General features: G+C 43.9%; 10 protein-coding genes across 15 annotated transcripts in view; all 10 read left to right on the top strand.

Annotated features, from left to right (window-relative positions):
* LOC139922308 (CUGBP Elav-like family member 3) overlaps nt 1–21652 on the top strand; it is a 27928-nt gene extending 6276 nt beyond the window's left edge. Inside the window, exons 3-13 of the mRNA XM_071912792.2 lie at nt 14103–14151; nt 14684–14812; nt 14969–15048; nt 15518–15661; nt 16086–16230; nt 16714–16863; nt 17020–17085; nt 17992–18096; nt 18240–18383; nt 18698–18860; nt 21574–21652. Of these exons, the coding sequence (XP_071768893.1) occupies nt 14103–14151; nt 14684–14812; nt 14969–15048; nt 15518–15661; nt 16086–16230; nt 16714–16863; nt 17020–17085; nt 17992–18096; nt 18240–18383; nt 18698–18825 (1140 nt within the window). The 3' untranslated portion in view covers nt 18826–18860; nt 21574–21652. The remainder of the gene's footprint in view (nt 1–14102; nt 14152–14683; nt 14813–14968; nt 15049–15517; nt 15662–16085; nt 16231–16713; nt 16864–17019; nt 17086–17991; nt 18097–18239; nt 18384–18697; nt 18861–21573) is intronic.
* A 9364-nt stretch (nt 21653–31016) lies between these two features.
* cers2b (ceramide synthase 2b) lies at nt 31017–37792 on the top strand. Its single transcript, XM_071912782.2, has 10 exons — nt 31017–31189; nt 32144–32261; nt 32372–32490; nt 34082–34139; nt 34423–34473; nt 34757–34849; nt 35546–35674; nt 36143–36249; nt 36384–36537; nt 36741–37792. Exons 1-10 carry the CDS (start codon nt 31017–31019, stop codon nt 36885–36887), a joined length of 1149 nt encoding a protein of 382 aa, XP_071768883.1. The 3' UTR covers nt 36888–37792.
* Nucleotides 37793–40148: 2356 nt separating this feature from the next.
* LOC139922304 (aryl hydrocarbon receptor nuclear translocator) lies at nt 40149–50583 on the top strand. 5 transcript variants are annotated; one of them, XM_078287102.1, is made up of 20 exons: nt 40149–40429; nt 41163–41256; nt 41423–41467; nt 41567–41617; nt 42508–42721; nt 42978–43191; nt 43508–43610; nt 43710–43775; nt 44013–44098; nt 44282–44358; nt 44845–44979; nt 45139–45213; nt 45351–45502; nt 45781–45903; nt 46718–46808; nt 47022–47209; nt 47575–47824; nt 48067–48244; nt 48327–48463; nt 48560–50583. In XM_078287102.1, the coding sequence occupies exons 1-20, from the start codon at nt 40393–40395 to the stop codon at nt 48641–48643; spliced, it is 2400 nt and encodes a 799-aa protein (XP_078143228.1). In that variant the 5' UTR covers nt 40149–40392; the 3' UTR covers nt 48644–50583. The 5 variants fall into 5 exon arrangements, with proteins under 5 accessions (XP_078143228.1, XP_078143229.1, XP_071768886.1 ...); XM_078287103.1 differs by having other exon boundaries at nt 45778–45903; nt 48070–48244; XM_071912785.2 differs by having other exon boundaries at nt 45778–45903.
* Nucleotides 50584–55143: 4560 nt separating this feature from the next.
* setdb1b (SET domain bifurcated histone lysine methyltransferase 1b) lies at nt 55144–83054 on the top strand. Of its 2 annotated transcripts, none has more exons than XM_071912789.2 (25): nt 55144–55186; nt 57483–57686; nt 58184–58350; nt 58451–58494; nt 59336–59468; nt 59621–59791; nt 59915–60119; nt 62722–62795; nt 62999–63189; nt 63438–63567; nt 70286–70430; nt 77122–77235; nt 77505–77808; nt 78042–78303; nt 78624–78714; nt 78806–78922; nt 79165–79334; nt 79491–79745; nt 79909–80079; nt 80620–80750; nt 80840–80859; nt 80984–81102; nt 81250–81506; nt 81635–81723; nt 82474–83054. In XM_071912789.2, exons 1-25 carry the CDS (start codon nt 55170–55172, stop codon nt 82589–82591), a joined length of 3699 nt encoding a protein of 1232 aa, XP_071768890.2. In that variant the 5' UTR covers nt 55144–55169; the 3' UTR covers nt 82592–83054. The 2 variants fall into 2 exon arrangements, with proteins under 2 accessions (XP_071768890.2, XP_078143383.1); XM_078287257.1 differs by having other exon boundaries at nt 58445–58494.
* A 733-nt stretch (nt 83055–83787) lies between these two features.
* On the top strand, nt 83788–91698 carry LOC139922316 (meiotic recombination protein REC8 homolog). The gene is made up of 16 exons (XM_078287086.1): nt 83788–83843; nt 86126–86194; nt 86282–86424; nt 86501–86576; nt 86670–86790; nt 86930–87005; nt 87460–87527; nt 87705–87783; nt 88165–88276; nt 88598–88770; nt 89297–89478; nt 89605–89653; nt 89809–89893; nt 90003–90125; nt 91089–91198; nt 91595–91698. The coding sequence occupies exons 1-16, from the start codon at nt 83788–83790 to the stop codon at nt 91696–91698; spliced, it is 1626 nt and encodes a 541-aa protein (XP_078143212.1).
* A 1388-nt stretch (nt 91699–93086) lies between these two features.
* clk2b (CDC-like kinase 2b) lies at nt 93087–96934 on the top strand. Its single transcript, XM_071912791.2, has 11 exons — nt 93087–93167; nt 94067–94157; nt 94252–94318; nt 94443–94559; nt 94736–94902; nt 95450–95544; nt 95914–96043; nt 96139–96221; nt 96344–96423; nt 96525–96615; nt 96733–96934. The coding sequence occupies exons 1-11, from the start codon at nt 93102–93104 to the stop codon at nt 96913–96915; spliced, it is 1170 nt and encodes a 389-aa protein (XP_071768892.2). The 5' UTR covers nt 93087–93101; the 3' UTR covers nt 96916–96934.
* Nucleotides 96935–103028: 6094 nt separating this feature from the next.
* On the top strand, nt 103029–104268 carry LOC139922269 (complexin-3-like). Its single transcript, XM_071912738.1, has 3 exons — nt 103029–103291; nt 103623–103706; nt 104044–104268. Exons 1-3 carry the CDS (start codon nt 103058–103060, stop codon nt 104266–104268), a joined length of 543 nt encoding a protein of 180 aa, XP_071768839.1. The 5' UTR covers nt 103029–103057.
* A 1288-nt stretch (nt 104269–105556) lies between these two features.
* Nucleotides 105557–111045, top strand: cyp11c1 (cytochrome P450, family 11, subfamily C, polypeptide 1). The gene is made up of 9 exons (XM_071912737.2): nt 105557–105894; nt 106131–106286; nt 106832–107046; nt 108768–108971; nt 109120–109301; nt 109414–109580; nt 110064–110142; nt 110348–110593; nt 110935–111045. Exons 1-9 carry the CDS (start codon nt 105557–105559, stop codon nt 111043–111045), a joined length of 1698 nt encoding a protein of 565 aa, XP_071768838.2.
* A 310-nt stretch (nt 111046–111355) lies between these two features.
* On the top strand, nt 111356–123914 carry pklr (pyruvate kinase L/R). The gene is made up of 12 exons (XM_071912736.2): nt 111356–111418; nt 115992–116156; nt 116634–116725; nt 116826–116957; nt 118164–118350; nt 118599–118872; nt 119800–119950; nt 120870–121022; nt 121128–121294; nt 122086–122152; nt 123125–123239; nt 123395–123914. The coding sequence occupies exons 1-12, from the start codon at nt 111400–111402 to the stop codon at nt 123523–123525; spliced, it is 1653 nt and encodes a 550-aa protein (XP_071768837.1). The 5' UTR covers nt 111356–111399; the 3' UTR covers nt 123526–123914.
* A 2183-nt stretch (nt 123915–126097) lies between these two features.
* Nucleotides 126098–138251, top strand: LOC139922306 (uncharacterized). Its single transcript, XM_071912790.2, has 10 exons — nt 126098–126783; nt 130712–130918; nt 131793–132015; nt 132542–132703; nt 133860–134078; nt 134301–134447; nt 134571–134811; nt 135077–135241; nt 135709–137966; nt 138075–138251. The coding sequence occupies exons 1-10, from the start codon at nt 126098–126100 to the stop codon at nt 138249–138251; spliced, it is 4485 nt and encodes a 1494-aa protein (XP_071768891.1).
* The last annotated feature ends 2940 nt before the right edge of the window (nt 138252–141191 follow it).

Raw genomic sequence — 141191 nt, 5'->3', positions numbered from 1 at the left:
GAGAGAGAGATGAACAGATGGCCTTATCTGAGTGTCGTGCGCCTTGTGTTTAATTTGGACACAGAGAGGGAAAGGAGGCACAGAGAGAGAGAGAGAGAGAGAGAGAATATGCATTCGTCACAGTGGGAGAAATTAAACAGTGGAACCACAAGCAAGTCCCACTGTAGCACACAGATTTTTTGGTGTATTAGATGTGGTACATAGATTCCCTTGGGGTAGGACTTCCAGATGAAAAAAGCTCATGTTTAGCTGTCACATATCAGTGCTTATTTGCACTTGAAAACTGATGGTACTTTGGTATTGCCATTTTTTGGTTTTCTGTGGTAAGGCTACTTTTTTCATTCACATTTGCATGCTGGGGTTGGATCAAAAGGGGATAATGAGGAAAATATGCGGTTAAGTGAAAATCTGCTCTATCAATTGTCTGTAATTGTTGGGCTTACCTTGATGATGCTTATAATTAACAGGACAGGACATTTCAGGATGTGTGTACATGCATTCATATTTTAAATAAGTCTGGCAATTTTTACTACTTTTCACATTTTTACTATTCTTCACATTTTAGAATAATAGTAAAGACATCAAAACTATGAAATGATACTTGAATGGAATTATGCAGTGACCAAAAAAGTGTTAAACAAAAACTATCTTATATTTTCGATTCTTTAAAATAGCCGCCCTTTGCCTTGATGGAAAGGCAAATTGTTTTGAAAAGAAATTCATACATAGGCATCAACTTAACTATTTATATTAGTCTAAAAAAACAATTTCAAGCATTCAAGCATAAGCCTTTAGATCAAAATGGCTCTAAGATAATGAAAAACATAGTTGTGTCCAAACTTTTGACTAGTAGTGTATCACTAGTCTAAACACCGTCTCTTCCTGAGGGGTCACTGGATAGCAAAGTTATATTTTATGATGCTCATTATCATATATACGAGACATGTAATATACTTCACCACAGTGGCACATTGATTTACAGTAGACGTGTCTGATTATAGCTTGTTCCAGAGGCTACAGGTACACTGCTGACTTATGAGTAGTGCGTCTTGTTAGTCAAGAGGGGAAGTGGCGGTGAGCCGACAGCGTGTGTCCGAGGTCAAAGGTCAGAGTTCAGCCTCTAGTCAAGAGAGTCAAGAAGGCTGGTCTCAGACAAAGGAGCTGTGACCCTTCCTCACCTCAGGGACAGGAAGACTTTGCATACGTGCTCACATACACCTGCCACAGACACACGCACGTGCGCGCGCGCACACACACACACAATTCACCTTAATCATCCATGCAAAACTCTTCTTGCTCCATCTTCATATCTCTTTATTCCTCCACACATGCATCTTTCCTTCTCCTCCCCCTTCACTTCACCCAATTCACTCTTCCTCCCTCTCTCTTTCTTTTCATCAGGCCTCGGCCCATCTCAAACCCACCATTTGCCACACTTGACTCACAGCCTGTTTAGATTTTAACCCCATATCTCCCTTCCCCCACACTCTATTTATCGCTCTATCTCTCCCCAGCCTACTGCTGCTGTATTTCCTCCCTTATCTTTTCCCCTTATCATTTTCTTTTGTTCTTTGCCGTCGATATCTCTCTCTCTCCATTTAATCTCCACTCTCTTCTCTCTCTGTTTATCACTCCCTTCATCTTCATTCTACTTCAAACACGTACGCACAAGTGTTCGTACACAAACGCACGCACACATGTACACACACACACACACGCACACACACACACACATACATCCGTTTGGTCGTGCTCGCATCCACAGATCCCAGTGTAGGTGAAATTAAAGTGTGATAAGCAGCTTACCAGGTGTGTGTTGTCACGCTTCACTGCTCTCCAGGCAGCACTCTGCTCCCTGCTCTTTGATTAGAGCCAAACCGAAGCCTACACACACACACACACACACACACATACACACACATATAAACACACACACACACACTTTACTTCCCATGAAATACTGGATGCCTACTGAATTATTAAACAAGGCATAAGTAGTTCTACAGGACAAGTAGTTAACAATAACTGGTACAGCAGAGGATCGATGCACCTATAAAAAGTATATTGAAAGTTTGTATAGTGATATTGATTAAATGCATTCGGTATGGACCTTGATTTCTTAAGCTAATAAAATAGTTGCAGGCCTAATGCTGGATCATACTAACATGACAAGAGCTGTAATATCTTTTAATGAGCCTGGGTCCAAGAGTGAGAGAAGTAATTTATCATTTTGGTCCTGGACTAGGCTATAGTTTATATTCATGTAGGCTACAGTATAGTAGTAGTAGTAGTAGTAGGATTCACATGGGCCAGCGGGGAACGTTGCAGGGTGCAGCTACAGCAGCTACAGCAAATCTCCAGTGATGCTGCCAGTTCCTTTTCATCCCTGTTAGCATTACAACATGACTAATTCTTAAAGGACAGCCAAATATGTAGAAGTCGACATGGCTAATAAATATAGAAATTGATGTTTAGATTTGATTCACTGACGATCGAAAAATATGTTGTTTTGCAAGCGTCTCTACGAACGTGGAGTGAGACTGTATCCCAGCAGTATGTTCGTTCCTGTTTTTTTCCACTTAGTCCCGTCTTTCCATGTGTACGTCCAGTACTTCTAGCTGATGGCTGATGTTTATCAGATCCACACGGGATGTGTAATGTGTGTATGTTCTGTGTGTGTTTCCATGTGGAATCTAAGATGCCTGGCAGGCAGCCTCCCTACGGGGCAAAGCTATGATGAGCAATTATCCACTAGGGCGACTTTGTAGGCTAATTTAGCATATTTATGTGGTCAGCAGCACTGTTTACTATTCCCCCTCACTGCTTACTGCTGCACTTTCAATTTAGAACAGACCCCAGCTCTCTCTCTCTCTCTCTCTCTATCTCTCTCCCTGTCTCTCTCTCTTTCATTTTCTCTCTGTCTCTTGCTCCTTTGCCATCCCTCTGCCTCTATCTCTCCCTGCCTGATGGGGTTTGTGATGTGTATCGCTCCCCCCTCCCTCATTCTAGTTCTCTATTTTTATCCTCACTGTGTGTGGGATGGGAGGGGATTGGAGGGACAGGTGTAGAATGAAGTGTTTTGTGTGTGTGTGTATGTGTGAGAGAGAAAGACAGAAGAAGAAAGAGCCAGAGAGAGTGATACAGAGGGGGTATGCAGAGTAGAGGGGTGTTTGTGTGGGGCTGTGTACAGCTAAGACCGAGGGGGATTTAGCCTGTTTGTTTTAAACAAAAGTGTTTGGTGTGTGTGTGTGTGTGTGTGTGTGTGCGCGCGCGCACGCACGCGCACGTGTGTGTGTGTGTGTGTGCGTGCGTGCCTGTGAGCGTGTTTGTGCACGCACGAGAGAGCGAAAGAGAGAGATAGTGCCTGCTTCATATTTCACCACAAAATTGAGGCAGAATCTAATCACGGCTCCATAAAAGCCTGACCCTGGAGAGGGCCTGTCTCTTTAAGGCCTGGCCCACACACACACGCACACACATTCACACACGGAAACATTTGTATTTTGGCCAGTTTGAAAATCATGTATTGTGTGGAGACACATGATTACCAGGGTATGTGTTTGTTCACCGCCAAATCTGTGTCTCTCAGATGCTGAGCTCTAAAGTAGCCCAAAGTTGAGTTGAGTCCATATCACACACCATCTGCTTTATAAATCCAGCCAGCTACAAAAATCTGCAGGGCTTAGACTCCAAATTCATAGAATGGGAAGGACTGTTTAGTTACAATTATCAGTTATCATTATTGCATCTGATTCTAGACTATATACGTGCTTTGTTCTAGTAACTTAGGGCTCGCTTCACACCTTGACTAAAGCACAGCGGAGTGGTGCTTGAGATGGAAATCAAGGCATCTCCACCTTCGTATTATGATACACGGATTCTGACTTTGACTTAATCCATTTGTAAGCTGCTTTATTTACGCACTCGAAACTCTGTGCTGTCTAGTGCTCCCATTGATTTTGTGATGTAAATAAAAGAAATCTGATTACTAATAAAAGCCAAAGACATCAAACGGAAACGTGAAGGAAATGAATTAGACTGCAATGCTGTTGATTTGTCTCTGAATATTTGAAATTTTATTTAAAGCAATTTGATATGGATACGAAATGTGTCCTGCCATTTCTGTGTTCGGGTTTTCAAGGAATCATCAGGAAAGAAAAGTAGTGCCAGGTCGCGAAGAGGGTGCCAAGAAATCACTTAAATGTGCTGAGTTTAACAGATGCCCAGTGCTCCTAGCGTTTTGCACATGGATAGGGCCTTGATCATTGAGCTGTGCTGCTGGTCTGCAGAGCCAGATCGCAGAGCCAACATCCCTCCCGTGTTACTTCAGGTAACATGTGCCATTTCCACCCTGGCAACAGGTCCTGCGTCAGCTGGACAGGGAGTCCAGGGATGTTGTCGAAGTATCTCAGGCCTCTGTCTCCCATTGCCAGTTCTTAACAGCAATGAGCAGCCGTACCCAATATTGGCCTGACTGATGCGCAAAGAAGCACAATCAAGTACAGATGTGATTGTGCTCCTTTCCAAACGTCTTTGGAACCATCAACTGTATGCATGTAACCATGAGAGTACAGAAGAACAAATTTATAGGAATAGGAAAAGATGATATTCCAGGAACATTCAATTAGTATGTGATGCAGATGTGGCAAAGTGTGTGCGCAAACTTTTAGTGCAATGAATAATGCATTTGGAGAGTGGCTTGTCTGTAAGAAAAATGTCTTTTTATGTAAAACCTATTTTTGATATTAAAAAAATTAAGTGATTTCTTCTAGGCAAAAATGTGGAATAGCCTAAATGATTTCAGATTTTGTAAAATATATTTTATATTTTTTAGCAAATTAATGTCCCTAGGGTATGTTGCCAGTTCAATCTTTTTGCGCCATGGTCCTAACCATAACTTATTTAAATTTAAAGGCAATGCCTTTTTGGAAAGACATGAAAAGTAGAAAAGTCCATGGTCCAATTTTCCATCATACCAATTGGAAGGACAAAGAAGCCTAAACCCTAAACCCAAAATCCTCAGTGCGCATACTGAATAGTCAAAATCTGAACAGGAACAGCTCAATCCTCACTACATATCTCAGTTTGCGTAAGAACCATCTACATTTTCAGTCTGTATTCAGCCTTTTCAGGAATTCTGAAAAACAGCCTTATTTTGAGATTAATGGCCACACAATTTTCTACATCACACTTTACATTTCACAAATTTAGCTGACACCGTTATCCAGAGTGACTTGCAATGAGTACAAGAAGCTTCAATTCCCAGATAACCAACATTACAAACAACCGATAGTAAGGAGTGCGTGGTGCCCTGACAATATTTCTGTGACTTCAAATAAAATATTAAATTTAAAAAAAATGACAGCTAAAGAGATATAGAGGGGATTCATTTTTTTTCTAAATTATCTAATATTTTAATTAAATGGGCTCTGTTGGCTCTGTTGGCACATAAAGGAAAACATAAACTTTTAAGTAAAACAAAAGAAAACCCTCTGCAATTGGAATGAAAAGGATTTAACAACATAGGATAGATGAGTTAAGGTGTTTCATTCAGTCCATATGATTGTATTTGACTAAAACCTACAACCTCCATTCCAGACACCATGTTTCAACATGTAATATTAATGTGTCTGAACTGAGATGGACAGATAGAGAAGGCCTATATGAGGGGGCTGAATGAGTGTGTGAACTCTGAATGAAAGGGGGGTTGAGAGCAGTGAAGGAGGGGTATGAAGAGGTTTGGCATGAATAGGGCTGTATAGACACGGAGGGGGGAGGGGGAGACAGGGGAGGAGCAGAGGAGGCAGGGGGGAGAGAGAAGGAGGAAGCAAGACAAAAGTTTGCCATAATGAGCGTGGAGGAAGGGGGAGGTGGGGCGGTGCGTGGAAGAAAGGGGGTTTGCTGGGTGGTGGAGGCGTGGGAGGCCGTCGGGGCGCACTTCTGTCAGTTTAAACAGAGACATCTGTCAGAGGGGGCCACTGGTGTGTGTGTGTGTGTGTGTGTGTGTGTTCGTGTGTGTGTGTGTGATTAGGCTGGTGAGGGGCTGACAGGACTTTAGTGGCACCTGGGGTGTGACCTCCGCTCTGAGGTCTCCTCTCTAACCACACTTCAACCTGCTGTCTGGATAATGGCCTTTTCACACCGCAGGGCCAATCTCTAGCCTTATACTACCATATTACGCTGGCTTACATCACTCCTCTTCACAATGCCCCGTCCAGCAGCAGAAGGAAGGAGAATGGGACAACTGGGCTTGTACATCTCCACAGACTTTCATTCAGTTAATGTGCAACAAGAGACAGTTGATAGTTGTCCTGATGATATAGTTTTGAGCAGTTTTAGTTCATATAGGTTTTAGGTTTAAAGAAAATTGATAAAGCCAGTAGACAGTGAATCTAAGCCAATGTACACTGCACTTTGTGAGTGATTTATGATTTAGTTTTTAAACAAAGTTTTATAGATTAGATGAGATAATTATTTTTTGTCTCTTGGTACAGAAATTAGTTTTGCGTCAGAACACACAATACTGATGATAAAGACAGACATTGTTACAAAATAGACAGACAGGCAAACAGAATATCAAATTGACACAGTGACTTCTCCACATAGTGCAATTCAAGCCCTCTCTACCCTCTGGGTGTTTCCTCCCTCATACCCAACCACAGAATACAGTACAAATCATTATTCATTTCAGATAATGCACAGTCCCGGAACTCCAATAGGTTAGGTTTATAATGTTTTAGGATTTAGTTTCTATTTGTATGGGCTTTACATTTGGATATAATTTCTAATTTAGAAGATATTAATATATTTTTGGGCTAATAAATATAGGCCTATGTACAATATAAAGTGAGTCTAAGTCTATCTTCACCATGTCCCTGAAAAAGTGTGAACACACCAATGTGTTGTAGGTAAAAATACAGAGTTCATTGTGTCTGGAAAAATTCAAAACTGCATGACTAGTTTAGACAATAACCTTACATATTATGAGCTGCACAATTATTTGTACTATGGCATGTTCTTGCTTTATTAACTATATATTAACTTCTGAGAATCATCCAGTGACCATAAGAATAGTTGAAAGTACAGACACTCTGGTTGAGTATTTATATCCAGAGATAACAATAGGTCACAATAGTAAAAAAAAAAAAAAAATCTACAAAAGCATCTCTACATGGCACGTGGTTTGACACTTTAGACACTTTGTAATAATTTATTCAAACATAAAATGTCTTATTGACAGTCTAAAAATTACTTTTTTTTAAATAATCTTTATTTGTCCAATTGCTTTTAATGCCTTGAAATGGGACATCGTGGCCCCATATTATAGCTATTTAACTGTTCTTCCAACATATATAAAAATTACCTAAAAGCTGACTCATGATGGTGACTGTATTGTTTGAATTCCAAAGAAAAAAAAGAGTAGAGAGCCAGCAAGTGCCAGAGCATCCAAAAATGTGTCACAGTCGAAATGCTTTTTCTCTACTGAATGTAATCTCAGTGAATATGAAATTTTTGCAATCATGAATTTGTATGCCTTTGAGCGGCCTTTTTAATTCACCAGCTCATTTCCCAAAGGACTTATATTCCCTAAAATAGAAAGAAGGTCCAAGTGCATAGGTCTAACAGTTATCCGCTATAGTGCTGTTGGATTATGTTGGACTAAATCCAAAGGATCAAATTTCAGTGAGTGCTCCTCTGCTGCATACAGAATGTTCTCATTGGGGTTTGACAAAAACAGCATAATATTATACGGATCAACAGGGTAGTTAGTTCTGCTTCATGCACGGTTTGATACCATTACTATGGAGAGAGATAAAGAGAGAGAGAGAGAGAGACAAGAGAATATGTCGGTAATCCATGCTCCAGTGGAGAGGCTGATGAAGGGTTAACTGCCAGATAAAGGATTGAGTGGAGGAGAAGGAGGGCAGACTTCTCAGGTGTGAAGAATGGAATGAGAGAGACAGAGGGAGGAGGGATGAGAGCAGGGGGATGGGGCGCGCAGGAGGTTGTATTATGGTTGCAGGCCCCCGTTGCCAGGCAACGGAGCCGAGCGAGATGCCAGGTTGCTAGGTAACCCGGGGGATGCAAAGACTAACGTGGTGCGATAGAGAGATGGGAGAGAGGAGGGGTGGAGCAGTGCTGTTGGGCTCCTCCACCTTCCCGCTCACTCACTTCTCTCTTTATTTCTCACATCTCAATCTCTTCATCCAGCTGCAGGGCTGAGGCGTGAACTGGAATGGTAGATGTACAGGGAGCTTCATCAGGGAGCTGGGGAGTTGCACGCTACCTTCTTGGTTTTATGGGATTGGTCACACACACAGGTGCACATGCACATACACACCCACCCACCAACCCACACACATGCCATATGCACTCCGAAAGCCAACAAAAATTTTTACACACACGATTAGGGATAGAACAATAACCAATAATACTTTATATCGTGGTAAAAAAAAACAACATTTATGACACCGGCCCTAATTTTTATTACCGTCACCACCGTGATAACCGGCAACTTGTTGGGAGGCTGAATAACAGACCCAAACATCACTATTTTACATATGTTTTACAGTCTTACATTAAAACATGTTTAAAAAAGAAAAATGTCTAGCGATTGATACATTTATTTTTAAGTAATTGAAGCATATAACAGTATTGTTTTTATGGTTTTGTCTTAATAATTATGGGGATAATATTGTATATCAAGATAATTTTGGCCAAGATAATCATACTATGAAATTTTCATATCGGCACAGGCCCACACACGATACATTAAAGTCTGTGTAAGAGAGCCCTTCTTTCCGCTCTACTAGAAATAATAGACTTCTTCTAATTCTACTAGAAACAATAGAGATTTAACGCTGCTCAGTGTGAAAATAATACATTAAGGAGCCCAAGGTAGCACTTGCTCTGCTTTTACATGAAGGTAGAAATTTATATTCATGAGTCATGTAGTTCTAGCTGAAACTGGTTTTTATAAGAGGCAAAAATACAGGGTCAACACAGCTGCTATTTAGCCGTATTTGTTTTTGGTTTTGTAAAAATTACATAAGGGCTTAGTACACTGATGATAATGAGTTGTGGGGCCTTCAAGGCATATTGTAGCTTAGACGGAGAACGAGAATGAGAGAGAGAGTAGGAGCAAAATTGAGAGGAGAAGGAGGAAGATGAGAGAGAGAAAGAGGAGAGAGACAGAGAGAGAGAGAGAGAGAAGGGAAAGGATGAAAAAGATGAAAAAGCAGAGATGACAGTGTCATCAGGCCTGGCATGGGAGGGATTATGGAGTTGAGAATGGAGAGAGGGAAATCGAGGAGAGGAGAGAGGAAGAAATAACGCTGGATAGTGGGGAAGGGATAAAAATAGTTTTCCTTTCTTGTGCACTCTGGAAAATGGACATCTGAAATTGTGTGGATGGAGCGTTCCAGAGGGAGATTGAGGGGGGAAGGGGTGTGTGTTTGTGTTTGTGTGTGTGTGAGCGAGAGCGAGAGCGAGTGAGAGAGTACGAGTGTGTGTGTCTGTGCACTCACGCACACACCACTGCCTGTTGTCATGCTGTACAATGTAATCAGTTTTATATTTCCGTTTGCGGGAACATTTCATTCTCTTTGTGGAATATTGCCCTCCAGTGTTTTGATGGCAAAAAAAATCAAAAGACCAAAATGATAACATCGATTCGACACTGTAGCCTAATCCTTGCTCCAAATAGTGCATGTACACACACATTTACATACACACACTTCCCCCTACCCTCATGATGTGGTGCAATGGTTTGGTCCAGTGATTGTGCGTAGGTGGGGGAGGGGGTAGAATACGATTTGATTGGATAATCCAAGGATTTAATATCCTCTAATCCTAGCACAATCCTCTCTGCATTACTGCAGGGAGTGAGATTAACTGTATGTGTGTAGTATGTGTTTGTGTCTGTGTGCGCAATAGGGCGGGCGTGGGGGGTGTGGGGAATAGTGTGTGTGCAGTGTCTGTGTGCATATGTGTGGCATGTACTGTCTGTGTACTTGTGTTGGCGCCTCAGCATGCAAATGGAGCCGTTTGCATGCAGGTTTTGGTCATGCATGTATGACTGGACATGCTTTCTCTCTAAGTGCGAGTGGCCATGCGAGCTCACACACGATCGTATATCGCACATTTCTCTCCCTCATGCATTTCCATGCTGGTGTGCACATACAAATTTACATTCCTCAGAGATGTAGAAACAGTCTTCCAGAGAGGAGTCTTGCCATGCTGCAGGATAGATTGTACCACACTATGCACATGTCTGTGCATGTTTGTGTGTGTGTGTTTGTGTGCATTTGCAGATGGTTAGTGTTAATTAAGTCTTAATTGGAACGTGAGTAATTAGAGGATAATTTGACTTGAAAGGAGTGTGCGGCTATTCATGTGTGTTGGATTAAAGAAGAGAGAGAGAGAGAGAGAGAGTAGCCTACAGTGTGACTGGCTAGCGAAGCAGGGACTGTATTTGCATTTTTCTCTCTTGCTCAAGGGAATTTCAATTACTCTACTACTAGTATAGATTCAGCTCCTTCACCTTCTCACTCTCCCTCCCTTGCTCTAAACTCACTCACCCTTACTTCATCCTCTCCATACTATCCTCATCTCTCCATTATGGTCACAAACTTATATTCCTTTTCACTTCCTTGCTCTCATCCTTTTCTACCAATCCTCTCAATACTCTTTCCTACACCTCTGTTGTATGTTTGACAATGCTAGAAATGAAGAGAAAGCGAGGTTGGGTTAGGCATTGGGGAGGGTAAACCAGCAAAGCATTCCCCAGCACAAATTCTTTGTTTACCCGAAGAGAACAGCAGTCGCCCTTGGCAACAGGCATCCTTGTTTACCTACCCAGTGTGCCGTCATATGATTGCCATGACAACGAGATGGTTGCCATGCCAATTTTCCGATGCCATTGTGTTGTCTTTGTAGCAGCAGCGTGCACCTCTCACCTGCTCTCTGTGTCCTGTTCCTCTGCTTTTCTCCATCTCCTCTCCTTCTTCCTCCCATCTTTCTTCAAGCGTCGTACAAAATACAAACTGTGTGACTATTTTAAAACATCAAAATGGGCACTACAATGCACGCAGATACACACACGCTTACATACACACACAGACACAGATTGATAAGCCGTTGTTTGGAATCATTAGGTTTTTCTGTTCAATCTGTTTTACTGTCAGAACGATGAGCTTGAATAGACCTAATGAAGGAAGAAATGGAAGAGGTGATGGATGGATAGAGGGATAGAGAAAGGGTTAGTGGACACAAATCCTGCTACAATCAGCCAGGTCTACAACACAGCCTGAAATCAATGAACAAGACGGGACTGATCAATGAATGGATAGCACAAGATGGATGGTGGCATGGATGGACAGCAATAACAGCAGGTCCAAGATATGATGGATGGATGGATGGACGGATGGATAGATAGATAGATGGATTGACTGATTTATGACAGTAACGTAGACCAAGATATGATGGACGGACGGATGGATGGATGGATGGATGATGGACCGTGTAAATCCAAGGTCATAGAAGATTGTTAGGGAGGACTGTGTGTATTTTCTATGTTTGTGTAGATACTGGCAGCTGCAGTCAATAACAGTATGGGGTTAAAAATGTACATCACTCATTCCTCTGCAGTCCCTGTGTGTGTGTGTGTGTGTGTGTGTGTGTGTGTGTGTGGGAGGGGGGTACATGTATGTGCATGCGTGCTTGTGTCTGTGTGTTTATGTGAATGTGCTTGTGTGTGTATGTTTGCGTCTATGCATGTATACGTGTGTGTATATGTGTGTGTGTGTGTGTGTGCGCATGTGATGGCCTTGCCTTAGATCAATAGCTTTGTGGTGACAGCTAAGAGCTGATTAATCAAATGTATGGATCAGTCTCTCTCTGCTCTGCCCTCTCCTCAATTACCAGCTTCATTACATTGCCTTAACACCCCACTGGGACCTCTCTCCATCCATCCCTCTCCCTCTCCTGCCCTCCCTCGCTCCTCCACCCTCCTCCTCTCTGTCACTGTCCCTCCCTCCCCTCCTGTCCTGCTCTTTCACCCTCCATTCCTTCCTCTCAGTTTGTCTCCTTCCTGTCTTCGTATCACTATAGATGTGGGGCACAGCTAACTTGCCACCATTGCTACCAATCACTGTATGACTGTCAGTCTTACAAAGGCATTAATTATTACCATTTTACAGTCTGTTGACAGCAGAGACAGCCGAAACTGTTACTGTCAGCATGACTGAGATCATGACAGGCTAGAAAAATAAACCAAAATTGTTGTTTAGATTTGGTTTACCGAGATTTGAATTTAAAACCACATAGCTTGGATGGGAATCTAGGAGTGTCTGCCCTGCTAGCATGTTAGTCCCCCCACCCCCACCCCCGCTTCCCTTTATGTATCGATATCCCCTCCCTTCACTTCTCTCCTTTACCTCCCTGTCCCTCTCTCTCTGGGACTCCCTCCATCCCTCCTCTGAATCCATCCATCTTTCTTCTCTCCATTCCTTGTACTCTTTCCCTCGTCTCATCGCCATCATTCTGCAGCCCTTCTCCTCCCCCACCCCATCCCTCTGGCATTAACACTGTCTCATTGCCTCATTGCTATGACTAAGCACTGTGTGTGTATATGTGTGTGTGCATGTGTCTGTGTGTTTGATATGCATATATGGTATGATTTTGAGGGTGTGTACGCCTCTGTGTGTGTGTGTGTGTGTGTGTGGGCATGCCTGTGCGTCTGTAGATAGTGTATGCATAGTGAGTGCCGTTCGTTCGCAGTAGGTGTGTGTGCATGCATGCATTAGCGCTCTGACTAAGCGTTGGATCTCAGTAGTCGTGCCATTTTTTGGACAGAGCAAGTCACGACTGAATCACGCCCCACTCCTCCCTCCCTCCCCCTCCCTCCTCCATCCTCTCCCTCTATTCTTCTTTTTGAGTCATCCTCTCAGGGGCAGCTTTGCTTTCATCCTCCCACTCTCTCTCTCTTTTTCTCTCTCTCTCTCTATCCTCCTCGCTCTTCTTGTAATGTTTTTCTTCCACATTTTCATTCATTCCCTGGATTCCTCTTGGCCTTCCACCTGCCCTTTCTGTCGGTCGAAGTCAGTCGGGGTCCCCCAGGCCTCTCTCTCTCCCTCTCTCTCTCTCTCTCCCTCTTTCTTTTTCCCTTTATTTTTAGCTGACTGTGGATGTTCCTTTCACACGCTCGTCTTCTCATCCCACTACAATCTCTTTCTCTTTCTCTCTCTCTCTTCCTCCTCCTTTCCCTCTCTCTCTGTTCTCTCTATCTCAGCCCTCTCTCGTCCCTCATCTAATCCCTAGTGCTTCTGTAATCCAGATCAGCTGGCCTGCATTCTTAATCTCGTCACTTCTCAATCCCCCTACTACTGCACTCTGTGTGTGTGTGTGTGTGTGTGTGTGTGTGTGTGTGTGATCAGAGAGAGTATGGTTGTGTGTGTTTTGACATCGAAAGAGAGCAGCCTGGGACAGAGCTCAGACCACATAAAGACACACCTGTCACCTGCTAACCTTGATTAGTCAGTGACTTATAAACACACACACAGACACACATACACATACACACACACACACACACACACACACACACACACACACAAATTCACAAATGCAGTAAAATAGATTTGTTCCAAAAGCCTTGATATCCAGTTTTGATTTAAAAAAAAAAAAATGTTAACTCATGTTCAATGTTTCAAAAAATGATACAGATGATTACATCCTCCTAAAATGTAAAGTTATTTAAGTGTTAAAGTGTCTTTAAATAGCCATTAGTGAGCTTTATTTTCATACCAGAAATCATTTGTTCAGAATAGATTTATATGTTTTTTCAAGTGAACTCTGTCTTTTCATTAGTTATATAATACTATTCTTTACTACATGCCTTGTGTATTTCCCATAGATTAATAATACACATCATCAGGCAATATAACGGAAATCAGTGCATGAGTACGGATAATAACTGTGTCAGGTGTCGAGTTAACTTCTGTGAAATAAAGATGTGAAATAAAGAGATGTACTTTAAGACAAAGAGAAGACTTGTTCATGTTGACCATCTGTGTTGATTTTCCTGCTTGTTTGTCCTTCAGATGAATCGGCCAATCCAGGTGAAACCAGCTGACAGCGAGGGGAGAGGAGGTGAGACACAAACATACACTCAGGCACACATGCGCATGCACACACACACACACACCACATAGGGTGTGAAAGAGGGAAGGGCAGGTGTCAAGTTGGATCAGACAGACAGGAAAAGTAGTCAACAGGGTGCTTGGTGTCACAGAGGGTTGTTTGGGCTTGTGCTTTCACACACACACACACACACACACACACACACACACACACACACACAGAGTCACGCCACACACTATTTCCATTCATTGTGCCCCTCCTCTGTTGCTTCTCTCTGAAGAGAATGCTGCTCCCTGGTGGAGAAAAGTGGTAACTCCCCCCAAAACACTGATGGATGGATGGATGGATGGATAGATGGATGGATGGATAGATAGATAGATAGATAGATAGATAGATAGGTAGATAGATAGATAGATAGATAGTGCTACATGCATATTTCTATAATCTTATCAACAGAGACAGATGTGACCATATAACATTTAGGGAAAGAAAGTTGATTTTGTATCCTCCTCCCTTCTTCTTTGCTCCCTTGGTGCCTCAGAGGACAGGAAGTTGTTTGTGGGCATGCTGGGAAAGCAACAGAGCGACGAGGACGTCAGAAGGCTGTTTGAGCCCTTCGGCAGCATAGATGAGTGTACTGTGTTGAGAGGACCTGACGGCACCAGTAAAGGTAACACGCGCATTCATACACACAGAAATTACGCTAGCATGTGCACAACCACACATGAAGGATTCTGATTTACACTCTCTTAATGGCAGGTGTTGATTCCATACTGTCTATTGTCACTGACTGTTGATTGACCGTTGACCGTTGATTGTGTTGCAGGATGCGCATTTGTAAAGTTCCAGGGACACGCCGAAGCCCAGGCTGCCATCAACAGCTTGCATGGGAGCCGCACACTGCCTGTAAGTTGAACGCATAGACACGGTCACAAACCCACACATACACACACAAACATACACACACACATATAAAACAAGGCAAGCACACATCAAAACACCAACTCTTTCTCTTAAACACTATAGGGAGGGAGAAGGAATTTTGTACATACCCTTACTCTCTCTTTACTACAGCAAGCATTTAACACTACATCTATAATAATACATAATACACAATAATACATAATAATACAACTCATGAACGTGGAGCTGGGCGGTTCATTTGTTAGCACTGTTGCCTCAGGTTCGATCTGTCTATCTGTAGTCTTTCAATAGACTGGCGATGTGTGCTGGGTGTTTCACTCTATGCTGGGATCCTTAAAAGGATTAAGTGGGTAGAGAAATTGAATGAATGAATAAACATAGTCCCATTAATATATAAAGAAGACAACACATCACATCACTTTCCTCCGTCTCCGTCTCTCTCTCTTCGCAGGGAGCGTCGTCCAGTCTGGTGGTGAAGTTTGCCGACACAGAGAAGGAGCGGGGGCTGAGGAGGATGCAGCAGGTGGCCTCCCAGCTCGGCATCTTCAGCCCCATGACCCTCAACTTCCCCGCCTACAACGCCTACACGCAGGCCGTCAACGCACAGGCGGTCAGTGCACACACACACACACATGCACAGACATTTACTGTATATACACACACATATACACACCGAGTTTGTAAGGGGAGTGCTGTGCTTATGAAAGGATGTAATAAGTTTGAAGAGGCTATCAGTGGTCTAATTGGGGCTAATGTTATTACCCAGACAACAGAACATACGTCATCTGGCATTAGCTTTCCCGCAACACACAACCATTAACCCACTGACTCAGGACATAATGGCCTTGTAATTAGATCTCTATTCATCTGTTCCTCCATCACTCCCTCTCCCTGTCCCTTCTCTTTCTCTCTCTCTCTTTCCTTTCTCTGTCCACTCTCTCTCGCTCTCTTTTTCTCCCTCTTTCTTTCTCTCCATCTCTTTCCTCTCTCTCTCTCTCTCTTTCCTTTCCCCTCTACAGCTGGTCCAACAGCAGGCCCTGGTTGCCCAGTCAGCGTACTTGTCTCCCGTGGCAACAGTTGCCGCGGTACAGATGCAGCAGATGGCGGCACTCAACGCCAACGGAATCATCGCCACACCCATTACACCCATCACACCGTCCTCGGGTAGGCACACACACACACACATACACATACACACAGATGCACACACACACACATGCATGGATGTGCACACACTCACACACATGCAGAAACACAGAAGCACATTGATTTCTTCTATACTTTTTTCCAGACTAGAAGTTCTGTCTAATCCTCCAATAGAAATGTATAGGTGTCTAGTTATCAGCTTTATATTGTAGCTCAAAACTTGAAAGTATTGCTATTTTCTTGCCTTCTTATTCTTCATTTCTCTGACCCTTGAGCCCAAAGTTCTCTATCAAGACAAATAAGGACAGATGTGATGTGTTGTTAAATTATTCTATTTATGTTCAGCAACACAGTCTTTTCCTGATCCTTGACATCAGTTATTGGTATCAGTTTTTTCCTGCCATTTGTGCTGTGTATTGTTTCCTTTTTCTCCAACATAATAGTTCAGTACCTGTCAGTCAAAGTATCTTCTCCACTCTAACTGGTCCTCCTGATTTGTAGGTACGAACACCCCACCCACTATCGCAGCAACACCTGTGACAGCACTCCCTCCGCCACTAGGAGTCAATGGTTACAGCAGTTTGCCCGCCCCCACCAATGGACAGCAAGCAACAGAAGCGCTATACACCAATGGCGTTCATCCATATCAAGGTATAAAATAAAAATAAATAAATAAATATACAGAAGTATTTCGAGTTGCAGTTTGGCTCAAGGGATATTGGGAGGGGGAAATCAAAGCTTTATCATCACAATGCCTTTACATTTCCTCTCTCTCTTTATCTCTCTGTCTTTCTCCACTCTCTCTAGCCCAGAGTCCAGCAGCAGCCCTCGACCCCCTACAGCAGGCCTATGCAGGCATGCAGCACTACACAGGTTGGTGTATGGGCAGATATCAGTGCCACTCAGCTGTCATTTTGGTCCACATTCTTTAAATATATTCCTCTCCTGATTAACATACATCCTGATTGTTCGGGTGGTATACATATAGATGTAAAATGCTTAAAAATCCAGGTGTAAATGAACCCAAGATGCTTTGAAAAACACCCAAACCACATCAGGAGGCAGTATAGATGCATACTACCACATTAATAGCAAAATGTCAATGCAATTACATCTGTAGTCCACATTATTAACTATGTTGGATGGCAGGCAGCTCAGACAGTAGCTTAAAACTATCTGGGAATGTCAACAATAGCAATTTATTAAAATGGATAGTCAGGATACTTGTGGATGGGAAACAAGGAAGGCCAGGTGTCTGCTGTCAGTTTGGTCTGTCGAAACTACTAACAGTAACAACAACAGCTGCATAAAACTGTCTTCTTCTCAGCTGTTGCCTATGGTTGCGTATGTAACAATGCAATTCCCCAAGCGATTGCCATCTTTCTAAAGGATGGAAATATTTCAAGCGAAAGTGACGGGCGTAGTGAATTTTGCAGTAAAGTGAGCTATCCGATTTCAATGTGGACACACGAGACACATTACTGCCAGATAAAAATGTAATCCAGCTAAATCATATCCAGACACAGTCTGGACACAAGATTCATGTTCATTCCAAAAGTAAAGAGGGCCTATGATGTGTGTGAGTCCAGTCTCAGTTCAACAATGTCACTGTTTGGTTTGCAAAGTAGCTTCCATTCAGCTGACTGGAAACACTTAATAGTTTTCACCTTCAGCAGGAGACAGCTCAGTTCGAACAAACTCACGCTATTGGACACTGGTATGTTGCCACCTGTTGTTTTCACCCAATCAGATTATGTCACTGTCTGTCTCTCCCAATAGCGGCGTACCCTGCTGCCTACGGATTGGTCGGGCAGCCGTTCCCACAGCAGCCAACCCTGGTTGCCCAGCAACACCAGCAGCCCCAGCAACAGCAGCAGAGAGAAGGTGATGTGACTTCCTGTCTGACTGGGGCCACACCCCGTCTCTCCCCATATTTTAAGTTGTTTGTCACTAGGCATTCACAGCCACAGATCCCTTATCTTTCTGCCTAATGTGTATGCGTGCGTGTGTGTGTGTGTGTGTCCCAGGTCCGGAGGGCTGTAACATCTTCATCTACCACCTGCCCCAGGAGTTCAGTGACTCTGAGATGCTGCAGATGTTCCTGCCCTTTGGCAACGTCATCTCAGCCAAGGTGTTTGTTGACCGCGCCACCAACCAGAGCAAATGCTTCGGTGAGATGCACAGAGAGGGAGAGGGAGGGGAGAGAGTGGAGGGATAACAGAGAGGGAAGGAACAGTAAAAAAAGGATTAAGCCTTTGTATCAATCGTCATTTTGAACCAGAGTAGCTGGTTCTTGCTGTTAATATCCAGAGGAGGTGAGATAAAGGGCAGGAGAGGTGTGGGAGAGAAGCTGTACAGAGAGAGAGACGATATTTTATGTGACCTGTGTCCCTGTACTAAAATAACATCTCTTTCTTTCTCTGTCTTTCTGTCTCTCTCTGACTGTCTTTCTCTCTCTGTTTCTTTCACTATCTCTCTGTCCCAGGCTTTGTGAGTTTTGACAACCCAGCCAGCGCTCAGACTGCCATCCAGGCAATGAATGGCTTCCAGATCGGCATGAAAAGACTGAAAGTGCAGCTCAAAAGGCCCAAAGATGCCAACCGCCCTTATTGAGAAGCCGTTGACAAGAGAAGAAGAGAGAAAGATAGGTGAGGTGGTGGTGAGGAGAAAGAGATGAGTGACAGGACATGAAGATGAAGAGAAGTGAGGTGTTGTATGTTGGGGGGGGGCAGGAATGAGGCAAGAAGAGGCAAGGAAAAATGGGGGAGCAGGAGAATGAAATTATGTTAGAGAAAAAAACAAGGACAAGATAGCAGTGGCTTTGATGCTAAAATGCTAATTGATGATACAGAGTTATGGAGAAAGACATTAACATGAAATATAAATGAATATGAAGTAGTGAGGGAGGATTAGTGATTACAGAATAAAAGAATAAAAAAGCTTAATCAACTCAGGAAAAATGAAAATACTAAAATATTGTTATCCTTTTTATTTTCTTTCACATTCTTATTTATTTTCTTTCCTGCTGTTTTGATCTTTTCCTGAAACGGCAACTTACCTCACCCAAGATCCTTCCGTCCAATCATAATTCGCGGGGACCCCATCGCTATGGCAATGGTTGCCTAGTGACCGATAAAGCCCTGACCCCCCCTACCTCTCGCATTGTTGTAAGTTGATTGGTTGGCCTGTGTTTGGGTTGCTGTGGCGATTGATTGCCTGTGTTGGTTGCCCTTGGCGATTTTTGTTCCGTCACCTCGAGCAACCGGCCATGCGTTGACCTGCATGTCCTGTTGCCGTAGTGACCACAGACTGTGTTTGGTGCATTGTGACTTTATTTTGTATTGACCTGTGCACATACTGATCAATAACTGTCAATAGCCAGGATTGTACTCAGCATCAATTGATTTGATTGGATATTCGATATAACTGATCATTGCATAGTAATTTGATAAATTCTGTAGCAACGCTCGTTGTTTTTTGCAGCTTTGTTTTTGATCAGTTTCTGTAGTGTTTTGTTTGGTGTCATTATCATTTGAACAAATTGTTTGGGTAAAGCAGTGAGCGTGGGTCTATGTGTATGTGACTGTGTTACACTATTAGTGTGTAATACGGCAGTGCATAATACCTGGTGTATGGGTGTTTGTATAGATCAGCTGTACAGAGAGGTTTCCATAGTGGACTGGTGGAGAAATGTAAAGAGCAGCCTTACAGTTTACTGTACAAGATAAAGAAACTATTTTGAAAGAAGAAACATCATGCTTCTGAATAAACTATTATGTTTTTTACGCAACATAGCCTACATGTTATTACATTGTGCTGTCTTGGAAGCAGCCCAGCAGGCCATGTTGGGCAATAGGCCATGGCATGATTATGCAATACAGTAGGCAACAGTCTAAATCTGAATGTGACTCAAAACTACGGCCTAAAACATGGGCCTCACAGGTTAGAAGAGAGGAGGATGACAGGGGAAGCTATTCAGGATTACTGACAAAAGCACACCATATTTTGGGGTGAGAATGCACTTTGTTGAGCTGTACTCTGATAGGCTGATTTTGTAACTCTGGATTCTGATTGGTTATACTCTTTGATGTGGCACTTTAGTTCTTTGCTCCTTCTTTTCTCTTAGGCCCTTCTCTTGGTCTCTTTTATTTCCTCTGTCACTGCTTTTGTGGTATTACTTCCCTTTCCCTCCTCCTCTCCCCAATCCACCTCTCTTCTCCTCTCTATTCCCTGTCTTCTCCTCTCTATCCCCCCTTACCTCCTCTCGCTCTATCCCTTCTCTCTTCTTCTCTCTTTCCCCCCCTCCAACCTCCTCTCTCTGTCCCCTTAGCTGGTGTTTTGAGGTAAACGGTATGTGGTTGTCATGGTGAAAAACAAGTGCCTCTTGCTTATTGGAGAACAGCCTTCAATTATAGGAATTCTGGGAGAAAAATACCACACAGAATAGACGATTCCTTTAGATGTCTTGATGATTTGAGGCAAGCTTATCCTGCACAAACGCTAACCTCAACCAAAGAGGAGAAAAGACAAAGCTGCTGTTACTGTAGGTCAGTGGAGGCACCTTCACATGGCAGCACACCTTATCAATAAAGGACTCTGAGTCCATGGCTAGACTTTTACATAATACATCCTTTTGGATAAGAAGCAGGTCCATACGTCTAATGGACCTATCTAATATCTAGCTCTACTTCGAAACCTGCTGCCTCTAGATTAGGGAGATTCAAACTGTCACCCAGAATTTCTATACTGCAAATGCCAGAGAGTGATGCATGTTGGTAGTAGTCTGTTTGCTTGCCATGATCCAAGGCACATGAGTGCAGCACATGCTCATAAGCTCACACGCATACACACACACACATGCCCAAATACTGTATCTCTTACACACATACACACAAACAAACGCATGCACACCTCCAGACACACACTGGCAAGCACACATACACACACACAAGCAAACACGCACACAAGGACACGACTAATGGATTTTCACTGTATTGAGTTGCATGACCCAGACACTGTGTGTGTATGTGTTAAAGCACCATGATTTTATTGCTGTTGAAAGACGGAGCTTTATACAACTGTGAATGATGCTTTCTTGTTTTAACCTACTCACCACCAAAATAAAAGTCAAAACAAAGACAAGTTAGGAGAATCCTGAGATGCAGTTTGATAAAAGAGCGGCGGTGGCTTCCAGTCGCGCCCACAGGAGAATTTTGTGCTTTTTGGGGGAGGGGGCATGTTTGACAAGATGGAGGTCTAACATACAACCATGCCCTAACATACTCTCCCCTCTTTTCTCTGTCCCTCTCTCCTTGTTTATGTATCGATCCCTCTTCCCCCCGACTCTCCCTCCCTTCACAGGTGAAGTTTCAGACTCCAGTCGAGGTGGAATCCCAGGGTTCATTGTGCTTTCAGACTGTCTCCTACCTTTGAGCGTCGGGGGAGTGCAGACACACACACACACACACACACACACATACACACATATACACACACATGCGCGCTCTCCAAACCGAACCTCAAACGGTATAAGGCTGATATACAAATGTACATAAAGTGCACAAACACACAAACTGACACACCCCCACCGACACTCACACACAAATACACACGTTGACACAAGTCAGTAATCTTACCCATACAGCTGACGGCTCCGTTTGACCGGTCTGTGTTGAGTTTGCCAACAGGGTGTTTAGTGCAGTTAAGATAACTCAGACCAAGTGTGTATGGAAAGTACTGATCAATAATGCTGATATATCACTTCAATAGACTATAACATGTCTATACCATGTCTATTACATGACAAATATAGAGGGACCGACGTTTCATAATAAAAAAAAAAAAGAAAATACAAAAAAAGAAGACTAAATGAGTAGGTTAGAGAGACTTTGGAAAAAATCCTAATGATCTGTAAATAATTTAGTTTACAAAGAGCAGCATTTAAAAAACAAGAAAAAATGCAAAAAGAATACTACTTTAGATAAACACTGAACAGGACACAGTAACATTATTATTATTATTATTATTATTATTATTATTATTACTAGTAACATCATCATCTTCGTAAAGGGATATTGCATTCCAAATTGTAAAAGGGGGAAATCACTAACCTATTTTAAATTTCTACTTAGATTTTAGGTGAAACATGGGGGGGGATTGCACCTTTGTTGGGAGGTTTTAATATTTGAGCTATTTTTTATTTATTTACTAATTTATCAATTATTTTGTTTATTGGGAGAAGGGTTTGAGTGGGTTGCAATATTTTGATTTTAGAATTTTCTAGAAAAAAGCATTTGAGGGCCTGTTTCTGTCAGACTCTTGCAATCCAGTAATTATAATTATGTATTGATTATGACAACAATTATATTTATTTCTAATTTATTGAATCCTGTTTTTGATCCACTCTCTTTTTAAGTTAAAATAAAAAGTATCATACTGAATCTGCTGATGAGATTTACTAAGTGTGTGTGTATGTGTGTGTGTGTGTGTGTGTGTGTGTGTGAGAGAGAGAGAGAGAGAGAGAGATAGAAGGGGGGTCTAGATACAGAATTTTGTTGTACAATAAAACAAGAAACTTTGTGATTTTTCTGGCGTCTCTGATACAAAAATCAAGATTTGAACGACTCACCAGAAAGACACCAGGAGAGAAGACAGCACAACCGTCTTCTGACCAGAAGGGGGTACAACTGGAGAACAAGTCACCACAGAGAAAAACAGAGAGAGAGAAAGAGTGTTTTCACCGGTTTTCACTCACAAGTGATGTAACAAGCGCGTTATCTCCTGTATGCGTTTATGGGAGTAGGCTGCATATTTATCAGTGGAATTAACTGTTTATAAGCGCTGCTGTATTTATCTTTGAGAACACTGTCGCAGTAAACCACCGTCCTCCCCGGTTCTGATATCGGGGCGATGTTTTTCAAAGGGTATAAGAGAAGAACATGATAATTTGATGCATGGAAAGGCATAATTTTGAATGAGATCATTCTTCATTAGCGTGCTTGATATAGGCTATCCTAATATTTGAATATACAAAGAGAATGCAAAGTGACTCACCCATCAGCCTAAAAACATTAGATGATTGAATTTTCCTCTTGGCTGTCGGGTCTAGCCTGATTGACCTCGTCCCTTTGAACCCGCCTCACGTGCACAAACCAGCCTAGAGCTCTCACTATCTGCAGGAGGCAAAGGGCTTTTACAGGCTGGAAGTTAGTCATCCCAAAAGTCATGTATCAGCTCTTCACCCTGCAGTCTTACAAGGCTCTTTTACAGCCAGTGGGTCACAACGGGTCCAGTAAAATAGCCTTGGTCTATTGAAGAGCTGTAGTTATACTGTAGGGTGTTAGAAGGGTAGCTACTCTACAAATATCACAGAGAAACTCTACTGCCCTGCAAAGGCAAACATCTGGAACTGCTTTTTGTGTTTTAAAGGTTAAAGGTTATGGCTTGGGTTTAGATTTAATAATAGCCTAACGAAAAAAATATAGGCTACCTATAAATTACATTAAATGATATAGGTTACTTATGCACTTATGTACCAACAAAGCTTTAAGTCGCAGGAGATATATTTTGCAGTCATTTTTCTCAGTTCCACAGCCCATGCAGTTGCTGGTGTTTGGCTTTGTAGAGCAGTTAAGTCCCTATATTATAACATATATAATAGTATAGTGATGCAACAGGAGATAAATAAAAATACAATAAAGTACACAATAAAGTATACAATACAGCCACTCATTATTAACTAACTCTAGTACCACAGACACCCTTTAAGTCCCTATAGATCCCTATTATAGACCTAGTGATTTTTCTTTAGGGATCAGCATTATGCTATGCTAGTTTATGCTTACCTAAAGGCTAACATTTAGATACAATTTATTCTGCGTCATTTAGCTGACACTCAAATTCACACAGTGCAACAACAGATTAAGCTTCAAGTCTTAGATCAACAACAGGACAAGCGACCAGAGTCAAGGGTCAGAGCCACAGCGCCCTGACAAAAGATGCAGTAGCCTACGTATTTCTGTGACCTTGTAGGTAAAGAAATAATAAAATAAGAGCTAAGGAGAGAGGAAGAGGGCATTGTTTTTTAAGCGTCATAAAAATGTAGGCTGCAGATACTGACGAGGCTGGGCTGTGCGGATGAAAAGGCGGCTCTGTTTTAACAGCCTGAACCCGCCGGCAGGACTGAGCCATCCAGCTCTCGTTTGGTGGTGAAGGGGGGGTAAAAGTTTTCTCGGAGCGGAAACAAAACGCGGATGTGTGTGTCAGCCAAATGCTCTCATGTGCCTGGACGTCATCATCTCTGTCCCTCCCTCTCCGTTATCCCCTCACTCCTCCCTCTCTCTGCGCCTCTCACTCCGCTCTTCAGCCGGCCTGACCTCCGCCTTTCCCCGGCCAAACACCCAGACAGACCCCGTCGACTCCCGGTACAGAAAGGGGGAAAGAATAGGTGGGACACGACGAGAAAGACACCAGCTGTTTGGTCTCAACGTTGTTGGGATAAAGACGGAAAATTGCCGGTCGTTGTAGCATCTCACAGATTCTCCCACCTACTCTTTCTTTTCTCCCCTCCCCAATCTTTTTTTTGTCGCAGGAAAAACAAACTTTTTACTGTATGGAAGGATGTAAAATTCAGGCCGGACCCTGAACTTGGACACAAACTGCACAACAAGCAGGCTGGGCATATTCAACAGGACCGTTAGGTTACTTTTAGGTGGGACCGGGAGGACGGATTTACTGGACAAATAAAAAGCACGTTTTCTATTTGTATTCAGAATTTACGCTGCGCCACAGGAGAGGACACCAAAGTAAGTAGCCTACTATCTCACATTTACGATGTTGGTGAACAGAACCTTTTCTCGTGTGTGTGTGTGTGTGTGTGTGTGTGCGTGCGTGCGTGCGTGTGTGTGTGCGGCGCACGCTCCGTCCCTCGCCCAGACGTCATTACGCAATAGTGTAGTAGGGACTGATTGATTTAAAATAAGTATATTAGGAAATTCTTACTCTCTGTTCACCTGTACACCAGACATGATAATAAGTGAGATGAGGGTGTACAGCTGTAGCTATATGTGAAAGTGAAAGTGTGTTGTCCAAGATGACAAAGCTCCACCATCATACTTTCAGCTACAGACATGAGGGCAGCCTGGCGCGTGGCTCAGGAGGCTCTTCATAAAGTTAGAGGACTGAGACTAGAGTCAGGATAACGGATTTTCACGATTAATAGACCACCATGCTTTACAAACAGGCACATCACAGAGGATACTATGTATAGCCCCAATTTTGTATTTGATTGAACTCTATTTTTTTAATGAAAATGATCTGTGTTTTACCTTCTGACCCCTCCCCCTGACACCACTGTAGTCTGCAGTTTGCTTTTCCGCTACTTCCCTTACCACAAACAACCATAGTAGATTGTAGGATGATACGAATATCACAGCAAAACAAATAGGAATATTATAGAGATTTTAGGAGATTAAAGGAAATACCATATAAAGTACGACAATGTCACTATAATCTCACTACTGAGCACCAGAGACATTATAAATCCTTATAGGAATAATAAGTGATTTTTCTGTTAGGGTTTAACCAGCTGAGATTAACTTATTATAGCGCCCCACAGACACCTCAGACCTGTGTAGAAGTTGTATGGCAACCCAAAGATTTCTGTAATAGGCTGTGTATGCAAATTTGATATGTGTACTTAAGGGGGGGAGGGGGATGTAGAGTGAGATACAGGCACTGGCTATCTGTGATTGTCAGTTTTTAGGCCTAAATCAGTGATGCATTAGGGAGACAAATCCCCTTACCGAGGAAAGCTCTTTATCCGGGCCAAACAAAACAGCGAGAGGATGTTAATCATTGCGTGGAGCTTTGCTAAAGCCTGACAGTCCAGAAAAAAAGTTTGTTTTTTTAATAGGCTTTGATTAGTTTTTGGCCTATTTCACCCTTAGCTAGAAAATACAGTCAACCATCATCGTATAACAGTCACACCTTCTGCTCGTTTGCCTGCTTCCCTTGCTTCAGCTCTATTAATCAGTGATTAGGCAATCAGGAATGTTGCCTTGACTATCTCAGTCTAGAGATATCCGGACCTCTGTGTTGCCAATGATCGCAGAGTTTGATGGTCATTATCCCAGAGCGCATGTCTCCCTCTCAGCAGAAAGAATAGCCCTACAACTACTCAGGGCCAAGTCCAAATACTCTAAGCAAGATAATAGTTGTTATTCAAAGGGAAGAATTGTCCTGCGTCCAGTCAGGAGGAGAGAATCAGCATGACAATATCATCCTCACACCTCCACCAGCGGGCCTGTTCAAGCCAGTCTGCCCGCTGATTGAATACCCCATCAATAATTCATCAGGGCCACAGTAGATCAATGCAAAAGGTATACTGAAGTTGCCTTTCCTCTGATCTCTATCTGAAAGACAGAAGATGGGATAGCAGTGATGAAACAGATCACCGAAGACTGTCTGTCTGCCCTTGCCTGGGATCATTTGAATGTATTCCCCCACCCACTCCTCTAGTTTTCTGTAATCTTTAAATTTGTTTGACTGTTTTGTTCTCCGATTAAATTAAACTGAAACCGTTCTCTTTTAAGAGCAAGATGCTGAGGAAGAAGGAAGGTGGGTGGGTTGTGTGAAGAAGGTGCATGACTCATCCTCAAAATGTCCAAGGCATGACCTGAATTACAGATAATAAACCATGGCAGCCTCCTGAACTGCCACTTCATCCCACAATATGTGTATTAAGCATTTAATGGTTCAATCGTCTCACTCTGATCTGTAAACTGTGGGTGCGTTGGGCCAGGAGGACTGAAGGGTGTCAGTACAGGAGGCTGCCATGTTTTATACGCACATGATCCACTCTGGGGTTCGACCGATACGGGTTGTTGAAGGCCGATACAGATATTTTTGTATTGAAGCTGCCGATATTTTGGGCCAAGATTCAATGTCATTATATGTTTCCATTTTCATGCCAAAAAAGCTGCAAGTACACAGTGCTTCCCCCCAGAATTTTACTCTGATCAGTGTCAGGGTCCTTTGAAACAGCATGTTTACCATAATGTGACACGAAAACTCTCCACTGAAAACCAGACTAATTAAATTCTTTTTGCAGCTCTTTAAGACAGGGTGACCCACTACACCTATTCAATGGCAGGGAAAGATTACTACCTTTACTACCTTTAAATGAAGAATTAATTTACCAAAAAATATAACTGAACAATTCAATGAATAAATAAGATGTGCAAATAAAATTGAATTGCTGATTTTATATATATTTTTTAGCTGTGGTCAGAGAGAAAGCTCCATCATGACATGACTGGCTGATAGCCGATATCTCATAAAAGGCCAATATCGGCCCGATACGTGAGCAAACCGATATATATCAGTCCAGCCCTAACCCATTCGTAGGCACATCTGTGTGCGTGTGTCTGCATATGAGCACATGCTTATGACTCTTAAGTGAAAACACACATACCATATAGTTCCTCCTGTATATGTAATCTGATATGAGTGAACGTTGAAGGCCATGATTTAATTTAGGGCTGCAGAATTACCTCACACACTCTGCTCCATCTTGACTGTAGTCTTGTGACCTCAGTGTGTGATATCAGTATTGCAGTTACTGTGTTGTTCTGTGTCTGGCTTATCAGTCCTGATGTACTGAGTAATCAGCTTTGACATCTTATGTCAAGTAGTACACAATATAAGATGACTGTATGTCTCTCTCTCTCTCTCTCTCTCTCTCTCTCTCTCTCTCTCTCTCTCTGTCCCAGTAAAGTTCGGGGGTTGTGGTTTGAATGATTCAGCTGTCAGTGAACAACATAAGTATGGATGGATATGAGTAATGGATAGCTGTAGACAAGGATAATATGTTTTTAGTGACTCACATTGCTACTGTCTCATGACTTATATTCCTCTAGTCAACGCAGTCTCCACTCTCCATGTCAGCCTGGAAAGTCACTCTGATTAAATAAAGCATTGGGTGACTCTAAAACTCCACTGCATGTTATTCATCTATGGAGAATGGATGGGGGGGTTGGAGCGCTCCCTCTGTGTGGTGGTAGTGTGTTTACATTCTCCAAATATTCTTGGATTCTGTACCAGGTTCCAACACGGTCTACTGAGGCAGAACCCAAGAGCCTCACTCCCCTTTTTTTCACCCTGATGTGTAAAAATCACGATCCAAGAATGGATTAAGGTGGTGTCACGGATCTACAGAGCTCATATGAAACACATGAACAACAGCTGGAGTGGGTAGATGTGCTCTTCCAGCCAGGGGTTGGATCTCTGTTTACAATCACCACATCCTTGTAATGTACACTCATTGAGAGAGAGAGAGACAGGGAGAGAGAGTGTGTGTGTGTGTGTGTGTGTGTGTGTGTGTGTGTGTGAGAGAGAGAAAGAGACGGAGAGAACTTCCTCTCTCCCTCCCCTGCCAGAGGCATCCTTCATTTTTATTGGATCAGTAAAATGGCCAGAGTCTGGTCACATGCTCCCGTGGGCCAATGGGATATGGAGTCAGGGCTGCTGTGGGGAAAAGTGCTTTAGCATGCTGGATTCACTGACTAGATGATCTGAACAAGTATCCCTAAAAATATCCTCTTGAATCCTAAATTGCCTCCACACACCCACACATGGACTCGCATATATTGTAGCAATGCAAAACACAAATGATTCATCCTTGTTTAGCTGTGTGTCTCTTCCTTGCTCTGTTTTTTGTTTGTGTGTGTGTGTGTGTGTCTGTGTGAGCGAACATGTGTATGAGTGTGTGTCAAGCCCACTTATAGCTGATACACCCATTTACAGTTTACAGCCAGTGGTTATTACAGCAAATCAGTGTTCCAGAGGAAAGTCAGAACCGTCTGACCCCTGCCAGCGCTCCCCGGCACTTCTGCCCTTTGAACCATCTCTATTTCTGTGTAATCTACTTTTGCTTAGGTTGCTCTGCATTCACACAGCCAGACACACACACACAAACACGAACGCACATACACGTGCTGTTCATTAGAGGTGCTGGCAGTAGGCAGGAGACTCGAGGTGGACAAGAAGTGAGATGTAGTGCTACTGAAGTGGAAGAGTTGGCAGAAGCACTGGGAAAAATATGTCACCCCTTCCCATCTACCACCTGCGCTGAGGGGGGAGAGGAGGGGAAGCCCGGTGCTCGGCCAGCCATGCTGCTGCAACAGGAAACACGGGCCATGACTAACCTGACATGATGTGGAAAATAACTGACAGACTCAACCGTGACACCATCTCCCAGACTGTGTCAGAGGCCTGCTGCAACTAGAAGCACCTACATCTGACAACTTTCAATGAGTCCCCCCGAACCCAGACAGCAGGGTGGCCTTCATGAAGGGAAGAAATGAATATTACCGATCAAGCATTAGTGCTGGACGGATTCAGCTGCATCTAAAGGGCTTGTATGGGAGTCCCATGAAGATAGACACAGTTGAGGATACAAACAGAAGTCCATCTGTTCCCACTGAGCACTAGACGTCATTTAAACATTGAGTCTATGCTTTAGCTCTCATATAGCCCAGCTTCTTTTTGGCAATGTATAGCTCAGTTTTAGACCAAGCAGTAAATACATTATTACATATTTAAACAATGCATAAACAGCTGTAAATATCAAAAATATACACCAGAGCAGTACAAGATAATTTACCCCAGAAAACATAGTCTAAGACAGACATTTAGTAAACTTTTACTTCTAAACCCTATGTAGCCTCATTTTAGCCTGGATGCCTATAACCATAAAGATGTCTTTTAAATGGCTAATCAACGTAAAATTGCTCAGTGGGTTATTTTTGCGAATCCAGCCGCTGGAAACAAACAAGTTGCTGTTCATAAAACACACAGTTGTTTTGTGTTCAAGATGACAAAGCCAAAGCCATCTTACCACTAACTCCTCCTCTACTTTGATAGTCCTGTATATCTAAGAGTACATCTCTCTGGTGTGTGTGTGTGTGTGTGTGTTGTAATGACAGCTGCATATTTGAGAGAGAGCAAGGCGTGGTCTAAGGCAGAACATTACGCATGGCCTCGGCTCTCTCGGCCAAAGAGGGAATCCTTCTTGATTTCTGAGAGGGAGCAGAAGGGTGGGGATGGGAGGGAGGGAGGGAGGGAGGGAGGGAGGGGGAGTGAAGTGGTTTACGGGGGAGGGAGGCTTTGGCATTTACAGTTGCAATGGGTGGAATGGGAGTTAGATTTGCAAAGGGACTCCAGAGACAGAGCGTGTGGGGGTGCGCCCTCTGCTCTGCACATATGGACGAATCATGACTCATGTCCTTCAGATGCTAGTTCTCTCTTACCACCACCCTTGCTCTTTTTCTTTGCCACTCCCTGAACAGAAATCTTCGTCTATTCCCCGAGTAAAAGTAAGTCTCATAGCAGCTGTCAGCTGTTTAAGCACAGCGCTCGCGTTGAAAGAATGAAGGAAAAGATTTGCTCAGTTCTTGGTCTGGTTTCTTGTCCCTCACGTGGGCCTCCTCGGTTCTCTGTACTCTGTTATATGCATTAGGAAAAACTTCCAGCCAGGCTTCCAATGAGAGGGAAACGGTAGCAAATAATTAAGAGCGCCATCATCTAATTCTCTTTAATTTCGTGGCACCAAACTTTCCCAATCGCAGATTTCTTGCCACACACATAGGCAGGCCTGTACAGCAGATGGCTTCAAAGCAAGCCCCAGCTAGCTTCAGATTTTAGGGGGAACCACCTCTATTTGCTGAAACTCTCTTTGTCTTCCACCCCAAGCCTAATAAACCCATAGAGGTGGTGCTAAAGCCCTTTCTGGTCTGTGTTGCAGGATGCTGTGGGGGCTGAGCGAGTGGTTCTGGCAGGAGCGGCTGTGGTTCCCAGAGGGCCTGGGCTGGGCCGACCTGGAGGACCGGGACGGCCGGGTCTACGCCAAGGCCGGCGACCTCTGGGCGGCGCTGCCCATCGCCATCGTATTCCTCATCGTCCGTCAGATCTTCGAAAGGTCAGCCCGTCTTTCATTCCGTCTTTCTCTGTACCTGTGCGTCCCTCATCGATGTCTTCGTTTACATGTCTACACATCTGCCTTTGCTTTCTCGTTTTCTCAATTTCTCTCTATCCCTCTGTCTGCTTTTCCTCTTTGTCTCTTTTCTCTGGCCTCTCCTCTTCCTCTCCTCCTCTCCCTCAGCCTCTCCATCGTTTGTCTCCTCCTCTGATCTGAAATTAGATTCTGTCACTTCAGCATGCAATTTTATCTCTTGCTGCTTTCTCTGAGTCATTCATCTGTTCTCCTTCCCCTGCACCCTGCTTTAAAATAAGTAAAGGTGCATTCTGTCAATTATTAAACATGGTTTATCACACAAACACAGTGCTTCAGTTTGCAGTAGCTAATCTTTTTTCAATCAGATGATCATTACAGAGTCCATCTGTGTTTTATTGTTAATGCCAAGAATCTCCCCTCCTCCTAACTTGATGTAATGGTAAATAAAGCAGGCAAGCTGAATTTCAGTCAGTGATCACCAGAGGGCAAACAAGCACCGATACAAACAAAAACAAAAATAGAACAATATTTTCAGAACAGTATTCATCTATTTATATATATAAATGTGAGTGCTTCTCAGTGTTCTTTGGGATAACAATGCACTTCCACTTGCAGAAAAAAAGTCAGTATTACTCTATTTAATTTTCAACTCACATCAGCCTGATACTACTTATTATAATGTATACAATGACTGCATATAACGATTTACATTAGCTTGATTCATATTAACTTTGGGTAAACCATTTTTCACTACTTTAAAGTGAATTCAAAAAATAAAAGTTTAGTTGGGTGTTCCCTCCACTGCATCCCTACTTCTTCCTTTTCTCACTGTTTCCTGTTTTTCTTCTTCTCTTCTCCTTCTCATCTCATCCCTCTCTCTGTCTCAACATCCTTTTTTTTTTTTTTTTTACATTTCAGGACGGTGGCTACGCCTCTGGCCTCTCTCCTAGGGGTGAAAGAGACGGTGCGGCTCAAAGCCCCTCACAACCCCACACTGGAGTCCCACTACTGTAACATTACCAAGAACCCCACCCAGGTAGACACACACACACACTCACACTCAAAAACACAGGGTACAATGCTATGTGTGTTGTTGAGGAAATGGAAAAGCTGATCCTAACACTCCCCTCTTTGTGCCGTTCTCAGAGTTCAGTAGCGAGTCTTTGTAAGCAGACCGGCTGTTCAGAAAGACAAGTGCAGCGATGGTTCAGGAGGCGGAGGAACCAAGACAGACCCAGCCTGCTCAAGAAGTTTCGAGAGGCCAGGTACACACACACACACACACAAACACACACTCAAATATTACAGTATATACTCACACAGCGAGCCATACAGCAGGTTGAAACAGCTGCCACCCATGCGTTCCTCTGGCTATATGAGCACATGTCTGAGGGCAAAAGCAGCCCTCTATTTATAACACACACTCATTATAATGCCACTCTGCTGCTATCATGCCTGTTCCCCCGACTCTTTGTGCACACACGCCCAAATCCAACTGCCCATGCATCATCCACACACACACACACACACACACACACACACTAACAGTGAGCCTTAGCAACAGGGGCTCAATCCCCACAATTGGTTATTTTTATGTCGGACCATTTATTATAGCAGAAGCAGGGTTAAACTAACACCATGATCACCTGGTAAGACAAGGCTACTGAAGTTAGCTAGTTGCAGCTAGAAGGATTTACAGCATGACACTAAATCATATGTACATTATGACAGACACACACACACACACACACACACAGACAGGCAGGCCGACACATATGCAAGCAGCAGCGGATGACATTGATGTACATAGATAGCATGACAGACACACAGGAAAATATATAAACATATGCATGCATGTACACACAAACAACCCATAGATGTTCCGTTAATGCATGATCCCATCCCATGTGTTGTGTTCTGTGTTTAACTCCTATGTGTAGTGACTCTCAGTACCATTAGCTTCACTGTCATGATCATTATCCATGTCAGAGAGATTCACAAAGGCTTTTTACACAAGTTACTCTGCAAGAACAAGAAGATGAATCAGAGTATGGTGTGTGTTTTGTGTGTCTTGTGTGTGTGTGTGTGTGTGTGTGTGTGAGAGAGAGAGAGAAAGCATCTTTGAAGAACTGAAATCAGTGCATATGATGCGCGTGTGTTTGTGTGCAGACGTGCATGTGATAGCATGTTTGTCACTCCCCGGTTATGGTGTGTCTTTCACAGCGTGTGTGTTTCGACATCTGGCTTGTGAATCAATCTATTGTGCCTCTGCATACAACAGGCTTTCTGTCTCTCTGTGTTATTTCCTCCACTGGTGTATCCCTCTCTCTCTCTCTCTCTCTCTCTCTGCCTCTTCTTTCTTTACTCTACACTTTTCTTTTCCTCTATCTGTCTGTCTGCCTGTCTGTCTCTGCTGCTGTGTGTGTTCTGTCTCAAGTCATCTCTCTCCACCTGTACACGAGGCTGCAGTGGAGGCGACCCCTCTCTGTCTCTGTTACAGGACATCCACAGAGAGGATACTGTCTGACTGCTCTCATTGTCAGTGTGAAGAAGTCAGCACGTGTTTGCCCTGGCCGTGTGTGTGTGTGTGTGTGTGTGTGTGTGTGTGTGTGTGTGTGTATGCGTGTCCTTATTTGACATTCTCAGCGTAGTTTACTAGATTTTTTCTAGGCTATTCGTTCAGCCTGGTATTTCTTTCCAACACGCACCCTCGAGTCTATGAGTGTTTGACTGTGAGTGAAAGTGTGTGTGTGTGATGTGTTTATGTGTGTATGTCTGCTTGTAGAAAATATGTCTATTGTCTTTTCCCCAATGACTGAGTAGAAAGTGTGTATGTGTGTGTGTGTTCTCTTGCAGTTGGAGATTTACCTTTTACCTTCTTGCTTTCATTGCTGGCCTGGCCGCCCTCATCGATGTGAGTACTGCCATTTTAACCTCGACCCCCCTACCCCCCCCCCCCCCCCCCCTCCTCCTCCCCCTGTCTCTATGTTCCCACCCCCGCATCCTCATTCGTCACCCGTCGTGTCATCATAACTGACAGTTGTCATGGTAGTCGTCTTTTTGCTGTGATAACCCCATCTTTCACACTGTCAGAAGGGCCGTACTGACTCATGGCCGTGCTGAGTCAGCTGATATAAATATTATTGTCTACCTCAACTGTCTCATTCACTCCTCTTCTCCCCCCCCCCCCCTCCCAGAAACCCTGGCTGTACGACCTGCAGGAGATGTGGCAAGGCTTTCCTGTGCTGGTACGTCTCTGAAATGGCTACACACACTGAGCGTACAAAACACATGGAACACCTTCCTAATATACAGTTTTTAACATTGACGTATAATGCACACATATATGGGAATTTGTCAGTTTTCTGTGGTTTAGTTGCGAGTTGTTGCGAGTTATAATAGCTTATATATATAGGGGGAATATACTGTATACATATGTGCATTATACATCATATGTATATAGTACATTATCCACCAGGCATTGTTTCATGTTGTGATTTTGAAACTAAAGCGCTGTTCCCTCTCCCTCAGACTCTCCTGCCCTCTCAGTATTGGTACTACATGATAGAGCTGGGTTTCTACGCCTCCCTGCTCTTCAGTGTGGCCTCTGATGTCAAACGCAAAGTAAGTCAACTCTTGTCTGATCTATTTTTGTAAATTTGCTCCTCCCTTCCTTAGTTCAAAACACTTGCAGGTGAATGGAAGGAAAAGATACATCAGAGAGCCTAAAAATCAATGGAGAGTAAATATTATTATCTGCTCCACTCAGCTGTAGCACGCTGACAGCATATCATGTATACACAACATATTAAGACGTACTGTATGTTGTATATGTATGTTCACCTCTCATTGTAAGACTCGTTACTGAACTTAATTAGGATATGATAGAGAGTTCTTCCTTCTACAGTCTCATTACATAATGATCAGCAGTGTAGCAAGGCAAACATGTTCTCACTGTTCTCACTATCTGATCAATTTGACATCTGGCATGGACTATGAGTGGACATTAGACTGTTGTTACACGTGTGTTTGAGTGTGTGTGTGTGTGTGTGAACTCTGCTCAACTTGGGTCGGCTTAGCATAGAGGGGGTAAACCGTGCCAGCGAGGCATTGAGGGTAGCGCTCTGTTTTGGAGGAACACGCTGTTCCTCCAAAACAATGTCCTAACCTAGATGCCTCTTAAGCAGGATTTGCCACCACACACACACACACACACACACACACCCATACAGAGACCCACTGGAGACAAGCAACACACAAATATATATTCTCAACATTTTGCTTTCCCAAGATAAGTAGCACGTGTCTCTGTGTCTTTAGGACTTCAAGGAGCAGATTGTCCACCATGTAGCTACCATCCTCCTCATCAGCTTCTCCTGGTGTGTCAACTACATCCGTGCTGGAACCCTCATCATGCTGGTGCACGACTCCTCCGATTATCTCCTTGAGGTAAATGTCTGCTCCCTCCTTGTAGTACAGTGTATTCGTAGTGTTCTGATTACCACACTGCCATTTTGGAAGGCAGACATGTGACTGGAACCAATCGACAGGTGACCGCACGCACTTTCACAACCAATCAGCTGTATTTATGGTAATGTGACATACCTGTAGGAATTGTATCCAGCATCATGTGAATACAGCGAATGAGAATAGGCCCATTATGAATATTACCACACACCCTATCTTACCCTACCAGCAAGAAAAAAAAAAGTCTAAATTCCAAATGTTTTCATGCTGGACACCTAATGAACTTTCTTCGCATGTAATTCAGTGAATGCTGTGAAACTGAAAAGTAGCACAAATTGACACCAATGCACTGATGATACACTGCCACCTTGTGGAGGATACTGCTTGCTTTAGTTATCTGCATCTTTCTCATCAATCTGTCTCTCTTTCCCTTCTCTCTCCCTCTGACAGTCTGCAAAGATGTTCAACTATGCTGGGTGGAGGAACGCCTGTAACTACATCTTCATTGTATTTGCTGCAATCTTCATCGTCACTCGCCTTGTTATCTTCCCCTTCAGGTACATGCAACATCAACGCAGACATAGAAAGACACGCACACATTCTTATGCTGTTGTTTTGGATGTTTTATTATTATAGCAAAGCCATGCTACTGAAGTTACTGAAGTCTTCATCCTCTCTGTCTCTGTTGCAGGATTATGTACTGTACATGGGTCTATCCAGTGACCATCTATAGTCCCTTCTTTGGCTACTACTTTTTCAACGGCCTTCTGTTGGTACTGCAGTGTCTACATATCTTCTGGGCTGTTCTCATCATACGCATAGCAATCCGCTTCCTCACCAACAACGTAAGTAGACACAAAGACTATCCACACACACACACACACACACACACACACACACACATACACACACTCACAATGTTCTGACACTGGCCAGAGCTCCAGTACAGTTTGGAGCGGAAGGCGTCCTTGATTAATGAAGCGTTTCTAAGCACCTTTCTCTCTCTCTCTCTCTCTCTCTCTACACGCTCTATTCCTCATTTTCTCAGGAAAAAGTGGATGATGAACGGAGCGACAAAGACGAGACGGACGAATCCGAAGAGGAGGAGGAGGTGGAGAGAAAGGAGACGAAGAAAAACGGACCAGTGCAGAACGGTCATGCGGTCCACAACAACAACCACCGCAAGACAGAGTGACAGCAAACGAGTGTCGGGACAAAAGAGTGCGAGAAGGACTCATATCCCTCACTGGGGGAGAAAGAGAGATGGATAAAGAGAGAGAGAGAGAATGAAGAAAGGTGGAGAAGGGATGTGGGTGAAGGGAGGGGGCAAGGCATTCCCTAAGTCCAAGAACAGCAGGTATCTGATTTATATTAGACACTGTTACTGTTGCGCAACACACAAACACACATTCGCTCACATAAGACGTACTTCCGTGGAGCACAGAGATCCAGCAGACGAGATACACACTACACAAAGTGGCGTGGCCTTTTGCTTTGTCGTCACACACACACATACATACACGCATCACATGAAAGACATGTCTCTTTGGAAATGTCTCAGCCCGATGTCAGTCCCTTGACTAGTTTGCCCTAAATCTAAAGAAGACAGGAGAGGAAGGTGAGAGGAGCGAGGCGTGGAGAGGACGCAGGAGGGGAGTGATGCTGCTTCTATTATAGCTTTCCTCGCCGTAGCTATGTGCCTTACAGCCAGCCAGTGGCTGTTTCGACATTTCTTTAAATGCCATTTTAAAGCTTTCTGCCTTTAGCATGTTTATTTTTTCCACTGTACCTTTTGTATTTACTACTAAAGGAACACAAGAAAGTGACAGAGTGAGAGTGAGTTTTTTGAAAGTGAGACCAGAGGGCATTTATTTCCCCAATTTTCTGTCTATGCAATTTTGTTTGCTCTTGCAATGTCTTTGCACAAACCTATAGTGTCTCTTAGATTATAAAATGTATGCAGTAGGACGATGTGCCTCTGCTCTCCATTACGGCCCATAAGGCCATTCATAATGTAGTCTGCCTTATCTCTCTGATGACAGAGGTAAGCAGTAAAGTTTGAGTAAATTTGGTTTCAATTCAGCAGCTGAATTAAAAAGCTAAATTTTGATTCGTTATTTTCATTTCTGTTGATTTCCTGAATCGTTAATTGTTTTAGATTTTCTCTCTGTCAGTATCCTAATGTGCCAGTGGTATCTTACTCATAACAGACAGGTCTGCACGATATTGGAGAGAAAAGGTTTTTTCTTTTTAACAGTTTTTTTTATTCTGATATCAAACATCATATTTTTATCTTCTTCACCACTATACAGAGTAGATCTGTTCTGTGTCTGTTATTTGATGCAGAACACTGAACAGTTCACACGGCAGATTTTATTTTTCCTAAGATATATGAATTATTTTAAGTCTTTGTCAATATATTCTTTCAATATTTTCTTTAATCTAATCTAAAGTAACCCGTCAGGGGTCCAGCCAATCAGGAACCCAAAAAAGATATGATCTGTTTTACAGTCTAGACCAATCTGACCCTGTTGTGGTCTCACTGCAGCGGGGCACATACAGCGTCTGCTCCAACCAGAGACGTTTGAGCTGTGCACAGGATGAGGTTCACGATTCTCGGCTTAGTTGAGTAAGTAGCTAAGTAGGCAGGAATATCCATAAATTAGAGCTGACAGCGTTTTACAAACACTGCAATAGAATCACAGTCTCCTGCTAGCTTTGACAGAGTTGAATGTCTTTCTCTCTGGTTTGGCCTGAACAGTTTGATCCAGTTGAATCCTGAACCATACTGATGATGCCATGATCCACCTACTGTAAAGAGATGACTCTCTATAGCCACTGATTAATCATTGTGGAGGCGGATTGGTCTGAGTTTTACTAAGGCGATTGGAATGGGACATTTTTTTTAATAAATGTGGGCCAGATTTCTTGAGGCCGTTGCCTAGTAGCCTGGGTTATGTTATCCTGGGTAAGAATTAAAATGTTGATTTGTTTTCTTCTTTATTGAAAGTGATTTTAGGTATGATTCCTATGTATGAAACGGGTTTACAGTTATGTTCTTGTTTGATGTTAGTACTAAGGAGATGAAACATCTTGAAATCAGGTTTTTAGCAACTCAATCATTCAGTTATGAGAGGTATGAAGAATTCATGAAATAATGAAAGCGTTGTAGTTTTGTTGTTATGCTTTAAAGTTGTTTTGTATGTCAAGTGCCTTATCTGTAATGTATGGGATGCTCTCTCTCTCTCCTGTCTTTATTTCCTCTCATCCTCTCCTCTTCTCATTCCTGTCTCCACTTCATGTCACAGAGCCAACTCTTAAGTCTCATTCACCTCTCACTCCTCTCTTCTTGCACCGATTCTTTATCCTCCCTTCAAACTCGCCCTCATTCCACCACCATGTTCCTTTTTTTTTTACTAACCCTGACCAACCAGCAACCTCTCTTGATACAGAAGAAACAACTGTGTCCTAATTACAGTGTTATTTTTTATTTTGTATGTTTGTGTTTAATGATGCCTAAGTATTGTTATTAATAATAAAAGCAAAGATCATGAATCACAACTACAACTCTTTGTCCAAAGTTGCTTTCGTTTGTTTCTGCATTACACACAATACAGCCCAGAAGTTCCTGAATGTTTTCACATCAAGGACCTCCAAATAGATCTGCAATTGACCACCAAGCCCCATTTGATAAGATTTTGTCCCAATGAGACCCATCTGAGATTATATTTGTTTTAAGACAGAATTATAATATTGTAATATTATAGGTGCGGAGAGGGAAACCGGTCCGTGCCTAAAGTGTAATTCATCTATAATTGTTGATGTTGTATATTGGATAAGGTGTTATGTGGCTCCTTTGAAACCTAATCATTTTACATTTTTATCAATTTACTAACATCAAGTAAATGAAATGATAGTGAAATCAAACTATTCCTCTGGGATCGCCTCAAGGACCCCTAGGAGTCTCCGGACCTCAGTTTTAGAACAATAGGCTACCATACACAATCCAGTTAGTTAATTTTAAATGCTTAATTTAGAGCATTTTGAGATGGGACACTAAACACTGAATGTTTCAGTCAAATGTAGAAGAATTGTAGGCCTATGTCAGATTTAGTGTGTCCTGACTGTAGGTACATGGGTATCAACCCAGCAGTTTGTATGGCCTTCTCCAAAAGCCAGAGCAGAATACCACTTATTAACACTTTCCAGACCCCCAGCTACAAATCCAACACCTCATATCTGCATCATCTCTGTCATCCCAAACTTGTATGTTGTCTGTCTGACTCTTGAGAATTTCCTTCACCACACTGATATCGGGGTGGAGCAAAACCTGGATTTCCCAACATAGTACGTCATTTGTATCTAGCTTGTGTGATATCCAATAGAATGTGGAGAAATGGAGATACTGTAGACAGCTTGTATCGACTTATGCACCCACTGCTAGCCTGAAACGCCATCTTGAATAGAAAGGGGGTTTAAACCGGGGGGAAACAGGAAAAGCGACACTGAAGGAGATATACCATCATTTCTCTTTATTTTAAATCCTCGGGGCGCTGTCAAATTATACGAGCCATGGCGGTGGACATTCACTGCACGAAATAAAGGCGCAGAAGTGAGGAACTCGGCAGGGAACTGGTTAGCAGCAAGCTAGCACGGGGGGTTGGAGGATTTTTCCGCAGCTGAAGTTGTTTTGTTTGTTTATGTTATTCCACACGGACATGTCCTCTTCAAACCCAGGTAAAGTACGGTTAAAGTAGAATAATAACTTAAGGACATGATAGCATGCAGCTGTCAAATGGCTATACGCATTTCTTGTGCTTGGCTAAATCTGACACTTTCCTAAAGATAGCGTGACAGCATCAGCTAAGTTAGCTTAGTAGCCAAGCTAATGCCACCAATGGCTCTGCAGCTAGCTGGATAACGTTAGCAGGCTAGATGGGTATTGCATAAGTGGTAGCTAACGCGCTATCCAGCTAACGGCGGCTAGATTAGCGACTAGCTAGCCTAACAGTTAAGACAACTCTCTTGCTGTGATTTTATCTTACACAGTCAAACGAGACAACGTGAGAAACCAAGCCTGTAGCCAGCTACGGTTGGCTAGCTCGGTTCAAACTGTGCTGGTTAGGGTACTTATAAGTTAAGTTAATTGTATGCCTGATGTAACGTTGGCTCAGTGTTGTGATTGACTTAGCTAGGCTCTCGACAGGCGACTGCTAGAATGAAAATTTGTTGATATGTAGTTATTGTATGTCACAAAGACTTTAGCATAAAACATACGGGCAGCTAACGTTAGTTTCATTTCATTTTCTGAGTGTATCCGTTTGGTTGGGATTCCAGCGGATGGTGAGGTTTCATTTTCAGTGCTTGAGGCATGAGAAGAAATCACCTGTCATCTTCTTCTTCTCTGAGTTTTATGGCGGACACCTGTCATCTATGCTACATTGCATCTCTTTATGTCTGTTATTAATAGAGTTACCAGATCCAAATCTGGGTATGGGGGCAAGTGGGACCCAAGCAAGTGGTGGGACTGTCGTACCAAAAGGGACCAACAAAAGAAGAGCTGCGTAAGTGTGTGTGTTTGTTAGTGGTGAATTTTGTAGTGACATATAAGTACTCTGTTATGAGTATTTGCTGATAGGAATACTCTTTGATATTGACCATTATGGCCAAAATCCTTTATACTTATACTTATATGAAGCTATTAAATAGTCTCTCTCCTCATTCTCACAGGCCAGACTTTGATGATGATGACGATGAAGGAAGCAAGTTGTTCAGGTACATATGTTACAGTTCTTTAATAAAGCTTGACTAGTTGGTATATTGGCTGCCTGTGCCGCTTAGACATCGAGCCATGTCTTTTCTGTGTTTCCTCAGGTGTGACGATGACACAGGAGGCTCCAATAATGACAAGGAGCGCTTTGCCAGGTAGGGGGGGTGAATTAGATGCTTGTGTGTGTGTAGGGGAGGGTTATTATATGGATATAACAGTTACCCCCTGTTGCTCTCCCTCTCTGTTTTCTCTTTTTTTTTTTCTCTTTCTGACACTCCTTTTCACTTTGTTAGTGATTTTTGAGTCTGTGTTTTAGTGGGTTGGTTTCATTTCCAGGTTTTTGGATGTAGATCAGAGTTTTGCAGATAAGGAAAAACTAGCCAGGTATGGCCTGTACCACTCTGGAAGGCTGCCTCTCCTGCTTGCATCCATATCAATATTGAATGCACTGATCAAATACTACCCTGTACTACCAGGCCCCCAGAGTATTGTCATTTTGATAGCACAAAAATATGGGTATATTTCACAGCTTTATAAGTCTGTTTTCGTTCCTGTCTGAATGGTACGCTTCTTTGCCCAAGCCAGCTGGTTATCTGTCTCAACCCACCACTGTTATGTGTCACTAACTGGAAGGCTGTATGTGAGTCAGGGAGTTCAGTTCACTTTTGGTAATCCCGTACTCTTGAGCAACACTCCTCTCTCTCCCTCTCTCTTTCTCTCTTTCTCTCTCCCCCTCTCAGGACATCTGAAGAGTCTTTTTCTTTCAGCACTTGCTCTCTTTTGTCACTCCGACTGGCTTTGAAAGACCAGGCTCTCTTGCTTTCTCACTATCATTTTGATAGATCATTGACTACACGTTATCGTTTTGTGCATCCATTATTTCTCTCACTCTCTCTCAATCCAACCTCTTCCCAATCTGCATACTTGCATTGCAACATTAACTCTAAACTCTACCCCATGTTGTCCACCTGCCCGTCTGTTTCCCCCATCTCTGTCCCTCCTGTCCCGTCCACCTCTGCCTCCCTCCCTCGTTCCCTCGATCCAGGGAGAACCACAGTGAGATTGAGAGGCGGAGGCGGAACAAGATGACCGCATACATCACAGAATTATCGGACATGGTGCCCACATGCAGTGCACTGGCACGGAAACCAGACAAACTAACCATCCTACGAATGGCTGTGTCCCATATGAAGTCTCTGAGAGGGAGTGGCAATACCAATGCAGACGGGACATACAAACCATCTTTTCTCACTGACCAGGTATGAAGAAGAGTGACAGAGTGGTGTGGATATGGAAGGTATATCAGTATATAGATGTTAAAATATTTCAGCTTTAACTAACTTCACACCACTTCTCATAACACAGTGGGAGAAGCGTAGATCATCACTTAGGCAGTATGAGAAAGAGGGTAAAGGCTGTGATGTAAACAATTAAGCAAAGACTTAACAGATTCACTTCCATTGTAGACTTCTCGTCCTCAATGCTTAGCCTCTCTTTGATGTCGTCTGTCTGTAGGAGCTGAAGCATCTCATCCTGGAGGCAGCCGATGGCTTCCTGTTTGTGGTGTCATGTGAGACTGGCCGCGTTGTTTACGTCTCTGACTCCCTGACACCGGTCCTCAACCAATCACAGTCTGAATGGCTTGGCTCTTCCCTTTACGACCAGCTCCACCCAGATGACACAGAAAAGCTCAGGGAGCAGCTCTCTACTGCAGAGAATAACAACACAGGTACGAAGCCCACACACACACACACACACACACACACACACTTTGTAGACTGTGTACTGTATAAGCTCAGACTTCTTTGAATGAATGAATGAATGTGTTTTACATTTGCATGTGTATGGACAGTTATAATCTGGACATTTCCATGAAAGACTTAGACAGAATGATATCATCCATTTAAAACAGAAAAAATCAGAATAACACAGTGAAGCCCCAAGGCTGATCTCCCTTGTGGGAGAGAAAATGAAAAATGTTGTCCCACATGCACCTCATTACACCCATGTTTGACTTAACTTTGTATCTCATCTGCCTTTATAAGGGAGGATGTTGGATTTAAAGACAGGAACAGTGAAGAAGGAAGGCCAACAGTCCTCAGTCAGAATGAGTATGGGAGCCCGTCGATCATTCATCTGCAGAATGAGGTGTGACTCACTATAGTTAACCCACCAGTTAATTACTTATAATGATATATGTGCATGGATACGTAGATTGTTCATGTACTGGGCTGTTTGTGTTTGCAGGTGTGGCACGTGTGCAGTGGAACCCATGTCTATGAACAGACTGAACTTCCTTAGGACTAGAAACAGGTGACCTAAACCAAGCTTTTGTTTTGGCATTTATTTAGCAAAGTTATGTTGTGCAGTTTGCAGGGAAGATAAGCATCCTACCTTGAATTGCCCAATAGGAATAAGATATATGTAAGATAAGATAAGATGCACTTTATTGATCCCCTAGGGGAAATTCAGGAGAACAAAGTGATTATTGGCATAATAATACCATTGATTGATTTGCGGGGTATTTTACAATTCCTTCCTCCTCCTCAGGAATGGTTTGGGTGCAGCCAAGGAAGGAGAGCCCCAGTATGTAGTTGTCCACTGCACCGGATACATCAAGTCCTGGCCTCCTGCAGGTAAAACTAGTAATTCTATGAATGTTGAAATACACAGTCATCTATTACATATGTTTGCTTTATAAGTTGGCTAGCAGTTGTGTAGGAAGCTAAAAATGGTTTTCTTCATTTGTATATGCCATTGTTAGAAGTTATACAATGTGGCAAATGTTGACACAGTTTGTGTTTGCACACGTGTGTTAGGAGTGTCGTTAACAGACGAAGAAACAGACAACACTCAGGGGAGTCGCTACTGTCTAGTTGCCATTGGGAGACTACAGGTACGCAACTCCCACAATCTTCCTCGTGTTCAGAAATAACTGCTCTGTCTTCTCTATGTTTGACCACTCATGTCAACATCTGAGAAAAAAAATCTTTTTCACCACCTTTTTTGGTGGTGGGGGGAGGGGGTGGGTTCTATTGAAAATGCATATCATCTACCAGTAGGAAGGATTTTTTTGGTCACTTTCACAATCCTATCTGATATGGATTAGGGCTGATATTTGTGCTGCTACAATGTGTTTTGAAATCATTTTAATATTTTTAGTGATGATTTTGCCATAGATATAACCAGAAGAAATCAAAATATTAACATAATAAAAATATACATCATTGTGATTAATGTGCTGTAAGACTTTAAACAATCTGTGCTTGTTTTCTTTAGCTCTTGCTTTATCCCATTTGACATAAAGGATGACAGAACGTGCCTGTTCATTCTGCAATGCATTGTGTTTATACCAAAAATGGGTTTTGTGTTTCTTCTTTAGGTGACTTGCTGCCCAGGTGACTCAGACATGAACAGCATCAGTGTTCCAGTGGAGTTCATCTCACGCCATAACTGCCAGGGCACCTTCATCTTTGTAGACCACCGCTGTATGGCCACCGTGGGCTACCAGCCCCAGGTAAGCCTCACAGCCGGTAGCTACATTAGGGCAGTCTGCCAGCTTCAGGACTCACTTGGCTACAGGCCAGACAGCGTCCCCCAACAGCCTTTGTGTTAAGAGTGTGGAGGTCTTAACGTCTTATGGGCTAATAGCTGTTGTTTTATCTGTGTGTTACAGGAATTACTGGGTAAGAACATTCTGGAACTGGCCCATCCTGAAGACCAGGGCTTACTGAGAGACAGCTTCCAACAGGTAAGGCTGTGTGCATGTGTGCAGCTTTTTGTGGACTCAGTTTCTCTATCGTTTATCTTTTGTGCTTGTACCACACTACATATTATCTATAAAAATTATATAATTGTTTGATGTGTTGGATGGTGTTCTGTCTGCAGGTGGTGAAGCTGAAGGGCCAGGTCCTGTCGGTGATGTTCCGGTTCCGCTCTAAATCCAGAGAATGGATCTGGATGAGAACCAGCTCCTTCACCTTCCAGAACCCATTTTCAGAGGAGATTGAGTATATCATCTGTACCAATGCCAATGTCAAGTGAGTCACACGCACATTTAGTCACTCAGCTGATTCCACCAGTACCAGTGGTTGCACAACAAGATTGCACAACCAAATGCAGCACATAATGATTTGACAGCATTCACGTCTTGAAATCTGATCTGTTGTGAAAGATCCCACTATGTCTGTATGTTTACCTCTCACCCTTATTCCCCAATTCCTCTCACACCCTTATCACATTCCTTTAATAAATCATACTCTGATCACTCTCTCCCTGCACCTCTCCTCTGCACCCGCCTGTATTTGCGGGGCAGTAGAACCTCGACTCAGGACCCCCTCACCCCCCTCTCCTCCCCAGGGGGTTCGCTGCCCCCCTCCCTGGGCCAGAGCAGCCCAAACTGCCCTCCTGTGGTGCTCAGCCCGGGGCAGGTGGCCACCAGGTGAGACCAGGCCTGACCTGACCGTCCTCCCTCCCTGCATGGGAGAGCAGGGGCTGCTTCTTCATGGGAGACAACTGCCACTTCCATCAAGCTATAGCCCTTTTCTTGTTTTTTTCCCTCTTTGGGTGATTCTGCCCATTCTCGTTTCTGTCTGTATTTTCCTGTAGTGTTGGAATGATAGGGCTGTTGCCCAATAAGAAGCATGTCTAGTTGTTCTTTTCTTATGGTCATAATAATAATAAATATAGTAGAAAAGGGCAACTGTTAACACACAGCCCAGGTGATGTAGCATGATAGTGGTGCGTATTTGTATAACAGAGCCTTCTGCTAGAGCGTGTTACTCCTTTCCCCTGTCCTCCTTTCTCTTCTGTGTTGCCATGGTGACCGGTGGCGGGTTGAGTGCTATTTTGTCAGCAGGTGTTTGGGATTTCTCACTCAATGGTGGAGGACATGGAAATGGCAATTAGACCATTTTGAACTAACTTTAGCCCTTCCTTCCTGTGTTTTCTCTCACTCTCTCTGTCTCTCACTGTATCTCTCTCTGTGTCTATCTGTCTCTCTGTCTCTCTCTCTCTGTCTATCTCTCTCTCTCTGTCTATCTCGCTCTCTGTCTCTGTGTCTATCTCTCTCTCTCTCTCTCTCTCTCTGTCTATCTCTCCCTCTGTCTCTGTCTCTCTGTGTCTATTTCTCTCTCTGTGTCTATCTCTCTCTCTCTGTCTCTGTGTCTCTCTCTGTCTATCTCTCTCTGTGTCTATCTCTCTCTCTCTGTCTATCTCTCGCGCTCTCTCTCGCTTTCTCTCTCTCTCTATCTCAGGCAGTTACAGCAGCAGCAGCAGGCAGAGCTGGAGGGAGGTGGAGGAGGAAGAGACGGTCTATATGAGGCAGGACCAATCACCCTCTCACAGGTTAGGCCATGCATCTGTGCGCATGAATGCATGTGTCCAATTTGATTAAACCTGTCCTTTTTCTATTGGGCATGTACAGTGCCCCTCGCTACTATAATAGTCTCTCTGTGACACATCTAAAGAGACTTGAAGGGATTTTTTGGATTATATGTTGATGAATGGTAACAAATGTTTGGAGTGTGATACCCCATTGATAAGTGTTGTTGTCCTCAGATGCCAGTGCAGGCGGTGACAGCGGCAGGGCCGGACCACAGTAAGAGCCTAGAGAAGCCAGATCTCTACCCCTCCCTTTACGCAGGCCCGGACCAGACCAAGGGCCTGCCCTCCACCTCCACTCCCAACACCCAGATCTACCCTCCAGCCAACAACTACACTGCTGCCCGGCCCAATGATGCGTACAGGTAGGCAGTCTGCTGTGTGTAATGGTATAGGGTCCAGAAAAAAGGGAAAAGGGTTCCCACATCTTTTGAGTGGATGTAGTTCCTGCCTGAAGAAGAGTGTATCCCCTGAAAATGCGTTGCCTAAAATGTGCATATATTATGTTGCCATATTTACCACGCCATGGCCTATGCATACATTTTCATCTTTGCTACTGTTAACTTGAATCAACTGTATTCTTTTTGCATAAGAAGTGGTTCCCAACTCCTTGTTTTCACCATAGTTCCTGACATGTCAGATCACGGGATCAGATTTGCTATTCTTTTCTCCATAGTACACAGATCGGTACGAAGGTAATAGAGCTCACTCCCCTTACTCTTGTCCCCAGGCCTGTTAGTATGACCCCTCAGATGGTGCAGACCCCTCAGATGGTGCAGACCCCTCAGATGGTGCAGACCCCTCAGATGGTGCAGCCGGCTCACTCGGCAGGGCAGATGCTGGCTCAGATGTCTCGTCAGAATGGAGCTCCCCCGTCGGTCACCCCCGCCAACACCGGCAGCCCCCTCCAGGGAGGGCCAGCAGGAGGTTGGCCTGGGGCAGGTGCTGGGGCCGGAGCTAGACCACCATTCAACAACCAGGTGAGCTAGAAGAACAGGAACCATGGACTGTTTTTGTTGATCTTTTCACTCATAAATGAAACAAACTTAGAATCTTCTGTGCTTTTAAGTAATGTTATTTTTATTTATATAGCGTAGTCATTGAAAGGTTTCCCATATCGAAATGATCACATATTCCCACAGTCAAGAAACGCATACATTTAGTACCATCCCCATCCAACCACCTTATCAGTAAACAGAGTTTCTTTTCCTATTCTGACCAGCAGGTGGCTCCCCAGGCAGCAAAGACCATGTCTCCACCATTTGCTGCCATGGGGGGATTCATAGGTGGCTCCTCCAACTCTTTTGGCCAGATGCCCACAGGTGCTGCTCCCACGCCTACCAATGGTGCAAACTACCCACCCATCAATGCACGTGCCAGCATGAACACCAACGGTTATGGTAGGTTGTGCGTGTATGTGTGTGTATCCGTGTCTTTGTGTTATCCTGGTACGTCCTCTCACCCCTCTGTCCTCTATCCCAGATGGCTCTCAGTCTGGGGCACAGTTCCCCTCCCGGGCGGCGGAGGCAGTGTGGCCCCAGTGGCAAGGCCAGCAGCACTCCCAGAGTAACGCAGAACAGCACCCTCATGCTCAGGGCAACCAGCAAGACATGTTCCCTGTGAGTGACTCGAGCTCGTTCTCTCTCATACACTCTCTTTTGTTCTCTCTCTCCTTTTCTCTGTTATAACTCTGTGTCTCCTCCCATCTGCTTCAGGATGTGCTGTCTATGCTGGACCAGCCTGCCAACTTCAACAACGATGACTTTGAGATTCCCATGTACCCTTCATTCAACGAGTGACCCGGTCAAGACTTTGCTGCCCATTTACCCCTTTGTCTTCCTTTCTCTTTCTCCCTCGCTCTTTCTTACATTTAGCTCTTTGGCTCCTCTTTTGATTTGCCCTTACTGCTCCTGAGAGTAGCACTCTTCCCCCTTTGCCTAGCATGGCTTAAATTGCACTGCCGCAAGCCAGTTAAAGATGGAGGGATAGACTTGACCACAGACCACAAATAGGGGATGAAAATCAAGGAATTGCTACTGATAGAAAGAGGATTATTGAAACAATATTCAGGCCATTGTAAGAGAATTCTCTAGCTAGCACTGCCCAAAGCTCAACAACTCATTACATTGTAGATATGTGATATATATATGTACACAAGCGCACAATCACACAACCAGAACAATATGGATAGACTGCACCGCAACACCCTCTTACACTTTGGCATCCAAGGAAATGCACACAAACACACAAAGGCCTTTCAGTAATGGAAATCTCATATACTCCTGTTTTTTCTCAGGCATCGATGAAGAGCTGTATTATACTATTGTACCCTATAGCATCTAGACTAATCTCTCCAATCATTGTTTTAAACTCTCAGGAAATCGCGGGGATATACAGCTTTGGTGATTTTACATTCTCAGCTATTGCACGCAAACCACCACTGTCTGTGCTCACCTCACTCACTGTTTCAGACCCACAGCATGTATATGCATGTCAGCACTCACACGGCTGCTTTCATGGAGCGCTTCTACATTGTGCAGATTTATACCGAGTAACACTTTTCTATGTACATTTATGACATCACCTATAAATTGATTTATTTTTTTCCCAGGGAACATGTAGAGTTTGTCTTCACTGAATGATCTAGTTTAACGACACAAAGTGTAATATTGGATACATATGTCTGGTGCCCTTTTGAAATGTGTGCATTCTGTTACCTTTGCCTACATGTACATAAATATATGTATGTGTGTGTGTATGTTTGTAAAATGGATGCATACAGTATCATTCTTAACTTGAACACAATCATGGGGTTTCTGACTTGCTTGATTTCCTCCTACTTCTGTTGCCCTGTATTACCTAGCACACTCTTCCTTTTTCTCTCTGTACCAAGTATGGGCTTTTTTTATACTCCTTTTGTAAAAGACATTTAAAAAAGAAATCACAGAGCAATAATTAACGAGCAGGAATTATGTACTTGTAAAGCCATTCTTTATTGTTGTCCTAAATGTTTTTCTTGATTGATGTTATTTTAAAGTGGAGAGACATGGTAGTAATGTTTGTTTTAATTGAAATGTTTCCCAAGTATTGTTTATTGTTATTTCAAGCTTTTGATCTCTTGACCTCTCCATTACCCTTTTTTGATTGGTATTTTAATAACGGTTTAATCAGGGTTGTATTCAGGATAAAAATGGAATAAACGGAGCTGAAACAATATGTTCTACAAGTGAGAGAATTTGCAAAAGTATTTTCTCAGCTTTTTGCCCTCTTGTTTGTGACAAACATTTGGACTCAGGCTGAATTTTTGCCAACAAGATCCCAACAACATTGTATCCTGTGTTTTACAATCAATTTTTGGTATGTTTGTTTGTGGTATGGAAGAATATTGAAGTCATGTGGGATGAAAGATTATACTTCTAAAAGGTAAATGTTTTAATTTTGAAAGTGTGGAATTTGTTTTAATTTGACCCATTTATTACAGTTTTTCATTGTCTGTGTGTAACACTTGCACACTCATGCTGACAAATGTAAATTGTATGTAAACCCATGTTGATAGTGTCCCATTTTCATTTTGAAAAGGGTGGTATTTTGGTGACTGTGTTATTGTTTAAAACCTCTTTGGTTGCTCTGTATCCAGGTTTTTACAATGATGTGAACTGCAGTTTATATCACACATAGAAACACAAATATATAAATATACTGTATATGTATATGAAATGTTAAATGAGAGAAAGAGAAATGTTTGGTTTTTGTATTAAATTGTTATATTGTCAAAAATCAATGAGTCGAAACACTTGTTTAAATTATTTACATTTCTTTTCAAGTACTACTGACAGTAGTAAGTAGCACTGGGGTTAGTGGACACTAGTCTCACAATATAATTAAATCCTTAATCTCAAAAATACTAAAAATGTTGTTTCATGATGGCTGTGTTAGAAGCCCTGTAAGGTAACGGTGCACTTTGCTGATGACACTCATGCAAGAGTCACAGCTGTTTTTAGTTACATCCGTCCATCAGTGTTCACTTCCTTGCTTTGCCACAGTTTTATGTTCTTAATTGGTAAAGAAACGGAAGACAACTTTGCTTTGATTGGCCTGTATCTGTTTTCTTTCCCCACTCTATCAGCTGGTGAAGACGCAGAGATCTGTGGTTATCTCCTAGGATCAGTTTCCTCCCTCTCCTCCTTCCCTCATCTCTTTCACAGCCTGGGGGTGAAAACGGATGGAATTAATGCTAGTAATGGGTCTAAGATAGGTTTACTGTTTCTCAGCTATGCTCTGTTTGGGTTGCGCTTGAGTGAGTCATGGTTTTACGTTGTAAATCGTGTGTGTTTTTCTGACGTCATTTCAAGACGATTCACTCGATACAGGTGGACATACATGTTGGTTTTCCCCTGCTCTGTATCTCTGCCTTGTATCCCAGCTTTTTCAGATCCACCCTTATTTGCATATAGGGTCACTTTACTCTTAACTTGTGTGTGTCTCTGTAGTGGCATCAGAATACAAGCAATCTGCATTTTTTTGGTCAGGATCAGTTTCCAACCCCTCTCAAGTGAATTGCCACCAAGGCGTCATATCCTCTTTCTCTCCCTTAACCATTCCTTTTTCTTTTCTGCATCTGTGTTCTCCACTCCATTGATTTGCTGATCTATGGTCTATTTTTCACGCGGACAACACAATCAAAACAAGGATTTGGCCAAATGGCACCCTGTGTCAGTGTATGTTTTAGTAAGCGGATTGGTACAGCATAGACAGGGCACCTTAATGTGCAGAGGTACACGGCACTTTTGATGGGTACTTTATAAAGTCCATCTTGTCTTAAAACAGTATCCAGTTATCTGTTGCCTCCGGTGTGTAGATGTCTTGGACCAGGAACCGGTGGCTCCTGTTCAGATGTCATCTCCTGTAAAGCTCTACTCTCCCCTAAGAGACCAGAGCCATGCCTGGGTGTTCTAATCTCAGGAACGACCTGATCGTTACCAAACTCCTTATTAACTATTCATGGAGGACACAGGTGCCAAGTGTGGCTCTGTGTGTCCACCAATCCATCCTATCTTGGGGGGTGGAGGGGGAACATGCTGGGGAGGAAGACAGAAGGTGTCAATGTTGAGAAAAAGAGGCCAAGGCACAGAGAGAAATGGGCTGTTGAATCAGAAGAAATAATAGAAACGACAGCAGCAACATGGATTCACTGTGAGCATCAACTGGGGGATTTGGAGAGTCCATCCAGATAAGGACGTACTGGATCAATACCTTTTGGAACAATTTACAAGCATTCATGGAACTAGTTTGGTAAACTATCAAATGAGAAGTTAACAAATGAGACAAGAAACAGAAGGAGTCCGGAGTGGGTAGACCGTTTTCCTTGGAGTCTGTGATACTGTCAACATGGATCCACCAACGCCCCCCATTTCCAGGCTGGATGTGGATGTGGACCTGGGATTTGCCCTCTTCTTCTTCTTCCTCCTTTGTTTCTTTTTGTTGGTGACCATGGTGCGCTGCGCACAGATGGTGCTGGACCCTTACAGCGCTATCTCTGTTTCGACATACCAGGAAGAAGACGAAATGGAGGAATGATGGAGGCCGGACCCGCTCACTGTCACAGACCTTATACAAATGATAAGGGAAAGGATCTTCATCATCATCAGATCTTCAAACGAGAGCCATGATATCTATTCATACTCCACAGATGGAACTGGAGAAATGAGTTGCCACAGGCCGCAGAGTATTTTAGGCTTTTGTTATGACTGAGTCAGTCTGGTGGGAAATATATTTCTAAAACTATTTTAACTTTTGTATAATCCCTGCCTAACTGAAATTTTGTGCAGAAAAATAAGATTATTGACAGTGCCCAATGACTTAAAATGATATAAGTATGCCACGAATATCATTATAGAGAATGAGATATACTTGAATGTTTAGTTTTGTTTATGCTTTACTCATGGATCACACAAGGCATGTAAATAGATAACATGTAGCCGGCTTTTAGTTCTTGTTGCTGAAAGATTTCATCCTTTGAAATGAAATGAAATGTATTAAAAATGACTAATGTGTTTGCTGTAGTGGTCTCTGTTACTAGACCAGGGGGGGATTTCACAAAGCAGGATTAGCAAACCAGATAACTTTGAAAAATGTTATGAGATATCTTCTGAAATTTTACTATTAGCAAGTATCAACATGCATGACTGAATCATAAACCTAATATTCATGTTTTCTTTACAGATTTACAGATTCAAATCAGTATCATTAGGATATAGCATACTGTTTTTCACAGTTATCTGGCTAACTTTCTAATCCTGCTTTGTGGAAAAAACCCAGATGCATAAAGATGTCAGCCTCCTGGGTTGATGACATCACTTTGTTCATACCCATCCCACAGTGCAAAGTGCTCAAACATCAACATCCACTTCTACCAGGACAGATATTTGAGAGCGGCATTGTTATGTTTTGTGCAGCGGTTTCATACTTATTTTTATCTAGAAACTAAGACAATTTTTATTGGCTTTTCACTGCCCAGTTCCGGCTTGCTGGTATGATAAACATAAAGACAAAAGTTGTGGGTCAATAAATCGAACTCATCCTCTGTTAGAGTGCAGAAAATCAGGATAAAGCATCAGTTAGGCATAACTGGGAAAAACTAGCATCTATCAACCAGTGCGCACATCCATGGTGAGCACTGACTCTGTTGTTTTTGGTCTGATCCTGTGTGTTTAGTCGGCCATTTACGATTCCAGGAAGTTCCAAAAAGTGGCACATCTCACTTTCAATTGATCTCTGATGGCAGTTTGACAGAGATGAAGTGGAAGCACAAACACTCAGATCCACCAGGGCCACCCAGGGGACCAAGACATCTATCCCAGGAGGCAACCATTTTAATTCATATGGTCCATTCAAGCTGAGATACAAAGCACAAACTACTGCCTTGAACCCAAGAGAACAGAAATGCTGGGGCGATCTCTATAGAGACTTAGTGTGATCTGTTCATCGGTGCAGAAAGTATAAGCAAAGCTGCTGACCAGCTTGATACAGACAGAGGCAAATGTTCTCCCTTTCACATGGGCAGTAATAGGGCACAGATGTTGTTTTTGTAAAGAGTTTTCAATGATGGAAATACAATTATAATGCACAACAGATGTTTTTTTTTTGTTTTGATTTGTTGTGTTTTGCCATTCTGTCACGCTATGTTTTGGAGCTTCTGGGAAAACATTCCATTCAAGTTGTTTGTTGTTCAGTAAAATAAAATAAAAAACCTTTAACCTGTGTGTTTTTAACATGCATGTCACAGTAATTCATCCAGTGCTTGTAGTGTTTCATCCAGCAGAATCATGAATGGGGCAGGAGAGATGATGACAGAAGTACAGATGGGATCACCTGGAGGCCGCCATCTTTATGCACCTCATTTAGGGCTTTCCGAATCCTCTTTTGGGACTAGGCAGCGGTTCTCAAAGCGGGGGTCCGGGGGATGTAACTACTTTTGGCTATAAAAGAAAAGAAGAGCAAGAAAAACAAGTTGTCAAATGTTACAAAGATCCTTTTATTTATTTTAAATGAACATGCAAAAAGAAATTTAACATTCCTTTCACTCCGTTTCTGAGAAGAACCTCAATTGTTTGGTTTGGTTTATGCCCAAAATGCAGTCTCTGGCAGAGAGATATGTGAGTGAAAATGTAGTGAGTGACTGACATATTACATACAAGATGAATCCAGATAGGGTGATTTAGTTTGTGTTTACATCCAGACTCTAGTTTCTGGCAGGCAGCTGTCGCCTTATTTCAAATAAAACAGAATTTTGTTAACATCCTATTCAGTGGTATTTTTGCAATCACGTGCATTTTGCATATGACACTGTAGATGTAGGCCAAGATATATTTTTTCTCGAGGATAGCTTTCAACACACACACACACACACACACACACATGAGAGAATGTATGAGGAGGAGTTATAGCTTCACTAGTGTCCCCACAGTGGTTACCTCTGACAGACCGTGATGAGATTCTATTCTTAACCATAAACAACAAAAATCTTCTCATATGATGTTCCTAGGGACAGAATCTTATCAAACAGGGGGCGGTGATCTGATGTGATGTTTTGGGGTTTTTGACATGAGAAAGTTTGCCCCTGTCCCAAGGTATATTATGTATACCAACGTGAGGCTCAGGTGCACGCATTTGAAAACCTGGATAACCCGGGTTGGCGGGGGTTTCTTCTGTCACATAATCTAGCTGTGCGAAAACACCGCTCACTTCGGCTACCCTGGGATGCAAAGCATGCACTCCCAATGTAGCTAGCCGAAAGCATTAGGTAACTACAGCTGCAAACACAGAATGGAAAGCAGCGATGGGTGAGTCTTGAGTATTGTCTCTGGATCAAATTTGAATTACATCGCCTCACACCTCTTTTACAGTAAGCGCACAGAACATAATACAACTTATCTTGAAGCCTGCTGCCCTCAGTCAATCATCAGAAAAACATCCCTCCAGCTAATGCTAGGCTAACAAGCTAGCCTGCTCTTATTCCCACCATGTCTTTCTCAGCTAACGTTAGCTTAGAAGCTAGGTAGCTCTCTTGCTTGTTGGGGATGCATCCCATAAAGTCACAATTAAGTTATAGTGGGTCAAATTTACAATAACAATCCCTGCATTAGCCGAAATTAAATGATCACATTAGCCAGCAAGGTAACGCGGCTACCAGCCAGCTTGTTTTGCTGGCTATTCTTATGCTAATCATTAGCAGTAGTGTTATGCTCTTCAGTTTAGCATCTGTATTTTGTCTGTGATATACGTTTAAGAAATTATCGTGCGCTTTCATTCAAGATAGTCTGTGCTGCATAAATAGCAAATCTACATATAATTGTTTGCCATTCTTTCCTTTACAAAGACTACAATTACCATGAAGCCGTTGTGTGATTGGTTTGTAAACAAAAGGAGGATCAACGTCCTCAAATTGAAATACGGGCAAGCAGCGGTTCCAAAACATGTGCCAGTATGCAGGTTTTCGGTACATCCAAACTGACACCTTCAACCAGAAGGGGGAACTAAACTGTGAAATCAGTAGTAATCTTTGATTGGACTGAAAACCTGCATCTCTTGGGTCACGGTGTCACATGGTGGAGAAGCAGGGGGACACCTATGGCAAGCCGTTTTAACATTTAATAGCTAGACTGGATATATATTGCAGATATCTGTAATTCAAGTCGTCCTAGTCAAAAAGAACATATCAGATATCCACAATGACATTCTTCCTATCCACAATTGTCATTTCAGATATCCACAACGTCATTCTTCCTAGGACAAATGACGTCACTTTTGCCATTCGTGTATTGGGCTTTCAATTTCAGATATCCACAATTGCATTTTTGATATCCAGAATGAACATTTTGGATATCTGCAATAGAATTCTTACTAGGAAAAACTCCCATTTCAGATATCTACAATCCAATTGTTACTAGTCATAATTTTAATTTCAGATATCCAAAATGAAAAACCATTCCAGATATCCATAATGTAATTTTGAATATCCAAAATACATTGTGACTAGTAAAAATGTCATTACGGATATCCACAATTGGCATTATGACTAGTAAAAATGCAATTTCAGATATCTACAATTAGAATTATGACTAGAAACAATGCAATTGCAGATATCCACAAATGAACATGAACCATTCCTATCTGCCCTCAACAGATATCCACAATTTGTGGATATCTGTCTCAGATCACATATCTTGAAATACAATTTCTTCTAGTAAGAATGTTATTGTGGATATCTTTAATTACCATTCTGACTAGTGAGAATACAATTTTGACTAGGAGAAATGCTATTATGGATATCTAAAATGTAATTACAGATAGGAGTGTGGTTCGATTAAATGTTAAAACGGCTTGCCATAGGACACCAGTGTTTACAAGAATGTAACAGCTGTCAAAGAAACAAACCACACCACTTCCCACATTATTCACATATGAATGGCTCATAAGGTGTCAGTCAGTGTGCAGTGAGAACCTACAAATTCACCATTTATCACCATTTATTTTAGGTTCTTTTCCACGCCACATCTGTCTGTGTTTAGTGGGAATCAGCTTGGATTTCTCAATTTGATTTTGATTCTTGGTGGCACAGTCAAGTGCTATTGCAGCTCTTGAAGTGGCACATTTTTATTTACTGAATTTGATAGACTGCTGCTTTTGTTAATTTTTCATCTAAAGACCCCCAGATAACAGCCCCTGAGATCCATATCTATTTGGACAGCAACACATGTCTTTGTTTTGGTTTCGTGGTCTTATTACTTTGAATGTGAAATGGCACGGACTGTGAGGTTAAAGTGGAAAATTTTGAGGGGACTATGTTGAATTAACAGTTAGAAAAGTACAGTCCGTTTTAGTAGTTGACAAATCTAAGATTATATTCGCTTAAGTGTTTGTTTTTACTACATAGTCAAAGCTACATAGTCAAATGACTTCTTGATGTGTGAAACCCAGAAACATCACCAGTCTGTTTATCTTATTTTAGGTTCTTTTTCATTGGGAAAAAAAAAAAAATTCAGTCAAGATTCATAATTATGATTTTTACAAAAGCTTCCCCTTCCACCCTGATCTTTGTCTACCACCCATCTTACAGTTTTCCCTTTCTCTCATCAGAATGGAGGTGGAGGGCTGGGACTCCGGTCTGGAGGAAGAGTTGGGCATTTCTCTGGATGAACTGAGGAAGTGGATTGAGGATGCGGTGGAGAAGAGCGAGGCGGTGCAGAGGAGAAAGGCTCAGCTGACTGAGCTCAAGGAATGGGTGGAGCAGAAAGAGGAGGAGGAAGCGAAGACCGAGACACTCCTCGTCGATGCCAACCAGTGAGTAGATGCAACATGTAGGGCCCAATGAAATCTGAATGGGCCTACAACACTTTTATCTGTCCATGTTTATGATTTTAATGTATTTTGAATTAATAGCATGGATATTACGTGGTTGATAGTGCTTACATTTTTTTGGGGTGAATCTAAACCTAGGTTCAGATAATTTCATCTATTAGAGTAGAGTAGACAGTGGGCTTTATCTAAAAGGAGACTGTTAGATGAAGACACACACAGTTTGAAAGTGACGGCACTTTCAGAGTACTCTAGAAAATAAAGGGGAAAATAATAACAGAAACACCATTTTCACAACAGTCTAGCCAAAATCGTATGATTACATGATATTTTCCTTTCATGTTTAAATTCAGTTTTTAAACACCTATTCTGTTTTTCCATTCACAATTTCTGCGAAACGGATAACAGAAGGCATGTGTGGCAGTTGGGCGTGTTTGTGCATGTAGTATAGGCTAACGTGTTTCCTCCCCACTGTTCCTCAGATCCGTGATGGAGTGCGAGAAGTTGGTGAAGGCGACGTACCGTAAGAACGGCCTGGTGTACCGGGAGAGCAGCTCGGAGGACGAGGGGGGCGCAGGAGGGGCCTTGTCCTCTGAGGTCATCGAGATAGACGATGACGATGATGATGACGTCATTGCTGTTGGCTGCTGTAAGTTGTGCTCCTTTGTTATGAGAATAGTTGCCATTCACTGCCATTAAAACGATTAGGTAATTATCTGTCCTTTTTCTGTTTTTTCACAAAGTTTCAGTGGTTCCTCCCAAGAAGCCGGTCACTCCTGTCAAGGATACAATGGTGAGAAGAATTATGAGTTCTGTTACATTGCTTTATCAATATTCTACCACATTCCCATTGTATCATGTCATTGCTGTACTCGCTTTTCAGCATTCGTACTTTATATTCAGCAGTGTTTCCCAGAGGTTCTTAGGTTATTTCTGTCAATGGTAAACAGGGGGATGTGCATGTATAATGCAGAGTGTAGCAGTGGAAAAGAAGTGTGTGCATGCAAGACAAAAAACATTGCAATGTGTTGATTTATATATCTGGAGAATCTATTTGTGGTAGGCTGGTCTGATATCAGTTTCCCACAGGTTGTCAGTTTACTTCAGCAGCGTCAGGAAAGGGGGTTAATGACGACTTGTTATTGACGTTACATTTAACAAGCCCAATAACTCTTTTTAACTATAATTTTGTCAGGCACTAAACTCTCTCAATCTAGTATAAACTAATGGCATTGCAACATTAGCTGACTATTATACTTCCATCTGGTCATTAAGGCTGTGTTTCAAACTGTCTCTCCATCCAGTTTGTGTTGGCACAGACATAGCGCGACTCGAAGGAGCACAGATGCGCTGCGCCATAGCTGCAATGAATTATAGTCGTAGTTCGCTTACACATTTGGCAGCATTAAATCTTGATTTTCTGAAAACAACATCAATGAGAACCACCAGTTTCATGCCTCACAGCACCCAAAATTAATCCAAAACAAAAATGTACTTGGCAGGCCTATTTACCTGGGCAGGCCCTCCCAAATATGGGAAATACTGGATATTGTGGGTTTGCCAGCACAAATCTATGAATGGGAAACACTGCACAGTATGAAAGGATGTTGATGTAGGTCCTGTCTGTTGGCCAGTTTAAGGAGGCGTCCACAGCTCTACAGAAGTCCACCCAGCAGGTGCAGAAGTTAGTCCAAATCAGCAAGTCAAGCAAGACCCCACCTGTTGCTCCAATACTCAGACCTCCAACACAGCCTCCAGCCCCGTCAGGTGAGTACACACACACTCACATACACACCTGAAATCTCAAGCATAATTTTCTGCTCAGACAAGACCTATTGGCCTAGTGGCTGTTACACGCACCATACCTGTGTGAACATGTGTTTGATAGTAAAACTGTGTGTGGTATTTCCTCCTCCTAGCTGTTCAGCCTTCGATGCCAGCAGTGTTTGTGTCCCAGGCTCCAGCCCACACCCCAACCCAGCCGAACCCCGCCCTCAAAGAGGATGAGCTCAAACTAGAGATGAGCATTCTGGGAAAGAAACGCACGAAGACCTGGCACAAAGGCAACCTCATTGCCATCAACCCCGTTGGTTTGTTACCCTTTTGCTTGATCTTGGTTCTTTAGGGATTTGAGCCAAAGACAACGCTTGAATTTATTCTATGCTTCTCTATTCTGCTCTATCATTTACACAACTTTCCCTGTCTGCATTTAGGAAACGGTACATTCAAGTACAAAGTGAAGTTTGATAACAAAGGGAAGAGCCTGCTGTCTGGGAATCACGTGGCTTTCGACTATCACCCTACTCTGGAGAGTCTGTATGTGGGGGCCCGTGTGGTTGCTAAGTACAAGGATGGCAACCTGGTGTGGCTCTATGCTGGCATAGTAGCAGAGATGCCCAACAACAAGAACCGCATGAGGTGGGTGGAGGAAGCTGAGGAGCAGGGATGGACTGGGCATTGGGACAATCTCTCGGCTCCCGGCTCTCCCGGCTATATGTGGGCCGACCGATAGACTGGCCCACAGATAGTTGGGAATGTTTTTTGACTAGCCCTGAATCTCTTGACACAGGGAAAAAGACGTAGCAGTGTTCCGCTAGTGAATTTGACGACAGAACGCGCGCTCCGTTTCTGAAAAAATGAACACAGAGCAGTGACGGTGGTTGTATGAGTCATGTGTGCTAAACAACTGGTTTGTTGCACCAAAGTTTACTGGCTGGACGGTGTTTGGACCTTCGGGACAATTGCAGTGCTTAGAAAACATCAGACACCACCCAACCGGGAAACCGGGCCACATTAAACAAATACACAATCAGATGATAGGCACAGACAGTTTAACCAGAGTAGCGGAGCTCACAGATTGTGCCATCTTTGAACTGAAATTACTATAGTGTAAAGTTTGTAAAGTGAAGGAAGCTATCTATTGTTGTTTGATTGAATGTTACATTAGCTAAGTATTTTGCAGTGGTGCATCATATATTATCTTTGAGTTAAACTTAATATAGTCATTTAAAAAGTCTTGTAACTTCTGAATAAATGCACTACTCTATTTAGCAGCCAGATGGAGGTAGGAGGGGTAGCCTCAGATGACAGGAGACAGGCTGCAGAGTTCAGGTGATTAGATGGTGAAGAAAGTTAGTAAGGCTAAAATAAGTGTATTCCTGGTTTTGCTAAAGATTATTATTGTTGATGCCATAAAAGTGATGCCCATCACCTAACTGGTACCCTTGTACACAATAATATTCAGTTCGTAAGCAAGTCTCAACATGGTGCATTCATTTTAACAGTAATAAGGACTACTATGTCAGAGTCATGTGGTTATCTGAAATTAATCAACATCCCTCCAGCCAATCAGAATCAAGTATTCATTCAGGCCATTGTATAATGAATATTAATGGATGATATTTTGAGAGCTGACATTTTTGTCACGTTTCCTCTTGCAAGAGAAGTTGAGCCGGTTTTGATGAAAGTGGCACAAAATAATGATAGGCTGCTCAGGTAACAGCACCTTCAAACAGGGAAATGCTAGCAAAATATGACACAAGTGAAATGGGGTCATTCCATGTCAAATCAACCAAATTTCAGAAACTTCGCCGGCTCGAACTTTTGATTTTGATAATTTTTCTCCTGGTGGAAGATATACATAAATGATGAAGAAAGCCCAAATATTAAAGCTCACTGATCATTATTTACTGAGTTTCCCCCGATTTTATAGAGTGAGGGTCAAAACGATAATTTTCGCCTATGATTTGGAGCAAGTTTAGGGGTCTAAAAGCGACACTGAGAAAGGTAGCAACTTCACTATTTTTTTTTTACAGAGAGACTTGGAGGTAGACTACAAGATTCTGACAGTTTCTGCACTTGATTTTGTGATGTGTGCCTATGGCAGTAGCTGAAAAATGAAAAAAGAAGAGTTAAGAGTTTAGATGTTAATCACTACAAATCTATCAAAGATACCTCAATATCCTTTTACTTCCTGGTTTAAAATAAAAATATCTTGGTGTCTATGCATTTGCAAGGACCTGGGTGGTTTATTCTCTTAGATAATGACCTGTGAATATAGCTCCAGAATTAAGTAGTCAAATTTGACAGGTCAAAAACCAACTGTGTGACATATGGTAGACATACATCACAAGGCACACATCACAAAATCAAGTGCTGAAACTGCCAGAATCTTGTAGTCTACCTCCAAGTCTCTCTGTAAAAGAAAAATAGTGGAGCTGCTACCTTTCTCAGTGTCGCTTTTAGACCCCTAAACTTGCTCCAAATCATAGGCGAAAATTATCGTTTTGACCCTCACTCTACAAAATGGGGGGAAACTCAGTAAATAATGATCAGGGAGCTTTAATATTTGGGCTTTCTTCATCATTTATGTATATCTTCCACCAGGAGAAAAATTATCAAAATCAAAAGTTCTAGCCGCCGAGCTCTGGTTGAGTTGACACGGAATGACCCAGTGTATATTTTTAAAGGTAATGTCCATTCTATCAGTATCTTAGCAAGGACAAGCAGAGATTGAAGAAGTCAGGGTCAAGGAAACAGCAGAGAGCAGCCACACCTACCAAACCCCAAATCCAGGCAGGACACTGCACCACCCATGACTTCACTAGAGCCTGTTCTGTTTATTTTATGTATGCAGCTGTTAGTGCTCAGTGTGATGGAAATCTGTTTTGATGGAATCAAATTATGATAATTATATAAAAGAATTTCATTCAAATATAATACCGAGGTAGGCTATGTTATAATATCTTTAATTTTATGAATTTAAGATTAAAGTTAGCTGTATAGTGATATGTACATTATAGGACTCTAATAGCATAGAGCAATAAAGAGAGGCCGGAGATTCGTAAATCACCAGCAAGGATGGTTGGTGTCCGGCCGATTGTGGTGGGCTGGTCTGGACAAAAGTCCAGGGCCAATTTTTGATCCCAGTCCAACCCTGCTGAGGAGAGATGGAAAATGGAGGGTGGGAATGTGCTGATTGACTGTGGTTCTCGGTTGATATCCTGGTTGTGTGTTTCAGGTTCCTGATTTTCTTTGATGATGGCTATGCCTCTTATGTGACACTACCTGAGCTCTACCCTGTCTGCCGACCGTGTAAGTAACTCATCTCGCTCTCTTCCTCTCTTCCGCTCTGTTAGGACGAGTATATCCCACTGATAATGAAGCAATAAAACAATGTTGGCTAAATGCTGAGTTAACTTTCAGGATGTTGACATTGGCTATATAGGTTTTTGAGGAAAAAGAGCCAATTCATGGTAACATGATAGATACGGGAGTGAGATCTCTTGTTTTCACAGTGAGGCGTACATGGGAGGACATAGAGGATGCATCATGTCGAGACTTCATCGAGGAGTACATCACTGCCTATCCCAGCAGGCCTATGGTGCTCCTAAAGGTTGGCCAGATCATCAAGACAGAGTGGGAGGGAACCTGGTGGAAGAGCAAAGTAGAGGAGGTGGATGGAAGCCTGGTCAAGATCCTCTTCCTGGTATGATTGCCACATCAGAATAGAGGAAATAACTAACTGCACATTCACCTGGTTAAAAAAAAGCATTGTTCATGACCGTCACATCACCAACATCTACATCAATTCAGTCAAAACAGTGATGAGATGCAAATTATTACACCATTACCCATTCAGTGTCTGCTCTTTTAAAGTAAATGTGCTGGATGGTTGACTTAACATTACTGTAGTAAACTGTTAGTAAACTCCCAGTATTGTGTGGTGTTGATCAGGATGATAAGAGGAGTGAGTGGATCTATAGAGGCTCCACCAGGTTGGAGCCTATGTTCAACCTGAAGATGACGACTGCCAACACCCAGGAGAAGAAGCTGGCAGGCCAGCAGAGGACACGACCAAACATGGGTAACATACACACATATGCATGCATGCACACATAGACACACAGATTAGTAATCCTACTATAGAATGAGGAACACTGTGTCCGTCCGTCCGTCCGTCCGTCCGTCTGTCCGCATCCATTTTACTCCTCAATGGGTTGGCCAATCAATCTGAAACTGCACATGGCCATTGAGCATTGGCATAGGCAGGGACTAACGGAGCTGATTTTTCCATTTTCACAAATTTACGCTGTTTGCGTAGTCTGCGCGGAGTTGTGGTGCGCGCATCCCCGGAAGTCTGCACGTAGTTGTGGCGCACGCATCCCACAGTGTTGCGCATCCCAAAGTGTGCTATACCTTATAACGTTAGCGTGCTAGCTACAGAAACCTAGCTAAAAGTCTCTACGGTCGCTGCCAGCAAAGGGGATTTATTTCATCTGGATGCTACCATGGATGCGTCGGAATCTCAAGTTCAGGTTGACTGACGTTACCTCATGTAAGTAGCCCATGCCTCGTACATTATATTGTCATTTCGATGCGAAAATAACATACACACTGTTGATCATCTGATAAAAAAAAAAACCTTATGCCATGATTTGCAACCCAGTCTCACACATAAACGTGTGCATTGACGTTTTCCTAAACAAAAAAAATAAAGTTACATATTGACACAGATTGACGTTTTATTAATGTCACATTTATTTACCCCTTCTGGTAAATGTCATATCCTGACATATTTTTGTGTTATTTCGAAACGCCAAAAATGGCCATTCATTAAAACATCAATGTGTAACAATTTTCAAAAAACGTCAGTGTGCACATCTAAAACGTTAACTATATGACGTTTTTACTATATGGCATTTTGTCAAGTGTTGGCGTGTGTGAGACTGGGTTGTGATTGAGTCCACTTGGTGCTTTTATTTCTTTGGCAATTTGTAGTGCAAAAATTCACTTTGGAACCAAACATAAACATGTTAACACTGAAAACTTTTATGAAGGCTTAAAATAACTCTAGAGCTCCCTAGAAGCACTCAGAACACAGTGACTCCAAAAGTTGGAGTGACAGCCTGCCTTCCACAAATGATAGGGGTGTATGAATTTTATGATTGCAAATGGGTAACCGTGACATTTAATGAAAGGGCCTTAAAATGTTTTCTGCTCCATGTCCAGATGAAGCTGTATTTGAAGGTGACTCTAACCCATCAACATCCAGTGCTGAGGGTTCCTCACCTGCCCCGACTACATGCAGGATGCCAAAGAGAAGAGCGAAGTTCAGCTCACCAAAAACAATGCAGTCAAAGCAAGCTCGCGCAGCTGAAACACCTGAACAGCGTGTAGAACGACAGCGTGCTAATACAGCCGCGCATCGACAAGCTCGCGCAGCTGAAACACCTGAACAGCGTGTAGAACGACAGCGTGCTGATACAGCCGCGCATCGACAAGCTCGCGCAGCTGAAACACCTGAACAGCGTGTAGAACGACGGCGTGCTGATACAGCCGCGCATCGACAAGCTCGCGCAGCTGAAACACCTGAACAGCGTGTAGAACGACGGCGTGCTGATACAGCCGTGCATCGACAAGCTCGCGCAGCTGAAACACCTGAACAGCGTGAAGAACGACGGCGTGCTAATACAGCCGCGCATCGACAAGCTCGCGCAGCTGAAACACCTCAACAGCGTGAAGAACGACAGCGTGCTAATACAGCCGCACATCGACAAGCTCGCGCAGCTGAAACACCTGAACAGCGTGAAGAACGACAGCGTGCTAATACAGCCATGCATCGACAAGCTCGTTCAGCTGAAACACCTGAACAGCGTGAAGAACGACAGCGTGCTAATACAGCCATGCATCGACAAGCTCGCTCAGCTGAAACATTCAGGTTTTTTTTTCATTAGTTTTTTATTTTTATTTCGTTCTGACTTTTTGTTTTCAATTTCAGTTTAGTTTTAATTCGTTTTTAAAGCGGGTTTGCTAGTTTAGTTTAGTTTTTATTTTTTGAAAATGCTTAGTTTTAGTTTAGTTTTTATTAGTTTCAGTGTTAGTTTTAGTCTTTTTTTGTAATATGGGGTATTTGTCAGGGGCGAGATTCAAAAAGGTAAAAAAAAATTGGAAAAAAAAAAATTTGGAAGATAGATTTCATATCCACCCAAAATACTAGGCTTATGTATGAAATAAATTGACAAAGACGAAAACTAAAGATATTTTCTCTATAATTTTAGTTTATTTTAGTTAGTTTTGTAAACACACAATACAGTTTCAGTTAGTTATCGTTTTTTTGTAAAGCCTTGTTTTTATTTTTATTTCAGTTAACGAAAATGTTTTTTCACACCTAGTTTTCGTTATTTCGTTAGTTTTCGTTAACGATAATAACCTTGGTATTGCTAACCATTTCACTGAATTTTCATCCACCCTCATCCCTCCACTTGCATCATGACACTGTGTGTGATAATGATTCATTTTCTTACAGGGAAACTGAGCTTGCAGTTCGTGTGTGACCAACAAGCGAAAAATGAGGGGCAGAGGCTGAATTTCCTGCGCCACAATCAGAAGAAACTCAAGGCAGAAAAGTACAGATGTGTCCAAGATGCTCTTCAATCTGATGAGCCAGTCCTCCCAGGAAAGATCACAATACTTCCTGCCACTCTCTATGGATCACCACGATGGTATGCCCGACAGTTTCAAGATGCAATGGCTATCGTTCGTGAAAAAGGGAAACCCGATCTTTTCATCACTTTCACCTGTAATCCGAATTGGGAGGAAATTCAGGGATCACTGCTGCCAGGCCAACGCCCTCAAGATCGTCCTGACATTGTCGCAAGGGTGTTCTACATGAAGTGGGAGGCTCTGCTTGATGACATGCTAAAGAAAGACATCTTCGGTCATGTAGATGGCTATGTCACAGTGAAAGAAACACAGAAGCGCCATCTCCCGCATGCACACGCGCTGTTCACGCTGGTAGCTGCTGACATTGATCGCATTGTCTCAGCAGAAATCCCTGATGCCACGACTAACCCTACACTGCATCGTGTGGTCACGAGTCACATGATACATGGACCGTGTGGTGCGCTGAACCTGGCATCGCCCTGTATGGACAAGGGAAAGTGCACAAAGGACTACCCAAAAGACTTGAGGTTAGACACTGCCATGTCAGACAGTTCCTACCCTTTATATCGACGTCGAGAGGAGGGAGATGGAGCACCAGGCAGTTCTTTTTCGAAGACTGTGCGTGGTGGTGTAGAAGTGACTGTCACAAATCGGTGAGTTGTTCCATTCAACCCATACCTATCTCTGAGATATGATGCCCATATCAACGTTGAGGTAGTGTGCTCTGTGGCCTCAGTCAAATACCCCTACAAATACATCAACAAAGGTCCTGACACATGCATGGTCTATGTTGGAGGCCCGGAGCAGGACATTTGACACAATGAAATCCAGAGATACGAGGTGGCTCGCTACATCAGTGCCTCTGAAGCTTTCTGGAGGATTTATGACTTCCCTATCCAGAAGAAATATCCACCCGTTGAACAGTTGGCAATCCATTTGGAAGGAGAGCAAGTCATCACCTTCAATGATGATGGACAAGCCCATGATCTCATTGAATCTGGCCCACCAGCTACAACCCTCACAGCCTATTTCGAGGCAATGCAGCAGAATGCTGATAAGAGACACATCGCATACCCAGAGGTCCTCAAGCACTTCTCCTTTGACACCAACAAGAAGTTCAAGCGCAGGAAAAACAGACTGAGTCATGGTAATAATGAAGAGCAGCTGGCTGACACTATTGGGCGGATTCCTGTACTTGCCTTTACACCTCATAACGCTGAGCTATACTTCATGCGTATGTTGCTCTACCGTGTTCCTGGCCCAACCTGCTATGAGGATCTTCGCTGTGTGAATGGAGTCGTGTATGAAACGTACGTGGCTGCGTGCATTGCGAGAGGCATCTGTGAGGATGAGCGTGAAGTGGACATGGTTATGGAGGAAGCGGCATCTGTTACTTTTGGCGCTCAGCTGTGCGAGGTATTTGCAAACATGCATGTTTGTCTTGAAGGACTACATCCAGTTCTGGGAACGACACAAGCTCACCATTTCAGAGGACCTCACACATGCTGCTGAACTAACAGAGCCAGATGAGAACGTTATCAACCAGGTTCTGTTGGAGCTTCAGGATCATGTTGAGCGACATGGATATCACCTAACTGTGAACTTCAGCCTCCCTCTGCCAAATCCTGCTCTCATTCAACCATGGATCCCTCAGGCCATCAGACACGAGACACAACACAATGTTCCTGAGCTGCAGAGATATATTCAGAACACAGAGCACCTTCTGAATGAGGAACAGAGAGCAGTAGCGGACCGTGTCCTGGAGAGTGTGAGACTTGACCTCGGCTGGCTTATCGGGCTTGATGCAAGTGGTGGTACTGGCAAGACCTTCACACTTACCTTCATCCTTGCGTCTGTGCGTGCTGATGGCAAAGTAGGCCTTGCAACGGCCTCAAGCAGCATTGCAGCAACATTACTTCCAAAAGGAACCACCTTTCACAGCCGCACCAAGTGCCCCATTCTACTCACAGAGGAGTCAACCTGTGCTATCAGCGAAAATGACAGTACAGCACAGCTGATTCGTATGTGCTCCCTGTTGGTAATTGATGAGGTCTCAATGATAGATTGGCGAGCTGTGGAAGCTGCAGACCGCACATTCCAGTGGCGATGTGATTCACCATTTGGAGGATCTGATTCATAATAACTGCGATATCAATAATCTACCATGTATTTTACTTCACCCTCAGGTATTACCACCGTCTTCAGTGGAGACTGGCGGCAGATCCTACCAGTCGTCCGCCATGGCACACAGCCTCAGATCATTTCGAGATGCCTGAAGAGCTCCCATCTCTGGAAGCATGTGGAAATCATGCAACTCATGATCAAAATGCGGATCGCACGTGCAGCAGCAGGCATGGAAGATGAGGCTTTGTTCGCCCAGTTTCTCCTCGATCTGGGAGAGGGGAAGATCCCTACAATTCAGGAGAAGGGAGAGTTTGCTGTCGCGATAATGGAGCGCTTTCTCATCCCAGGAACAGCTCTGCAGGACCTGGTAAACTGGGTATTTGAGAACCTGCAGCACAATCTTTATGACCCTCAGTGGCTGTTTGAGAGGGCAATCCTGTGCCCCACTAAAGCTGAGGTGGACTCAGTCAATCAATACATCGCCCAGAAATTTCCAGGTGAGGAGCACATTCTCCACAGTGTGGATACCGTGGGGCCAGATGACAGCCACATCTACCCAGTGGAATTCCTCAACACGCTATGCCCATCAGGCATGCCGCCACATCACCTCTCACTGAAGGTTGGCATGATCATAATGCTACTGCGCAACTTCGATCAAGTGAATGGCCACTGTAATGGCTCACGGTACATCCTGAAGCAAGTCCTACCTCATCTTCTGGTAGCGGAGTTGGTGTCTGGTGTTCACGCTGGCACCCAGCTGCTCATCCCCAGGATTAATATCTCACCCTCAGAGAAGATTTTCCCCTTCACTCTGGTGCGCAGGCAGTTTCCTGTACGACCTTGCTTCGCGATGACTGTCAACAAGTCGCATGGTCAGTCACTGTCACAAGTGGGTGTCTACTCTGTGAAAGACTTCTTTTCACATGGCCAGTTCTATGTGGCAGCAAGCAGAGTTGGCAACCCCCTGCAGCTCAGAATCTTGGCAGTCAATGAGGAGGACAAAAGCAAACGCACCGACATGAACAATGTCGTCTACAGAGAAGTGTTAACACATGCGTAATCCACATGCTTGATGGCCACTATGAATAAGCCGAACCACGCATCTGTCTTCAACAAACTGTATATACGTTTCTCTTTAGAATACCTTATTAATAGTCATTGTTTCCCCATAAACTGTATTTGATTCTGTAAGGAATAATCCTACTATAAAATGAGGAAAGATCTGTCTATCTGTCCGCATTCATTTATCTCCTCAATTGGTTGGCCAACCAATCTCATCCACGGGAGAATAACGGTATAACAGTAGAACAGAATATGTACGCTTTTGAGAAAACCATATATAAAAACAAAAAAATAATAATTTGCGGAATATTGCTTTTTACATCATATAACCAAACAGCCATTCTGATAACAAATAATATATTAATTAGTTCATTCATCCAATTAAATGATATGTACTGAAGTGGGTTTTGAAGTTACCCAGGTAGCCTACAACCGATACAGAAATACTATATTACATTTTTAAGCTGTCAAAGTTATTCAGTAGCCTACATAATCAGAAATACATTTAATGATAATATTGCTTCATACTGAAAGGACACCACACAAAATTGACAGGTAGGCTATATGCATTTCTTGTGTAGCAGACAGAACAAAACAATGTTTGATAACGTTATACGTATATAAAACATTTGCAAGGTTTTAACCCATTATGCTTAGGCAGTGACTGACAAAGCAGATTTTTACATTTTCCCAAATTTAAGCTGTTTATTAGCATTTTTGGCAACTCTGCGTGGAGTTGTGACACGCGCATCCCCGAAAGTCTGCGCAGAGTTGTTGCGCGCGCATCCCCGGGTATGGACTAGTACATATTAATACCAAGTTTTATGTCTCAATCTTTCAAAATGTTCCACACCTTGTCTGTAAAGTGTGTTGCTTTCCTGTATTATTCACACATTATTTTCAGTCTGTACTTGTTGTTCACATCTAATTTCTCACTCCACTTCAATCCCCAGGAGCGCTGAGGAGTAAAGGCCCGGTAGTTCAGTACACCAGTGAGGGGCATGTAGGAGCCTCTCCCACCAAAGCACCTCAGACTTCACCTACGCAGCCTCCACAGGCACCACAACTTCCACAACTTCCACAGCCTCCACGTGTCGAGTGAGTAATGCCTGCTGAGCCATCTATCTATTACTATACTATTAAAGGCACTTGGTTGTAAGGTGTTTACTGATGACATAAAACTGGAACTTAGAATGTTGTTATGTAAACACATATTCGTAGGTTCACATGTAACCTAGACATATTAATCATATGTCCTGTGTGACATTACTTAGATGAGAGATCAAGAGGTACTCCTTGTCTTTTCTAGTGTTAGAGATTTGGAAATTAAACGAGTAGCCTTTTGTTTCTACCAGAGTTTCCGTTAGAAAAAATTGGTGCCGGTCCACGTGTCTTGGAAGATTTCAATGTCCCGGAGAAATGGGAGAAATTCCGGTCAAATATGTGAAGCGTTCTATCATTTTCAGTCGGAAGTTGCAACGGCGCATTTGTGGATAAAACGTGATTTTATGAGAAAAGATCGATTTTTGGCTGTTTTGGGGTTTCATCAGATTTTAATAAAATAAAGCCTTGGCTTTCATTCTGTGTAAAGATTATTGGCAGTGTTTCCCCTATAATTGTACAGACCAAAAAAAACCTTTTTTTTTAATGCCAAAAATAACGGCAAATAACCATTCATTCGTAAATCAATAGTCATTTGCATTTGGGAGCCTCTGTGCGGCGCTGTTCCGAAACGTAAGTCAACCTCTGTGTCGTTGCCTGGGAAACTCTTGACGCGATGCGAGTGCTACTGCTATCACACCGTGTCCTAAACGCCAGGTTCAGACCGCATGTGGAAGCGCCGGGAAGCGCAGCCAGTTTCCTTTTGGCGCCCATGTTAACCGATTTGACCGCTCAGACCGGCTGCGCCAGTTTCGGCGTCTGGTCTATTTTCTCCGCGTGCCGCGGCGCGCATTTCACAGGAAAACACCATAGAAGGTTTTAAATGCAACACATTGTAGGATGATGGTCTCTCTGGTTTTGAATTATCACTTGCCTTTTTAAAATTGCGTCTGTTATTGAATTACCACAAAAGTAAACAAGGATACATGTTTAGGTTTGTTTATTTAATTTATTTAGGCCTATGTCATTATTTAGAGAGAGAGAGAGAGAGAGAGAGAGATCTAGGTCCCCTAGGCGTTCCTAATTATTGCCTGATCACAAGTCACGACTCTTGCTGCTCAAAACAATTGTTACAAAGTGCTTTACAATAAATAAATAGAAGCATGAATAAAAACACTACAAAAGAGAGAGAAAAAAAAAAGAATAGAAAGTAAGCACAAATAAATAAAATGAAATGAAAATCATTATAAAAAATGGCTACAGCAACAAGATCAATGGAGTAAAAATAGAGCTAAGAAACAAGGAATAAAAGTAAAACACAACTAAGAAATAAAAATCATAGTAAAAAAGCCTTTACATAAAAATGTGTTTTGAGAGAAGAAAACACAGAGTTTGCTAGCCTGAGATTCTCAGGCAGGGCATTCCAAAGTTTAGGAGCCCTGACGGCAAATGCCCGGTCACCTTTAGATGCAAGCCGGGAAGTGGGAACGGTCAGAAGGGCCCGGCCTGAGGATCTCAGGCTGCGCTTCGGCTCATAGGGGATTAAAAGGTCAGAGATATAAGTAGGAGCCTGACCATGTAGCGCCTTGAAAGTTAAAAGCAAAATCTTAAAATCAATTCTAAAACTAATAGGAAGCCAGTGAAGAGAAGCTAAAATGGGGGTTACATGGTCCTGCCTTTTACTCTTAGTTAAAAGCCTTGCAGCTGCATTTTGCACTAATTGCAGGCGAGAGAGGGACTTTTGGCTTAGAGAGGAATAGAGAGAGTTACAGTAGTCTAAGCGAGATGTAATGAAGGCATGGATAACCTTCTCAAGGTCGGCAAAGGACAAAAAGGACCTTATCTTTGATATGTTCCTCAACTGAAAGAAACAGGACCGTACCACACTTTTGACTTGTTCCTCGAAACAGAGGTCAGAACCAAAAATTACACCCAGGTTCCTAGCGAAAGGTTTAATATTGGCTGACCAGCTACTAAGTTTACATTGAATTAGGTTGATTGAGTTTTGAGGCCCAAATACCAAGATTTCTGATTTGCTATCATTGAGCTGGAGGAAATTTTGAGACATCCAGCACTTAATATCGGAAAGGCAATTATTAAGGATATTGATGCTGGTCGAATCACTAGGATTTAGGGGAATATATAACTGCGTATCATCTGCATAACAGTGAAAATGTATATTATATTTGCGGATGATATCGCCGAGAGGAAGCATATAGATGGAGAAAAGTAAGGGGCCCAGAATTGATCCTTCAGGGACACCATACTTAAGAGGAACAGAAGAAGAAACGCTATTTCCTATCTCAACAGAGAAAGTTCTATCAGCGAGATAAGAACTGAAAAAACTGAGGGCTGAGTCAGTAAGCCCCACCCAGTTTTCCAGACGATTGAGTAGTATTGCATGATCAACCGTATCAAAAGCTGTGCTAAGATCGAGGAGTATTAGGATTGAGCAGAGACCTTTATCTGCAGCAAGCAAAAGATCATTAGTCATCCTTAGGAGGGCTGTCTCTGTGCTGTGGTGGGTTCTAAAGCCCGACTGAAATTTCTCAAAAATGTTGTTGCTATTCATGAAAGAAATCAACTGCACGGATACAACTTTCTCAAGGACTTTGGCTAAAAACGGTAATTTAGAAATAGGCCTATAATTGCAGAGGGCATGAGGATCCAGGTTAGGTTTTTTCAAGAGAGGTTGAACAATGTTTAAAGTAAGAGGGGACCAGACCAGAAGACAGTGAGATGTTTATGATTGAAAGGATGTATGGGGCAACAGTACCAAGAATGTCTTTTAACAGTTTTGTTGGGATTATATCTAAGGTGCAGGATGAGGATTTCATGTGGGAGATAGTGACAACTAGGGTCTCAAGGGAAATGGACTCAAAACGGCTAAAAAAGGTAGGACAACTAGGTGGGGTGGACAGATCTTGCCCAGGGGGCGGGATCTGTCCACGAATAAGATCCACCTTCTCAGTAAAATATCTGAGAAAGTCCTCACATCTTTCTGGGGAAGCCTCCATAGCAGTTTGACTTTTAGGTGGAGTCAGAACAGAGTCTAATACAGAAAAAAGGATTTTAGCATTGTGACGATTGTTGGATATCAACTCAGAGAAATATGCTGCCCTTGCATCCTTAACTGCTTTTTGATAGTTTGACATGAGATCTTTTAAAATGTCCAATTTAATTTCTATTTTTTCTTTTTTCCAAATGCGTTCAGCGTTTCTGCAGTCTCTTTTTAGAGACCGAGTATGCTCATTTAGCCAGGGCAGAGCTTTCGGTTTTATTGGTCTAGCTTTGAGGGGAGCTATAGAGTTTAGAATGGTGAGACAGGTATCATTAAAAACAACAAGTTCCTCAACGGAAGAGTGAGGAAGCTGGGGCGGGCTATTGTAAGTGGCAGTAGAGAAAGCCTCACAGAATTTGGAGACAGAGGAAGCATTGAGGATGCGAGAGTGGACAGTTGTACATGGAGTAGAAATGGGGGCAGAGAATAAAACATTAAAAAGAATGCATTTGTGATCAGATACAGGGACATCATCAAGAACCAAATTATTTGGGGTAAGACCAGCAGACAGCACTAAATCAAGTGTATGGCCTTTGGAATGGGTAGCACCTGTAACTGACTGAACAAGATTAAAAGACTCAATAAGATTGACAAAATCATGAGAGAGAGTGAGGGTAGGACAGCACACATGGATATTAAAATCACCAAGAATGAGAACTCTGTCATAGACGGGCATAATAATTGAGAGGAGCTCAGAAAATTCTTCAATAAATGTGCTGTTAGGTTTAGGTGGTCTATACAGTAAAATACATAAAATAGACTGGGCTTTTCCGGCAACCAGGAAGCTGAGATGTTCAAAGGAGTTAAAATTACTAAAAGAAACTGGGGAACATTTAAAATTATTTTTATGAATGACCGCTAAACCACCTCCTCGCCCAGAAGGTCTAGGCAGATGGAAATTAGAATAACCAGGGGGAGTGGCTTCAATCAATGGCACAGCATCACCCTGACTCAGCCAAGATTCTGTCAGCATAAAAAATTCTAGGTCATGTGACATTATAATATTCTGACAGATAAAGGATTTGTTGGTTAAAGATCTGACATTCAGCAAACCAAACTTTATAGATATGTCTACAGAGACAGTTTGTAAAGAGGTCAGAGGCTGGATATTGATCAGATTATTGCGAAAGGCAGTGGAGAGAGGCACAGGTGGAATAAAAGGTCTAGCAGTGATACGTACTGGGATATGGTAGGAAATTGAGTAGTCAGCAAGAAAATGGGGGCGGCGGGGGAGGTAAACAATGGAAACCATTTCCTACCTTTCTAGGCTGTCATGCACCAAGGCAGTCACTGATGACAGTATCCGAGCACCCGTTCTGTTGGGGTGGAGGCCATCTCGTTTAAGTAGGGAAGGTCTCGCCCAGAACAGGTCAAAATTGTTTGCTTAATCTAAACCTGTGGCTGTGCAATAATTTTGGAGCCAGGAGTGGAGGGAGAGAAGTCTGGACCACCTCTCCATGCCGTGGGGAGGGAGCCGGAGACAATGATCCTGAGACCCGAGTCCAGAAGAAGTGAAATCAGATTAAGCAAGTCAGTTTTTAAAACCTCGGACTGATGATACCTGTCATTTGTGCCGATGTGGAAGATGATGGTGTGAAGGTTGGGGTGTTTTGCCAGGATGGTAGGGAGTCTCCGTTGTAGATCCGAGACCCGAGCACCCGGGAAACAGAGAGTTTTTGATGAACCAGCAGACCGGGGGAGGGAGATGTCCCTCACCATCGAGCTGCCAATGATCAGAGTAGAGGTAGTGGAGTCTGTAGGCGGAGGGATGATGAGGGTAATGATGGGGGCAGGGGCAGCGGTGACAGCAGCAGGAGTGACAGGAACCGGCGAAGCTCGGAGAGGAAGGTCCCGGAGGGTCCACTTCTCCGGAGGAGCTGTTTGAACCGGTGAGGCTCGGAGAGGAGGGTCTGGGATGGTCCATTTCTCTGGAGGAGCTTGTTGGAGGCGGCGGTGCAAAGATGAGCTGGAGAGGTTCCCCCCGCGGCTAATCTGGCCCTTTTCCTCAGGTTGTGGCTGGGGAATGTGGGCAACCGACACTGTCAGGTCCCCGTCCTCGCAGTCGAGGGCCAGAAAGCGGTTGGTGGTGGAGAGCGGGGGGACCACGGGGACGGCAGGTTGGCGGCTAGCTCCCCTTGACTTGCCCCTGACCACTACTTTGGCCCATGAGACGCATGGACGAGGGGTGGAACAGTTGGCAGGGGGAGCACCAGACCAAGGGATGGTAGTATCAGTTTCGTTCCCCGTCCACTTATCCTCCTTGGCCATTTGCCTCTTCAGGGCAAGCAGCTCCAGGTGAAGTGCGGAGACCCTCCCGGCCAGGTATTTGCATCCCGAGCAGCGAACCGACTCCGAGTTGGTAAGCGGGGCGGTAGAGTTCATCTTTTAAAATCCAAATCGGCATGTATGGCAAACGGCAATAATGACAGGCTAGCAGCCCAAACTGGCCAACAGTGACACCCGAAGACACACCGAAGTACCATGCTGTTGCTAGCTAGCTAACTAATGAATCTTAGCTCTGTGCGCTAAAAGTTGAAGATTGATTGATGGGTGGATGTCATGATATTATTGGTTGAAATTGGTTGAGTCCTGCTTACTAAGCACACGGCATATTTTGTTTTACAGGAAGAAAACATGATTGAATTTTGATATAAGAATAGAAGAAGATTTTTTCTATATTGTTAAATAGGTGCACAATATGACCGGGGATGTGATCTAAAAGGGTTAAAAAGGCATTTTTCATTTCATCTCGACTTTAAAACTCGCTACCGAGACTACTAAAACGATCAAAAACAAAAATAAAAACTCAGGTTTAAGAGAATAAAACCACTAAAACCAACTAAAACGTAGAAATGAGATGCTCGTATTGAGAATCAAAACAGTGGAGCACAGCAAAGCGGCGTTGGATCAATCATGACCAATCAATTTACAAACTCTTCTTCACTTAGCTAACGTTAATGTCTACCTGTGGTAAAATGAGGTGAAGAGACTTAGCTGTGAGGAGCTGGATCGCAGGAGAGATGTGTGGCAGACGTGCCTCCCTGCACGTCTGCGGACAGCAGGGAGGCATACAAACTAACCCTGAGGGTTTTGTTGTTATTACTACAGCTGTGTATAACGTAGGACACCATCGCCATTTTGTAATAGATCCTAACGCAACAGAAACGGTAATAAACAATAGAGATAACGCTAACTGCAGAGCTATGTCAACAATATGGCCGCGGCGACCGTGATGACGCTAATCGAATACTTTCAATTGGTGCCACTGTAAGAGAGAGAGAGATCCCCGTCATTTTTTTAATAGAAGGATATGTGGAAATTTAATTTTAGCCTATTTTAATACAATTCAAATTGTGCTTAGAGGGAATTATTTTCACCGGACATTATGACCGGAGAGATTTAAATATGTCGGACTTCAACAGATTAAAAAACCGGTAATTACCGGATAACGGAAACTCTGGTTTCTACACTGATTTTGCTGGTTACTATATCCAATTGAAAGTGAAAAATAGTCTTGGGGTTTTCATTTCAGGCCTTGAGGCAATAAAAAAACTAGAAGATTTAAAAGGATGTGTAGACACTTTTTATATCCACTGTATGTCTTTCTCTCTCCTTTCTGTCTTCTAGTAATAAACATCAGATGGCGAAGAAGAGTACTTCTCCATTTGTCCCTGGGGTAGGAGGGACTCACGCCTCTAAAGTCATGCAGTCTCTTGCTTCCAGTCCCAGCACCCTCCCTAGGTGAGGCTACCTAGTCATCTTACTGTACAACTTAATGAGTTGCTAAATGTGAATAATCTTTGTAAGAAAGGTTATAAAGTGCTGTACAGTGCAACACAGTGAAAAGAGCAAAGACAAACAGTAAAACAGATGGAAGTAGCCGAATTTATCAGTTAAATTGTGATGCTCCACTGAAGAGAGTGCTGATCTCATCTTAGACATTTTAATTATTGTATCTTGACTCTCTCGCTCTCTCTTTCTCCCCCCATCTTTTGTTCATTAATCCAAAGTGGAAGAACGTTCACTCTCCCCATTGGTGCTACCCCCACTTTCATACCGTCCCTCCCGAAACCGCTGCCGACTCTGGCTCCTGCCCCTCCTCCAATGACCCATACAATCGCCAGTGTCCCACAACACCCCTCCTACCGCGCCCCGACTGACCGCATCTTCTACCTGGCACACACTTGCCAGCCGGCCTGTCTGAATCGCATCCGGCCCCCAAAACCAGACATACACCGAGGAAAGAACCCTCTCCTTACCCCATTACTGTACGACTTCAGACGCATGACGGGACGGCGCAAAGTCAACCGCAAGGTAGGCCTCAACAACAGCAGAGGACTGCTCTCTGTGGCGGGAAGGAGAGAGGAGGTTATAGTGGATTTAGGACTCAGGATTTAGGTCAATGTAGTTTCCTTACCTCATACTAAAGGCTTTGGTTGCAGTCACTTTGAAATAGAAGTGTAGTGTTTTCAGCTTTCACTTTAACTGTCTTGTCCCATAACAACAACATATACAGCCCTTTTCTGTGTGTTTTTTTTTCTCCTCAGATGTCCTTCCACGTGATCTACAAGGCTCCATGCGGGCTTTGCCTACGTAACATGGCGGAGATCCAGCACTACCTTTTCCAGACGCGCTGTGATTTTATTTTCCTAGAGATGTTCTGTCTGGACCCCTACGTGCTGGTGGACCGGCCCTTCCAGCCGCAGAGGCCCTTCTACTACATTCCAGACATCACTAGCGGAAGGGAGGATATCCCCCTGTCCTGTGTTAATGAGATCGATGGCACCCCACCTCCTAAAGTAGCCTACAGTAAGGATCACATAGAGATGTTAATAAAGGAGAGATCCATTTGGACTCTAGTCCATCTATGTCCATCCATCCATCAATCCCAGGAGGAAATTCAATTGTCACCGTAGAAACATACATTTAACACCCAATAAACAAGATAAAAACTCAGAATAAAGCTACAAAACACAAAGAATGCATTATTTGCTGCCCTGTACAATCGCTCAACCTATTCACATATTGACATATGACATAGTTATCACAATAAACGCTGCCCCCCCCCCCCCCCTGCTGCCATCACTGTAGGGTGACTGATCCATTTGTGTCTCCTCTCATCTTCCCAGGTAAGGAGCGCATCCCTGAGGATGGAGTATACATCAACACTAGTCCAGACTTCCTGGTTGGGTGTGACTGCACTGACGGCTGTAGAGACAAGTTAGTCGGGTTGATCACCTTTAACCCATCAACTTTCAACTTTCTCCCAGTGTTAATTCTATTAAGACATTTCTCTGTGTTTTAATTACAGGTCCAAATGCTCTTGCCACCAGCTGACCCTTCAGGCTACAGGTTGTACTCCAGGAGCACAGATCAACCCAAATGCTGGATTTTTGCACAAGCGACTAGAGGAGTGCTTGCCCACAGGGTCAGACATTTGTGCCTGTGCAGCTGCGCAGAAACATGCACAGTCGCACACACTCACACACGCACACACCAAAGCATATCCCACTCCTGGTCTGCTCTACAGAAAGTCTGACCTGCTGTCACCCCTGAAAAAAGAATTACTGTTGAACATGACAGCTTATTCTGCGGATGTCTTGTCTAAGAAGCCATTATCTCTCTGTCTCTCTGCCTGTTTCTCTCTCTTGTCTTCTCCCTCTCACTCAGGATCTATGAGTGTAATAAGCGGTGCAAATGCTCTGTTCAGATGTGCACCAACCGGCTGGTGCAGCACGGCCTGCAGGTACGTCTCCAGCTCTTCAAGACCCAGAACAAAGGCTGGGGCATCCGCTGTCTGGATGATGTGGCCAAGGGCTCCTTTGTCTGCATCTACGCTGGTGAGGGAGAGGAAGAGACTTAAAGAATGGTTGGGCTTGGAGGGGAAGATGTAAAACTTGCACACTTAGACATCATTATTGTTTATTCATGAGAATCTTATAGCCTGACAACTAGATTCAAGCACTTTTTCTTCTCCTTTTCCCCCTCTTTACCAGGTAAGATCTTGACAGACGACTTTGCAGACAAGGAGGGTCTAGAGATGGGCGATGAGTACTTTGCTAACCTGGACCATATAGAGAGCGTGGAAAACTTCAAGGAGGGCTATGAGAGTGAGGCCCACTGTTCGGACAGCGAGGGGAGTGGTGTGGACGTGTCCAGGATAAAAATCCAACCATCTGCCTTAGTATCGGCTAACCCTGTAGGGCGACCACCCAAGAAGCCTGACGGCTCCAACAGTGCCAGGGGCAAAGGTGAGAGATCAAGGGAGTTATTAGACCTGGTTCGAATTTAATTTTTGTTTTCCTCCCCTTGATCTCCACTTCTTGTTATTTCACTGATGAAGAAAATCCAAGGCTGTCTGGAAGTTGACCACAGCTAACATCCTCCTTCCCTCCGTTGCTGTGTTTCTTACAGCTCAAAGCCCTGACTCGTCCAAAGAGAGCAATGACGAGGATGAGAAGGACTCTAAGAGTGATGATGAAAGCGACAGCTCAGATGACACGTTTGTGAAGGACAACTACTACAGCTCCAGCTCAGTTTGGAGGAGTTACACCACACGTGGACAGGCCAAGGGCAACAAGGAAGGTGAGCTGGTAGCATCTTTGGGGAGTGTAACGCAGGTTAAGAGACTGATTGTCAGCGTTCACCATGCTTATATCTAAGAGTTATAAGCTATTGTGTCCACACATGAGACTTGGCTGTGGTCCTGGTGTAAGACTTTGTGTGTGTGAGAGTGTATGTGTGTCTGTGAGTGTCCGAGGGAGAGGTAGAGAGTCTGAATGTTATACTCTGTGTAAATCAAAGTGAGAGTTTTGATGTTGAAGTTGTGAGTTATTTGGAGTGCTGATGAGTGTTAAACTGAGTTTGAGTCAGAGTGTTAAAGTTTGTGACTTTGAGTGTGAGTGTAAGATTTAAAAAGATACCATGACATTTTACATTTTTATGGGTTATCTTTCTCTGCCAAACACTTGTCACATTATGGGGAAACTGTATGAGCCTTTCTCCCTTAACCTGCCTCTAAAACATTTACAGTGTTTCTTTTACATTCATTTTGTGAGTCCAAAAGTGGGTTTGGAAGATATTTCTGTTTTCTCTCTCAACACGCCTCTCTCCATCCTGCACCAGGGAGTCAAGACAGTAAAGATGGGTTGAGTGTATCAGCAGGGGGGACAGATGACCAGAAGCCACCATCCATGCCGGAGGAGACGGGGAAGAGCAAAGTGGCTTCCTGGCTTACCAACCAAGGGCTCAAGAAGGTGAGTATGGAGCAGAGAAAGTGTTGGAAGATTTTGTATTATGCCTTGTATGCTGATCGATAACCTTCCTCTTGTGTTTTCCATCACAGGAATCTGGAGACAGCAAGAGGTATGTTGGAATTGGCAGGATACGCTAAAATGGATGTACAGTTTTTTATGATTGTACTTGTACCTGACTTACACTTAGAATTAATAACAACTGTTGAGTTGAATTTTGTGTTTGTTTGCTGCAGTCAAGTTAAGACGGAGGCAGTGAAGAAGCAGGATGTGATGACTTTGTCTGACAGCGACGACGTTCAGACCATCAGCTCGGGATCTGAGGACAACAAGGACAGAGAGAAACTCACCCACGGTGAGCAGAGGGGGGGAGGTAGAGGTAGAAATGTAAAAATACTGCTCGCTCGAATGTACAGTGCACTGATTATCCCTGACCACACGGTTTTCACTTTTCCGTTGCCCTCTCCTGATCCTGTGATCTGTCTGTGCCATTCTCGCTCAGGCGTGACTAAAAGGCAGGTAGCGGTGAAGTCGACGCGTGGCATCGCCCTCAAGTCCAGCCACAGCCTGATGGTAAAGACAGGCACGCCTGGAGCCGGGGGAGGGTCAGGGGGCCAGGGGGGCAAAGCAGGGCAGCAGGGACAGCCTGGAGGAGGGGGAGACAACACTCACAAAAACACTCGGCTGTTCTTTGATGGTGAAGAGTCCTGCTACATCATCGATGCCAAGCTGGAGGGCAACCTCGGACGATACCTCAACGTAAGTGTTTTAACGTATCTGTGTCTTTCACTTAGTCTGCGTATAACCATTTGCTGTCAGTGAAACACATTCTATTACTATCTTTTTATCCCTTACATTTTTGTCCCTGTCTCCTCTCTACATTGCAGCATAGCTGTAGTCCTAACCTGTTTGTCCAGAATGTGTTTGTGGACACACATGACCTCCGCTTCCCCTGGGTGGCATTCTTTGCCAGCAAGTGAGTGTTGAAACGCATCTTAAATTCGTTATAGCGCTTATTACATCCTTGATGACAATTTTCATCAAACTCAGAGGCCAGGGATCGCTGGACACAAAGAGAACCATTTACTGGTGCTGGATCCCGAGACCAAAACAACTAAATACACACTTCTGCATGACTTCTACCAAATATGTTAGGGATTCAAAAAAACTACCTAATTTCTTTAATAGTACCAGGTCCTCCTTCGATAGTAGCAGTTCCAACTATCAATCTAGCAAGCAGTGTGCCAAAATAAATGCATTGCTTACTATAAATAGGGATGGAGAGTCGACTCCAAAAGAGTAAATTCTCAATTCCATCGATTCTACTAATAAACAGAATTAGAGTCGACTCCTGTTGCAATCTCGACTCCAAACTCTTGAATCGAAAAAACTGTTTAATTTAAACAAATTTTGAATTAATTAATTCATCAGTTGGACAGTTATAGCTATAAAACCCGCTGAGCAGACTTTATAGAACATTGGTACCAAGTTTTGTACCATTTTGTGGTAATGTAGTAATAAATTAGTTTTATTGTACAACTTACATTTTTGTGTTGATTCATTTGGAATCGGAATGGAATTGATGGAATTGACTTAGAATCGATTCCATCAATTCCATTACAAGGAGTCAGAATCGACTCCAAAAAATGTGGAATTGTCCATCCTTACTGTAATTGTGTTCAGGCTCTTGTCCTCCACTGACTGGCCTGCTGGTGTCTTTGTGCAGGCGTATCCGAGCCGGGACAGAGCTGACCTGGGACTACAACTATGAGGTGGGCAGTGTGGAGGGCAAGGAGCTGCTGTGCTGCTGCGGATCCACTGAATGCAGAGGAAGACTGCTGTGATCAGCCACACTGTCCTTCACTCCCTCTGCTGTATCTCTGTGCCGTCTTCTCTCATTCCTGCTCTGTCAGGATGCAGAGGAGGGGAGCAAAAAAGACTTTATTGGTTCATCGTAGTTTTCTCTTAGTTGTGAGAGAATACAGTCACATCACCTTCTCTTTTCTGTGTTAAGGGCAGAGAATATGTCAAAACCTCCATTTGCCTCAGCAGACGCATTCTTTCTTCTCGTCTGTTTTTATTTCACATGGGTCCCTCTAATCTCTAGAAGGAGCCCTTTCAACACTGTAATCTTCTCATTTCTTCTTGGTTTTTTTTTTTGCTGTCTTGTTTTTTAAGGTGATACATCTTATTACTTTGTTGCCTTTTTTATATTTGTGTTTCCAGGTTTATTTCATTTTATCCATGAAGTTACAACTGTATCCTTATATCTTAATAAAATGTCCTCTTTCCTCAATGAACCATGCCTTGAGAAACTGATCTTCTGTGAAACAATATTGACCTAATTTCATGGACAACCAGTTTATGTTATTGATAAGCTTGTGATGTAAGATAAGGAATGAAAACTCATAGGAGTCTTATCAAATGAAAAGGTACCAATGCTTGTCTGGTTACTCTGTAGTCAAACAGCAGTTGTACAAGGAGAAGACACTTTGACAAATGCACCATTAACAGAATGTAAGCAATTTTGACCACAGCACCAGGGATACAAGTATATTTAATGCTGAACATCAGCAATTGTTCAGTATTACATATCCTAATCCAGATGTTTGGAAATTTATTATAATAGATATTTTCTAGATTATAAAATAAAGTTTGTCCTGTTAAGTTAGTCTACAGTTTGAGAGTGCATCTGATTGTTTGATTATTTTGAGTATCTTCACATTGGTCAGAAAGTGCAACCATGGCTATTTTTATTTTTTTATTTCTCTATTTGCTATTTTCAGATTATCTTTTCGCTAATCGTATATATTGTAGTAAATATTACATGGAATGAATTGGAGCGTTTATTTGGAGTAGCGGTATCTCACAGGGATTGAACAGTCGCTTATCCCAACCAAAAACTAAGAACCGGCATCTATGTGCTACCACAAAGCGTAACGTTAGCTACACTGTAATCCAGTATTTCACACCTCGATAGCCGACATTGCCACGTTTACTTTTTTAATTCTTCAAACAGTTTCTAAAAGGATCTGCTGACATGTTTTACTACCCTCAAGTTTTGAAGCGTCGTACAGGATGCTTTTCTACAATCTGGTGAGTAAAAAATGATCTATAAGAAATTACCTTTATAGTTTGGCTAATAACGAAAAGTTAGGCTAAATTACTATAATAAAATGTGGAATTGGAGAGTGTCTGTAGTACTTAGTAGTGAGTTTATAGTGGCCTTATATACTTGATGCTATTTTTTTTATTCTCCTAGTGTCACTATAATATTCCTTTAGGGATGTAGGCCTATTGTTATTTTTGGTGAAAAATACTTGCTTAGCTAATTACTAAACTGGAATGTTTGAGGGGTTTTGAGACCAAGGCGACATGAACAAACTACACACTGAGTTAGCGCTTCACTGACTGGAAGAACTAGGCCCAATCCTGTAGAAAGTACTGGAGACACTGTACAGACAGGAAAACCGCTCCATAAAAATACTATCACGAAATGACACGGTAAACTCACTACCACAGACACACTGTAAATCCCTAGGCTATATGAATATTACAAATTTATTCTTTGGAGACCTTTAATATTTTTCATGTTAGCCTGCGGCAGTGATTAATTGCAACATTTTATTTTGTGCTCATGCAGCCGACAGGAATTTTGCGTCCCCCCCCCCCCCAAAAAAAAAAAAAACAGCGCAGGTGCATCACTGCCAACAGGCTGGTCTAACAAAATCGGCAATGTTTATGAAACCATTTGCTTTGAAGATTACAGGTCAGAAGGTCAGAATGCACCAACCAAAAAAATTAAGAATCGACAACTATTCATCTTTTAAATGTAGGCTGCTACTAGTAGCGTATTGCCCTGGGTTCTTCACAGGTGAAAGTGGAAGGAATTAATGTTAACTTTCTCTTGAAATAAATAAAAGGGTTGTTGTTAATTTTTTATAGCCAAAAATAGTTGGTATTTGCAGTTGTAAACTACTAAACTACTAAAAGTAAATTACTAAAAACACAATGCAAATTTGAATTTAGTTGAACTACCATGAAGCTACTGCAAAATTTCTGTTACTATTATTTTTGGTACAGGAGATATACTAACTACACAGGGTGAATTCAGTATAAGTGGGACACTTTTTGTATTTCTGAACTGTGTGACTTCTATCAGCCTCCGCCCAGCATTTCCCAATTATTCTGAATGACAGATTTCTCAATTGCTCCAGATGTTACCTAACCAAGTAAGAAGGATCCATATTGTTATCATATTTACAGGAGGCATGACACTCATTTACTGGTATGTACAGTTTGCCCAAAACTACTAAATTACATTCAGCATTCATGGGACAGCAGGTTAGATAGTTCTACACTATACTTCAATGGTAACATTCAAGTCCAAACTCTAAACAACTCATATTATCAAAATCAATTTTCATCTAAGAGTGAATTCTTAATATGTTAACATGTCAATAACACACACAGCTTAGAGGGACCATTATTTCTGTGTGCTCCCATTACATGCCTTTTTTTTTTTTAGGTACTGCTTCCAATATTTTTTCCCCCCTGATTTTTGCTCCTCCAAAGCTACAACATTTGGACTCACTGACAGGAAAATGTGTGAAAAAACTTCTCTGAGAGAGCGCAGGTGCATCACTGGCAAACATAACGATGATTGGCAATATAAACACAGCAACCAAAGCAATAAGTTGGTGCCTTTGAAGTCTTTTATAGCCGTTCACTTTGAAGATGAGGTGGGAGGTGGGAGGTTCACCCCGGTTGGTCGCCAAGGCAACTTGGGAGTTTTACCTACTGACCAATGGCTCTTGTTGACTGACTGCTGCCTCATTAAGGGTGTTTTGGACGAGTAGGCTTCTTCAACTGCTTCCTCAACTGCCCATTTAATTGATCCCTGTACATGGTCACAATATGATAATAATTATAATAAGATAATAGCACATGCCAAAACCCACTTACTCCCCACATATTACTTTCTCCACGCTAGCGACCGGTGTTGCAAGATATTTGTTCTCAAGCCAAAAAAAAAAAAAACAAATGACAAAGCAGTATTATTAGTATATTAGTATTATTCTTCACTTCACATTTCTATTGGATCCCTGCTCTAAGTAGCTAGCTTACTCGTCTCTAATGTGAAAATATAACTTAACTGTTTATGTCAATTAGATTACTTAAAGCCCCTTGAACATTATTTATCCTGATGATTAAATCAGGAGACATTGTAGAGACTGTATCTATGCCCTTGCTCTCTACAGCTTTTTTACTCCATCTAATAGCAGTGAAATCTGTTTTGTCGTTTATCCAAATACTCATCAGAATGAGAATTACTTTAGTAGCCAAGTGAAATAAATGTGTGGGTGTTTGATTTATAGGCTGGTTGCTACAAAAGGCATCAAAGTTCCTCGCCGGGATTTCCTAAAAGTCAACGTTAAAAGTACCTGGTAAGAATTTATTTTACCCATTTTTGCCTGTTTTTGATTGACTAAACTCTGAGCCCTACCGTTACCGTAAAACTAACGCCCATACAGTGATGACATCATGGACTATCTGATGGAGCGGGTCCCACCACCCCGGCCAGGCCTGCCACGACCTCGTTTCTCCCTCTACCTCTCCTCCCAGCTTCAGTATGGCGTCATCGTTGTCTACCATCGTCAGTGTGATATTCTCCTGGGTAAGGGAATTAACAGATTAGGGAAGAGAAGTTGAGACAAGTATCTGTGCAAGAGGCTGACCTTCTGTCCTTCTAGAGGATCTTCAGACCATTGTGGGCCGGTTGGCGAAGCAAAGGACGTCCCAGAAGATTGACTTGGATAACCACAACAAGTGAGTCCAGTTACACAACATTAGCATTTCCCTGCACTAACAAGTGTAAAATCACTACTATAATTCGATACGGTGCATCCCATTTTTTTTCAGACAAGCTCTGCTCTTCCCTGATGCTCTGTCTCTCCTGGAGGAGGCAGAGGGGGCCCTGGACCCTTTATTTGGAATGATGCAATTTCAGGATGTCATGCCCAGTCCCAGTACACTGATACAGGTACCCATGCACCCAAGGGGGTGATGAAAATGATTAACAATTAACTATTTTTGTAAGTGAAAGTAAAGATGGAAATGGTTTAAATGGTAATGAGATAAATAGCCTGTACCCTGTTAGTCTGTACCCGTTTGTCTCTCAGATGGGCCAGGAGTTTATGAGAGGAGCCTCACCTGAGCAGCCTGAACTGACCAGTCCTGCTGCTCCACTAGAGGATGGTAAGATAACATAAGATAACATAACCAACTAACCCTAACTCTAACACAACATAACAGCAATATATGCAGGGTTTGCAAATGCTCAATCTTGTATATCGACGTTATGAGATGATCAGATTTACAGTGTACAGCTTTACAGTTAGAAGTAACAAAAATATGTCTAGAAATGTACAGAGATATGCACAGAAATATGTACAGGTCATGTTCATGCATAGACAGGCCAGATTGTGCAAAGCAGGGAAGAAATACAGAATAGTCCAGAGCATGGCAATAGGTCAGTTCAGAGTAGAGACGGTGCAGCGCAGTCAGGCTCCAACGTTGGCACAAAAGATCGCTTTAAGTGCTGCTTGGTAAGCTGTGGCCTCAAACTTTACCACTCCTGTTGGTTTCAGTGGGTTGTGTTGATGTCAATACTGTGTCTTTTTATTCCATGACATCCCTCCATCTTTCCCAGGCATGACCGCCTCTCCAGACACCATCACTCTGAGAGAGAGAGAGCCTGTCACCATACCCACTGCAGAGGTACAGCTGTCAAATGAAGCACAGCATGCACATGCATTGCAAGTGCAACTACACACACAAAGACAGGCACACACATGCACACATGCACACACACACACTGTTGTATCTGATTTCCCACTATTCCTCTCTAAACACCATCCATCCACACCTCCTTCCTCCCCTCTTCTATTGTTCTAGTTTGAGGGGGCAGATCTTGCTGATCACCATCCAGATATTATTGACTTCTTGTTGGCCCAAACAGATGACTTCCCAGAGGGTGAGTGGCAGATGCTAAGCCCCCCCCCCTCCCCCCCTTTCTCCTATCAGATGAGGGTGGAAATGAGAGATTTCAAGGACATACTGTAGGTCAGTCAGAGCGATCTCTGTGAAGTTATCTTCCCTTTCCCTTCAACCTTTTTTTAATAGGAGATATGGAGATAGGGAGAGAGGGAGTGACAGCGGGAGAAGGAGAGAGGGAGATGGAAAGGGAACGTGAGGGAAGAGAGGGAGACCTGGAGAGAGAGAAAACTAAAGAGCTCACAGGATCCACTATTGAGTAAATTACCCTGCTGCACATGGACACATCAACACAAACACACACACACACACACAGATCCGCACAGACACACTGACCGTCTCTCACTGTCCACTGTGTCAGATTGCAGCCGACTATTCTCTCCAGTGAAGATGCCATGGTGCTGCCCCAGGAAGAGCCTGGCCTGCCTGTGGAGGAGCCTGGGCCGACAACAGAGGAGGCAACCCCAGAGGAGGTAACCCCAGTGTCTGTGCCCGTGGCCCCCTCACCATCCGGGGCAGAGGAGCGTGAAAGACGGAAAAAGAGACCAAGTCCAACGTTAGAGGTACATGCTTTTGTGTTTGGTGTAAGAGAGAGAGAAAGCGTTTGGAGGGTGGAGAAAAACTCTGGTGAATTTAAGTAATTCATTTTTTATCTCTCGTCTCGTCTCCTCTCCTCTCGTCTCCTCTCGTCTCGTCTCGTCTCGTCTCGTCTCGTCTCGTCTCCTCTCCTCTCCTCTCCTCTCCTCTCCTCTCCTCTCCTCTCCTCCCCAGTATGTGCCTGCTCCAGAGGTGAGGAGGAGGAGGAAGAGGCAGCTGACCTTCTTCGACCCAGAGACCCAGCTGTCCCAGGACGTGCAGCAGCAGCAGATCAACGACCCTCGTGCTGAGACCAAGCGTCCGCTTTTCCCCCCGCCTCCTTCGCACAGGATGCTCCCAGCCTCTGACCTCCTCAACAAACCCTGCATCTGTCAGTAACACTTCTGTCTATGTACAGCCACGCACCCTCCAGACCAGTCAGAACCCCCCAGAACACCCCTAATAACATCATCCACCTTTAAAACCCCGATTTTCTGCCTTTTAAATTTGTAAAATTGGAGTTTTACATCCACCGACCCAACCCTTTTTAAAGATAATATGAATCTTAATGTTTGTAACATACATTAAATTTGTGCCGCAAAGCACAAAACAGGAAGAGGGTTTTGAATCCAACCATGTGGCACACAATGTAAAACGCAGTGTAGAGGCTGGTCGAGGCTGCTAATCTTCTCTGTAATGGTCTTGTTTGTTTACAGTAATTATACTATTGCCTCAAAATTAATGTGGTCATGATTTATTGATGTTAAAATGCTTCATGTATCACCTTTAATTCTACTCTTTCATCTGCTCCTTCCCACCTCCCTGCACCCACGGCTATTTTAATGGAAGTGAGTGGAATAACCTTTAAAAATAAATAAACCTTGAACTAACATTGTGTCCTCCGTCCTCCTCTGCAGTCTTGCCTGAGGAGCTGCAGTTGCTATGGAGACCGGCTGCAACCATCACGCCTCTCCCTGGCTCGGACCTGCAGGCAGGGGAGAGAGGGCCTGACTCCACCGACTCCGACAGGGAGAGAGAGCGCGAGAGAGCCAGGACGGCCCAGAGCGAGCAGGAGAGACACGAGCTCAGTTCTGAGGAGGTGTGGAAGGGCGTTTTTTTGTTTGTGCGGTTCAGGTGGGAATGTCTGCTATTTGTACAGGGAGAAGGATGGAATAACAAATGTCACAAACTGAATAATTATGTGTGTGTGTGTGTGTGAATTTAGGTCCCTAGAGAGTTGGCGGAATCAGACTTGTTTCTTCCTGATATTTCAGGTAAGCCTTGTGTAAATTACCACATGTACACAATACAACTGTACACAATACACAATCCAGCCGTAGTGGAAATGCAAAATACAAACCAGTGGAGAACAGACATACGTGTGTGTGTGTGTGTGTGTGTGTGTGTGTGTGTGTGTGTATCCCTCCAGGCCAGGGTATCCTCTCCCTGGAGGCCTCTGACCAGAGGGAGCTGTCTAGAGAGATTTCCCCCATGGGCACACCAGAGAGCAAAGGGTAGGTGACAAAGAGAGGTGTGTCTATGTGTGTGTGTGTGTGTGTGTGTGCAGTCATGCTTACATTCGTGTGTGTGTGTGTGTGTGTGTGTGTGTGTGTGTGTGTGTAGGTCCCCTGTCTCCAGGTCTGTGTCTAGACTGCAGGACATTCCAGAGGAGGTCGAGGCAGCGCTGGAGGTAGCGACAGAGGAGTCTCCTGAGGCTGAGCCCGGCCCCGGAGCCGATCTGCCTGGGTAACGACAGTGACACCACACCCTCCACTGACCTGCTGTCATGGAAACTCAGAGCTGAGCACATTGAGTTTTAATTGATAGAACGGCCATTCCAATTCCAGTGTAAACGCTTGAATGGTCATTTGGCTGGCACACTTACAATACGGAATGCCATGGAATGTTTGCTAATGTTGTCATGGAAATCAGTGCTGATTTGGGGCATGAGACTCAGAAAGGTGGTTGTTACCATGGCAACGGCAATCATTTGGATTCCACTGGCATTTGTGAGGAACATTTTAACTTAGCTACGAAACGGTCTGGCGTACCAAGCTACAGAGAAGTGTTGTTGTTGTTGACAGTTCGTTGACGGTTCGTGACGTCATCGTGTTGGGTGTACCAGCTAATAATGTCATACTGTCATAGCTTTGTTTTTGTCTCGTTTTTAATGTATTTGGCAAATAATCGGTCTTGTTAATTGAAATAATTAATCAAGTTAATTATAATAAAATTAAATTTAAGTACCCTACCCTACCGTCCTTCTACTCTGATTGGTTCGTGCTTCACCGCTTCATCAGAGTGTGGAAAAAAGTTGAACATTTTACACGCTGGCGTTTGTAGCTTTGTTTCGCCGGCTTCTATTGAATATGAATGACTACCTGTTGCTTTGTAGCCCGTAATCTGAACGTCCCATGAGTCTCATGCTCTGTCCACACATGGAACAATGTCATGACAACATGACAACATCATCATAATTCTATGGAAGACATGTTAGGTGTAGGCCTGCCAAAGGAAATCACCATGATACATTAGGAAGTGTCCTTTTCTATCCATTCAAGTTAATTATTCCTGTCCCTTGCCTTTGGTTTGGAGATACAATGTCATGCTTTCACACATGCTTTTCAGCCTGTAGTAGGCCCTATGTGATATGCAACTATATATCTAAATAATAAAATAATGTGTGTGTGTGTGTGTGTGTGTATCTAGGACCATGCCAGAGCTTGCAGAGCATGATATGCCTCATGTCCTTTTCCACTCTCTGCTGCCACCAGAGGTCGACCGCAGAACTGTCACCAACATCTTCTGGAGGCTCTTGGGTAAGACATTTGTTTCAAGGTGTCATCCAGTCATCCCACTCTCCATGTTAAAATAGTGTTAAGGTGACAACAACATCACCAGAAGAAGCTTTTTAATCAGTATGTGGTCAGCGAGTTATAAAATATGCTTTTTTTCCTTTGGGGCTGCTAGTCAGTTTATAAAAATAGGCTGATTAAGTGGCGTGTCAGGACTTTGTAAATACCAAATGATGTCACTAGTGGAGGCTGGAGGCTCTACTGATGACGTAAGAGTAGAGTGAGGCCATTGGCATTCACATTAATGGTACAAATGACAAAGGCACTCAAAATCATTTGTGATTTGATTTTAAGTGGATGGTAGTTTTAAAGCTGTGTGTGTGTGTGTGTGTGTGTGTGTGTGTGTGTGTGTGTGTGTAGAGAATGTATCGACCAGGAAACTGTGTGTGGAGCAAGATGAGCCTTACGGTGACATCAGGATTTCACCTGGACCCAACTATGAGGAGGAGGGTCTGTTTTTGTGAGATGTACATGGACACTCAAGTTCCCACAATCCCCCACAGCAACACTTGTGTTCAGTTTGATGGAGGATTATTTGGCTCTCACTTCTTCTGTTCAATTTTTCGTGAGCGAAACATTCTGGATTTAAACCATATCATACATATAAAATAATTTCTAAACTTTAGATTATATCCTTTCAAGAGTTGCTTTTAGACTAGTTAGATTTCACAGGATGCCACACACTTTGTGCTTAACCATTTCATGAACTTACTGATATTTTATTTCTACTTCATTGATGAATCTTGTTCACACGTTCGAAATTGTTTACGTTTTTTATAACATTTTACCTGGTGTTTTTGTCATTACATTTTCAAAAACATGGGTTTGCATTTTTGGTCCCATTAACTTTTGTGACCAACAAGCTCAGACAAAATCATTATATTTTAGATGAATATTTTAAAACTGTTTTTACTGTTCTATTTTTGCTATTTTTAATGACCTAATGTCTGTGCTGACAGAAATGAGTTTCATCGTTCATGTGCCTCTGAGCTTTAGCTACAAAATAAACGTACTTTACATGAGCTGCGTCGATTATTTCTGTAAAGAAAGCATATATAAAGAAGAGGTATCTGCAGGATACGGAGCAGGACAGGTGTGGAAAACATACAGTGGGGGTTAAGGAGGAGCGAGGAGGAGGAGGAGAGAGTTGGGCGAAACTGGATCTCTCCCCCTCCTCCTCCTCCTCCTCCTCCTCCTCCTCCTCCTCCTCCTCCTCTCTCCGTCGATCTTGATTTTAGTCTGAACACTTTCTCAGGAGGGGGGTGTGTGTGTGACCAAAGTTTATTATTAGCATCTGTCTCAGCTCTCTCTCTCTCTCATTCTATGTTTCTCTCTATCTCTCTCTCCTCCTCCTTCTCACTTTTCCTCTCATTTCCATCCTCTCTTTCTGTCTGTCACTTTCTGTTTCTGTCCTGTTGCTTTACTTCATCTGTCCTGTGCTCTTTCTTTCTTCCTGTTTGCCTGTTTGTTCCTCTTAAGCTTTTTTTCCCTCTCTCTCTCTCTCTCTCTCTCATGTTTTATGGTTGGACTGTATTGTTTGATATTACTTGTTGTGTCTCTCCTTCGCTTTTGGTTTCTGCTGACTACCTCCCCGGCTATTTTTTGCTGTGTCACAAGTCCGTGTCCTCGCTTGTTTTTCTGTGTCACTGCTCTAAATTGTATCGTCCCTTCCTCTGTCCTCTCTCCTCAGCTCCCAGTTCCCCTCTCTTCTACTTCTACTCCGCCTCTCATCCTCTTCTTCCTCTGCTTCTCCTTCTCCTTCCTCTCTCACTAACCTTACTGCACCCTCTCTCCATCATCTTCTCTTTCTGTCCTCACACACACACACACACACACTCTTCTCTGTCTGGCTCTGCAATTCTGCGTAATGGGAAAGACAGAGCTGTATTCTCTGTATAAGGGTTTTCTGGACTGTATTTGCCTCTGCCTGTCTGTGAGTATCTCCATCTGTGTGTGTGTGTTTGTGTTCTCTTATCTATTCTTGTGTATTTCTATCTTCTAATACTTCATTCTGTCCTCCCATTTACTGTTTGGCTTTTGACCTGAAAACATCAATGTGGAACTTTGTAGTTCTGCTTATTGGTTGCATGATTTAATTTCATATTTATTTTAAAGATCCTCAACATAAAGTTTCTTCTAACAACAAATCACACTCCAGACTGTGTTTGTGCATGTGTGTTTATAAGTATATGTTTGTGTGTAAGTACTTGCTGGAGCCTGTGCCTCGGTGCACGGTCTATTTTGCAGCCCTACTTTGTGTACCCCAGATATACTGTATCCTCCGTAAGCCCCTGTCCTGCAGTAAACGTCTCCTCAGCACATGCTGGGCTTCTGATATTAATAACAGTCTCAGAATGTGGATGGAAATAGAGCCTCAGCTCCTCCGCAGAGGCCAAGAAGTCATTTGGCGTTTCTTATTAACCGCCTTTAGAACAGGCTCAGGGCATTAGGATCAACCTCATTAAATGAGCTCATGCTCTTTAGAGAATGTTTATCATGGCCAACGTGGCGGGGTTGAGTCTGGAGTTTTTAAGTAATAATACATGAAAGAGAGAGCTCTTCCATGGGATAACAGCACTGTTCTGTCAGTGTGTGTATGTGTCTGCATGCGCATTTATATGTGTGTATGTATGGATGCATTGATCAGAGCTAGGGGTCAGTCCAGCTGACGACTCTGTAAAGGTCGTGAGGTCAGATGTCACTCAGCATCAGGCATTCTCCACCTCAGTCTTTGATTGGACAGTGAAGAAAGGGACAGTCAGCATGATCCACCACCTGGTTTTTCCCTTTTTTGCTTCACCTGTCACACTTTCGATTGATTTCTGGCTGCAGCGGAGCAGCAGTGAGGCTCCAGGCAAGAACAAGAGGGACACTGAGAACGGCCACCTGATCTACAAAAGTGGAGACGTCCTCCAAGACAGATGTAGGTCTCAGTTCAGGTGTAAGTCTTTGCACCCATCATAACAATGCTGCTGCTTCACTCTGTTCTTTCTCTTTCACCTCTGTCTATCTTGTAGATGAGATAGTCAACACTTTAGGTGAGGGAACTTTTGGGAAGGTGGTACAATGTTTGGACCATGGCAGGTAAATAGCTTCATCTAACAATGGAATTTGGACCAATATACAACATGTATAGTCTGGAATCACTTATTACTGATCAAAAAAACAATTCAGTATAGCCTCTACTACCTAATAATTACACACACAGAGGTGGGGCACGCACAGCTCTCAAGATCATTAAGAACCTGGAGAAATACAGAGAGGCAGCCAAACTGGAAATCAATGTACTGGAGAAGATCAGTGAGAAAGACCCACTCAACAAACAGTGAGTACTGTGTGTGATTTAGAGTTAAGCCTCTTGAGCAGTTTTAGTCATCCTTGTGATGATGTTTCTCTCCTTCCGTCTTGTGCATCTCATCACTTTATTTTCCCCACTCTTTCCCTCTCTACCTTGCCAAGCTAAGTACCAATCCTCTCTCTCTGTTTCCTCCCCCCCGTCAGTCTGTGTGTGCAGATGCTGGGCTGGTTCAACTACTACGGCCATGTGTGCATCTCTTTTGAGCTGCTGTCCCTCAGCACCTTTGACTTCTTGAAAGCAAACAGCTTCCTTCCCTACCCAATTAACCAGATCCGACACATGGCCTACCAGATCTGCCATGCTGTCAACTGTAAGTCCAGTATGCATCACACTGACTATACCACTTACTTTTTTGCTTATATACTTATGGATCAGTGATGATCATTCAATACGATGATGAGATTATTCAGTACGGTTCCATTAATGTAGCAGCAACCAGGCCAGTTAGTTTTTAGAGGATGGCTGTAGCCTAAAGGTTAGAGAAGCTGACTTTTGACCAGAAGGTTGCCCATTTGAATCCCCATGAACAATCTGTGTAAAGAAAGTGAATGAGGAACACTCTTGAGCGAGGCACTTAACCCAGTGGCCAACTGGCTCTGGTTGTACATGTGAATGTGTGTAACTGGCCAGTTACAGGCCAGTTCAGTCCAAAAGTTTTATTTATACCTGCAGCTTCACTGATGGTTGCATTTCTGCACAACTTTCTTTTAATGTTCCTTCACAAATCTTCCAGTATGTCTAATTGTTTGACAAATGATTAAGTTGTCCAGAGGAGGGCGTTGGCTTACTCTTGTTAAATCTCTGTCTGCCATGCTCACTGTCTCTCTCCTCTCCCCCTCCCTCTGTCTCCACTGCAGTTCTCCATGACAACAAGCTGACTCACACAGACCTGAAGCCAGAGAATATCCTCTTTGTCAACTCTGACTACACCCTCACATACAACGCTGAGAAGGTTAGGAGGAATGGCAGGCAAAAGGAGAGACGGGCATGAGGGGTGGGACCCTCGAGGGTGAAGCAAATCAGTGAGGACGTCCAATGAGCGGGGATTAATGCAGAATGAAGAGGGAGATTGCTTTACGGTCGTCAAATTTGTCTTTCTGCATAACCTCTGAGCCTCCCACATGCATCCCCTTTATAGGCACACATGCATGCATATTTGTCCACATAGAGGAAGACTGAGGGTTGTGTTTGTTGTCCTCAACGTGGAAATGATTGAGGTCTTTGAGGAGATATTGTTCAAAATCACCTTTATTTGACAAGAAGAGAAACTTCTGTCATTTTTAAACCGTTGTCTGTCGCTGCTCCGTCTGTCCTCCTTTAGAAGCGTGATGAGAAGAGAGTAAAGGACACCACAGTGCGACTTGTTGACTTTGGCAGCGCCACCTTTGACCACGAACACCACTCTGCCGTCATCTCTACACGTCACTACCGCGCCCCAGAGGTCATACTGGGTAAGCGATGTTGATTTAGACCGGAGGCTGAACAGGGACTGTCAATCCTGTCTGCTTAGTTTTGAAGTGTCGGTCCCTTTCCCTCTCTCTCGTAGAGTTGGGTTGGAGTCAGCCTTGTGATGTCTGGAGTATTGGCTGCATCCTGTTTGAATACTATGAAGGCTTCACGCTGTATCAGGTTGAATGCGAGTTTATACTAGTTTAATTTCAGCATGTGGAAAGTAGGAATGTCCACGGTCTTATGTGATGAACATCTTGGTCTCACCTTGTGTAAAGTTTACTGTATCTGTGTTGGTTTAGACTCATGACAATAAGGAGCATCTTGCCATGATGGAGAGAATACAAGGACCAATCCCCCAGAGAATGATCCACAGGAGCAGGTAACACTAGCGTGAACACACATACTTACACACACACACACACACACACAAGCATACTTTAACAGACAAAACTCTATCACTCTATCTGCTTTTGTTCCCAGGAAACAAAGGTATTTCTGCCGTGGGCGTCTAGACTGGAATGAGAGCTCCAAGGCCGGACGCTACGTTAACACCAAGTGCAAACCATTAAGGGTGAGATAAGACAAGTGCAAATCTTTAAAGGGTGAGCTACGTTCACTCCCTGCTCCACAGTGTATTACTTCTCTGAGGTAATCAATATGTTTTATCTTTTGATCCCTGGTTCTTCAGAGATACTTGTCGTCGAAGACAACAGAACACCATCAGTTCTTTGATCTGCTGGAGAGGATGCTGGAGTACGAGCCGGCGAAACGCATCTCTCTCTCCTCTGCTCTGCATCATCCCTTCTTCCTGCCCCTTCATCGTCCAGGAGGGAGTCGAGTCTGGAGGAACAGCTGTGACAGCAGCAGATGACCCCGAATAACCACTTGACCCTTGAAGCCTGACCCCCACATGCCAATAGATGTTGGTTCTGTTACAAAATGCTATATATACATTTTGAAGAAAAAAAAATCCTTACCTGAAGTCCATCATTCAGTATCTCTAAAATTTAGAGGAACCATTATAACATGTAGCATAAGTTTTATGCTGTCAATCACTTTGTAAGAATAGGTGTCACTTTTTCTTTTTAAATGGTCTCGTTTTGAAATGATCCCCTTTCAGGTATGACTGCTAGAGACAAACAGTTTTATCCGTCTACCTCCTCTCTGTCTATCTCTCCATCCCTCTCCGTATCTCTCTGGTTACACTGTGCACAGTACAGGTGTAAGTACAGTTTGTATGTTTAAAGCGGCAGTGTATGATGTCACTGATTGACAGGCTCTCCAGCCAGTCTGAGCTGATCTGCAATGAAACACAGACAGGAAAATTAATTCTGGCCAGTATCAGAGTCACCGTAAAATAGGATAACAATCTCATAAACACCAATTCTGACCCACATAAATGCCACAAAAAAAAAGAGAAAAAAAAGAAATGATCGTAGCCTATCTTTTTGTAATTTTTATCTGCTTTTTGTAATGATGTTTTGTATGGAATTAGTTCATTAGCCATTTAATAAATTGAGCTCCTCTGCTCTTGTGTTTTGATTTAAGACTCTAGCCCAGTGAATGGTCCGTCCACGCACGTCACACACTCCTCACATAGCTGCCATTGACTTCCAGCCCTCCCTTGGCATGGAGGCAGTCTGATCTTGATGGAGTGCAGCTTAGCAGGGAGCATAGTCACAAGGCTGAGAGAGTGTGTGCGCTCGCCAGTTCCCTTCTTCAGCCTTGGCAGAGCTGAGAGACTTAGTGTCAGTGTGTGGGTGTCTGACTGAATAAGACCTTACTTCCTGAGTGTGTGTGTGTGTGTGTGTGTGTGTGTGTGTGTGTGTGTGTGTGTGTGTGTGTGTGTGTGTGCGCGCGTGTGTGTGTGTGCGTGTGTGTGTGTGTGTGGTTGTGTATACATGCACCTGTATTTGTGAGTTTGAATGCATTTGTGTAAAAGCCTGTGTGTGCATAAGTGTGTGTGTGTGTGTGTGTGTGTGTGTACATTTGTGGGTGGATGTGTAAACATACACCTCTATGTGTGAGTGTGCACGCATGTGTGTATAAGTGTGTGCGTGTATGTGCAGGGTGTGTGTGTGTGTGTGTGTGTGTGTGTGTGTGCCTCTTCCTTGGCATTGCTAAACATAATCCCACTCTTAAAAGGCAATTTTAGGTTGCTGGTGTGCATGAATGAAGCTAAAATTACAACAAAGAGAGACCACAGATTTATATGTGAGAATGAAGACACTTGTTGAAGGAAAGTAAGAGCATGTCTCTCTCTCTCTGTATGTGCTCAGACTACAGTCCATTTACTGGATGCTTCCTTATACTTACTGTTGAAATCCAGTCCATACTGAATATTACTAACTCCAGCGTCTATACTACAGCATTAAACTGGATTCAAAGACAGCCAAAATTTCAGATTTAGACTTTTATATGAGACAGACTCAAAACTCACTTTAGGTTACATGCACAAGGATTTTCAAGTTATGTTCACAAATATAAACATTTAGTAAGTTGAACATGTTGCTAGAGTAGGCTGTTATCAGCACCAGTTATTGCAGCATATTACACATTAATATGTAATGTAATAACCTAAAACTGACTGGATTGAGCAGAAGTCAGGTGAATTTAAACAGATTATTCATGAGGATACTGAATGCAGAGAAACACTTTTAGTCCAATTAATTTGAAATCAACACAATTGCTTGGCATACAACCATTTCTTTTCTTACTCTGTTGCTTAGCTGAAGTAAGAATTTTAACACATCAAGTTTCACATCATCATGAAAAAAAGCATCTTATAAATAATTAGCTGATTTGACATTTGAATCACCAATACCAGGGTGTGTAATATCATTTTGATTTTTTGGGGGAACTTTGATGACATATGCTCATGTTGTCTTCTGATATTTACGATGTCCAAAAACAACAACAACAACTGTCTCTATGATACATAGATTAGGTCTAGAAGGCCTAGGGTTTTTTTTCTTTTGCACTTTATACAATCATATTTGAAAACAATAATATTTGAAGAAGAATATGATTTTGTGAAGAATTTTGATTTGTTGGAGTCCAGGTCATATTGATCCTGTAAGCCTATTGATTTTTTTGTACCAACGCACCCACAGCAAGGACAAACAAAACAAAGGCTCAGTGACTCACATTTGATAACTTGAATATCTCTGTGTTACAAATCTTTTTCTGTCTCATATTGTCTTTCTATGTGACTTAATGAGTCTTCATATTTGTGTTGAGACACAAGTTTTAAATATGGAAATTATTCAAAGTTGTTCACATAACACAAACATGAATCCCCTGATGGTCACATTAACTTTATTTACTGCAATAATAACTTCTACAGTTTTGATGTATTTAGGTCATCATGATAATGTACCGTATGATGAGACATTTATTTATTTAGTATTTTTAGTGTTTAGCATTAAGTAGTAGTTGCACAAAAGGAACAAGTAGAGGTGGGAAGACAAACACAAAACAGTAAAACTTTCAATGATGCACAAGTAAGGAAAGAAAAACTCAAACCAACCTCACCAAGTTGCCAAAACGAGGTCAAATAGTGACAGAAGTAGGAACTCATGCTTTTTGATAAATCTGTATGTGTGGAGTTTACCTCTGAACGTTGGCTTGCATGCCTAGTCTCTGGATTGCATGCATTCATGGCATACACATGCACCTGTATATATGTGTGTGTGTGTGCGTGTGTGTGTGTAATACTCACATGGGAAGCACGTGTGCTGACTCAAGCTGAGTCATGGTAATTTACTTAAACACTCTAACATTAGATTGTCTTTTTATTCTGAAAGCCTCTGCAGGCGACGACCCCAGACCGTCTCTGACCCTTTGAGTTTGTCTGTCAGACTGTGAGTGTGTACGCTGTAAAGTGACATGTATGTAATATGCAGCTTGCCTTTGTATGTGCTTATCGATGAAGTCACTCCTAGAGTTTGCGTGTGTGTGTGTGTGTGTGTGTATGTGTGTCAATGGCTGTCCTTCACGTGTTGGACTGATCCACCTGGGAATCCTTTAAGTGGCTTTCTAGTGGGCCTGCATGGGAGCACTGGCTTGCATACACACTCACACACACATACACACACACACACACACACACACACACACACATACAAACACATACAAGCACAAACATAAACCCAGTGCAGCAAATTTTCCAAACCATGCATTTCTCATGAAAGATTAGCTTTGTGTACAATAAACATTCACAGTTGTTGATTTTGGTTTATGTTCAGTGTTTTCTAAGATAGAATAGATTAACCAGCTTTGCATGTGAGGAATGAATATGAATATATCAGATAGGACTATGCTGCTTATGTCAGTAATTTGCACTACCTCTGTTTTTCCCATTCTCCCACATCCATGCCAGCTCTGGAGAAGTCGCACTACTGACGCAGGACCAATTTAACCTCCTTCCCTTCAGTTAGAAAGGTCTGCAGTTGGTATGGCAAACTGATCCCAGCTCTGTGGCTGAGCATGTGCCAGAGGGGGCGTGGCTTCTCTTGGTGATCTCGTTAAGGCATTAATGTGTCCTCACCTGTCAGAAATCAAGGCCCTTGGGCAGCGGAGGGGAAGGAATAGGAGGACTAGAGGGGACTGGGAGTTTAAATGGGATGGTTAAAGTGTTGAGAAGGCAGACCTTGTGTGTTTATGTGCTGCCAATGCCAAATAGGGCATTAGAGTAAGCCATAGTGTATCAGAGCACAGCACTCACCATGGGGAGTCATGTTTGTCCACTCTGTTAGACAAACAGTTAGATGTTTAAACGTGGCAAATGTGCCAAGAGAAATCAATGCTGGAAGAAACTATGAGAGGAGGCGAGTTTTACTTCTCTGGTTGGAATGCAGTAATAATCATATTTTTGTCAATTTATCCAAATGATGACTCACGCCTATTACAAACTGTAGATACTCACTGCAAAACACATTCAATCTGTCTTTGCATGTAAGGGTGGTTATGTTTGTGAGTGTGTGTGTGACTAAATAACGTGTGAGTTGTCTGTCTCCTTGGCTGCTGAACACACACAGTTGGTGAAGGAGACTTGCTGTGTCACGCCAGCTCCTATTTCTGCCCGTCTCACGCTCAGCCTCGACATGAACCAATACGGACAGGCAGAGCTCAGCCCTTCCCTGCCAGCCACTGCTCTCACTCCCTCCCTCCCTCCCTCGTCATCTCCATCCCTCCCTTCCTCACCACCACTCCTCTCTCTTTCAATCTATCTGTCCTCGAGTCCCGGAGATGACCAGTGGATCCCTGGTCATTCACATGGGACACACAGTTCAGGCTGGAGGCAACAAATCAGCACAACCTGACTAGATGTAATGGACACTTCTAAATTTGGCAGTGGTTTCTTTGCTGTATGTCAGAGATAGCTTGCTCTACCCCTTTTACCAAGGCCTCAGTATTGACTAATGTGTTTTTTTTGGGTGTGACCTCAAAGAGTCAGTCTGTCTCTTTCTCTTAGACAATATATTCAGCTTCATTTCTCGGTCTGGTTGTCAACGCTTTCCTCTTATCTTGCCTGCGACACAGACACTGCTGTCTCAGGACAGACTCTCTCCCATCCAGCTGTCTCTTTGTCTCGTTCCCTCTCTCCACACGTCAGTCTGTTCTCATCTCTCCATCTCTCAATATCCAGCGAACCCAAAGCCCCGGCTCTCTGTCTGGTTAGCTGCCCTCCGTTTTGTCCTGTTCCCGAGAAATTACTCATGGCAAGTTTAGTTTCTAGTGGCCCAGTCGGCTGAGATGTGCACCATGTACCTGCAAAGTCCCGGGTTTGAATCCATCCTGGGACCTTTGTCACATGTCCCCCCACCCCCCCCCCATCTATCCTGTCTCTCTCTACTGCTGATTTGTAAATAAAAGCAAAAAAATGGCAAAAAAATAAAAAAAGGAATCTGAATAAATTAAAGTCAAGATCTATACCAAACAAAATGATTACCTTAGCAAAGATAATGCAGCATATATTTACAGAGCACATATAGGGGAAATTGTGACTATGTAATCAAATGCAATCACACACTTTGTGCAACACGAGTGGCAATGTTGTCACACAATCAGACCTGTGTGTGTTGTCACTCAACATGACGTCAGCTAGTGTCTCTTCAGTCTTCCTCACACACACGTGAGTCATCAGGTGCATTTCCTGCCGCAGCTAACGAGATTCCCCCTCATTAAGTCCTTTAAGACGTAATCTGTATGGGGAAGGTGGGGATAGGGGGGGGGAGGAGAAGGAGCGAGGGTTGAAACCTGGAGTAAATCCTCAGAACGGAGAGCGGTCACTTTCTCCTGAGAGGGCAACTCAGCACACAGCACAGGGCGGCGGTCTCCGGGAGAGTCCTCTCTTATTTCTTCCTGCTTTCTCTGGTTTATTTCACAGCTTTGCGGAGCTTGGTTGTCGGATATCGGTGGAGGCCATCTGGCTGGAGCTTAATAAGGATTTCTTGCTGTGAGCCTTAGGCCTCCTGTGGCCACCTGGGTAAGAAAACAGCGGACTGGACGGCTGTGGGGCTGTGTGAACCTCACTTAGGTCTGGATTACTGTCTGGATAAGCAGCAGTGACGAATAGCCTGAATAAATAACCTGTCTGATTTGTTTGAGTGTCACCTTCACTATCTGTCCTTGTGCGGTTTCTGTCCTGTCTCTGTCTCACTCTCTCCGTCTGTACTTCTCTTTTCTCTGCAGGTATCAATCTAGATGACAAACATTTCATTTATGTATGTAACCTTTGTATGCAGGTGTGAGAGTGTGTTTACAGAGTCTGTGTCTTATAAGCCGTGTCTGACTGTCCGTCCTTGTCCTTGGCAGGTCTCAACCTCTGAGTTATCGCCGCCGCAGATCCTGGCGGTGACTGCTTCACTTGAGACACTTGAGTGCGTGTCCTGCAGCCTCATCACAGTAACAGAACATGAGTGAAGGAGAATACCATTATATATTCACCCAGCATCTGGCAACTAAGTAGGGGCACGGACAATCCCATTCTGACAGAGCCCCGGTGCATCATGGACTCTGCGGTGAAGAAGTCGCTGAGGGCGCCCATCAGGAAGCTGACCAGCTGTGTGTCGGGGGTGAAGGAGAAGGAGGTGTTGGCCAGGCGCAGGAACAAGAGGAGCAGAGGTGGAGGAGGCAGAGGAGGATGCAGCAGGTTGGCCAAGAGCCCACCCGTCCGAACTCCACACGCCAAAGACCCGTCAGTCGTCTGCTCCTACCAGGCCGACCTGGAGAAGGAGAGGCAAGTGGACACACACAGTCTGAACCCACACAGCCACCACTGCATTAGCTTGTGGGATAGAGGCATACAAACCACTTGAGATGGTTGGATGCTGAATGGAATAAAGATGGATGTATCGTCCTTAGCAGAATACCTTTTCCCATGGTGTTGAGTCACTGTTAGTGCCTGCTTCAGTTTGCTTTCATTATACCAGGCAACTAAAGTGAACCAACTTAATTCAAGTCTCCTATGCTGTGAGATGGATATCTGTTTAGCTGAATTCAGTCTGACCGCTCATGTGTGTCTGCGATAAGTCTGGTGAAATTGTGTTTATTTTGCTGTGTGTTCACAGAAAGCTGCGAGAAGCAATGAATGCTCAGAAGAATGCAGAGAGAGCAGCTATGAGAGCTCACTTCAGGAGAAAATACCAACTGTCCAAGGTCTGTGTGAGCGTGGGTGAGAGAGAGAGAGAGAGAGAAGAGGCAGACACTGACTGTATTTTCCCTTAACTTTCAAAAACAAAATAACAATGTCTGATTTTTAGGATCTGCACAGGCTGTCACTTTACAGGTCTATTTCTATTTCTCCTCAGTGTACATTGGTTTATGTGTGTGTATGAGTAATGTATGTTAGATAAATGTCAAGTATTGGAATGTAGTTCAGAGGGAACACATGCTAAAATTGATACTCAGTATGTTTTTTTTTTGGCAAACCGTTCCATGTCAAATGTTCAACCTTTCACCCCTCTTCTTCTTCCCATCTCTCCTCCATAATTAGAACCCCAAGGACAGCAACCACCTGAGGTCTGTCGGGGGGAAAGTGTTGCTCCCCCGTGAGCTGGCTAAAATGATTCATCCCGAAACCAAGAGCAAGGACGATGGATACAACCTGTTGAGGGCGTTCCAAGGCCTCAGCTTCAACGTGGGGATGATCACAGGGAGCAAACACAGCAAGAAACCCACCCCGATGCCAGCAAATGGGGACCCTTGTAAAGTCATGTGACCAGTATGTGATCACAAGGCCACACAGAGTCATCAGACAGAGCACCAAACTCCAAACTGTCAATCATCCCAGTTGTCACAATGAAATCATGTTCTTTGGGTTTTCTTTTCATATTTGTTTGTGTATTGGTTTATTACCTAAATACCTTTACATTTATACAACAAATAGACACTATATGTGTTCTGTATGTGTTGCTTTACTAGACTGTTTGAAGTTAGTTAGCTTTATTGTCTTCCATTCAGATACTGAGCTGTGTAGAAATTGATATTGTAGTAACTGCCAGATAATGCAATAAGTTGTTAAAATGTAATAAAATGACCATTTAAATAGGTTGAAAATGTGATTCCCAGATAATTCCCAGATAATGTAATAACATCACATTGTTACATTAATCTGTGATTATTCTTTCACAAGGGATGTAAGATTTTTTTAACTTATGATGTAAGTTGCTACAAACTGAACAGAAGACATTATGTCATAAGACGCTGTTGTTATATTTTACTAGAATCTACTGTAGCTAGTTTCTAGCTGCAGGGCGTCTCAGCTCTCTAAAGCTATAGGTCCAGTTTGGTGATCTATACACAAGCAAGGAACCTCAGGGCAACACATATCCAAGTACAAGGAAATGTTTGATGAAATATACTTTTTATGTACTTATGATTAACTGATTAACTGAACAATTTGTTTGCTGTTCTGCTGTTGTGTTTTTCTTTGTAAATAACCTCTGACCATGTTGTTTTGCTGTGATAACTGGGGAACTTTGCTGGCATTGACCTGATACTGAAGTGTAAATACTTGAAATGTAGTTGAGTGTAAATAGTCTCACACTGACCAAGAGTTTTTATACTATGAAACAGAAGCCAAGATACAACCAAAGCACCTTGGACAGTTCTCTACGAACATTTTGGTAACCAACCAGCAGACATTCTGAGCCTTTTTATTTTTTGTTGATTAGATTTGACCAAAAAAAAAATAAAGACTTGTTTGGCCAGCTGGACTTACTATCAAAATATGTACAGCCATTTATATGTGTGTGTGTGTGTGTGCGTGTGTGTATGAGTGTGTGTTCTGGATCAGCCTGACATTTGGGCTATGTTGTGTTTCTCTTGAACTCTGACCTTCAGATCCATAAATCATCACCTTTATCTGTTCATCAGAGTGATGGAGGACAGTCAGGGTTAGGGGGGGGTGAGACAGAGGGAGGGAGGTAACCGGTCCTGCAGAGAAGGGGATTGAGGGGTGTCGCAGCTCTGGATGAGACCTGAGACTCCATCCCATTGGTCAGACCATGTGGAGCATGTCTGTCCGGCTGGCTGCGTGTATCGGTGAGCAGGGGATGTGTGGGTCCAGCAATCCGCTTTTTGGTGTAGCAGCACGAAGGCCTCTGTGTATGTCGGCAACGGGGACGGTGGTAGGAGGAAAGGTGGAGGAGAGAAAAGGAGCAGCCAAAGACAGTGCAGGAGTTAAAAAGAGGGCTGTGGACGGACGGGTGCGGAGCTTTGAGGAGATCCCTCACACAGGGAGGAGCGGCTGGGTCAACCTGGTGAAGTTCTGGAGAGAAGATCGGTTCCGGCTGCTCCATAAGCACATGGAGAGGACCTTCAACACCCTCGGCCCAATCTACAGGTAGCTGGGAGAGATAGTGCGGATGATACTAGAAGGACAGTGTCACAAGCCTATATGTTTTTTAAAAAGGTTTGAGAGAAATAAGGCTGCATCTTGGGATTAGTTGGGCACCCTAACTGCAGCACAGGCACCAGAATACAGAGAATTACGTGCAACATGGAGGTTTTATAGTATGCATCTGTGGCAGCAGTGTGTATTGGTTATACAGTACAGTCTTTCTGCCTCTGTGTGTGAAGGGAGCGCCTGGGCACCCAGAGCAGTGTGAACATCATGTTGCCGTCTGACATCAGCGAGCTGTTCCACTCCGAGGGCCTGCACCCTCGACGCATGACCCTGCAGCCCTGGGCCACACACCGAGAGACACGGCAGCACAGCAAGGGAGTCTTCCTCAAGTCAGTCCCATTGTCTGCTTGTGTGGAGTTGGAATTGGAGTTTGAAAAAAAAAAAAAAAAATACAGGAAACTGAATTGGAATTGAATTGGAATTTCAGGAAGTTGAATTTAATTCAGTGAAATTCCATGTTTTTTTGTGGTATTTGATGCATAACATGTAATCGTATACATACAGTATTTGATCTTTTATTTAATTCATAATGTTTGATTTATAATGTTCACCAAGTCAAGACAACCTCTATTAGAAGTGGAATTTCATGGAATTCAATGGAACTCAATTGTGTTTCCTGTCATTCCAATTCAATTCCAATTCTGTTTCCTTAGAACTGGGTGCAATTCCAATCCCAACTCCAAATCCAGGACTTGAATTGGAAATTACCATGCATTCTCAATTCAATTCATGAATGGCCCTGACCCTGGTATGAGTGTGTTGCATCATCATCATCTCACTAAACTTTGGGGTTAATCTATGTCATACTGTCGTTCACTATGAGCAGAAGTGAAACGGGTCGATTTGGGACTGAGCATTTCTCTTCTCTGCACAGGAACGGGGAAGAGTGGCGAGCCGACCGTCTGCTGCTCAACAAGGAGGTGATGATGAGTGCGGCCGTAAAGCGCTTCCTTCCCCTCCTTGATGAGGTCGCGGGGGATTTCTGTCGAATGCTGCGGGCGAGAGTGGAGAGGGAGGGACGAGGGGCGGAGGGGAGGCGGAGTCTGACCATCGATCCCAGTCCGGACCTCTTCCGCTTCGCACTGGAAGGTCGGAGGTCATCCCCGACCTTTTGAGATCTGTGATTTCTTTTGTGTGTGATGATTGTGCAGTGAAAGTACATGTGAATTCCTGTTTTTTCCATAAGTTGACAGATAGACAGACAGATAGAGTTGACAGTCTACTGTGTGTTTCAAAATTTTGTCTCTTCACAGGAAAACTGAGTGAAGACTACAGACTTATCAAAGGTGTCACCGACTGCTCAGCCACTACAGGAATGTCCCACCTCTTAACTGTCAGATCTCTTTTTCATCCAATAGTGATTGACCTTGAGCTGCTGCAGGGGGGAGAGTATGGATTAATGTCACTTCCCTCTCTTAACAGTCATCCATTCAGTCTCAGTGGGTTGAGTCATACATGCTGACGTCAGCTGTGACAACTTCTCACGTCAGAAGAATCGTGTGCTCAGTAGGAATAGCACCTCTTCAAAATGTTCAAAAAAACAATCTCTTACTCTTTTTTGTTCCTTGCCCTCTCTCTCTTTCTCCCTCTCTCTCTCTCTCTCCATTTCTCTCTCCTGTTATCGTGTCCCTTTGATTTTCAAATATTCACACCTCTTATATGCACCAAACCACATTTTAACCTGCGGCACATGCGTCGTTAACATAATATAGATGAAGGAGGTCAAGGAGTGTATTTATATATATATATCTTTAAAAATAGATACATCAGCATAGCCTGAGATTATGTGGAAAGCTTCAGCATTCTTTCACCAGGTCTGCTCCTTTCATGTGCCTATCTGGAACGTGCAACATTCACAAGTGTGAATGTTTGTGTGAGTCAGTGTGGGCCTGTGTGTGTCCGTATACTTGTATCCATCCATGTGTGTGTATAGGAGTGTGTGCGTGTGTGTGAGCGTGAGAAAAGGGGGGAGAGTTGATGACTTTGAGTCATGTCGGTGAATGTCTGCTCTTAATGGGCCACAGCACAAGAAGCCAGGTGCTAAGCCGGGGTAGGAATAGACCAGCAAGAAACTCTATCCCAGTCACTGATGTGTTGCTAATATAACACAAACATGTCTGATGGCTGATGGATGTCTGGTGGATCTGCTGTCTGTTGAGAGATGATTCCTCTGAGACATCCAATAGAATATGCAGTCACTCGTTATATGGAGTTCTATTGAAAAACTTGTATCTCCAAAAGGCCATGTTTTACTTAGGAACTAAGAAAAACAACCTTGCCTTTAGCTTGACCACCATGCATTTTTGAGTTTATGCAATGAGTTCTGAAAGGGTTTCAATAACCCAAAAGTCATAGAATATGTTCAACCCATAGAGGGCCATGTAATCCTTCAAGTTAAAACATGAAAATGACCAAAATTGGAGTTATGAGTTTTTAGATACAATAGAACTGAATGCTCCAAAGACGGGTGTGTAGGAGAGGACTGAAAGTTGTCAATTGTCATCTTCACTTGCAATAAAAAAAAAAATCACCATCATCATCAGTTATGAGGTTTTGACATGACAACAACGATATACTGTTTAGACAAAAAATATCAACCTGAAGACGATTATTGACTTTCTGAAGACTGTAAAGACTTTACCATTTGGTCAAACAATGACTGCCCCATAAAATAAAGTGTCATTTGCTTTATTTTTGTGGTATTTTTCATTTTGTAAGTGTAGATGTCACTTATTTCAACTGGTAACTCACCTTGAAACAAACTCTATCTTGTTCTCTCTCACCCCCCCACCCTCCACCCCTCGCTGCAGCCAGTTGCCATGTGCTCTATGGGGAGCGTATTGGCCTCTTCTCCTCTTCTCCCTCCCAGGAGTCCCAGAAGTTCATCTGGGCGGTGGAGAGAATGCTGGCCACCACCCCTCCTCTCCTCTACCTGCCCCCTCGCCTACTGCTCCACATCGGCGCTCCCCTGTGGAACCAGCATGCCACTGCATGGGACCATATCTTCAGCCACGGTGAGACGTATTACCTGCACTGATCGGACTCAGAAGGTCCATCCAACACTCTTCGCTCTGTCTAACACTGCTTTCCTCCTTTATTCTTCCTTCTCCTTCACTCCTATCTCAACTGACTCTCTCTGGTCCTGTCTTGTCCTTCTCCCAGCGGAGGCGAGGATCCAGAGGGGGTACCAGCGCCTGTCGTCCTCCCAGGGTGGAGGGTCTAAGGCTGGGGCAGCAGAGGGCCGCTACACTGGGGTTCTGGGCCAACTGATGGAGAAAGGACAGCTGTCTTTGGATCTCATCAGAGCCAACATCACTGAGCTGATGGCTGGAGGGGTCGACACGGTGCGCGTGTGTGTGTGTATCTGTGTGTGTCTGCGTTTCTCTTCCTTGGCATGCAAGTGTGTACTTTACTCGTACTAATTCTCCGTAACCTCTCATCCCATCCTCTCTCTAGACAGCGGTGCCCCTGCAGTTTGCCTTGTTTGAGCTGGGCCGTAACCCGGAGGTGCAGGAGCGGGTCAGGCAGCAGGTGAGGGCGTCCTGGGCCCAGGCTGGAGGAGACCTGCAGAAAGCCCTGCAGGGGGCGCCGCTACTGAAAGGCACAGTCAAGGAGACCCTCAGGTACACAGAACATCAGCTGCACTGTGGAACATGGCCTAATCTGAGGTGATAGATAAAGTCACAGAAAACAGTACTTGAATCATACTCATCATCAGGACAGCAGGGTGGTGTACTGACAAGGGAGACCATGTCACTCTTTTCCATGAGAAAAGAGAAAGAGAAAGCAAGAGAAAGGACAGATTTCTCCCTCTGGGGATCAATAGAGTATCATGAAAAAAATTACATACTACGGTAGGGAACAGCTGTCTGAAAGCATGGCTCCATGTTGACCTGAGTGTTTTCATCTTAACAGCAACGCCCCCTGAATACCTGAAATGGGAATTGATTACTAGTAATCTTGCAGGTTTGTGTTGAGCTTTGAATGAGACCCAATAAATCAATGGCAAAAGCTAGACTATATGAATGTGGGCTTGTGTGTGTGTGTGTGTGTGTGTGTGTGTGTGCGTTGGTGGCTGTGTGTGTGTGTGTTTTTGTGTATCAAAGGTTATACCCAGTGGGAATCACAGTGCAGCGGTATCCAGTCAGAGACATTGTTCTCCAGAACTACCACATACCTGCTGGGGTGAGTGATCGGACTGCAAAGGTGGCACACACACACACACACACACACACACACACACACACATACTCTTTCTGCAAACTCTGACATACACACAAAAGCATTCAGGTGCGGATTCAGTGTGGCTGGCTGCGTTTCACGATATTCACCTCCACCCGCCTCCATGCTCCACTCATCTGTCTGTTCATCTGTCCCTTCTCTAATCCAGACCATGGTCCAGGCGTGTCTGTACCCCCTGGGGAGGAGTGGGGAGGTGTTTGAGGAACCACAGCGCTTTGACCCCAGCCGGTGGGGTAGTAGCAGAAAGGAGGCCGAAAGAGGAGGAGGAGGCGGAGGAGGAGGAGGAGGAGGAGGAGAGGGCACAGCGTTCCGCTCCCTGGCATTCGGGTTCGGGGCGAGGCAGTGCGTCGGCAGGAGGATTGCTGAGAACGAGATGCAGCTCTTTCTCATGCATGTGAGTGATATAGGAGACAGAGAGAAGAGGAGAAAACATTTGAGGAGGGCAGAGATAAAAGATGATAGGGTGGGGATTGAGGGGTTGGAGATAGAGGAGGTGATGCTGACAGAAAGAGGGGAGTTAGAAGAAAGTCTGTCAGAGGGCTGGAGTTGAAAAGAGTCAGATTTAAGAGGGGAGGAATGTAAGGACGAGCACGATCGGTGTCTGCTAAGTAACACGACGGTGGTCCCTCTTAACATTTGCTTTACTCCTTGCATCTCCCTCTTTCTCCACGGCTCTATCTCCCCCTCCCTCCCTCTGCCTCCCTTCATCCTCTCCTCTCCTCCCTCTGTGTCTAGATCCTGCTGACTTTCCGTCTCAGCGTGTCGTCTTCAGAGGATATCAGCACCACATACACCCTCATCCTCCAGCCTGAGACTCCGCCACGCATCACTTTCAGCACGCTCTGACACACACACACACACACACACACACACAAGCAAGTTATGTCTAAGCCTAATTGACATGTTCAAACACACCATCTACATTGAGTCAGTCAATTAACACATCAACCAGATTTATCAATGACTCTCAATGTCACTGAACCTCTGAACAGCGTCACACACCGTGCATGTAGTCCAATTATTAATAATCCTGCCAAATAAAACATTGTTTCCTCCTCGTGTTATCTTGGTCTTCATTGGGGTAAAGTCTACAACAGCGACATTAACGTTGCTGTGCAGCAGGTGGCACTAAAACTCACTCAAACTGCATTTACATTTGTCGCGCCTGTCTCTCCACATCAGTCGATCTTGGCCTGCTTCATGAACCCAACACCCACAGGTTGGTCGTTACCTTTCTAATGATCTCAACTTTATAACCTATAGGCACTTTATATGGTGTGTGTGTGTGTGTGTGTGTGTGTGTGTGTGTGTGTGTGTGTGTGTATATATATTGTACTTTATATAGTAGTACATCTCTCGTTGTATTCTATTCAGTCTATTGCGTTTCTATCTTGGCAGTTTTGATATTGATACACAGTTTCCTTTGTTACATTCTTGTCATTCATTCTCACAACTATTCACAGTTGAAAAACTACTTCTGCTACTTCTGCCAATTATTTCTGTCAGCGCCGCCAGGTATTGATCTTTCTACACTCTTTTCCGTTTTCATTTTGTTTGCTAACGAGCTGGCCAATAAACGAAAACAGGCTATTACACATCATTTTCTGTCTAAATAGGCAGCTAACCAACATGTTTGGATGTTGGACACACTGGATTTGAATGACTTAAGGGTGCGGGTTACTGAATAATAAGAATAATATAGACCTAATGGAATGATAGAGTAACAGTAATAGTAGCCTATAACTTGGCTTTTGTATTTCTTCATTTGAAGTTTTAGAACAATGAAACAAAATCAACCGCACAGCCAGAAGTGAAGAGAAAAATGCTATCCACACACTTCTGTCAGATGCAAAATAGCTACTATTTATTCAGCCAATAATACTTTTGCATCTGACAGAAGTGTGCGGATAGCATTTTTCTCTTTCATTTGAAGTTTTGCAAATTTGAGTCTGAATGTCATATTATTGCACTTTGGTCTTCATGTATAAAGCTGACGTTTTCTCCGGTCGGGTAATTATTTGTTGGTTATTATATCACACTGGGTGTGTGCTGCACAGGGCAGAGGGCTGCAGGGTAAACTCAACTCAACCCAGGAACAAAGGTCTGTTTGTCCTTTGGCTACTGATTTACACTCTCTGTCAGCCTGTCTCAACTGGCGTGTTCATGCGTGAGTGTGCATATACTACAACTCTACCAATACAGTTGCATGCACTGCCTTGTTTCTCAAATAACAGACAGTCCAAATAGAAAACATGAGTAGAAACCACATCAGCTTGGCTTATCATCTCATTTGTCAAGATCCCATTCTGACATAATATCAGCCATTTTCCGTGCACATCTGTTCTCTGTCACAGCTGAGTTAATACAGGATATGGTTTGTATGTTCTCCAATATATCAGCAAGGCCCTGGAGTGGGTGACTGGGAAGGATGAGTAGAACAAAGAATGAGGATGTGTAGTATAGTATAAGTATAGCAATTAATTTGGTCACACATTATTTGAATATTCCAATATATATTGGACTATCTGTGAACCCAAACTTCCTGATATTCAGTCTACTATTAAGTGACTGTATTGTGTCACTAAAAACTGAATTTAAGCTGATAACATAAACTAGTCAATAGATAGCCTATTCAATGTCTCAGTTAATCTTAGGGTTGGGTTTAGGGTTAATAATGGGGCCAGGGTTAGGATTAGTGTTAGGCTAAAGTCAGGGGTACATAGTCTAAAGATGCAGCAAACAGGCAAGTGACACTTTGTAGAAAATCTGCTTTTAGTTAGTTTAGTATCAACATTGCACTATCCGAATAAAGTGTTACCAATCTTCGCATCATCCCGGTCCAGTCATGCTTTAGCCCCCACCTACGCTAATTCAGCCTCATCATCCATCTGTTGCATGGAGTGGACACACTCCAAATGGTGTGAGTGGGTGGAGAGATGAGGGGGCAGCCGAGGGGTCAGAGGGAATAAATGAATGGAAGAGATTGAGCTAAAGCTGTTAGGGTGACATTAGACTTACAGGATAACAGGTAGGAGGCCTGAGCATTGCTAAGACGACGACTATAAAGGCAGAGAGGTGGATTTACAGACTGCATAAAATACAAGGAACCCAACAGATAAACAAACAAATAGAGGAAGGTTTTAGTCAAAATGGGTAAGTGGATCAAGGATTTTATATTGTTTTAAGCAAGTGAGGCTTTAGCAAGTTTTGCATGTTATCATTTAACTTCAGCATGGTTGAGAATGTAGAGATGACCATCTAGTCATTGATTTACTGTATCATCTATTCATGATTAATGAAGTTAACTTGCACTGCAGGCACCAATCCACTTAGAAAGAGCTTGGCGTGTGGATACGGATTGGTGTACAGGCTATTCATTTCACATTTTCCAATATATAATGAAACTGAAACCTCATCAATGGTTATGCATTATCAAAATATTCATTCATATATACTTCTAAATTACACAATTTGAACTTGTGGTTTAGATAATGCACTACTGTGGAGTTTGTCAGACTTATGCATTTGGACTTACGTGCAGAGTCATAGTTGGACAGGATTCCCAAAAATCTGCCCTATTACCTTGGGTTCATCGACCGATTACACACACACACACACACACACACCCTGACCTGTGTTCGTGCCAGAGGGTGACTTGAGTGCAAACTGGTTATTCCTGGTGGCCATACCCAACCCCTATCTCTCCTTCCTTATCTTTTTATTGTCATCGATTCTGTGCAGTGACTGGCATGTTGCAACACTGGTGTCTTTAACCTAACGTCTGCCTTATTTATAGCCAGCGTTGCTGTAACAGGTATCTGTATGTATGTGCATATACGTGCGTCCATGTGTGTTTGTACGTGTGTGTGTGTGTGTGTGTGTGTGTCCATGTGTATACTCTGGGATGTGTCAGAGGCGGATCTCAGTGGGACACTCAATGATGTGTGCAGCAGGGCGGCAGAACTGGGTCACAGGGAGGTGGAGAGAGAGAGAGAGAGACAAAGAGAGTGAGAGGAAGCACTGACAGCTACAGAAACCACAGCACACAGCCATGCATGTTCACATCCTGCTCCCCTGCACTCACCAATTTCTTCAGGGAGTTTCCTCCGGCCTCCGAGTTTGTCCTTCTCTGTTTCTCCCCCGTTCTCTGCAAAAAGCTGCATTGGAAGGGTTTGAAAAAAAAGTGGCACCTGCTCCTACAAAATGGCTGGTAGCACAAAATTTGGTTAACAAATTCTTAACACGTTGACAGACTGGATAATCTAGATTTAATAGTTAATTTCGAGGTAGTGTTTTTTTTTTTCAAAATAGAAATCGTTAGCCTCGCTCCATCACCCATTCTCCCGGCTCTGCTCCTCCCCACCTCCCTTTCTCCTTTCTTCTCACCTCTTCACTCCCGTTGTGCTGTCAGCATCGACCTTGTCTGTCTGGATCCATGGCTCTCTCCCGCTCATCTCCTCCTCTCCGTCCTTTACTCTCTCCTCCCCTGTGGTGGCAGAAATTGCAGGCTTGACTGACAGTGACATCCAATAAAATGGATACAATTGTATTGACTCAAAGTGCCAAAATACTTTCTCATACTTACTCATTGTATCCATTTTTTTTATGCAGTAGTAGTAATTGGTGGACTCGTCATCACCTGGGATGGGTATTGAAAAGCATTACCAGTATTATACCAATTTTAATATTAACTTTAAGATATCAGAAGATATTGGATTGGACAAAATATTGGATTCTTTCAGTGTGAACTCAAATTTCATTCCAATTAATGGGAGTTTTATTGAGAAATTATTTGAACGTGGTCTGATTGTATTTAGAACATCAGATGACATTTATAACATTTCTAACTAAATATCAGAACTGCAGAATCCGTTTCAGTGTAAATTTCTCATTCCTCATCCGTACAGACATTTGATCATGCAAATTGTGTGGCACAGCGCTCCTGAGGAGAGAGAGGAAGACAAAACTGAAATTTGACAGGTTCAGTTCTGTACACTGACACCTTGAGCAAGGCATCCAACAAAAACTCAACCAGATCAGTGGCTTTTTGGCTTGAGTGTCTGAGAATTAAAGATATAAAGAATCATGATAGGTTAATGTTAAGGGCAGACTAACATCCATCCTCTTATGCTATAGACACTGTAGAGGAGTAAGGCTCCTAAGAACCATGCAACATGTCTTCCTTCCAATTTTGAAACATACAGCCTGCTGACAAATCCAAGCAAACACTGAAGGTTTGTGTGTGTGCACACTTCTTGTATTTTCATTTCCTTTAAATGTCAGCTTACGGCACTTTACATTCCCTCTATACAGCATAAGTATCGGCTTCCCTGCCTGTTTTCAAATGTCATTTTATTGCATGTCAAAGCAAATCTCCTGAACAGCAGAGTGTTTTATTTTCACATTACCTCCTTGTATGACTGCTGAATGTCAACATGTAAACCTTCATGACCCTCCACCCCGTAGTTAATGCCAGGTTACTGTATCTTGTGTGTTTGTATATAGATAGATAGATAGATAGATAGATAGATAGATAGATAGATAGATTGCCTCTGCCCTGACTGTACATTTGAAATCCTTGGTGGTAAGCTACTGTTCTTTCATATACTCGTATAACAAAAAACTGTTCTTACCCATCATTAACACAGAAATGACATGCTATTTCTTAATTTCTTAATTCACTCCTGGTTGCAGTACTGGTATGTAGAGTTAGCATTAGTGAGCATTTGCGTTAATGTTAGAATGATCGCCTCTGACTTAATCCCATTTATTTCACATCTTTGTCCCTATAGCTCGCATCAGACGCTACTCAGAGGTGATGGCACTGCCAGACTCATTCATCCAGCGGCAGCAGCTGGATGCCAGCATGGCTGACACATTCCTGGAGCACCTCTGTCTGCTGGACATCAACCAGGAGCCAATCACAGCCCGCAACACCAGCATAATCTGCACCATCGGTGAGTGGGACAACCAATCATAGACAGAGTCTCAGTTTCAAGTTGCTGTTTTTTCTCTCTCTCCCGACAGTTGTATGTCGTAGCTGACGTGGTGTGGCGCCGCCTGCGAGGCAGCCAAGTTTTGGGTGCTGGGTGGCCTCTTCTGTGTTTTGATTTGTGTCTGTGGCAGTTTTCTGTGTATATCTGACACCTCCCCCTTCTCTGCTTTCCTCCCGTCCTAGACAAGAGAAAATATTCAGAACAGAATACAGTCGCCTTTGCTCATTTGCATGCTCATTTTATGCATCATTATTCTGTCATTCCCAGGGCTCTGGCTCTCCAGATATTCCCTTTGATTCCCCACCAGGGCAGGTGTTGTTTATCAAGGTCCACTGGCTGAAGGATTGATTATGTGTCCGAAGTGATTAAGTGATTAAGTGGTCCGTTTTAATCTATAACATCCTGTCTCTTACTTCTGTTTCTCCCTCTCTCTCTCAGGTCCAGCATCTCGATCCGTCCCCAAACTCCAGGAGATGGTCAAGGCAGGAATGAACATCGCTCGTCTGAATTTCTCTCATGGTTCACATGAAGTATGTGTGTGTGTGTGTGTGTATACTATTTCTCGCATCCCTTCGACTTTGATACATACTGATTCTCTGTCTCTGTCTGTCTCTCTAACCCCGGTGTCAGTTCCACAGTGAAACCATCAAGAACATCCGTGAGGCGGTGGAGACGATAACCTCTGACCCGCTGTACTATCGGCCGGTTGCCATCGCCTTGGATACCAAAGGTCCAGAGATCCGTACTGGATTGGTGAAAGGGGTGAGCATCTTCCGCTACATCTCGCTCGCAGTCTAAACCTAGTCAACCGGTCACATGCACTCAGTTGAAGTCTGTAACGTTATCACCATCAACCTCTAATGTGAATTACCGGAACTTGCCAACCTCAAGCACCGGGTACAAAACACGCCTGCCTGTTGAAGAGTTCAGCCGTTAAATCAAACAGTCATTGGCCCAGACAGTGTGTGTGTGTGTGTGTGTGGAGCTGTGTTGGTCGACCAAGTGGGCTTCAGCCTGGCCCCGACACAGGTTGTGGTTACGCAACAGTAAACAGAACAGAGGAGGATGTTTTCTCAGGACAAGAGCAAGCCAAGCATTTGATCTCTGTTCTTCTTTTCCCTGAGCACTGTGCTTGCCAGTGGATAGAGCCACATGTAGCTGACAACATGAAAACTTCAAATTCTGTGTGTCTGTCTATGTGTCTGTCTGTCTGTCTGTCTGTCTGTGTGTCTGTCTGTCTGTCTGTCTGTCTGTGTGTGTGTCTGTCTGTCTGTCTGTGTGTCTGTCTGTCTGTCTGTCTGTCTGTCTGTCTGTCTGTGTGTCTGTCTGTCTGTGTGTGTGTCTGTCTGTCTGTCTGTCTGTGTGTCTGTCTGTCTGTCTGTCTGTCTGTGTGTGTGTCTGTCTGTCTGTCTGTGTGTCTGTCTGTCTGTCTGTGTGTCTGTCTGTCTGTCTGTCTGTCTGTGTGTCTGTCTGTCTGTGTGTCTGTCTGTCTGTCTGTCTGTGTATAGACACATTGTTTTGAAGACAATAACTAAGGAGAAGAACAATAGATGATAGAAACTTCATACTTTCACCACAGGTTACCCCTATAGAGTAGATGATCTGATCAGATTTTGGAGCACTTTGCTGCATAAATTTGCATATTAACGAAGAAAAAAATATTTTCTTGAAAATAATTCTTGAAACTACTATAACTTTTTAAGATGTGGAAGTCATAGTAAAGCTGCCCATGTGTTATGTTTGTTATGTAACAAGTATGTTGATATAAAAATATTTGCTAATTATACATTAATTAGCCTTATGAATGACCTCATTAGCATAGGTGATTATGTTTAATAAATCAGCTCTAGTGCCTCTTAAAGTGTTTTGTAAAGAGAGACAAAAATGGCGTTTACTTAACGTTTCTCTGTGTTGTGCCTGTGTGTGTTTGTGACTGTTTGTGATGTGTGTGTGTGTGTGTTTGTGTAGAAGGTAGAGGAGGAGGTGGAGCTGGAGAAGGGCAGCCAAGTGCGTGTGGTGACAGCAGAGAGTGACAAAAACAAGACAGATGGGAAGATGATCTGGGTGGACTATCCCAGTCTGCCCAAAGTCCTCAAGAAGGGAGACAATATCTTCATCGATGACGGCCTCATTGGACTCAAAGTAGTAGCAACAGGTATTACACATTAAGATGATTTTAATAAACATTTAGTAAACATCTTGAGTGCTAGCAGAATAGCAATATGAATAGGTTCCCATGCTTTATACAGGCACTCGATTACCATCTGCTGCACACCCATGTTGGACCTTAGGAGAACACAGACGTTATATCACTCTCCACTAACTTGCCACCTTTCTTCTCTCTTACTACAAATATTACTAACTTTTTATTCATCTCTTAACCCCCCTCGTCTTCCTCTGCAGGCTCTGACTGGGTGGACACGGTGGTGGAGGCTGGTGGGACGCTGTGCAGTCGTAAGGGGGTCAACCTCCCCGGCTGCGACCTGATCGGCATGCCGGCGGTCAGTGAGCGGGACGAGTGCGACCTGAGGTTCGGGGTGGCCCAGGGGATAGACATGGTGTTTGCCAGCTTCATCCGCTCCGCCCAGGATGTGAGGGATGTGCGGCGGGCGCTGGGGCCGCACGGCCGGGAGATCAAAGTGGTCAGCAAGGTGGAAAGCCGGCAAGGGGTTCAGAAGTGAGTGTCATGTAGGAGAGGAACAGTACGCTACTTATCCTCAGCTCAAGGGAATACAGATTTGTTCAAGTGAAAATGCTTATGAATCGAAACCATTTAGGCAGAATTATTTTGAGAGATAGATTTTGAGTGAGTTGAACAGAGACTTTTAGACCCCCCTCTCAGAATGAGGCTGTGACAGGACTTGTTAATCTGTCTGATAGTGAACTGCCCCTCTTCTGGACAGCCGGCTGTCACAGAGTGATGGATAGACATATTTCAGCTCTACACTATCTGGATTTTACACATCTGTGATACATGATCCGTGTGGCTGTCTGTGTGAAATATAGCTGCCACTTAATATATCTGACACAAATTATGTCACTGCTTTCTCATCTATATTCCTCATCTCTCTGCTCACTGGCTCCTGACATTATTCGGCTACGGTTATAATTTAAATGGGATTTGTGAGATCTGATCGTAAAGATTAAATTTCAAGAGATCATGTTGCTGCACATCCACACTTGGCATGAAAATTCCTGTTATATCTCCTGCGGCTGTATTTAAAAAAAAAAAAAAATGTGTCCTCATTACATCTTCCTCTCCATCACTTTACATTGCTCATGTGTGCATCTGTGGCTGGGTTGCATCCAGGCGACGTAGACTTCAGACCACAATGCCACTTCTAAATCAGGTTTTGAAGATTTGTAGAAGCATTGTGAGGAAAATCTTATTTTTGCGGATCCAGACCTGCTCTTTAATGTGCTCTGGCTTGACTGGTCCAGATGATAAAAACAATGAAACAATCAGTATATAACCGCAGCTTTTGTCCCTTCTGCTTCTGCTTCCTCATCTCTGCTCACCTTATTTTGTCCTTCTCCAACCCCCTTCCTTTTACCCCAAACGCTCAATCCCTCTCCTCCCCATCCTGTCTAATTCCTCTGTCAGGTTTGAGGAGATCCTGGCTGAGAGTGATGGCGTGATGGTTGCCAGGGGCGACCTGGGGATTGAGATCCCAGCGGAGAAAGTCTTCATCGCCCAGAAGATGATGATTGGACGCTGTAACTCAGCCGGCACGCCTGTCATCTGTGCCACACAGGTCAGACACGGGGGGGCACACACACACACACACACAGACGCACACACACACACACACACATGGATGCAGAAATTTAAAAAACACACTAACTACATTGTTACATGTCAAATGGGCCCTGAGAAAACATTTAAAAATGAACAGGCACACATTAACCTCCTGCTCCTACATAACGCACTTACATGAACACACACTCGCTTGTCAAGTGGAGTCATCCTCAAATACATACACATTTGTTCTTATTTTCTCTCTCACATCCGCTCCCATACGCACAGATACACACAAACATGCACACACAAACACACACACACACACACACACACACACACACACACACTCCTGCAGCCATGTTGAGTCACAGTGCTGTATCTTGTTTATGCTACAGCTCTTGACTCAGAGTGACAGCGTTACAGCAGGTTTGCTACAAGAGACCTAAGCACACAAACAGCAAAAACAACGCCCACACACACACACATAGATCAGCATTGCAGGATTTTAGTTACTACAAAAACACAGACGCTCAGCCGACCCTCTGAGCTATCTCATTTTCCAACTGTCTGCCTTGCTTATTGACTCATAACACTGAGTCTCCAGCATGCCAATAATCATCTCTCAACGTCGCCCTCGCCCCCCTCACTCTCAGTGATCTCTCTTTTCTCTGCCACTGCTGTCCATCCATCCTGAAAGCCATTGCCTCTGCCCTCCCCCTCTCTTTATTCTCTCCCCAAAGCCTGATTGCTTGTCCTGTCTTCCCTCCCTTTCTTGGACAAAACACATAGAAGGTGATTAGTTTTTGTTGGATTGATTGATTGATTGATTGTATTACTTTATTATCCTTTATGGGGAAATATTGGTCCGGTCAAAACGTTAATGTAAAGCTAATGTATTTTCTCTGTGTGTGTATGTGTGTGTGTGTCCATAGATGCTGGAGAGTATGGTGGCCCACCCGCGGCCGACCAGAGCCGAGGGCAGTGACGTCGCCAACGCCGTGCTGGATGGAGCCGACTGTGTAATGTTATCCGGAGAGACCGCCAAAGGACTGTTTCCTGTGAAGGCTGTCGCAATGATGCACTCGGTGTGTGTGTGTGAGTTTTGATGTCCATTCTGTTACATCTGTATGACTTAGTGGTCTTTGATAACCGTCTCTCTCTGTCTCTCTCTCTCTCTCATAAACACACAGATCTGCAGGGAGGCGGAGGCAGCCATTTTCCACCAGCAGCTTTTTGAGGAGTTGCGTCGTCTGACCCCTCTGTCCTCGGACCCTACAGAGGTCACAGCCATCGGAGCGGTGGAGTCCTCCTTCAAGTGTTGCGCTGGAGCCATCATAGTCCTCACCACCACTGGCAGGTGCATGGAAACACAAAATGCACGCTCATAGACATATTTTGTTTATGGCACTCATACCTGCGTTCGGATGTTTTATATTGTGTCCTGTAAGCTCATGAGGACTGGGCATCACTTGATGCATGACACTTGAATAAATATTGCATTGATTATGACACACACACACACACACACGCACACACACACACACACACACACACACACACACACAAGCATATCCTCCAGTCCTGGCAGTGGGCGCAGGCGCTGGCCCTACCTGATAGAAGTCCCATCTTTCTGCCTCATCATGTTCCTCTTTGTCTTATTTCCATTCTTATATCATTATAATTGTCTATGTTATTTCCCATTTTGCCGTCCTGGTGGAGGATCCCTCTCTGAATTGCCCCGCCCAAGGTTTCTTCCTTTTTTTTTCTAATCTTGGGAGTTTTTCCTTGTCTTCACTGAGGCTGGTGGTAGTGCTGTTTAGGTTCGACTATGTAGATTAGGTAGGCCTGTTATGTCTTTTCAACATGCTATTTTGTGTCTGCTGCTTTGTTTCCTTGTGTTTTGTTGCATACTGTATTGCATCTTTTTGTTTTGTGATTGATTGTTGATCAGTCAGATCTAGGTTGGCTCGTTCTCTGTAGAGTCCGTCGACACGTGCTTTGTGATGAAGTGCTGTATAAATATAAACTTGACTTGACTCCAGTCTCCACCACTATGGACAGCAAAAATACATAAACACAAACACTGCTCACCTGTTCCATCATCATCCCTCCTTCTCACCATCCCTCTGTCCTGCCTGTCTGTCCCAGGGCAGCCCATCTGCTGTCAAGGTACCGCCCTCGCTGTCCTATCGTCGCAGTGACCAGAAGCCCTCAGGTACAGTCTCATCGCATGAACTAAATAACAGAACTGTGCTTGTTTCTTGCCTGAGTTTCCTCACGACACTTGATCCTTGATGACTCACACTTTTCGAAACACTGCACAATGCATGATGGAGTAAATATTTACTCTTGCTGTTGCTCTAAATTGTGACAGTGCTACCCCTATCAGATTGCTCTCACCAAGCTTATTGATTAGTGATTATTTTCTGGAGTATATGTTCTATAGTTCTCTTTGCTCAGGTACAGTGGTTCTTAAACTTTGGGTCAGAGCCCAAAATGTGTCACAAACCAGTTTCTGGTTGGCCCCCACATGACAGGTATAATTATGATAATATTAATGTCATATTGTATTAATCTCTGTAGGGAAATTCTCTTTTCCCTTGCCCCCCTCTGCATGGAGGTCAGAGGTCAGTGTCAGCTACAGAACAACGCCCCTGGAGCTGGTAGGGCTTCACTTTGCTGGTCAAGGACATTTCCAGCAGGATGGTATGGGGGCTCGACTCCCCTCTGGGTGGTCTCTCTCACTGCGCCACTCTGCTGTAGTCTGGGTACTAGCAAATACTGGTAGATTTTAATGAGCGTGGATCCCCGGATGAGGCTGAATTTATTTAATTTGCCTGCTGAAAGAGTGTAACACGAGCCATTTGTTGGACACTTTTATCCGAAGCACTATACAGTACCATGAGGGCATGTATTTTTAGCACAGGTGGTCCTGGTGAGAATCAGAGTCCTTTTTGTTTTTTTAAAGATTATTTTTTTTGCATTTCTGATGTATTGGACAGTCACAGTATAGAAAGATGGAAGAGAGAGGGGGATGACATGCAAAAGTGGTCATGGGCCAGAGGTGAAGCCAGGATGTCGCATTTATGTCGACCCCTAAGCCACCAGGATGCGAGGATCAGACTCCGAACCCTGACAGCGTTAGTGGCGAACACTCACTCTAGTTTGTTCCTCTCCTCTCCCTCAGGTGGCCCGTCAGTCCCAGCTGTTAAGAGGGGTGTTCCCTGTCCTCTTCCACCCACTGCCTGCCCCTGTCTGGGCCGATGATGTCGACAACAGGGTCAACTTTGGCATGGATATAGGTCAGTGTGTGTGTGTTTATGTGTGTTGTTTGTTTGTTTGTTTGGTAGTGCACATCCCATATCATTTGTATGATATGATACTGTATTACTCACGCACCCCCTCTCTTTCTCTCTCTCTCTCCCTCCTCCTCTCCAACCCCCACTCACCCCCATAGGGAAGGCAAGAGGATTTTTCAAGACAGGCGACATGGTGATTGTGGTGACAGGCTGGATCCCAGGCTCAGGTCACACTAACATTATGAGGGCGGTCAATGTACCCGAACACACTGAACGTATTGGACACTAAATCTGACTGACAAACTGACCTAACAATGCAGCGACTCCTAAAGTCCCCAACCAAGTGCCAACAAGGTCCAAGAAGGTTTTCATTCTATGCAAGCACTGCTGATTTCAGGCTGTTGCTGTAGTATTTGGTTGGAGTGAAAACCTGCATATTGAGAACCATTGCTTTAAATCAAATCAATAACTATACCACAGACAGATAAACTAAAACATCACTGTGACAGCAACAGGTTTCATCATTAGACTTAACAGAGTCAACAGTAAGGGAATTGTTGCTGAGAAAAGCTGCCATTGAAACATAATTATGTATACGGTCTCATGAATGTAGAATTTTTGTTTAACTTCTTTAAAGCAATGACTCCCTCCAAATAAAACTTGAATCATTAACTTCCACACACTGTTCTCCTGTTGATGTTGGGGGTCAGAGTTTCCATAATTGAGTTGCCAAGCCTTTTCTTTATAACTCTATTACTTGTCCGAATAATAGGCCTATTGAATTGAAAATGGATACTGTGTAGTTGCCTGCTATTGTTGGAGCATATTATAATTGCTAGCCATTATTATACCATTTGGAGATAAGGTTTCCAGCTCTGTCCATAGCACTGTGCATGCTTATCTCTGTGCTGGAGGAATTCTTTATTGTGCGCCCGGTGCCGGTAGATGCAGAGATGTCGGATATTACCGGAGCAGCCCTTTTTGTCCGCTGAGATGACCCAGATGCCCACGCCTGCTGACTGTTCGCCCATAAACTAATTAAGTGTGTCTGCTGCTGCATGGGTCTTTCTCGTGTCTGTCTCCCCTGTGTGCCACCCTTCCCTTTCCTCTACAGGCTTCTTCCTTCCTTGGTGTGTCTTTTCCAGCGCTAAAGTGCTTTGAATCCCCCTCCCCTCTCCTCCCCTCGTCTCTCTCTCTCTCTCTCTCTCTCTCTCTGTCTGTCTGTCTCTGTCTGTCTCTCTCTCTCTCTCCCCATCACGCAATTTCCCCGTTGTATTGGTGAGAGCGGATGACGCGCGACCCGTACCTGCGATGGATGCATGCGTCTTGCGCCGGCCGGGCATGCGGCCTTGGGGGAAAGATGATGGGGATGCGGATGCCATGGCAACAAGCCGATTAGATTCAGACCTTTATGTGCACATTTATTTATTTAATATTTCATTTGCTTACGTGGTGCGCGTGTGTGGATGTGCCTGCATGAGTCAGAATAAGAAGTGAAATTCAACTTAGATTAGGTTGAACTCCATAGGTTCTTATCGGTCTATCAGGGAACAAGGAACGTTCAACAAGTTGTTGTTTTTTTTCAACAAGGCTTGAATTTTTTGGAGCGCACCGTTTTACCTTGGAGTACTCCGTTCCTAACAACTGTATACCCTATTTGTCTGTCTTCAATGGGATGAGCGGGGAAGCGATAACGCCGTAACCTTGCCGTTAGTCACAGGAGACAATGTCATTGAAAGTCGGTGGAACTGGGGATGGATCGCAGACGCCGCCGCTGAAAGAGCAGAAGATTTCGGGCGTCGGACTCTGAACACCTGACCAGGTTAATTCCGGCATTCGTGACATCAATTTTACAAAAAGCCCTGTTGCAGCGACCGACAGTGTCTCGCGGTCTGAGCGCCTCATCCACGAGTAGGCAATATCTCGGCGCGTCTTCCATCATGATGACTATGATTTTGTCGTTCGGACACTGAAATTGAGACCATGCCACCGATTCCAAATATGGGCTAAATTTGGGGTAATTTCACTTGTTTCCTCCGTCTTGTGCGTCCCTGTCGGTCTGTTTTTCTGTGTGCGTGTTTCTGGTAGTGTGCGTGTCAAAATGAATCAGTGCGCCTTGGAGTCTGAGCGCCTCTGTGTGCCTATTATGTGCGTCCCTTATGTCCATTAACAACCCATCCCTTCTGTCAGGGGCTCAAGTGTCCTTGTCATTCATCCGCGGATGAATGTTCCCAAATCTACCACCTCTCCTCGCCGTTCAAATGATCCATTACATAATGATATACGTTGAAAATAGCAAAACGGGGTGAGCAGCCTGGACACAGTCAGGACACCGACGGCCAATGAGCGGCGAGCTCCGTTATCTACAAAAGACCGGGAATCCGGTGCCAATATGCCCGGCGTCGGAGCGTTGAGGGCGGCTGTGGAGAGAAGAGGGAGGGCCTCGGGCGGGGAGCAACGTTTCAAGGACGAGGAAGGAGGAATGATTCAGAAACATCTATAAGGACAAACGAGACACTGAGAGAAAAGAGTGAAAGTGAGGCTGCTGCTGCCGTCATACTAGCAGGGTGAGGAATTTTATTGCTGGATTTAAGTGGCTATTTCCAAGGGCACTGAGGTAAGGATGGACACATCGGTGGAGGGAGGGCGGAGGTGTGAGCTGTCGGCTCCGGGAGAATGACACGAGACAGAGAGGCCACTCTTCTCTAGGCTGCGAGCTTAACATTCAAATTGACATTGACATTTTAACCTATGTAACCTAGACAGGTCAACTATACTAAACCGGTAGTTTTCCAAAGGGGGCGTGAGTTAGCCTACAGGTTATATTCACCTCCCCTAACCCCGCTCCTCCCTGAGCTGGGATGGATGGGGTGGCGGGAGGTGTGGGCACCCCCGGTAGCGCTGGGGGGTCTGGGGGTGACAGCCTCCCCAGGCGCAACGGAGGGGACTCGAAGCGTCGCAGTAAGGGCAGCCTGCCCTCTCCGGGGTACAGACTGTCCCAGGCCTCCCTGGAGGGAGAGAGGGGCTCCGTCGGCGCCGACAGCTCTGCCTCAGGTGGGGGGCGACGTCGCCTCTCCATCATGAGCTCCTCCACCAGGGACGGCCTCCCCTTCCGCTCAGCTGGGACCCCGACAACCCCGGTGCCCCTGCCGCCTCCGCCCTCCTCCGCCCAGCCTCAGCCACGCTCCGTGGGCTTCGCCTCGTCCCGCGCCGCCCTCGCCTCCACCTCCTCCACCGGAACCGGTGTGGTGGTGGTGGCTACCGGCCCGGAGACCACCACCACCACGGCCTGCAACACTACTGCGGCGGGGACCCCCGAGATGGGGGGTCTGTCCGGGATGGGTGGCTTTGGGATGGGGCTGGACGGGGAGGATTACAGCTACTCAAATCAGAGCACCTTCATCCAGAGACAGTTCGGGGCCATGCTTCAGCCGGGGGTCAACAAGTTTAGCCTGCGTATGTTTGGGTCCCACAAAGCTGTGGCACTGGAGCAGGAAAGACTGAAATCAGCAGGGGTGTGGATCATACACCCCTACAGTGACTTCAGGTATGGAGCCATACACACACACGCAAATTGATGTTAGTTTATACCAAATTGTAGGGCATAAAGGACACATAATTCTTTCTCAGTTCAAGTATGGATAAAAGTACAGGCTAAATTATGCACACATGACTGAACACTCAAACAATCACTTGAAGAGTGATGATATACACTTGAGGAGAGCGAGGAAGAGGGGAAGAGAAACAGATCACGCACTCAGCAGCCTCATCAGTTACAGGAAAATGAAAAGGTGAAGAACTGGGGGAGGCGAGAAAGACTTGCAGCTAAAACATGTACTGAAGACACACAAAATAAATGGAGCAACAGAGTAGAGTACGAAAAGTGAAGTAAGGGTTAGAGGAGAGGCGAAATGCACCGGGAGACTGAGTCCCTGGAGAAAACAAAGTGGAAACAGAGGATGCCAAAGGTTAAAAGGAAGAATGAGAGAGAGGAGTGCAGTGGGTGAACAGTCCTCGGGGCATGAGGTGTTGATGCACATGAAACAAGTCCTCTAGTGTGGACACCATGCAGCTATGACAAGCCACCAATAATAGAGACATGGGGAAAATAGTGAGGGGGAAAAGGATCTTGAAGCAAACACAGAGAGACAGATTGTGGCCTTTTGTGGCCACAAAAGACAGAGGGAGGAATGGGAAGAGATACAAGTGAGGGAATGGCAATTAGGAGGACAGATTTAGTTTGACTGATCAGGGAGGGACAGAAGCCTTCCATGTCAATTAAGTAAAATGTTAAGTATGTTTTCCTGTGAACAGCGGATGAACCCAGCACAGCACTCCCTGCTGGTGACTTCATGCATGGAATCGGAATTTTCTTCTATATGAACTGTGGAATTACCACAAGGTTCAACAACACCTATAGGTGAAAATGGTTATTAAGGTTGCTGGTTGTTTGTTTTCCTATAGGTGAAAGTCTCCTCCAAAGTTAACGGCTAAGCAGGCAATTTGTCTTCTCATTAGACAGTTGAGGATATATCTGGAATTTGAATGGGAAATGCTTCTCTGGTTGCCATGTTGTTGCTACATTTATTTGAATGGAGTATGTAAGGGCAGGTTTAGTTAACTTCTGCCATTAGGCTACAAATACACACACATGCAACATACACACACATAATCATACTTCTAACACATGCATTTACTGAATGAGATGCTAGACATTCATGGACATGCTAGTTGGTTAGCTGGTTGTCAGGGACTTGTGTAAATACGCTCCTGTAATGTGTGGGTGCAGAGCAGAGAGACAGACAGCATTCATAATCTCCAGACAGACTGCAGCAACAATGGATGACTTGATCCCCCAGGCTCCTGGCCCACTTTTGTTTCATCAGCCACACACACACACACACACACACACACACACACACACACATAGCCCGTCATTTTGTATTGTCTGTCAATTTGATGATCACTCTCAAGTGCTGCTTATGAGTCCGCTCACAGGTGATAAGGTGAATGAGGTCAGTCAAGAATGGAGGGACGGATGGAAGAAGGGGTGCGGATGAATGAATGGCCTGTTCTCAGCCCTCCTACACTTATTGATATTCATGCAAGATATCAAAAGATGTTAATAGTCCTAATTATCCTGTTGGAGTATCACAATTGAATATTGATCAATTATGTATGGCTTCTAAATTATGCAAGTTGAGTATGCATAATGCATAATTCAGTCATCTAACTTTTCAGTTAAGTACCTGTAGACTGGAGCAATGGCTAAAGAGGAACTTTGTATGGCTGGAGGAAGGGATCCCAAGGGAGAGAAAGAAAGACAGATTACTTCTAAAGCCCCTTCATGTGTTTTTGTCCTGACTCTGACCTTGAACACAAGAGCCTTTGCGTGTGTATGTGTGTGTGTGTGTGTGTGTGTGTGTGTGTGTGTGTGTGTGAGGTCCATCTTTATTGAGTCTGCTGATAAGCTCTCACACCCTCCACCTCATTAAGGAAAGATGAGGTGCTGCTGCACGTATACGAATACATAACGAGAGACAGAAGTAGAAGAGCAGATTCATGCACTGGGATCAAGAGGGGCATGGAAAGTGAACACCGATGTCAAAGGGAGGAGGGACAGAAAGACAGAAAGAAAGACACTTTGGCATCAGTTGAGACAAGTTTTGTTAAAACAAGGTTGATGGCATTACACACAGGAACCGAGATCTATTATGTAATAGCCCGATGCTGTTCTGCTTGTTTGTCTGTATGTCTGGCAGGATGATGGGTGGAACCTTGCTTAGAACTGACATCTGGCCAACTGTGAACAGGGAACCAATCACAGGATGCACAGGAGAGACTTGGCCTCAATTACAGTAGAATTAGTGTTTGGCTTGACAACAGCTGAGCAGGTAGATGGAGGTCAGTTCTCTCCCAACACCTGTTCATGTTGAAAATGGAATATTGATGAGGCTGTAGAGAGGAACTTTGATTGCATTTGCAATTCCTATGTGTCTGTGTGTGTGTATGAGTGCACTTGAGTACACACAGGTGTTTGTGTGTGCATGCACACAAAGCACGTGCAATTCACAACAGGTTCACAGCCTAGTGTTGTGTTAGACTTCACAGTTGATGGATCAGAAACTTGTCAAACATTTGGCCCGACTTGACAAATCTCCAGATTCTTTCGAGTTCAGATCTGACCTCTTCTTGTCTGTTTGTTTGTCCTCATTTGTTTGGTATAAAAATGAGCTTGTATCAGCTGCCACATCCCAGTCAGAACTAAAGAAAACTAATACACAGAGGCTGATTAATGTGTGGTGGCACATCCAATGTCCTGTATTACATCACTCAGAAAGCTAAAACATTATTGCATGCACTGTTGAAGTTAGATAACCTTCGTTTGTTTTTGTGCTAGAGGTCTGATACACAGAGTGGAAATCTGTATGCGTAGCAGTGTGATAGTGGGGTCTTCTGTGTGTGTGTGTGTGTGTGTGTGTGTGTGTGTGTGTGTATCATGGAGGCATGGCACCATTGATAGACAGATAGTGAGAAGGATGTCATACACATCTCATAATATAAAAACAATCATTGCAAGGATAAATAGAAGTAATCTCCAAAAAGGATAAACTGCATATGAAGCAAAGCCCAGCGTCATTATCACCACCAAACAAACAAATGTTTTGCCTACCAAGAAGCTTTGTCAGGTCACACACTTCATCAGGTCATACCATTATAACGACTTTGGATTATCTGTAATATATGGATACCATTGACAGACATGGACATGGAAGTGTGTTGTGATGTGATTTATAGAATTCTTCCCTATAATCAGAGTTAGCAAAAGCATGTTCCTCAAGGTCAGGACACAATCCTCCTCCTCTCCACAACAGCGACAGTTTCCTTGTGTGTCTATGTCTGTGTTGCTGTAAATGAATCCTTGTATTTAATGCCAGTGATTACCAAATGATACATCTGTCAGCATAAGTGAGAAAGTCAGTGAGAAGTGTCTGTGCGTGTGTGTGTGGCAGAGTGATGACTCATACTTAATCTTCATCAGTCTAGTGCTAGCGTCACACCATGAGGTTGTGTTACTAAATTAGCGCTCAATAGCAATCGACCACGGAGCTTGAGTATACTTGCCCAGAGAGAGAGAGGAAGAGAGAGAGAGAGAGAGAGAGAGAGAGAGAGGAAAGAGACGCAAGACACTGATATGGGTTCTGATGATTGAAAATATGGATAAAGGGATTAGGACGAAAAGACACAGAGAGATGAGTGAAAGTGTATCCAGATGATTGGATCGCCTCTTTCTCCATCCTTTCATCACTTTCAGCTCAAGCATCAGAATGACATGACTATTACTCCTTATTTATGACAAGGCTACATCATCCAGTTATACACTCTAGCATGCAAAATAGCATAGATTTGATGATCCTTGCCAAGGTTACTGACGATTTGCACCCCCCCCCCCCCCCCCCCCCCCCTTTGTCTAGATTCTACTGGGACCTGTTGATGTTACTGTTGATGATGGGGAACCTGATCATACTGCCAGTAGGCATCACTTTCTTCAAGGACGAGAATACTCCTCCATGGATCATCTTCAATGTGGTCTCTGACACTCTCTTCTTGGTCGACCTGGTTCTCAACTTCAGGACCGGCATAGTCAAGGAAGACAGTACTGAGATACTGCTGGACCCCAGGTCAGTAGAAGCACATGTGTCATGTACAGTGGTGGACAGAGTATACTAGAATGTCCTACTCAAGTAGAAGTACTGTTACTTTACTGATGTATTACTTAAGTAGAAGTAAAAGTACTGGTGTGAAAATCTACTGAAGTAAAAGTAAAAAGTACAATGAGAGATGTGATCTTTCCCATGCAATTCTAAAATGAGGAGAGGACACAGTTCAAACTAGATTCTTTTAATCGGATAAATTAGAAACTACAAAATAAAGTGCACAAGCAAAGTAAAGCCAGATTACTCTTCTCTTCTTTGCTGACTGATTGTTCACTGCAAATGGCTCCACAATTGGCCAATTTACAACTGTCCACTTTCTGTTGCTTATGGAGAGCCACAGAATTTGCACTCTGTAATTGATGTGATTTAAAATGTAGTAAAAGTAAAATTACTGCCTTTAAAAAATACTCAAAAAAGTACAATTACACAAAAAAGATGCTCACAGTAACGTGAGTAAATGTAATTAGTTACTTCCACCCTTGGTAATGTATGTGCATTATTCTTAGATGTTGAGGGAGGGAACATTGTGTGTGTGTGGGTGTGTGTGTGTGTGTGTGTATAGTCTAGAATATAGGCAAAACACCAGCACTACTGCCATCGTTTAGTTTCATTCTTCTGGCCATCTGCTGGGTGTGTGTTCAAACAAATCCATGTGTGAGATGTGCAAAGGTGAAACGCAGCCAGTGGCAAAGCTTTTGTTCTCGTTCCAGTTCTGCTCCTCCTGAATATTAATGAGGGGACTTTAATGCCATGCAAATATTGGATTCACTTGCACAGAGATAGTATGCAAACGACCAAATTAGGAATGTGATTGTTCTCCCATGCTGCTCTAACGCAGGGCAATCCGCCAGCGCTACCTGAAGAGCTGGTTCCTGGTGGACTTTGTGTCATCCATCCCAGTGGACTACATCTTCCTGATGGTGGATCTGGAGGCCCGTCTGGACTCGGAGGTCTACAGGACAGCCAGGGCGCTGCGCATCGTGCGCTTCACCAAAATCCTGAGCCTGCTTCGACTCCTCCGCCTGTCCAGACTCATCCGCTACATCCACCAATGGGAGGAGGTGAGGAAGAGCGGGGAACAGAGGCTGGGGACAGAGAACGGAGCAGAAGGGAAAGAGATATTCATTTGAAAGAGTTAGTTCTAAACTCAAGAGAGAGTTTCATTCCAAAATGAGATGTCCACCAAAACAATGATGCCTAAAAATGATGGCAAAAAAGAACAGCACAAAATAGAAATAAATGGCAAGAAAATAAAGCACAAAATAGTGAATAGTTACTATTGAAGTTGTGAGTCATCGTAAGACTTTTACTTACAAAATAGTTATTAGTTATGTTTTTGGGGTAGAATCACCTTCGTTTGTGAAAAATTTTCTGATGAATTTCCGGCAGCAAATTTTTACCAAAATCGATATGTAGAATTTTTAAATGAAATCCCTCAGTTCAGTTATGTTGGGTACAATGTGATCTAGCAGTCTCAAACAGAACATATCAAAAGTTAAAACCTCATTTACCCTCTCCACCCATTCATTTATTTACTCCCCTTCCCTCCATATCTTTCTCCTCCTTTTTCCCTCTGCTCCTCCTCAGATCTTCCACATGACCTATGACCTGGCCAGTGCCATGGTGAGGATCGTGAACCTGATCGGTATGATGCTGCTGCTGTGCCACTGGGACGGCTGCCTCCAGTTCCTGGTCCCCATGCTGCAGGACTTCCCTCCGGACTGCTGGGTCTCCAAGAACAACATGGTGGTGAGTCGCTGACCAGCAGTCTGTATGTGTGTGTGTGTGTGTGTGTGTGTGTGTGTGTGTGTGTGTGTGTGTGTTCATGTGTTTGACTGTTTTATGTTGTATGTAAGTATGTTTCAATTAGTTATTTTATTGTACTGTGTTCAACAAAAAAAGACAGCGAGCATGGCTTTGAATCTGTTTACATGAAACACAAGGGATATCTCATCTTTTTCGAATATGTTATATGTATAAACACCACAGATTCAGTATGGACAGGTTTTGGGTTGTGTGTGTGTGTGTGCGTGTGTATGTGCAGAGTGAGGGTGTTTATCTAGTCTGACATTGTTTGCTCTCCATCTGTGTTAATTGGCTCATGCAGCAACATGTCCATTTGGAATAAGATTGACTATCATCATCACAATAAAGATTCTCCAATTAAAAATGTGGAAACAGATTAGGTGGAGATCTGAACACCTGCAAACAATCAAAAGCCTAGGGATTTGCTGGAGATTTTATCACGTGCATGCAAACACACAGGCATGGACATCGATGAACACACACAGATACACAGCTGTGTGAATAGCTGACTCATGTCTCAGTGGTTGCCTGGGTGACTGTTGCTAGGGTGGCTGATACTGGGATTTTCCCCAGAGAAAGTCTCCTCATGGTCCACTGGACCATTAACATCTGAGCAGGGATATAATTGGACTCACTCACGCACAACTTAAGACATATGTGGATGCACACACACACACACACACACACACACACACACACACACACACACTCCTGAGAAGATACACAAACAGACACTAGCCATTTTATTTGTAGTCTTATAGAATATTGTTCAATAAAATCTGATTTTCATTTTATTATCTATCTGGTTTTATACTTCCTGGCAGCCCTCAAAGTAATTTCCAGTCCCTCAGCTGTTAAAAGTTATGGTCTCAGCTGAAAATATAAAAAAAAAATATTTTCAGCTGTAAGTGGGGTGGCTAAGAGCCTCTGAAATGATGGCAGGGAATAAGCTCCTGTAACCTCACTACAATAAGAACGGTTCAATATTGCTATGTCTTGGTAATTAACACTCGAACCTCCTTTCACTCTTATGTCACCCCTTTCTCTCTCTCTCTCTCTCTCTCTCTCTCTCTCTCTCTCTCTCTCCCACTCACTGTAGAACGACACTTGGGGAGTGCAGTACTCCTATGCTCTGTTCAAGGCCATGAGCCACATGTTGTGTATTGGGTACGGGGCCCAGGCTCCAGAAGGCATGACTGATGTGTGGCTCACCATGCTCAGTATGATCGTGGGTGCTACCTGCTACGCCATGTTCATTGGCCACGCCACCGCTCTCATCCAGTCCCTCGACTCCTCCCGACGACAGTACCAGGAAAAGGTAAAACACAACACTCACCTGTCCATTGCTTCATCCTTCTGTCCTTCAAAACCATTAACCTCCATTCATTCAATCCATTTCTGACCAAAGTAATTGTGCAGTATGTATGGCTGTGGAAATAGAGGTTCTTTACTCATAGGAATCGGAAAAGTGCATGTGCAGAATGTTTCCTTGCAGATTCCTCACCTGTGTGTGTGTGTGTGTGCTCGTGTGTTATTGCAGTACAAGCAGGTGGAGCAGTATATGTCGTTCCATAAGCTCCCTGCAGACGTACGTCAAAAGATCCATGAGTACTACGAACATCGCTTCCAGGGAAAAATGTTTGACGAGGAGAACATACTGGGAGAACTCAGTGAGCCACTTAAAGAGGTAATAAATTCACCAACACCCACAAAACGCCCACAAAACAGCCTGTCCTTCCCTCGAGCTTCCAAAACAGCCTCTCTATCTTTCCTGCCATGCTTTCTTTATCTCTTCTCTCTCTCCGTCTAGGAGATTGTCAGCTTTAACTGCCGTAGCCTGGTGGCTAACATGCCGCTGTTCGCCAACGCCGATCCTAACTTTGTGACTGCCGTGCTGACCAAGCTCCGCTTTGAAGTGTTCCAGCCTGCAGACTTCATCATCCGCGAGGGAACGGTCGGACGGAAGATGTACTTCATCCAACACGGACGAGTCAGTGTGCTGACCCGTGGCAACAAGGAGACCAAGCTGAGCGATGGGTCATACTTTGGAGGTGAGGAAGTACGGAGATGGCTAGGGAGTTAGGAAGAGGTGGAAGTGATTAAGGGGGGAAGATACTTGGGATGTGGGAGGTGAGGGTGACGGTAGTCTTGCATTACTATCTCGCCAAGACTCATGAGGCAGGACGAATACAAGGGTGAATGAGATGAAAGTTTATGATCACATTCCACTGAATAAATGTATGTTTCTTTCGCAACTTTTCTTTCCTTCTCTTTTCCCCGTTCCCTCCTTCCATTGTCTCCCCATCCCACTTTCAGAGATCTGCTTGTTGACTCGTGGGCGGAGGACGGCCAGTGTCCGTGCGGATACGTATTGTCGCCTGTACTCCCTCAGTGTGGACAGCTTCAATGAGGTGCTGGAGGAACACCCCATGATGCGTCGGGCCTTTGAAACTGTAGCTGTTGACCGATTGGACCGTATTGGTAATGCGTTGAATCCTGATTGGCTCATCCATTCCTCTTTCAATCTTTTTTTTTTGTGCGATGACTTGCTTTTTTCCATTCAGCTTTTTGATTCCATAGGGCTTTGTTCAATGACCTTGTCCCATACTTGTGATCTACCACCCAATTTAGCTGTATTTCTAAGGCGTTTTGTGCAGTGTCCTTAGCTGAAAGGTCAGGAATCATCTTTGAAAACAAGCTGAAGGAAAGAAATACTGAAATAATTCAAGGATGAGAGACATTCAGGAGCAAAGAACAGAAACACCTTGAGGCAAAAAACTGGGTTGTTTGTGATTCATTCAGTAGTCAACTTTTCCCTCTAAGTGAAAGCTTGTCACTCTTTCACACCTTTCATTTCTGGAACTTGTTTTCGCACTTCATATTTCAGGAGATAAATGTCCCTGTGGATTTTTTTCCTCATATTTTTCTCTCTGCTTTCACCTCTATAGGCAGGAAGAACTCCATGCTGCTACGGAAGTCGTCCCAGGGTGGTTCCATGGGGGGCAGTATGGGTCGTGGTGGCAGTCGGGGTGGAGGGGGTCCAGGTGCAGGAGGAGGCCTGGCAATGAGCGGTCTGGGTTCCTGTGATAGCATGCTGGTGCAGCAGATTGTCAAACATGACAGCATGCCTGCCATGCAGGAGGCCATTGCAGCCGCTGCCGCAGGAAGGGGTGGGGCCATGGGAGGAAGTGGCACAGTGTCTCCGAGGCCCCGGCCTGTGATCTGGGCACCACTGGTCCACGCCCCCTTGCAGACTGCAGCCGCTACCACTAATGTAGCCATCGCCCTCATGCACCAGCAGCAGCAACAACAGCAGCAGCTACAGCAGTTACAGCAGCAGCATGCACTTGGAGGTGCTATATTCCTGCCCTCCCCTCTTATCTCTCCTTCTCCCTCCGCCTCTTTCCCTCTGTCTCCTCCGCGGGCCCCTGTGTTACAGCCGCTGCGCCCCTCTGTGAGCTCTCTCATTGGAATGATGGGTGTGGGAGGGATGGGCGGCTTGTCCCCCAGAGGGGGATTTCCTGTCTCCCCCATGGGCCCCGGGGGACTGACATCACCACCTGTTGCTAAAACCCCACCCATCCCAGCCTCTTCTGTCCCAGCCTCCGTCCAACTAGGAAGGACCCTTCATTACAGTCTCCGCCTCCAGTCTGATCATCCTTCAGTGATTGGCGGATCACCTGGAACCCCCACGGGAGGAGGGGCTACAACTCCACCCCTCCACAAGGTACCCACCACCAACCCCTCCGCTGCCTCTGGTGCCCCGTCAGATAGCCACAGCTCTGTGTTGAGCCAGCCGGGGGCGAAGGAGGCTCTGTTACGTCATGGAGGAAGCAGTTCACAAGGTCTCCCTGCGCTGGGGCGACTCACCCAGGAGGCCAGGCTGCTGTCCGCCTCACAGCCCACTCTGCCTCACCGCTCTTGGGCTGGAGTGCAGCCTCACCCGCCTCTCCATCGCAAGGCCTCTGGTGGCAATTTGCTGTCGGCTCCTTTCCTGGCAGGGCAGTTAGCCAGGGGAGGGAGTGCGGGCATGCTGTCCTCTAATTCTAATGCTCCGCTTCAGCCGATACCAATGCCACCATTTAATACACAAACACAAGCACCGGCCATGGTTCCTATTCAGTCCACCATAGCACAGGCTATCTCTGCACCTACAGCCACATACACACAGTCTGCCCCTATACCCCCACCCACAGCTACACACATACCCCCTTCAGTAGTTTCCCCGCCCTCCTCTTCCTGTCCTAAGCAGACCCCCCTCTCCTCTGCCACCCCCTCACCCACACCCACCGCATCTTCTCCTACCCCCATGCTCTCCCAGACACCTCGCCCGAAACCGATCCCTACAACCCCCTCTCGCTCCTCCTCTCCTCCTCCCTGCTCCACCTCTCCCTCAGCTGGAACAAGCCCGCTATCGCTCACTTCAACTCCTCGCCCCAAACCAATCCCTACACCTTCCCCTCGCTCTTCCTCTCCCTCTCCGTCCTCCACTCCCCCTCCGTCCTCTGTGTCTACCCCTGTCCCGCTACCTCAGACCTTTGGGCCTAAGTCCTCTCTCACCTCCTCCTCTCCTCCCTCCTCTTCTGTCACCTCCTCCCCAACCCATCCCCAGAGTCCCAGAGCCAAGGCCTCCAACACGCCTCCTTCTGCTTCTCCCTTGTCTGGCCTCAGTCCTGCGCCGACCCCTATCCACTCTCCAACACCGACTCCCACCCAGACCCGCACCCGCACCCCTACTCCCTCCCAAACTCCCACGCAGACCCTCGCCCCCATCCCTTCTCCTTCTCCTATCTTTGTTACCTCACCAGTTCCCACTCAGAGCCTAGCCCCGGCTCATATTACTCCCGCAATTCCCTCCCCGAGTAAATCCCAGAGCCCTATCCCTATCCATCCCTCTGTCTCCAGCTCAGCCAGAGGCCCCACTCCCATCTCGACCCTCACCCCGAAACAGGCCACATCTTTAACTCCAGTCCAAACCCCGACTCCTGTCCCAGCACCCACTAGTTCTAGTCCTCCCACCAAAGTAACTTTCTCAGTGCATCCTGTAAAACAAACCCCTCCTGTCCTTACTCTCAGCCCCACTCCAGGCTCGGGCCATTCCACCAAACCAACCCCAGCATCAACCTCAGCCTCAACAACCCTATCCCTGAACCCCACCGCCATTAACCCCTCTCTTACTACCGCCTCCTCCAACACCGGCCCCACTGTCCCACCTGCCTCTGCTCATTCCCCAAAACAGACGCCAACCACGACAGCTGCCCCTACCCACTCCTCAAAACTCAATACGCCCTCTAGCCCTGCCCAGACCTCTCAGGCATCCACCCTTCCACACACCCAGTCAGCCCCAGCTGCACCCCTTCCCCAGGCAGCTTGTCCCACAGCCGCCCCTGCCAACACCGCCTCCCCTAAGGGGGGCAAGAAGGACCCTCAGCTGCCCCTGGCCAGAAAAGACTCAGAGGGACTAAGACACAAACTGCCTGCCAACATGTAAGAAATAAGGCCCCGAGGAAGAAAATCGTACAGAACGACGGACTTGTTTTGTGGGCGGAGCTGATCAGCAGGGTCATGGATATACAGAGTTGTGTCAGCGATGGCACCACACATCCCATGATAGGCCACCATTATCTCATGTGGACAGTTACATGTTTGCATTCACTCTAGGATGTGATTGTCTTAGAACATCAGGTGTTAACGTGACTTTCAACGAAGCCATCAATCAAGCGAAACTGAAAGACTTCATAGGTCTGTTGATTGCGGCGAGCTAGGGTAGAATCAAAGTGAACATCCAAATGTATACATACATATCTGTGTTAGTGATTGTTGGAGCAAGCATGGGAGCTGAAGCGGAAATGTATCGGTATGTGTAGAATGGGATGGAAGCAATAGTTGAGAGTCAGAGAGTAAAATCGTGTATGTTAAAAGTCTCAGTTTTCTTGGCAATGGAAACAGCAATACACTTTAGACTTTTGAGACACTCATAATGTAAGGGGTGTTGACTATGACAAAAATAAGGATGGGAATATAACCATCTTGCTGCTGTTAGGAAGAAGGCCTAATGTCGGTTTCAAATGCAGGCAATAGAACAGGCACTTCCTGGTTTCCAGCTCCACCTCCCTCTTGCCTCCCATTCTTCACCAAAGTGTAATATTTTCTCATCAGAATACTAATTATAAGGATATAGAGTTTAACAATTACTGTAAAGTTGATAACCATATGGATTTGAATAATTAGGAGCAGTCCACTGGTAGTTTTATTGTCCCAGGTGTGTGGTGTTTAGTTTTGGAGCAAGACAAAACTCTTAAACCTTCATGTTCACACTGAGAACTTCTGTAAATTGAATTGTGTTTTTGTGTGACACATAATACTGCTCCCCCTGTACACTGTGGCTGAGTTAATTTTGTTCCACCTCTCTCCCTGTAAATACGTGCCTCTCGGTCTGTGTATGCTTCCTCACCCCTCTGCCTCTCTGTCTTTCATCTCTGTCCGTCTCACCCCCCTTTCATCTGATCCCAGAGCTTTGGTTGTTAACTGTTTCTTTGACGCTCACAGACTCTCTCCCGCTCCCTCTGTTTCCCCTGCACTTTGCACTCTCCTTCCATCAGCCTCATGTTCAATTTATCCTCCCCTCCCTCTGTCTCTCCCACTGGCACCGTTTTTAATGCCATGTCCAGTGATGTTTGATGTTTTGTGTGGGTAGCAACAACGCATTCCTGTCTTAACCCCTGATACCATGTTGCCTAGACTGTATATTTAAGGACCAAATGTTTTATTTTTTATTTATCACAGCTTTAGCTTTTGATCAGAATGAACTAGCTAATAATGATGTGGATCCTGAGGACGATTATGATCATGAAAACCATGCTGATGATGACAATGATGATGATGATGATGATGGTGGTGTATATCTGGTTGTAAGAATAAAGCAGATTTAGATATCAGTTTGTTGAGTGTGAGTTTCAGGCATGTGCTCATTTGTGTGTTTGCGTGTGTGTGTGTGTGTGTGTGTGTGCCCAGTGCATGTATGCATATTCAGTGGCGGGATGTATGTATGTAGCAGTGTTGTAATACCCAATATTGATGACTCGTGACTCGCCTCAAACTCGAATATTGGTGACCCGTGACTCGAATATTGAACTTGGAACTCAATCATCTTAGACATAGGCTAATATATATTTTCAGCATTACCCTAAATCTGTACCGGATTATCTGGCAGCAGTGTAACTTTGTAATTAGTTCAATGTTTCCCACACATTCTTAGGTTATCTGTGGTGGTGTCAGTAGTATTGTTAATGCGTTATTGCATCAGTTTGGGAAATCTGTTTGTTATGGGCTGCCACATTACCTATATGAGAAAATATGTATTTTTTGTAATTACAAAAACCCATTATAACCCGTTATAGCTTTGATGTTATAGTTTTCAAATTTGATTGTTCATTTTTGGTATAGTTTGAAACACAAATCTATTCCAGAAGCCCTTGATATGTCTAAGATTTTTATTTTTATTAAATGACTGAACTCCACAACTGTTATAACCAATAACAAGCCTTTAATGAGACAGATTAATTTGTATATGTTCTTTTTAATTAGCTCTAGCATGTATTACTCAACTCAAACTGTTTAGTCGGACTTGGACTCAAGTACTGAAGACTTGAGACACCTTAGTGACTCGGACTTGGACTCAGACTTGAACATTGAGGACCTAAGACTCGACTTGGACTCAAGGTTTGATGACTCGACTACAACACTTGTGTGTAGTAAAGTAATTCCTGGTCATGGCTGTGTGTGTCTGGCTGAATGGTTGAGGACTGTCTGTCCTGCCCTGGTCTCGCTCCCTGCTCCACTGTCGCTCCTGGATCCCCCAGCTTAATCCTGAACCTCTCCGCAGAGGGCGGGCAGACTCATATCCAAGGTTAAGCTCGTGAATGTGGGGACACTTAAATCTCTCCTGCTCTTGACTGGAGCTAAATGAATATCCTCCTTCATGAGGATGGATTACACTGTCTCTGATACACCTGCTGCCCCCCCCCCCCCCCCCCCCCCTTACTCTCGCTTTCTCTATTTCTCACTTTACTTACTTCCCCTCTCCTGTCTCCTCATCAGTGTTCAAGGGGCTCCAACAACCCTCCGGCCTATGTAGGCGGCGATGATAGAATTATTTTTCACCTTTAGGGGTTAAGAGGCATTAACATATTGGATTTACACTTGTGATAATTTGCACATTGATTAAATAGCCCCTGCTGAGTTGGCTTGGAGTTTGATCTTCTGTCTCATAAAGCTACATAAGCTGTTTGTCTGGATTGCCGATTGCCTTGTAGCAGTAAATGTTTGTTTACTGTCATGCTGATAAAAACTCATTGTATTGATTTGTTTTAACTGAAGGAGAGTTGTCAGACTGGGGATTGTGCAAGAAAAGCTTATGGTGGTTAGCATT

This window comes from Centroberyx gerrardi, chromosome 12, assembly GCF_048128805.1.
Source record: "Centroberyx gerrardi isolate f3 chromosome 12, fCenGer3.hap1.cur.20231027, whole genome shotgun sequence".
Classification (NCBI taxonomy): Eukaryota; Metazoa; Chordata; class Actinopteri; order Beryciformes; family Berycidae; genus Centroberyx; species Centroberyx gerrardi.
The sequence above is the reverse complement of the archived record's forward strand: the minus strand, read 5'-3'. Positions and strand labels throughout refer to the sequence as shown.

Coding starts and splice junctions, on each gene's coding strand:
- cyp11c1 (XM_071912737.2), top strand. CDS start 105,557: ATGTGGAGCATGTCTGTCCGGCTGGCTGCGTGTATCGGTGAGCAGGGG. Junction 106,287..106,831: donor AGCAAGGGAGTCTTCCTCAA/GTCAGTCCCATT, acceptor TTCTCTGCACAG/GAACGGGGAAGAGTGGCGAG. Junction 110,594..110,934: donor TGCAGCTCTTTCTCATGCAT/GTGAGTGATATA, acceptor CTCTGTGTCTAG/ATCCTGCTGACTTTCCGTCT.
- setdb1b (XM_078287257.1), top strand. Junction 59,469..59,620: donor ACAGCCTCCAGCCCCGTCAG/GTGAGTACACAC, acceptor TCCTCCTCCTAG/CTGTTCAGCCTTCGATGCCA. Junction 78,715..78,805: donor ACTGACGGCTGTAGAGACAA/GTTAGTCGGGTT, acceptor TTTTAATTACAG/GTCCAAATGCTCTTGCCACC.
- pklr (XM_071912736.2), top strand. Junction 116,157..116,633: donor CAGCATAATCTGCACCATCG/GTGAGTGGGACA, acceptor TCTCTCTCTCAG/GTCCAGCATCTCGATCCGTC. Junction 123,240..123,394: donor CAACTTTGGCATGGATATAG/GTCAGTGTGTGT, acceptor TCACCCCCATAG/GGAAGGCAAGAGGATTTTTC.
- LOC139922304 (XM_071912785.2), top strand. CDS start 40,393: ATGTTATTCCACACGGACATGTCCTCTTCAAACCCAG. Junction 45,214..45,350: donor TGAGAGACAGCTTCCAACAG/GTAAGGCTGTGT, acceptor TTCTGTCTGCAG/GTGGTGAAGCTGAAGGGCCA. Junction 45,904..46,717: donor CCGGGGCAGGTGGCCACCAG/GTGAGACCAGGC, acceptor TCTCTATCTCAG/GCAGTTACAGCAGCAGCAGC.
- LOC139922306 (XM_071912790.2), top strand. CDS start 126,098: ATGGATGGGGTGGCGGGAGGTGTGGGCACCCCCGGTAGCGCTGGGGGG. Junction 130,919..131,792: donor GAGATACTGCTGGACCCCAG/GTCAGTAGAAGC, acceptor GCTCTAACGCAG/GGCAATCCGCCAGCGCTACC. Junction 132,016..132,541: donor ACATCCACCAATGGGAGGAG/GTGAGGAAGAGC, acceptor GCTCCTCCTCAG/ATCTTCCACATGACCTATGA.
- LOC139922269 (XM_071912738.1), top strand. CDS start 103,058: ATGGACTCTGCGGTGAAGAAGTCGCTGAGGGCGCCCATCAGGAAGCTG. Junction 103,292..103,622: donor ACCTGGAGAAGGAGAGGCAA/GTGGACACACAC, acceptor GTTCACAGAAAG/CTGCGAGAAGCAATGAATGC. Junction 103,707..104,043: donor GAAAATACCAACTGTCCAAG/GTCTGTGTGAGC, acceptor CTCCATAATTAG/AACCCCAAGGACAGCAACCA.
- LOC139922316 (XM_078287086.1), top strand. CDS start 83,788: ATGTTTTACTACCCTCAAGTTTTGAAGCGTCGTACAGGATGCTTTTCT. Junction 83,844..86,125: donor GGATGCTTTTCTACAATCTG/GTGAGTAAAAAA, acceptor TTTGATTTATAG/GCTGGTTGCTACAAAAGGCA. Junction 88,771..89,296: donor CCTCAACAAACCCTGCATCT/GTCAGTAACACT, acceptor CCTCCTCTGCAG/TCTTGCCTGAGGAGCTGCAG.
- cers2b (XM_071912782.2), top strand. CDS start 31,017: ATGCTGTGGGGGCTGAGCGAGTGGTTCTGGCAGGAGCGGCTGTGGTTC. Junction 34,140..34,422: donor GCCTGGCCGCCCTCATCGAT/GTGAGTACTGCC, acceptor CCCCCCTCCCAG/AAACCCTGGCTGTACGACCT. Junction 34,474..34,756: donor GGCAAGGCTTTCCTGTGCTG/GTACGTCTCTGA, acceptor CCTCTCCCTCAG/ACTCTCCTGCCCTCTCAGTA.
- clk2b (XM_071912791.2), top strand. CDS start 93,102: ATGGGAAAGACAGAGCTGTATTCTCTGTATAAGGGTTTTCTGGACTGT. Junction 93,168..94,066: donor GTATTTGCCTCTGCCTGTCT/GTGAGTATCTCC, acceptor TTCTGGCTGCAG/CGGAGCAGCAGTGAGGCTCC. Junction 94,903..95,449: donor GATCTGCCATGCTGTCAACT/GTAAGTCCAGTA, acceptor TCTCCACTGCAG/TTCTCCATGACAACAAGCTG.